Here is a 135,638-nt window from a genome sequence, read left to right on the forward strand (position 1 = left end):
AGAGAAAATAGCGACCAATTTTCTTCTATAAACTTTTGAAAGGATTAAGAGTCAATGACAATAAAAAAAACATGTATATCTATTAACAAACGTATATTTGGTTTTTGGTCCAAAAAGAAAGTTCATGATCCTGTGAAGTCTCGAAATAATCGTAAGAAAGTTTTATCAAATAGGTCATGGTTCAATAATATCAAGGTATTTTCTTGAGGAATGTCGATCAGGCTGTTAATCAAATATATGACCTCAAGTGTTAGAATATTCTTTTACACACTGTTCAGAAAATGAAGAAGTCAGGTTTTTATTAATAGCGAATCAATAATAATTTCAATAGTTTCATCTATTGCCAAAATAAACTTTCATATCTTGTAAATATTTTTGTATCTTGTATACAAGATGTCTCACTATTAACACTAATGACAATTAATAGTGACCGTGCTCACTATTAATGCTAACCGGTCAAATGATAGTTTCAAAAGTTAATTTAAAATTATACGTCCATTGTTCTTCTTTTGTTCATTTAACTTTATGAAAACTATTATATTATCTGATTAATTAATCTGATCAATTTTCCTTTTTCTGTTTGCTTTCTTTTTCATTGAAAAAAATTTATTGTCTGATTTGTTTACCACAACCGGTCAACAAATTTACATCTTTTTATCTTTGCTTGAGACTTTAGTTCTGAATTCAACTAATTTAAGATCTGAACATCTACAAATGCACCATTGACGACAAAATTTCTAAAAAAAAGGAATGATATTAGTTAAAACTATTCAGAGTAACAAAAAAGAATTAAAACAGAGAATTACAAATGCGAAAAAGATGATATATTTTTCGACGGTAGTTTACGAATCATTTGATTTGTGATTGATTGATCTGGCAATTTATGAGACTAAATTGCGACGAAAAAATGATACTAAGCATAAATATGTCAAAATCGAACAGTATAAAACAGTATAAAGCAAATATCTGAAACAATAACATACTATAATAATATCAAATTCGGTATCGTCATGATTGGTCAAATAGTGAAAAAGTACAGCGCAAAATCAAAATCATATAGATGACATATCCAAATACTCTTTAACATCCTTGAGTTGGCCAATAATGCGTGAGTTCTTTATAAGGAAATAACTAGACAAAATATATCAAAACAAGAATTTTTATTTCAACTGGCAGAAGAGGTTATCAAAAATTGTTCCAAGAAAAAAAAGAAAACGTACAAGGAACATTAAGTGATATTTCACACTCGCGAAACATGCCAAATAAGATTTTACAAAGATGAAACAAAACTAAATTTTGTATGATTTGTAAAAAACATGCAGAAAGTGTATGAAAAAAAAATCCATCATCTGAAAAAAATGCAATTAGCAAAACTAAAACATCCTTCATTTATCTTTAGATGAATGCTCCTATCATTTCCTGTTTATGTTAAATATAGAAATAAAAATATATGATTATTTTATTATTATTTAAATGTTATGCTGTGCATTATTTTCTACAGTAAATCGAAAATCTGTATTTCTTTAAAGAAAATGACCGGTTATGGTAAGAATGAAGTGGCGTCAAAAAAAGAGTAATAACATATGCAAAAATAAATTAAAAACAACAACATGTTTTTATTTTGAAAACAATAAAATTTTTTTATTTGAAATTTCGTTTTCGAAAAAATTAAGTTTGAAACTTTATCAATTATACCTACCTATTTGAATTTAACTAATTCGCAGTATATATTATTACATTATTTCCACAACACACTTTGTTTTAAAAAAAATTCAATTTAAAACCAAGTACACATGTATTTAAACAATCTTTAATTAAATGTATTCAAATTAAACGGAAGGTCTTAAACGAAAATTCTACATTTTTCACTCATTTTCACAGACAGAATAACCAATCGATTAGTCACGTCTGTGCAGTTCAAAATTTATGAAAACCAAGTATACCTAACGAATTTTCTCGAAAACGATTTCTTAAAAAAAAAAATTTTTTTTCGAAATATTGAAATATTCAAGTTTTTACAAATAACAGATATTTATTTTAAATAGCACACAAGTTTATAAAATTATCCTTAACAATATCTGTTTTGTATTATATTAATAACTTTTTAATTATTATTCTAGAATTTTATAATTACCATTAAATTATAGAATGCGGATTTTTATGCATTTATGGGAAATTCAAAGATGCAAAAATGCATAGAATGAATATAATATGTAAAAATATATGAAATATTGAAAGTGCGTTATATATAACATTTAATTATAATTATATATATAATTTAATTATATTTATATATATAAGTACTATTTAAGTATTATCCTAATTTTTTAGTTGTATAAAAATATAAATATAAATAAGTATCCATAATCTACCAAAAGAGGAAAAGAAAATATTTCAAATTGGATTTAACCACTATTTTCAAGTTCGAAATGAAAAATGTAATCTTTAGCATTTGAAGTTATCGTAAATATTATTCTATTTGTCCATTGGCAAATGAGCCGAGTTAATTTTAACGAGAGGATTACCTAATGTTTGTGCACATGATAGATCGTGCACGTTCAATAAAAACGCTCCTTTGGCGCCAGACGTATCGCGAATAGTATTCAGTGTGTGTAACAAAGACTATGAAACAAATTGAGTCCTTTTTATCATAAATTATACTTGACGTTACATTTCACATAAATATTTAGTTCCTAATTCCGTGAATCGATCATACAGGAAATATAACGTTTTTTAATCATGTACTTTTTCTCTGTAATATCAACAATTTTATTCTATTTTTGTATACTTTAAGATTGGTATTACGTCTTTTAATATCATTAATAAATTTTCGCTATCGAGATCAAATTATATGCTGATATTAATTTCCTAAACATAGTGATATTAATATTTTTTTTTTCTTAATAAAAATTTATGATATAATTTATATACTCGTCATAGAATATTGTAAATATATTCTATTCATAATATTACTTTAATCAAAAATAATTGATTTGAAAATAAACTTTTGATTTTCGATACTTTAACAGTTATCGACAGTCATTTTAATTGTATATAATTACAATTAAAGAGGCACAAAGATGATAAATTATTAGGAAGGAACAATCTCACATACTTGAAGGTAAGTTGCGATGATATTCTGACTTCACTATTCTTGCGACATGTGAGAACTTTTAACTTTTAACTAATATCCAAAACAAGTCACGATTATCATCATAATGATAGTAATTTTTCATTATTTTTTACTAGTTTTCTTCAAATTAAAAACATATCACATGAGTAAAATGTTTAAACATCTTTTCATAAAGATATATTTTCATATATTCATAAAATGTTATAAATATAATGGAAATTGATTTAGTGAAAATATGTAATTGATATATTTGTTGTGAAATGTATGACGATATTTCTAGTAATGAATAAATAAACATATTCTAGTAATAAATAAATAATACTATAATCTCATTTTCACTTTCAGTTTTAATCATGACACTCCCATAATGATAAATCATTTCATAATATACATGTTGCAATTTGATAAAAATATAAATATAAATTGGTTTATTAAACAATATATATATATAATGTCTGTACTGTATCAACTTAAAAAGTGATTAGATGTATGTATATTTAATGTACAAAATATTTGAAATTGAAATGAATGATGATTAATAGACAAAATATGCCTTTTAAATATCTTTCTAAATATCTTTTCTAATCAAATATATGGGAATTGACAATACTGAAATATTATTTTAAATATTTACGTTTAAAGTAAGATATTGACATACATACCAATAATTTTTTTAAATTTAAATCACAGAAAATTTTTTTAAATTTAAATACCACGTAACTACGATAAACATTCTCTAGATGTCACTATACTTACTGCCGAAATTTTTTAAAATTTTCGATTATCCTTTCCTATTGATTCTATATTTTATCTGTCAAGACTGACTTCGCCCTTAACATTATAAATTGTGCTTTATAACGTCTAGATTGAAAATGAATTTGATTTACCTGCTTGCACTACCAAATGTAGCAAATCATAACTTGCAACATTAAAATTAATATATTATCTGTATACGATAAGAATACTAATTTAACATAATTTGACTTTGATTTGACAACTACAATTCATACAATTGGATATATAATTCATGTAAATGCTTTGTTATTCAATTTTTTATAACGTGATTCCTTTCATATTTTTGTACTATACACAACATTAACGACCGAAGATGCGAAATAAGATCATTGACTAGGAGGAGATCCTATTCTTTGCCAATGATAAAATCACAGATAAGATATATGAATAATTTTATAAATGTAATAACATTATTTCAGATGAGGTATGAATAGACCAAACATGTAATCATTGACTAGGATAGACCGAATATTCAATGCTTTTTTCGTATCCAATGTTTCAGGGGTCATCATGTTCATGTCACATCCTACTATATCGATAGATAGGTTTTGCACCGCAGCGCTACTAGTACATAATAAGAGTCAAAATCAGAAAAGATGAATAATGTTGTTACATTATTGATTAAGAGTAGCATAAACCGGACATTAAATGGGTTTTCGTGTTTTAGAGTCTGAAATACCGATCTGGAAAGAAATCAGAGTGTTTCTTACGCCCTCTGCGATATACTGCGGCAGACGTAGAAATTACATCTAACTTATTCGTCTAAAACGATAAGTCAGTAGCTATGAAAAATTTTTCACTTGAGTTCTCGAAATATAATTTTGTTTAATTAATAATAGCAATAAGTTAAATACATAAAACAAGTCTGTAGCTTACTATAATTTTTTTCCAAGTAATATATGTAAATATTATTGTTCTTGTTATTTATTTATATATATGAATCTTGTTTGATTTTAGAAACAAAATAAAATGATAGAATCTGAATTTAAAATTAAAAAATTTCGTTTCGTTATATTGGGTAATGACAATCGAAAACTTTATTTACAATTTTGAAAATTTCGGAGAATGTAGGACTAGGAACATACAGACACTAGTAGCGCTGCAGTGCAAAACTTTGTAGGGTGCGATGTTGGTAATTTAATTCAGTCACCGTACAACAAATTGAAAGAATAAATCCGTATTTTATTTTTATAATTTGTACTAAATATTATTGATGTAACAAAAATATATATCTAATTGTATATTAAACGTAAATTATAATCAATTAACTAAACTATTCTCTGTAAATGTAGAATAACGAATGAATAATAATTTCCTTGGTGATTACTGTATGTATATATTCCTAAAATTTGTTAAACATCTCGTTAGTAACAGTTAATAGACTAATAATTTTTAAATTTTTTATTGTCTCAGAGTTTTATAAACTCAGCGCCGTCGGTTTCTCGGAAACGCACCTTTCGGCGCAACGACTGAGCGAATGTAGATAGCGCTGATCTCAATTTTGCGGAGGTAACGGTCGCTACAACTTGCTTAAATTGGTACGACAGAGTGTGACACGAAAATAGTAAAAGGGTCAGGTGACCGTTAAAACGTGGGATACGAGAAAGCACTGGATGTCCAGTCTATGCTTAGTTAATCAATGGCTACATCCGCACTGAAAATTATTTGTTAACTGTCCGCTGTGCCGGAGTCATTTTTGACCTGTGTTGAGAGCCACTCGTGCAATAATGCATACAATGATGGAAGCTGCTTGTTTAAGCTGAAAAGTGACGATCGCACTAACACACGAACGTCATGTGGCTAACATGTGTCCGCCAAAGTGCAGAAGTGACGAAGACTAAAGATGAAAAAATCAGTTTCTGGTAACGTTCTGAGGAGGAAAGACGTGTGCAGCAAATCGGAGCAATTTTTTTTATTTTAAAGTTTATTTTACATTTTAGTGTTTTTATTATTGTTTTAGTATTTTAACATTGTATTTTAGTATTTAATATTTAATAGTTTGTACTATTCTTGGTATTAGTATTTAGTATTTTATACTATTTTCGTATTTACTATTTAGATTTTAATTTTTAGCACTATTTTGATATTTTACTATTTTTTTATTATTATTTTTGTTCTTTTTATTACTTTTTTCGTTGTTCCTATTTGTTGTTTCCATTTATTGACGCAATATGTCTTCATTGCCAAGGAGCAATATTTTTTTGCCTTTTTTCGCTCAATTTGTACAAGACGTTCCTGACAGCGAACAATCAGATAATGGAAGTGTATCAAATAGTGATGCTGAACCCGAAATGCAAGATTTCGAAGCCGAAATGCAAGAAGACAGTATACCAGAAACTGTGTATAACGTAGTTGCGGAAAACCAGAAATCCGAACGTAATTTGCAACGTATTGGAACTAGTAAGGATACAGCGATTGTCTCTCGTCAATGTTCGCTGACAACAAAAAGTGAACATATTCAAACGATAGATGAATCTTTCCATTTGTTCATTGATGATGAAATCATAAATAATATCATTTTGCATACAAATAAGAAGATAGAGGAGTGCATGCCGCCCGAAAAACAGTGGAAACCGGTGGATCGTATAGAAATCGACGCCTTCTTGGGTCTTCTACTTCTCATTGGAAGATACAGAGAATCAAAAGAGTCTAAAAATGATCTGTGGAAAGCAGACAATGCTTTGTCTCGACGATTTTATGCGGCAACAATGTCGCGGGACCGTTTTATAGATATACTCAGATATATTTGTTTCGACGATCCTCTTACACGTGAAGAAAGAAAAGCTGACGATAAACTGGCACCACTGAGAGACGTTACAAATATTTTTGTGAAAAACTGTAAGGACTGTTATAATGCGACAGAAACGGGTTGCGTCGATGAACAATTAGTTACATTTCGCGGCCGTTGCTCCTTCAAGGTATACATGCCAAACAAACCGGGGAAGTATGGAATAAAGATATGGACTCTTTGCGATTCCAAAACATTCTATTGTTGTAATCTGGATGTATACCTTGGGAAACATGGAAACGTTCCAGAGAAACAACAGTGGCAACGAGTCGTGAAACGATTAACTAATTTTTATAAAAATGATGAACATAATGTATCATCAGCAACAGAAACATTTAAACCTAATATAATTAGTTATCGTAACACTACTAAAAGTAGCGTAGATGTTTTAAATAAGATTGTAACAGAGTATTCGTGTAGACAGTGTACCCATCGTTGGCCATTATCTTTATTTATGCGTTTCGTCGATATCGCTGCGTATAATGCATTCATTATATATCAGATAAAGTATCCTACGTGGGAAAGTAACAGTACGTTGAGAACGCGGCGAAAAATATTTTTAGAAGAGTTAGGGAAAAAGTTATGCGAGAAAAATATAGACAGACGAGCCACACAATTTGAAAACCAGGAAATAGGATTACATAAAAATGTTGTGAGGGCGATAGAAGCGACGGGGAGAAACATCGTAAAAAAGCCGAAAGTAGCAGGGCAAAAGCGAGCTCGGTGTTGCTTTTGTATAGGTAGTAACAATAAATACTCAACCATTTGCGATAATTGTGATCGATATGTTTGCGGTGCCCATTCGACACAATCCCGGCAAATTTTATGTAATGCCTGCATTAGTACATAATTGCATAATAAATATAACTTTATTATTCATGTGATTATTATTTGTTCCGATATGAGTCGGGTGTCTGTCACTGCGTTGCTGCAATATCGACGAGGACCTCGGTCTCGAGCGTCACTCTGTGTGTTGGTGCAGTATCGGTGAGCCACTCGGCCGACCCTAAATATGTATTAGTATTAGTGGAATATTCGTGTGGGTCAGAAGTGACCTCGGTACAGGCTGCGAGCTTCAGTAATCGAAGGATTAAATTAAGAAATAAATTGCTTATGACAATGATACAAACATAGTGAAATTGAAAATATTAATGGACTAATATTTGTTCAAAGTAGTTAAATTCATCTCGATGACAATTATATAAATTTCCTTCATTTACATTATACAATTTGTGTTCATGTAACTACAAAAATTCAAATACAACAGGTCAATGTCTTTATTTAAAACACAATTTAAAATATTATCCAAGTATTAAAAAGAGGAAGAAATAAAACTGAAATAACACGATATATAAAAAAATTTTTTTTGGAATTTCATGTTTCATACTTTTTAATATTTTTCTACAAATTTCTATTATCATCAAACTGCAAATATTTAGACATTTTAATTTTTGAAAAATTTAAAATTCCACAAATCTACAAGAATTCTTGCTTTAGGTTCATTTCCTTAATTATAAAAAAAACAAAAATATAGAATATAAAATTATATACATACTCACAGTCCAGTTATCATGTTCAAATTATTAATTCTATAGACGTATTTATATCTATTATAACTGTAATATCAAATTGAACGTGATCGTTTTTTTATTTGTATGACTATTCCTGAGAGAAGACCAATTTAATTTTTGACTATAATATAATTATTTTCTACATGAATTAGCATTATATATCACAGATCACTTATATATTAGCATTTAGTATATGTCAACAGAGTTATAAGTTAAAAAACTACAGTGCAAATGTCAAGTGTTTGTAAAAAATATAGAGATTGCAGTATTTATTGTTGCCTTAATTAAATTAATGGAGATTATAAAATAACAAAAATCTAAAAATAATCAAATTACTAATTACTGCAATAGAAAAATTAATATTTCGAAATATCACACAAGATAAAACTCGCAGAACTAATTGAACCTTCATTGTATACACATCGATCAAATCTTATAAGTCAATTTTTAACACTCCGTGCACTGTGCCGGGATGATTTTTAACTAGCTGGATTCAGGCTCACCACCATCGGTTAGTTCCTTATAGCAAGAGTCTTATTCCTATTACAGCCGGTCACCAGATGTGACGATCGATCGGTAATAAACTGCTACGAAGAATAGGAAACTACGAGGATACACCGACATACTTTTTTTGAATATCTTTCTCCTTTATGCATTTTCAATATAGTCATTTCTTCATTCTTTCTTTATATTGCTAAAACACACTCCCAACAGTAATAGCCATATCATTTTTCTGGAAACACTTAACGACAAATAGGAAAATATAGCCTAAAGTTTATATAGTTTCTACTCGCCAGTCTGCTTCAGACAGCATTTGAACAAAGTACACACTCTATCCACGCTCGGCAACAATTATCATTGTTTTTATTTATTGTTTTATTATTATTGTTTTATTTGTCTATTTGTTTGATATGCCCGCGCAACAAGCAAACGAACCTTTTACTCTTTCTCTCGTGGAAGATTATCACAACAATGTTGAATAAATATTATTTTTTTATAAACCATTGCTATTATATATTATATTTTCCTATATATGTAAAATGCGAACATTACATACAATACGCCCGTACAGCGATGAATGTTCAACCCTTAGCGTGTATAATGTTCGTGAGGACCTCGAGTCTCGAGCGACCGTCAACGTGTTGGTATATATACGTGAGATCGACCCTCGAGCAACCGTAAATGCGTCTGATTAGTGGAATATCCGTGTGAGTCAGAAATGAGCCCGGCATAGGACTGCGCGCTTCAGTACTCGGAGGGTTAAATAATATTTCTGAATATTCTAATTGTTTAAGCATTGTTTAATCGTTTTTAATAATTTATACATTACAATTGAACAATTAATTCTCTTCTGTAATGTTTTTAAGTATTTAAAATTTTTAATTAATAATTTACAACAACCGAGTCACTAATGTATTTTTATGATATTTTTGTATATTATTTAACAATTTTTGCTCTTTACTTATAATAATTGAATCAGCAATTTAATTCTTTTATATTTCCAAACATCATAGTTTCAACATTATTTATAACAATTAAATTATTTCCCATATTTTTAAATATTCGACAATTATTTAGTTTGTAGCAATTAATCAAGTTTTATTTGGTTTTCTACGTGTTACTCCATTAAAGAAAAATTTATTTATTTATTTCAATGTTTTAAATTATTTACTTGATTGTTTCAACATTTATATCTTATTCTTGGGATATTCTTATTCTGATCTCTTTTTAACAAATTACTTAAATTCATTGCCAGTGTGACTCGTGAAGCAACATTGATTTATGATTTATTAAGTACTTAAATAAATTTCCGTCATTTTTGTTAAAACTTAAGACTTTATTAACATAGAAAAATAAACAATACCTCTGCACCGTGCCGATCCGAATCCACGTATTAGGGACGTTGATTAGATTGGTGGCTTGCTGCTTTCAACGTGAATGAAAGTCAGCTGGTTCAAGTAAAGGTTGACTAGTAGGATTTTAATTCACTCGTCAGAAGTGAGATTTGATTGGATGATTTGATAATCTGATGAACATGAATTATATGAGTAAATTATATGAGTAAAGAATGTAAAGTTAAGTAAGTGAGATCGAATGAGTAGGAAAGTAAGATTTGAATAAGTAGGAGAGTAAGATTTGAATGAGTAGGAGAGTAAGATTTGAATGAGTAGGAGAGTAAGATTTGAATGAGTAGGAAAGTAAGATTTGAATGAGTAGGAGAGTAAGATTTGAATGAGTAGAAGAGTAAGATTTGAATGAGTAGGAGAGTAAGATTTGAATGAGTAGAAGAGTAAGATTTGAATGAATAGGAGAGTAAGATTTGAATGAGTAGGAGAGTAAGATTTGAATGAGTAGGAGAGTAAAATTTGAATGAATAGGAGAGTAAAATTTGAATGAATAGGAGAGTAAGATTTGAATGAATAGGAGAGTAAGATTTGAATGAATAGGAGAGTAAGATTTGAATGAGTAGGAGAGTAAGTTGCACATAGGAGTGCTGTGAGACTTTTGACTGGTCTGCTGGATTGTTGCAAACTATTGACTTTAGTTTGTGAGTTGGTCTTGTATAGCTGTAGATTCTATTGTATTTTCTCCTGTTACGGGATTAGGGAGGTAAGCTAATTGATTCAAAATGTCGAGCGAGGTCGGTCCCAGAAAGTAATATTTACACATTCTAATGGTCCTAGGATGCGTCCTTCGCAATATATTTTATATTTATTTATGTCGAGAATTGTTGCGATTAAGAAACTTGCCGAGCCTTAGAATTAGGGAGTCAAGTATGATTACAGCAATGAAATAGAAAGTAGCGGAAGGCATGAAGGTACCGTCAAAGAAAATTCCTGCTGTGGAGAATATAATAAATTTGAAAGTTTTTATTCTTGGCTCGGTGAATTTATTTCTCGCATCACAGTTTGGTTCTCGGTGAGAACAACCTCCATGCAAAATATTTGTCATCGTTAGCTATAACATTGTGCCACTTTTCACGCAATAAATGAATCCCATGATAAAAAAAATTGTTCTTCTTTTGAAGTGATTCATCAAGCCAATTTTTGATTCCTCGTAATCATTTATATACATTTATTTATATATATTAATGAATTCATTTTTCGTCGCCAGTAACAATTCGATGCAAAAATGATTTCCAATGTTCTGTTTTTGAAGCAACAATTCGCATATGGTTAAACGTCTTCCAAAGCACGTGGCACTCGATAGTCTTGCTTATGAACAAATCCTGCTGTTTTTAAACGCTTGCTTACAGTCGATTCACCAACATTTAACGATTTTGACAATTCTTTAAGCGTTTGAGGTGGATCTTCATTCAGCAATGTTTCCAACTCTTCATCTTGGAACTTTGTTGGTGAATCTGTGACGTCGGGCATCCGACGTTTGTTTAGACTTTAGAATTATCGTGACGTGCTTTCTTACTTCCTTCAAAATCGAGCCAACAACCAACACCACGAACGCGTTGCGACGGTATAAACTTCACGTGAACGACGATTCTGTAAAGCGCCCAAGTTTGCAAACTACGTCGCTGACCAAAATTGGACGCACCTTTGAATTAGATTTCACATCCGACGAAGAACGCGTTTTCTTTTCACCTGTTGGAAGACGTCGAGGAAATCTCAACGTGCCCGCCAGACTCGAAACAATCACCTTTCAGTTCTGAATCGCGAGTTCGCTCAATATCAAAGACTAAGACAGTCGACAAATGGATCGAGGAAATTTCGTACATAATTCCCTGAGATCACTTAAACAAAGAAGAGCTGGCCTACGCTGACGATATCATATCGACTCACTGTGACTTTTTCCACATTCCTGTGGACAAGTTAGGAAAAATAAACGTTGTAACGCGCAAGATAATCGATACCCGCCTATCCACAAGGCCGAGATAGACGAACAGATGATAGAGCTCCTTGAAAATGACATAGTTCAACCCTCGAAGTTCTCAACTTCTTCAAGCCATGCATCAAACGCTTCTGGAGCTGCGGTGGCAGCTCGATTATCTCCGTCAACTGCAGCAACGACATAAATGGAGGGCGTCCACTTCGGGACACTTTGGCGTAGGAACCATGATGGTAAGATTCTCCTCCATTAGGCCGAATTACGGCACTACACATCCAGGGAAAGATGGCATCGCCTAGGGTCTTGTCAATCAAAACCATCGACAGCGCGGTAAAGCATCCAACGACAAGAGTAGGCATCCCGCCGAAGGACCAAGGAGAAGCCAGCAGAGAATTTTGCTATACTCGTAGCACATATTAAGCATACTCATGTAAAATGTACAGGGTGTCCATAAAGTCTCTTTACAATTTCAAAAATTTATTACAAAGGCAAATGAAAAGACAGATTAAGTGGAAATTATTACAAAATGAGACGTATATATTTAAGTTATATATTTTTTTGCCTCATTTAATATACCTTCATATGAGCACCATTAGTTGCACGAAGCACATCAAGACGGTACTCGATTTCTTACACGATCGATACTTTCTTCAAATGTTCTTGGTCGTCCACTCCTCCCTTTATCAAACACTGTCTTCATAAATTTCTTGTGCCATGCACGAATTGATGGTGGATCTCCTCCATACATAATTCTGAAGTTTCGTTGAGTCTGCAGATCCGATTTGGTTTCAATAAACCATGGTACACACTTTCTTGAGGAGTAGCCATTTTGTAAGAGGTTCATTTAACAGTACCTTATTCATCAAAAGGATACCTGAAATGCAATGTGATAAAAACCTTGATAACCACTGAGCACATAGAACAAATCTAATGAAGATATCTCATCAATTGCCTTTGTAATAAATTTTTGAAATTGTAAAGAGACCTTATGGACACCCGTATGGGGTTATGTTAAAGATATCATGTATCGTACGGGACATCACTGTATGTTAGTATGTAAGCCGCGCAACTCCTTCGCATCTTTCTTTGTATTTAGCATATTCTATTCTATACAACAAGAAGAGCAGTGAGGACAGGACTCCCATTTAGAAGAAGGACTTCAATGAGGTAAATGCCCAAGGAGCATCATACCTGAAAAAGGAGATTCTCCAATGCGCAAGAGGCAACCCACCGTGGAGGTTTTAGTTGGTAAGAATCCGACACTATTCGGCTTCTTTCCCTTAGCAAGTGATTATAGCAGAGCGGTGAGAAGAGCGGCGAGGAGAGTGGCGAGGAGAGAGGAAAGCTGTAAGGCGCGGTGCGATGCGTTTACAGTGACGCGGAGAACAGCGAGGAGCGAAATGCTACAACGAGCCATTCTTCTCAGTATATCTCAAGATGTCTTCGAGGAAGCAGCAAAAACTTGTACACATGTAGAAAATATTACAATTAATTATCATAATGTCAACGTCATATCTCGAAAAAAAAAACAAGCTCAGAAGATAGAAAAAAAATAATAAATAATAGAAATAATAAAAAAATAAATAAAAAAAATAATAAAAAAGAAGAAATAATAGATATATAAATACTTAGATCTTCAATTGAATGCTATTGATGCGATAGAACGCTACCGAATGCTACCGAATACATCCGAATGCATCCGAATGCATCCGAATGTTGCCGAACGCTAGTAGAAACGAATATTTCTGTTTCTAGCTGCACCGCTATTATACGCTGCTCTCCTCGCAGCTCTCCTCGCCATTCCAGTACAAACACTTCCGTTACATTACATTGGTTAGCTTTGTCGAGGCGCTCATCTCGCCGCTATCCTCGTTCCTCGCCGCTCCACCTTGTATCATTTATTGTTCCCGATATCGTTTATTTTCGCGTGTTTGCACATCATGTCTAATGCATTAATAAGTTTAGTTTATAAAAGACGTGCCTTATGGGACCAAAAAGACAGAAATCATCACAATAGATACATATTAGATAAACTTTGGGAAGAAGTGGCAACGGAACTGCATAGTACAAGTAAGTTAATTATAATAATTTATATACATATTTATAATAAAATATATTTATATAAATTATTATATTTATATCAATTTATATATTTGATCAATTTCTCATATATTGACAGTGTATTAATAATATATGAATGTATTTTGAAATATATAGAATTATATATATTAATATAATTCTATATATTTTGAAATATATAGAATATAAATATATATTATATATTATATATTTATATAAATTATTATAAATTATTATATTTATATCAATTTATATATTTGATCAATTTCTCATATTGACAGTGTATTAATAATATATGAATGTATTTTGAAATATATAGAATTATATTAATATATATTATATATTATATATTTATATAAATTATTATAAATTATTATATCAGTTTATATATTTAATCAATTTCTCATATATTGACAGTGTATTAATAATATATAAATGTATTTTGAAATATATAATTGTAGAAACTGATACAAAATATCGCATGTATTGGATCGTTTACTAACTACGTTATATTCGCAGATCAGGAATTGCGTCTGTTTTTACCATATTTTTGATTTTTCTTTTAATTTATCATCATTTTTATTTATTTTGAAGCCGTTACATAAAATCAGATTTTGTTAAAGAAAAGCCAAAGAAAAGCTTTAAAAGTATTCCTTTCATCAATAAACGTGGCCTGAAGCTCTATCATTATTTCTTCCTATTGTACCTTCTCTCACTTTCTCGCAATTTCGTGCTCGTTAAACATTTCGAGGCTTTCATTCCCTTCCAAATCAATGATTGCATTATGCAGAACACGTATACACTTGACAATATTGTCAACAAACGCAGGCAATGTTTCTATTGGTTTCCAGAGAATTCTTCATTTGGCATTCATTATTCCAAATGCACATTCTACAATACTTGCTCTAGAAAAACGAGAATTGAAGTACTCTGTTTGTAGATCTAAATTTTTTTCGATTATATGGTTTCAGTAAATGTCGTAACAGTGGATAAATCTCATCTCCAATAAATACAAAGGGCATTGGATTGATGTTCCCGGTAATGGAGAGTCTGTAAGAATATTTAAATTTCCTTTTCCCATCAACTCAAACATTTTTGAAGAACGAAAAGTGCCATCATCACTTTTCTTTCCGTATCCCCCAATTTCCGCAATTATAAATTTTCCACGAGCATCTGCAATCGCTTGCAAAAAAATAGAAAAAGAACTGCTTATAATTATAGTACATTGTCCCAGAATTGGGTGGGACCCATTTTAAGCGTATGTGCTTTCCGTCGATTACATCAATTGTATTTGGGAAATTTCGAAATAAAAATATTATAAAAATCATTTGAAATTCTCAAAAAATCTTCAGAATTTGGAGATTTCATGTGGATCGGCTGAAGACATTCCCATAATAAAGTTAATTGATTCTATGATTTTTATTATAGTAGTGAAGCCAAGTTTAATGTCAAAGAAAAATCTTTGAAGCTTCTACTAGTCGCAAGGAATCTTCCAAAAAGTAGTAAAAAAAGATAATTCGTAAAAAAAGAGTAATTGTAATTTTTTTGTTTTAGGTAAGGAAATTAGAAATAAGTGGAAAAATTTGAGAGATAAATTTCGTATTGAGATGTACAAAAAAATAAAGCCGAAGTCAGATGATGGCACTGGAGAGTATATCGAAAATCTAGATGAAAATCAGCAAATAAATGAAGCAGAAGTATCTTCCTGGCAATATTTTAAGCCTTTATTATTTCTCAAGGATCAATTTACTCCTCGAGAAAATAAAGGGAATAAGAATTTGACCTCGCAAAAAGCAACATCCCCTGCACCTGTAGATCCTGCAACGCTAGATCCAAATGAAAGCTTATTCGAGGATAGTAGCCCTTCTCCGTCCCCATCCGTTGCCAGTTGCAGCAGCAGTCATAAGAAAAGATCTAAAAGACCACATAATCATTTAAGTGATATTGGGTCAAAATTAGTGGAATTGGAAAAAAAGAAATTGAAACTGCTAGCTGAAGACCAAAATGAAGATATTCGGTTTTTTGAGAGTCTCATTCCCCATATAAAAAAACTTTCGGATGAGAAAAGAATGCTATTGATGATGGATATTCAGCAAGTTGTGTATCGACATGTTTACAGTACACCGCAAACACCATCACCATTTTCTCCTCTTCAAGGACATACAGTCTATTGAGAATTTATGGACAGAGATTGAAAGAAGATTAAGAAAGTTTGAAACTACGATACATTATATCATTAAAAAATCAAAATCTGAAGGAAAAACATGTACCGTTCAGGCTGTCCAAGGAAATTAACAGAAAAAGAAGAAAGAAGTTTGATTCATTAAATTAAAAAAAATCTAAAGATTCTTACTACAAAACTTGCAATAGTAGTTAAGAAATAGTTCAAGAAGAATGTACATCTAGAATTATGCAGAAGAATACTACGGGAAAATGATTATGCCAGAGTTCAGAAAGAAGCCGTACATTAGCGACATAAATAAGAAAAAAAGATTAAAATTCGCCAAGGAATTTATTAGTAAAGTATAAAAATCGAAATTCAACGTTTTTGGATCGGACGGACGGAGTTTTATTTGGAGACAAGCAAATACCGAAATGTATGTAAAAAACATGCGTGCATAGGGGGAGGAGGGAGGTTCGATTATAGTAGATTTGGGCGTGTGTGGCAGCAGGCAACATTTGATCTTCATAGATGCAACAATGGACAAATATAAATATTTCCACATTTTACCGGAAAATTTAAAAGAAAGTGCAAGAAAATTGGGTATATATATGAAGACGTTTACTTTACTTTCAACAAGACAATGACCCTAAGCATGCTGCAGGAATCGTTAAAGAATGGATCTTATATAATACTCCTCACATATTGGTCACACTACCACAAAGCTGTGATTAACTCGATCGAGCATCTTTGGGTTATAATAGGAAAAGGGCTACAAAAATTTAACATAACATCCAAAGCAAATTTGAAAGAAAAAATACTCGAATTCTATATTATCTAGTGTTACAGAAAAGTAAAACTGTTACAGAAAACAGTATGCACAATCGTTTACAACATATTATTCGTCCAAAGGTGGACCTACTAAATATTAGAGTTTTAAGTCACTTGTTCAAAACTTTTGTGGCTTCAGCGAAATCTACGTTTGTGAAAAACAATTCATAACTATTATGTATATTTCTCGATTTGTTTGAAACGTTACTTATATAATCCAGAGTATATACAGTGTTAATAATATTTTTGTATGTACTGTATAACATACTTATTATAACTTAGGAAATATTTTAGTAAGTATTCAAATACTTTCGTGAGTCACTGTACATATGATCAATAAAGAAAACAATCTTAGATCATGTTCGATCAACGCAAAAATAAAAAGCATAAATTAAAAAAAAGTTATCCCAAATTTAACTAAACGCTAGCTAGCAATAAGTAAGTTTTAATTTGATTTCAATTGATTTATATTATATTATATAATATAATTTCTAATAAAGATATTAAAATCATCCAAATAAGTAAATCCTTCTTTTTCTTTTTTTATAAATTAAAATATCTAAGGCCTTAACAGTTCATAGGCCTTTACATAAAAAATACATTCGTAAATTTGTGAATGTACATGATAAAAATATATATATAATCACATGAACAATATAATAGTTTCTATCTTGTTTTGTACTTTTGGCTATCTTTTCTTTAGTACTGATTTATAATCTTACCCTACATCTCAATTTCATCATATGTGATTTAATATAATAAAGTAAAATAATATTTGTTGTATCTCTTTATAATAATCTATGGTATACCATATGATATTATTTTAATTAATTGTTTTAGTTGCCATTAGGTCTCTTAGTAGATCTGAACATTGTGTTATGTTAGTATTCAATTTTTGAACTTTTTAATTTATTAGAGTCTAATAATACATTATTTCTATTATGTCTGATTTTTTTGTCTATTTGACTTATTGAAAAAGGATATTTTTCTCCTTATTTCAACTATTAGAATTCCCTTCTTAATATAGAGTAGATGTTCTCATAGAATGTGATCATCTTGTTCTGCATATTGGGCTCTGTATTACTTTCATTATATGTGATGATGCCATAGTTAGTGCCATAGTGATTTGATCTAACCCTGATTAGAGTCCATATTATTAATGAAGCATTCGATTCAGTAAATAGTTCTCAGAGCCAAGACAACATTGTTCACATTTTTTGGTTTTAATTTTCATCACTAGTAGCGCTGTGGTGCAGAACTTCTCCAAATCGGTACGACAGAATGTGAAAATAGTAATAAAGTCCTAGGACTCCTCGAACGTGGGATAAAAAAATACTTTGCACGTTAGGAGATCTATCCACATATGTATCTCGTCTGTGATATGGTAGAAAAATGCATCAAATAACAAACACATACACGCATACTTCTGATTTTTTGCATGATCGGTATTTCAGAATGTAGGACACGAAGCCTTATAAAATGATGGATTTATCTTAAACCTCATCTGGGTCTACACTTCATCCATGCCATAATTAATTTAAAGTTCGAGTGCATTGAAATTAGTTTAAAATTGGAATAGATTAATATTAAAAGTTGCATAGTTCCTATTTATTATATAGTTTTTACGTAGTTCATTTCAATAAAAATGTCTTTTAAAAATTTGATCATTTATTATTACTTGAAAAATTGATATGTTTTTTTATAACGTACTGTTTAACCTCAAGAAGAAATTAAAATATAAACTTTAACATTTTCATAATTAAATAAATCAATTATTCTAAGAACTTTGTATCATAATAATTAAATTATTAATGCACACTATGATAACATAAATTCTTTAATATGAATGTTTACAGAAAAAAATAATTTTATAACTGCGGATATTACTTATACTTTTTGTAGTATAACATTTTCATTCTAAATGCAAATGATTGTATTATTCTATTATGATCAGTGTTTAAAATCTAACGATTAAAAGTCACCAATATTCATATTATAATCAATTTTCATATTTTAATTTATTAATTAAATCTAAATATCAGAAAGAAATCAAACAATAATAAATATATCAAACATTGAAATTGAATTGAATGGAAACAAATGCATTGAACATTGTTTCCAACTTTTTATATTGCGCATGTGCACTTTAGATCCAGTAAAGTCGTAATAATAGATGCGTTGAAAATTCGCATGATTTTGTTTCGGTTGGCATCCTTTGTTCCGAATGCATACGTATCCATTTATTATTTACATATGTTTGTTAATTTGTTAAATATAATATTTTCTATAATCTAAGTCTAAATATACATATATATACATATATATATATTGAAATAATTTCAATCTATGTATATGTACATATCAAAATGTGGAAAATTTGAAATTTCAATGAACCCACAGGTCTTTCCGTATTTTGTTTAAATTGAATTACCAATCCTGTGAAGTCAATATTCGTTTCGCGACAATATGAAATATTCCTTTCGACGAACCATCTTCATATAGACTACTTCACGGATAAAATGTGCGTCCAAGGCTGTGTCATTATATATTAGTAGTGATGTGGAACTGCAGCAGTAGAAATATGACGGAGAATTTGTTTAGCGTATTATTTTTAGTTATTGCAATAATATTTAGTGTAATATCGCAGTGTTCCTCAGTTTTATCAGACAAACGACTTTGTTATGATCCTAAATGTTCCGGTAATTGAAGCCATACTTTATCTGCAATATGTATCTAATTTAAAATCTTTTTCCCTTGTAATTCTTCTAAATTATTTAATAATTTATTTTCTATAGAGCCTATTTCATTAGCTAGGACGACCATCAAGTATAGTCCAAATGAGGCAGGATTACTAGCGTTTAAAATTAATGATAAAGTTACAGTTTACAGTAAAGAGGCAGGCAGGAGAAAAGATTTATGGGGTGTAGAGGTAAATTTTAATTTCTATTTTTATAATTTCATTTCATTAATCTTTCATTGTTCGTATTGATGTGTGAAATTATCTTATAACAAGACAAGTAAACCTTTTTTAATAAGATCAAATTAAATATTGAAAACAATATAAAAATATGCTGATTTTAAGTTTTTCTTTATTTTGTAGTCTTTCTTATAATCTAAGGGAATCTTATAAATTTTAGATAAATGGTAACCATGGATATATACCAAAATCATTTGTAAAAGAATATAAAATTTTTCATAGAGATTTAAAATATGAAGTATCGATTGATTCATTATTTAATAACATTTCATCGAATGAGAAGCTTCAATCGAAGAAATCAGATATTGAAAATAAGTCAGGCATTAAAGTTTCTAATGAACAAACTGATAATTTGGATTTAAAATCCTCAAAAGAACTGCCAGAGAGTGGAAGTGATATAACTTCATCTTATGAGATTATAGATGGAACTACAGTTCACTTAGATCACAATGGGCCTTTTGAACCAACCTTTGTAAAAGAAAATGTACAGGCAACAGTAGTGTCCAATGGACAAAATGGAGTTGAAATGTTAAATAGTAAATTAGAAACCAAAGAACAAGCTACTTCTAATGAAGCTGATTTTCAAGATTTTGTAAAAAGTTCAGAGAACATATTAGATTTACCACAAATATCTGGCATACACAGTTCACCATTGAATATAAGTATACTTTCTGATAAAGTAGAATATCCAACAAAGGATGTAGATAATAAGACGCTTACTAATGTAGAAGATAATCAATTCTCGGACAAAATTATTGATATTAACAATCTACAAATATCTACGATTAATGGTTCCAAAGAAGAATCAAATATCGAAAAAAAAAAAGTGACTGAATTAAATAAAGAAGATGTCAGTTCTAGCAAAGAAGTTGTAAATAATGCGCCAGATGTACGAAGTATGGGAGTCACTGAACAAACTAAGAGTGTAGATATTCAGTCGTTAGAAAATGCTACATCTGAAACTCAACCACATATACAAAGTGTAGAAAGTTCTAATGAAATTAAAACAGATATCTTTTCTTCAGCAAGTATTGAATTAATTACATTTAATGACACTAAGTCAGGTAAAGAAAATGTTGGAAATTCTGATCAAATTGAAACGAAAGATATTCAGTCTCCTCAAAATGTTACAATAATTGCAACCAGTGATATTAAATTAAATGAGCAACACATAGAACATTCTGATAAAGTTGAAATGAAAGATGATCATTCTTCTGTCATAATTGCTACTAATGACACTAAATCTAATGAAAAAAATGTTGATAGTTTTGATGAAATTGAAACAAAAGATATTCAGTCTGCTCAAAATGTTACAGTAATTGCAACCAGTGATACTAAATTAAATGAGCAACACATAGAACATTCTGATAAAGTTGAAATGAAAGATGGTCGTTCTTCTGTCATAATTGCAACTAATGATACTAACTCTGATGAAAGAAGTGCTGATAGTTCTGACCACATTAAAACAAAAGATATTCAGTCTCCTCAAAATGTTACAGTAATTGCAACCAGTGATACTAAATTAAATGAGCAACACATAGAACATTTTGATAAAGTTGAAATGAAAGATGGTCATTCTTCTGTAATAATTACAACTAATGATACTAAATCTGATGAAAGAAGTGCTGATAGTTCTGATCAAATTGAAACAAAAGATATTCAGTCTCCTCAAAATGTTACAATAATTGCAATTAATGATATTAAATCAGATGAACAAAGCGCAGAAAACTCTGAAGTTGAAACAGATGTTCATTCATCAGTAAATATTGCCATAATTGCGATTAATGACACTAAATCTGATGAAGACAATGTTGGAAGTTCTGATCAAATTGAAATAAAAGATATTCAGTCTTCTCAAAATGTTACAATAACTACAACTACTGATACTACTACTAATGCTAAATCAAATAATGCAGAAAACTCTGATAAAATTGATATAGAAAGTGTCTCATTATTAGAAAATATTAAAACACGTATAAAAAATTTGGAATTACAAACAGAAGAACATTTGGAATTACAAGTAGAACCAGATGATTCAAGAAAAGTAAAAGAAACCGAAAGCATTGAAAATTTTAGTAAACATGATATTGAAGAAGATGTAAACAACAAAGTATCAGTTGTTACTGATACCAATAATATTGAAGGTAAAATTATTCAATTTGATTCAAATATTAAACAGTATGAAAAAATAGGTGCAAAATCTAGTTCAAATATTAAAAATATTATTTCTGTAGAAAAAATAACATCCAGTATTCAATATATTTTAGATACTGAGGACACTATGGCATATATAACTAAGGAAACATCTGAGAATATCTTTTATAGGACAGAACGTAAGAAATAATTTATGACTTTATAAAAAGTAATATTATTCTCTCCAACATTCATAAATAATTTGAATTTATATTAATACTTTTTAGCTTCACTTTCTAATGTTTGTACAATTGATAATGTTGAATGTTCTTTAAACGATATTGATAATGATTTTCCACATCATGTAAGTATGAGTTATTATAGAAGTATTAATAACTATAAATAATGTTTTTCTGTGTTATTTATTATTTAGTTATTTGTTACAGGAACAAGTTTCTCAAAGCAGTGAAAATGCTCCAATAAGTGGGATAGAAATTGAAAATTATTGGTTAACATTAATGTATTTAAGTGTCACTGCTATTGCAATACTTATATTTTCTTTAGGATACTATTGCATTGAGGTACTATTATGTACTTTTAAAATATATTTCTTATATATGTAAATATTAATAATTTAATATTGTTAACAAATTGTATAAAATTATATGAACAACAGTATGTATAAATAAGGAAATATGTATGTATAATTTTACTAATTTTTATATGTTTATAGAATATGAGGGGTGATAGACAACTGATAGCTAGAATCAACAAACTTGAAAAAGATTTACTTATTTCAGAAGCAGAATGTACAATGGTGAACGAAAATTTAAAATCGACAAAGGAAAAGGTAATTGCAATTATATATTCATTATTTTTTTAATGAATTTGTAATTTATTGCTTTATATTATAGTTGAGTCGTATGGAAGATGAATCATTCGGTTCTGACGAAATGGTACTTTCCTTAAGGGCTGATTTAGAAGCTTCACAGGTAATATTTTATAATATTTGCATTTAAATACATTATTAATATAATATTAATACAATAATAATAATTTACTAGAATGCGAAAGCAGAATTAGAAGATCAAGTAGCCATGTTGGAAAAAGATTTAGAAAGTGCTACTGAAGCTGGATTAGAATTAGAAAAAATGTTACGGGAAGTTCTTTCGTCAAATAATGAAGTTAATCCGTTAGCTCAGTCAGTTGAGGATCTACAAAGTCGGTTGAATGCTCAACAAGCTGCGAATGAATCTTTAACAAATGCTTTAAATCTTAAAACTCAAGAGGTACGTATGTATATATGAATTAGGTAATCAATATTTTTATAAATAGAATATCTATTTAATTGTTTATTGTATCTACGTATTTATCGTAGCTTAAATTCAATAAACTTAACGTTTGTAACTATATATATTCAAAAATAGTATTATATAATATAGTATAATAATATATAGTATTGTGCAGGATGAACCATTTAATTTAATTTAATTGAGGCCATTTAAATAACTCCATTGTGTTTGAAAATATGGAGAATTTTTTATTAATAAAAATTATTTAGCTCTAAAAGGGCCATAACATGGCAATGATTTTTTTGCACGTGGACAGGTTTGGAAATTTCAAGGTCATCTCGACTTTTTTAAATGTAGTGATATATTTTTTATCTATTATTATATATTATATATTAATTGATGCATTTCGATATTCTTTATAAAAAGATATTAACCTATGTATGTCAAAAAACTGTTAATTTAAAGGATATTTTAATTCTAATTTTGTAAAATCTATGCATAAAAGACAAGGATAGTAAAAATACTACCCTGTCTTTCCTTATCTTTTATATAATAGGTTTTACAGAATTAAGGTATCATTTAAATAGTTCATGTATATATAGAATATTCATATACATATGTAATTTTTAATACTGAATATTTTACAGAACGAATCTGTATCAGCAGAGCTTACATTTATTAAAAGGAAATACGAAGAATTTGAAATTGAATTTACTAAACTTAGAGAAAATTTAAAACTAGAAGTAAACAGTAAGAATAATATCGAACGAACATTGAATGATAAGGTGCAACAATTAGAAATGCAAATCAAGGAAGTAAGTGTTAAATACATATGCACATATGAGATCAATGGTGATTGTGCAGTATCATGTTTTATATTTTCTACTGAAAAATTTATTTTTATAGATTTCTACTGAAAAAGCATCCTTACAAAAAGAGTTGAAAGGTAAAGAAGTAGAAGTAAAAGACCTTGTAGATGCTATTAATCGATTGAATTCTAACAACTTGGATTTGGACAAGTTGTATGATGTATCTCATATTAAAGTTGAGGCAACAGCATTGCTTGAAGAAAGAAACGAATTAAAAATACGATTGGCCGAAACTGAAGGAGCTCATAATTTATTAGAAGGTATATTTTGAAGTATTACTTAAAATTACTTGGTCAAATTATATTTATACTTTTGAATTGTAGAACACGTAAAAGTCATTAAAGAGGAAATAGCTACTTTAAGTGAACAATGTAAAATAGCGGAGAAAGAAAAAAAAGATGCAGAGACACGACTTGAAGTATTGACAAATTTTTTCGAGGAAAAAGAAGCACAACGCCAAAAGTATTACAAGTTTATTCAAATTAGTATATAAAATTTTTTTTTTTAAATACACACACACACAGATATATATGTCAATTCTATGTATTATTACAGAGAAGAAGCTATTTGGTTGCAACAGCAGGGTGAAGTTGTATCCACTGTAGAACGAATACAAACGATGCAAAATGAAATACAAAACTATAAGTGAGTGTTAATTGTTCAAAGTATATTTGGAAATTCGTTCTATGATTAATGTAATAATCATAAACTTTTTAAATTGTATTTAGACAACAAGTAGAAATGTTAAAACGGGAAATATTAGATCAAGAAAGAGAATACAAGAACCAAATTTCTGTTCTTGAAACAAAAGCACACGAGCAATGGGTATGGATTTTTTGATTATTTTTAAATATTATGTTACAAAATTTGTTTTAATATTTCGATTAAATTTTACATTAAGGTAATAGCTCGTCAGGTTGAACGTCGTTTAGAGGAATCGAAGGTTGAAGCAGGTCAATTGCGTAATCGCCTTACTCTCATAGAAAAAAATATTAATGATGTAGATTCTGAGGCAAAATTGCATCGTAAGTATAGTAAACAAAATTTTTTTTAATTTTATAGCTAATTTTATTTTAATGTTATAATTGCTTTAAGTAGTGAATATTATCTTAATTTTAAAAAAATATATTTGATAGATTATTGTTGCTAATTTAATGTGATAAATTGATTTCCTATTTAGTATTGGTAGAAATTATAAACATAAATATTTGTTATTGAATGTACATAAACATCAATTGAAGTTATGAGAATGAGAATTATCGAAGATATTTAGGTCATTTTATTGTTGGTGAAGTGGTACCGATACAATATTACAGATGTAGAATTATTTTAATGTAGAAAATTGTATTTTCTTAACGTAATTTTCAAACAGGACTGGAAGCAAATGGTGAGACGACAACGTCGCCTCCATTATTCATAGGAGCAGAATCATCCAGTTCCCCTATAATATTTTCTGGTTCTTCAAATGTTCCACCGCCACCACCACCTTCCTATTTACATTCACTATTTCCTCACTATTTACCACCTCCGTTGCCAAATACGTCCGGAGTACCACCATATGAAGTTGGTCAGCGGCCGCCACCACTTGGTGGTCGGTTGTCTTCACCTCCACCTATGTCTCTGCATCCACCTGCTCCCAACAGGTACGACAATACAGGTTCCCCACCACCAATGTCTCCACACTTGCTTCCTCCTTTTAATCATAGATCACCGCCACCTCCGTTTTCTAACGATATTCATCCACCTCCTCCACCTCCTGGTTCGATATTACCTCCACCTCTTGGAACGCCGCATGTATGGGGGGAAGAAACACTGCCGCCTCCACGCAATTCTGGTTTCCATCAAGCACGAGAACGAGTTCGAAATCACAAAGGTTTGTGTACAAGATGACAAGCAACTGCAAGAAACTGCCACACCCATTAATGGTCACTTTTACTTTCATTGAAATGAGTTTCTTCCTTTTTTTGTCATTATTATTTTCTTTTCTTCTTTTTTGTTGTGCATGCAAGGACGCAAGCGATTCTCTAAAGTGAGACAATTTTGGAGTACTATGGAGGGAAATAATTGCAAATAAATGCAGTATGTCAAGTTGAACGTTCCGAGATTGATTTTGTTTCCCTGATAATATAGAATTTTTTGGTTTTTATTCACCAGTACAAAATATGCCATATATAATTAAATTAAATCGAAATTAAATCACAAGTTTTCGTTATTCAGTATATATTAAATGTATTCTTTTATCTAATTTTTTGTGAAAGTAGTGTTCGTTAATGACATTATATTATAATATTATTGTTAAAGTATAATTTATGTTATAGAACATGGACTTGTGATTTGATTTTGATATTTTTGTAATTACTTTTATAATTAATTTATAATTTTATAATTACGTGTATCATATTTTTAATTTTTCAAGTAATTCTATCTTTATTTCTTCTTTTTATTTCTTGCATTTTTCATATTCTTTCTTTTCAAATTAAAACAAATTGGTAGTAGATAAAACATGTTATTTACAATTTACTATTATTCTCAGGTTCCTTACATTCTTCGGGAGAATCGCTGGACAAATCACACCATAACAGCAAAGTCTGAGTCTTTTATTTTGTTATAAAATATCTTCGTATATGCGTTAAACTTGTCATTATAGTTACAAAATATTTAGTTATAAAACAAAGTTTCAATAAATAAATAACAATGATATGTCAAGGCTAATAGATCAACCAGCATTTACTACTTCATGAAATAGAAAATCATGCATTTTGATTTATCAAATGTGATAAACATGTATTGCTATCAGAAGTATGTCTGTTAGCCATCATTGTTATATAAATAAGGGGAAAAAGCAAATTGTATATATATATATTTAATTACTCTTTAGAAATGTACTGAAGTATAGGACAAATTGTAAAAATGTTTCTTTATACATGTAATTATGTAAATCTTCGTTTAAAAATTTACTATCTTCGTAAACATTCAGACGAGAAATAAATTGTAATATGAATTTAAATTAAATACAATTGTTATATAAGATTTTAAAGAAATTGAAATAAATTGTAATTTATTATTACGTTATGTTTTATAACTTTTATGATCTTCAGTTGCTACACGCGTACATACATATATACCAAAAATTACCAAGCATTGAAAATTATACATTTATTACCCACAGCTTCCTTTTTACATTTTATAAACAACAATGTAGAATTTTGTCTACATTGATGGATCTTTTAATAATTAATACTTACAGTATTCACAATTCAACAAAGAGGTTGAGGAATGCAATAACTATATTATAATTCTATGACTAATGAGTCGTAATTTTATAAAAATTCGTCTTGTTCTTCGATCATCTTATATCACATGTAATGGATATGGATGGTCAACTACAAAGTTGCGTAAAGAAATATATATAATAATAATGTAATAATTGTTTTATGCCAAAAATACTACAAAAAATATGAAGAAAAATATAAGAACCGCGAAAATTTTTATCATTAACCACCTGTTATTAGTTACAGATTGGAAATATTTTAAGATTTCTGCATGTGCCGCTTCCACATTCAATTCTGTATCTTCTATATTGCTATCTATCCTGAAAGTTTATTTAAATTTATTATAATAAATTCATAAATAATTGTAAATATCATCCATTAATAAATGTATTCCGTATAAAAATGATATAATTGTTTCAACAAGATTAAAAATTCAAATATATCGAAATTGTTAATCAAAGAGTCATGAAATGCACTAAATTCATTACTTCCTGGTATTTGATTATTTATTTCATTATATGTATTTAGATATATTATTTAAATATATTAATGTATATACAGAGTGGTTTTTTAAGAAAAGCTACTTAAATATCTTTTCGAATCGTGATGATGCAAAAAATATTTTTTACTTAACATGAATGGTATCAAAAGATCAATAAGAATATTTTTTCCCAAAGTCATTTTTTTCAGAATTTTCATTAATGTTCTTTTTTTTCATACAACAATGTTTTCTTTTTATTGCATGTAGTTGATAAAAAAAAATACATTCAGATATGTAAAGAACATAACCTTGAGATGACATTGATACCGAAAAATTTAAGTTTTATGTAAATTTATTTCTATCGAGATCACTGATTTTAGCTAATAAGATCGTATTAAATATTCTAGAAGATTTAATCATGAAATGTTTAAGCCAGTGCTTACTTTTTTGCTTATTATTATCGTCACAGTAAATATTCAAAATGCTGCCCTTCTGCATTGTTTTAAACAAGTAATAAATAAGTGATTGTGATAACCTTTCTTTTCTTTCAGAATTAATCCAGCACTAGCTCTAATTATTCTCATATCTTTTGGTATAGGTGGGTGTTCGTTGATAAACTGTTTATTTTAATTTTCTTCACAAAAAAAAAAAAAGAAAAGAAAAGAAAATCCATTGGAGTGAGATTCGGCGAATACAACCGGTGGCCATGCAACAATTTCATTACTAGGGATATGCGGGTACGCGACTGTTCGGGTCGGGCGGGCTCGAGCGGGTAGCCCGACGATTTCGGATCGAGTTGGAAAAAGTTCAAGGGAGATAGGATCAGAGGTGGGCATTATTCGAATAATATTTCGAATAAATTATTCGATATTTACGAATAACGATTTTATTCGAACAAGGCTTATTCGAATTGGGCATTATTCTTTGTGCAAGCCCAAACCTGAAATTTCGGATACCCGCACACCCCTAATGGATACTAATGGTACATTATGCATGAGCATTTGTAGCTCATCTTGTAAAAATGTCGCATACTTTTCTTCGTTTAAAATATCGTTTATAAAATACAGACTAATTATTTGATTATTCAAAAATAATCTAATACTGCACCACACTTTATTCTCCAAAGTCTTTGTTCATTCAATGAAATTTTTTTCCTTTTAACACATAATTCTCACACACATAAAACTGCCGACAGTTTGACGAAAATTTTTGACTAACTTTGCGTATGTATTTCGTGATGGACAATTACGATTACGAAATGTATTTTTGTACACTCGAACTGCTTCTCTCCAAATACTGGTCATGTTTACCATAAATGAATATCATATTGCATTGAATATATTCTATCATGAATTACCGACAAATTTCGATATACTACAATATTATATTTTTTGCATCATCATAATTCAAAAGATATTTAAGTGGCCTTGCTAAATGGACTATCTTGTATATGCCTGAACATAATAATTTGTTTAGATATTTCATAATATATGATTAAAATGTTTTTACCTTTCTACCATTTCTTCTTGTTCCTTGACCATGTGTGCTAATTGTTGAAAAATTCCACCGAGTTCAACTATAGTTGATTCAATGCTTTGCATTGCTTCTGCTCTTGATTGGACATATGCATCCTAATTGAATAGACTGATTGTATTATTATTTTCTCGTTATTCATCATATATGTTGTATAGCTTACATTATCATCTTGAATTGCTTGTTGCATTGTTAACTGTCCCATTGCTGGTTCCAAATCTATAGCTACGGAAGAAGGCGAATTTTCTTCTTGCAGTAACAATGAACCTTGTTTTCCAGTTACACTTGGAGGTAACATGGTAGATACAGATCCTTGAGTGAATTGTTGTCTTCTACTTTGTTCTTCTCTCATATTCTGTATACATTTTTGTGAGAATTATTACTCAACTATAGTATTTTTCTTTTTCTTTTCAACTCTAATGTTTTTTCTTTTTCTTACATACCTCTGATCTCACTTCGAGTACACTTTTAAAATGATTTGACATGTTTGCTAACTTTGATTGTAAGGCCATAACAATTGATGACGAATGCGAGGCCATGTGATGACTCTGAGAAGCACCATATCCTTCCCGTTGCTTTTTACTAAGCTCTTGTAGTTTTCCTATTTGATGATTCAAACTTTTCAAATCTGTTTTTATAATATTTGTTAATTCCTCAATTTCCATTTGTCTGTCGTTGAATATAGATTTTCTTTTTGCCACTGAAACAATTGATTTAATAAATATGTATTGTTACACATATAAATATGTTTATACTCCAATCTATTTAAGTTTAACATATGTATATTGCATATATATTTACATGTATACAATTTTTATATACGATACAAGTTATCTACTTTTTTCAATCAAAAATAAATGGAAGAATTTAATGTAAAATGAACTTCAAACAATGATCAAAACATCACTTCAATCAAAGTTCAATAGTTAACTGATGTAATCTACATTAAACTTCAAATTGGTATTCATTTTGATAAGAGGATTTACACTGTAATCTCATCTTTTTATTTACATAACATAAATATGCTGTGCTAGACTGAACAAGAGCTTAACATTAAATAATCATTGTAATCTTACCTAATGCAAGCTTTTCTAATTTAGCATATGTACTCGCTATATTCCTTCCAATACTCTTAGCTATCAACATAAAGTTCGAGTAACTTTGTAATTGACGTGCTCGACGAGGATTTTGCAAAACCGCTGTTCGAGCCACGGTTCTGCTTTGCATTGTTCGAATAGCGTTAACAAATTCATTGGTCCTGTCGCGCGACGTCATTGTCGCGACTGTGATTCCCGTTTACTTTCCTCCGTTTTCGACACGTCCACATGACAGCTATACCCTGTACGGTGAATTTTGCCACTTTAATCTTGAGAACGTCGGGTATCAAGGTGCACACTTGCCGAAAACGAAATATCACTAGGATAGATGTCACCATTTCTGATGTCAGAAATGTAAAATTTGAGTTTATTGAATTTGAATTTTAAACACGACTCGAATATTCTTCGAATTGTTCTCAAAATATCAAACTATTATAATTAATAAATATTAAATAAACGTAGATAAATAAATAGCTAATATTTCATATTATCGTAATGAGCGTAATTAAAAAAATGTCTAGAGAATGTTTTAGAGAATTAAAAAAATGTTTTAGAGAATTAAAAAAAAAGTTTAATGTTTTTTTAAATTGTCATCAACATTTTATATTGGTTAATTTAGAATTTTAAACACGTTTACTCAATGTCACCATGCTTGTGAAATTCATTCCATTGATTTCAAATTTTCAGACAATATCTTTTATACCGTAAGACTTTTCGATAAGTTAAAGTCGTTTAATTTTTGTACAATTTCAAAATTTCAGAGAAAGATAAGTTGCCGTTCTTTCTTTTTTAAAATAACTTTACACGTAGATTTATATATTAGAATTATTTATTATTTAGACAAGAATTTTCAAGTTATTTAAGTTGATATAAGAATATTTTGCATTTCAATAATTATATATTGCATATATAATTATTATTAATTAATATATAATTAATTTTATATTAATAACATTAATATATATATATATAATTTATCAGTAATTATTCCATTTTGATATTTAGGTAATAACCCATGTCTGAAAAACGTTTGATTATATTTTGGAAATGTTTTAAACATGCCCTCTAATATCTCTGCTTTATATTATAAACTAAAATGTCTTTATTTAATTTTTAATTATAATAATTTAATTATAATTTTATTATAATTAATAAAATTAAAATTAATTTAATTTGGAATTTTAAGATATTTTACGTATTTTTTAGAAATAATGAATAGAGAGCGAATTTTTATGCAAAACGATACGTACCACTTATGACATGGATGTGCTGCAATCCAGCATGTTAAATTAGAAATGTCCAAACATTTGTGTTTACAACTCATAGGTATAGGTCACTTAGAATTTCGATTAGACATCCCATAAATTTCAATTAGTCTGAAGTGCGATGAGGTCACCATAGGAATTCCCACGTCATAAATATATGCGTACACGAAATATTGTACATGTAACGGGGTAGTTTCCAGATATGCTAATCTACTTTCACTCGAGGCGATGAGAAATTTTAGACCTTCTCTATACTTCCTGATTAGTCTTGACACATCCACTGCTCTACAATTGCTCAGAATCCTTTAGAAAGAGTACTCAAAGTTTGTTATAAAAGAGGATTTTTAAGGAAATCAGAGAGAGTGATTTTTAACATTCTAATCAAAGCAAGAAACTAATCATCAGACGTCAGTTAATATTCGGTTAAGAGTATCTTAACGCAATACGAACGTAATCGTCAGTACCTTGATCATTTAGACAAACCAAGCTTTTTAAATCTAGTAGAAGCCATCAGACTTATTGTAAAATACAGCATCAGTTATTTAGTACAACAGTGGCTGATCCTTCGAATTCCAAGGAATATACTCAAAGGTATATTCATCAGTCTTGACTTAACATATTATAAAAAAATGGAATACTTTAAATATTTATATAATATTTATATCCTTCAAATTCCAAGGAATATACTCAAAGGTATACTCATCAGTCTTGACTTAACATATTATAAAAAATGGAATACTTTAAATATTTTACATATCTTTTTAGATTATGTGGATTCTCTGCAATTCTGCAATTTTAAGTTTTTCGTGCATGCATAAAAATTCACACTCAAAATGTAATAATTAATCATAATTGTATTTTTAAATTGTAACACTTCTCCAACATTCTTTTTTATCAGATATTCTTGAAACGTCTACTACTAGAAATTTTAAAAGTGCCTTTGAGATATCCAGATTAGAAATTTAGACATTCAGACTTGAAATGGACGGTTTTAAAGAAATCTTTAGAATGTAATGTTGCGTGCAATTATATAAAAATAAAATTTAAGTAAATGTTGAAGCCTTGATGGTTTCAACGAAGTGGTCGAAGCATTTCCAAATGTTTCGCGTTGTCGTTACAATATTCTCGAATACGTATAAAAACATTTTATGCCAAAGAATATTATTTTTGTTATCCCCGAGAGACGACCGCAGGCTTGTTCTATTTAGCGGCCTTTAAGAACGATTGACATTTCTTAAAGACATTTAAATATTAGTGCCTAGGTCAGGGCAATCGAACTTTCAATTGATTGGCTATAATTCAGTCAAAGCTTGTAAAACAGGCCCGTCATCAGCGGGAAAGACAGATACAACTGCGAATCAGTTACAATTTCGAAGTATATACAATAACTCAGTTGAACAGAATTGCTGGATCTTTTCTAATCGATCAACTAAAAACTACGGGTTTTCAACACGTGCAAGATTAATTTTGAGTACAGACACCATACAATTCGCTTCCAACCATAAGCGACTCAACAGTATTATCTGATAATTTTAGATGTCCTGATATTGTACTGAATTATATATTTTTAAAAGTTGAGGTCAATATGAAAGTTTTCAAGAGAAAAGATTTGCTATTAATTTTTAGTTTCGAATCTTCCTATACTATATTTATCCTAATAACGGTATTTAATTTATTAATAAAGAAAAACTCACTTTTCTTACTTATTTAATATTACTAATATTATGTGTAGATGGATTTTAATGTCACAATATAATAACAATTTTGGGACAAGGTCTGAAATTTATTTCTAAATTTAATTTTCATATATTTCTTATATTAATATTCTTTTATTTCGCTATATAACATCACTAAAATTCTATAGGGAAAATTAAATGGATAACTCAATTTTATGCCAACAATGTTTATTTTTTATGCAAACATTAAGTTCCATTAAAAAAACTGTCTTCACATGAAATAATTCGCTACGCTTTAAATTGTACTGTTTCTGATTTCATAAAAAAATAGATTTCAGTTTATTTTACAAGCCCCCTTCAGTCGAAGATTGAATCACAATCAACCATTCTATAGTTTCAGATAGTTCGGTATTCACTTATGCGTGAGAATTTTTGAGTGTTCTTTCAAAGATATATTAGTATAATTAAAATTCGATCGCACATTACAAACGAATGCAAGTATCAAATTTCTGTTACATGGTATTTCTTAATACTTCACTATGGAGAGGAAAATTTATGTATCTGGAAGAAGGAAGGACGACATTGTTGATCATGCAACTTTCTCATTTAATCAAAACTTCGAAAGTTCCCGTTCAAAATTCCCTATTAGCGAATATTATAAATGGTGTACAAACGCATACTGTGATTTTACTATTGCTGATAATTCATAGGATTGTCATACGCAGCTACGTATAATTTAGTTCATACGTTTTATCTTTAAGGAGGCATATTTTTGAATGTTACAACAATCGGCTTCGTTACAGGCAATTCTTAAATACACAACGTATATATAACTATAGGAGAACATACAACATTATATGTATATCATCTATATAAATCTACAATAATCGACTTTATTGCCTCGCGATGGTTTACAGTTTTTTCATACACGTCGTCGAATTGAATCCAAAAGAGCGCCACGGACGGATATCTTACGTTCTTCTGCTATGCATTTATTTAAATATCATCCGATTAAGTGTACAACGAACATATATAAGTAAGTATATAAAAATACAATCGAAATAATTTATAAAAATACGAGATCACGTGTTATTCTCGTTATACAATTTATTGATTTAATTTTAGAAAAACATAATATTTGTTTCACAAAGATTAGGACTGTAAATAGTTTTATAAACTTTAGATTATAAATTGCTTATAAATGTTTTGACATTGTGTTTTAAACACAATACTGTACACAATAATCTCAAATACTTTAATGAAGATATTGTACATAAGATATTCGATATAATGTAAACAGAAGTGCCAATTGTTAAATTTTCAGAGAAATTTACGAACGATAGAAACGATCTTCCGGATTCAATAAGCCTGACGCTATGTTTCAAAGTTTTTCGACTGCTTAAGCAGTTAGAGTGTCCACTTGGTTCTTCGGTATTTCGTTATCGAATTCTTCGACGGTTTCCACGCTTCGTGAAGGTGTAGTGCGGTCTTCTTTGCTGGTAACCGTTGTAGGCAGAGTGGTCACTTCGGGATCTGCCTCGCTTTCGGTCAACAGAAGAGTGTCGTTCTGAGGTCTCACGTCTATCACACGGACGCGGATCAACGTGCTATATTCATCGTTACCATCGGTATAGGTCGTTTCATTGATGGTCAACACGTGTCCATTGATGACCTAGACAAAAAAATTTTTTTAATAAAAATTCTTGAATAATTTAAATTCAGTTTTAAGCAGCTAACCGAACTACGAATATAGTCTTAAATATGTTGTATTTTAAATATTTTTTTAAGGCAAAAACTTAGAACAAAAATAGTGATATTAACGAAATCACATAATTTGGACTGGCAGAAAAAATTTAACGTAACATGATTGAACGTATTTTTCTTTTCTTTAAATATTATCAAAATACATATAATTTTTAAACATTTGATTTTAATGTTCAATAAAATTTTACGATCTTTTTTTTAATGAAATGCTCTTAAAAAAAAAAAGATACTGAATGTGATAAAAAAGTGAGAACAGCAAGATTAAAGAATTAAAGAATTTTTCGAAACTTTATAAACGAATTGTCGATTTGAAAAAGAAATTAAAATAAAAGATTATTGAATAGATAATTAATTGTTATTTCATAAAGATAATTCCAATTAAAGTAGGTTTGAAATATAAAGTTTCACTTCTAAACTTTACTAAAAAGAATACTCCAAATGATTGGCTTATTAGAAAGGACATTAGTAAAATTTTATTGGAGAGGAAGCTGCAACCTTAAAATACATTTAATGTTATTTATCTTAAATCAGTTTATTGATATAAAATTATATTTACGAATTTAAATGTATATTTAAAAAATATGAGAGACATTAATGCTTGGTATAGATACTGCTAACTTATTGAAATCTTTTTGATTTGATACATAATGATTTAAATGAGAATTGAGTGATGATCGATTTAGACTTCAAACGTTTCATATTTGAAAAGAGATCTCCCTAACAGCCTGTCGTGCTAGGTATTACATTAATTCTCTTTTTTAATGCATATTAAAGTTTGTTAATAAAAATATAGTATGAACATTTGTTTGATGAGGGATAGTTTTATCAATATCTTATATTTAAATTTTTTAATTTCAAGTATCCTGCACTATTAATTTGATACTTGTATGTACTTATTACATGTATTACTATGTACTTGTATCGAGCACAGTAACGAGCTCCATATTACCAATTCCTGATATCATTTTTCAAATTATACTATTATTTTCTTTTGTGTATATTAAATAAATCTTCAACTCTCATCTGTCTCTTGTGTGAATTCAACGCATTTTTCTTATAAAATGTCTTATTATGTAACAATCCAAAACTTATAGGTATAAAGGACATTTATTTTTCTGTATGTTACCAAATTTACAAATATTTGTTTTCAAGATCATTAACAGATAGTACATTGCTTTTTAATTACATTATTATTATTACACATTTAATGTACCAAAGTGAAAATAAGCAAAACATTTATTGTTCTGAACATAGTTGTAACAAGTTGAAAATCCAAAATAAACAAATAAATAAAATTTAAAAGAATAACATCACAATAAGGAATTAAATACGCGTGAGAGTAGGATTTGTGTAAATCTTATACGCAATTTAGAAACTTAATTTATTTGTTATTAATAAAAAAATTTGCAAATTTAATTATTTATCTTTTCATTATAGGCATTTTGTCAATTTCGTACCAATTTCCTACAAATTAATTGACATAAAAAATAACATAAGAAACGGATGAAAGTTAATACTACGTATAAAATATTAATTTTTGTTTATGAATGTTTGTTTACCTGTTAAATTCTTTAAACTTTGATTATGCATTCATGGGAAATTGAAAATGGATATAATATGTAAAGCAAAGTATTTATCACAATATATAATGATGAAAAAGATATTTTTATTTTTTTCGTTATGCTCTAAAAAAATTTGAAAACGCATGAAAATCTAACAATTGTAACAATTTTTAATGAATTTCAAAGATTACACGAATAATAAATAGCACAACAGATAGTTCATCTCACGATCAGCATTGATGTGTAGATTAAGTTGCGCAATTTATTACGTAAATTGCACACATTCGGCCAGAGGCGACTGTGCATCAGTTGTACTCTTAAGCAATCCTATTAATTATATAATCTTTGAATAATGATACAAGTTGGACGATATTATCTTTCACGAGTGAAACGTAACGAATCATTGTAGATACTTATTGTTTCAACACTTATTTACCTATTTTAAATTTAATGATATTGAAGCATTATTTTAAAGGCGACCATCTAAAATCTTTGCAATGATATTATTTTTACTATTACATTTTACGAAAGGGATTGGTGATCATTAAAAGTGCTACAACTATATTTTATTATCGTTATTATACGTTCAGTATTATATTATATTTAAACTTGTTTGCAATTTTAATATATAAAACGTACTTTTTTGTAACTTTAACAAACATACAAGTATTTAATAAATACTCAAATAAAATGTTCAAATAGAAAACTCCCATTTCTGTATTTGAAAAGACAAAAGTTAGTATTTTCCATAAATCAGAATTAAAACAGAATTATATATAAAATTATATAGAATTATATATATTATATATAAAATATACATTAAAAAAGAAAAATTAAGAAAAAGTTAAGAAAAATACAAAAAAAAAAGATTCGCTTTAATTTCTCATTCGATGATTTTCACCAGTTTCTCTTCAATTTTTCAAGATATTTCCGGTATTATTCATATACAATAATAATCGTTATAATTTGTCACTCGTTACTTCCTTTGTCAATAAACACCAAGTACGAATTGGTGCAAATAAGATTCCCACTTTTAATGATCAGAATTATACTTGCTTTGGATATATTCATCGAGAATGTACGTTTCATTATACAAAGACTAGATGCGTAGTAAATCAAAGTAACAAAGGATTCTAGCTGAAGGAACAAATTTGTCAAGCGAGTGAAGTGATTATCCGAACGAGGCAACCGGAAATGAGCGTAATATTTACGCGTGACTAACCTTGGTGGTGGAGGTGGTGTTCGCTCCTTCAGGAATCTTGCTCCAATTCACGACACCTTGCTCGGGAATATGTGACAAAATTCCAGCCATCTGATCTCTCAACCTCTTCATTTGAGCTGAAAATAAATTTAAAATAGATTATTAAACTGGCGAGGAACAGATCACAAAAGATAGATTATTATACTTCGTTCGAGCTGAAAATAGATTTAAAATAGATTATTAAACCGATCGCGAAAGAGATATTATACCGAGCAATTTTATTATATAAAACTTTTTCACATTTTCGAAAGATGTTTAAGAGGGATATTCTTATTAGACTTGTAGTATGTATGCATATGGATAGGAATATCGATGTACGCTTCAAATTGATACATTGAAGAGCTTAATGAAGGATATTACATTAGTATGATATGATAGATATAAATTTTTGTACGACAGTACGTATTTCGTTGGAAAATAGTTCGGTAAGTTTTATGGTTTGCTAGCCAAATCGAGTTTATGACAGGAACGTGAGCTTCCAATAGTTCAGAGAGTAAGAAATTCTATTTGATTCCTTGTACTATCAGTTTTTGCTTTAGTTGTTTGTAGAATAAAAGTTAGTAACTGGAACTGGAATTTGAAAAAAATAGTTACTTATTACTTATTGATGGTGCTAATTACTATCATCGTGCAATATGTTGTAAACAATAATCCTCGAAAATAACATTATGAAGAAATTCATTTCCAATTTTTTGAAGATATTAATAACTATTCAGATAAAATGTATGCAACGTAGACATACAAGTGCAAAACATGGTATAAATAAAATGATCGTTAATTTAAATAGGTATGTATATTATTTTTATTTAATATTTACGAGTATAGTGTTTACGACATTTATGTTTACTAAATTAGAAATTTTCATAATATGGAAGTTTCTGTTCAATCATTTAAAGTATAAATATCAAGCTTACAATAGCAAGCGTTTCACAATCTTATATTGATCGAAATGTTTTTCTTATCAATCATGTCTCATATTCGCTTTTGAATTTCTCATATTTTTGAAGTTTGTGTATAAATCTATTGAAAAATAATAATTTAATTTAAAAACAAATATTTTACTCTACTTTCGATGATGTATATATATTCTTCCTAGTTTTTCTATAATTTCCAAAAATCTTGTAGGTTTGACGTTTATTTTATTGTATAAAGTTTTCATAAATATTTTAGAAATGGAATTTCGGCCTAGAGATTTTTAATTTCTAATGAGTTAATTGTCTCATAGATTCTTGACAATATTTATACAATTTCAAAATTTTTAATTAAATTAAAAGAATGAAATAATTGCCTTACACGTTCTTGATAATATTTAAATCCAGTAATATAAAACTTTGACATTATGAGTATCAGAATATACAGGGTTGTATTATTTTTTTGAATTACGAATTTTTCTCTGTTTACATGCTTTACACGTGCTGTTATTTGCTCGTTTATGAGTTTCATGTAATCCATACTTTCTACTTTTTCATTTATCAGTTCAGTACTCGTCTTTTCTTTACATCTAACTACTGTGAAAACTATAACCACATAAGACCCATATAGATAACAACTACAAAATCTCTCCGTTTTTTTATTTAGTATCTAGTTCGATACTGTTAATCTTTTTTTAAAATCATGAAAATAATGTCATCAGCATTAGATCAAGTATAAATGTTTTCTTCCCCTAAAAATATAATTATACTTATAAATTATAACTATAATTATACTTATAAATTATAATTATAATTATAAAAAATATACTTATAAATTATCGAAATTATTATTTTTTATGAATTACGAATTACCGCCATTCATGCATAAATAAATAATAGTTTTCCCGTTTTTCTTCTTTCAATCATATTTTCGCAAAATAGATTGTATATTTGCAAATGTAGCTTCCTGTGCAATTTCACGTAATGTTCTTTTTTTCACAGACGATTTTCATTTTTTACAATAATTGCTTACTAATTGTTGTAATCAATTATTCTACACAATAATTATTCGCCATATTATGAGGACCTGATCTTTTCACTATCTTTCAGCTCTGTCATTTTGTCACCCATGTTTCATTAAACAAACATATAAACATATACACACGCAAGTTTTTCAATTGCTTTCAACAAAATGACAATAATTACTTAATCTATTGAAAATCACAGGGATTTTTATTATCTTGTCTATGATTATTATTATGTTGTATTAAGTGTTGAACTAATCTTAATAACGATGTTTAAAAGAATAAACAAAGAAAGAAAGAGAAAAACGTTGGATAAAAATATTACGTGGAATAGATCTCGAAGAAATTAGTTCATCTACATCATATGACTTTGAAAAGCAGAGAATTAGTGAAATAATTCGTTTCACTTTCTAATAATATTATTGTATCGGAGTGAATTCTGATATTTAACTTACATCAGTTTCAGAAACAGTTGTAAGTAAAAATTAATTTCTAACTATTTAAATAATATTCATAGCTTTAGTGATATGATACATATTTCTTTTATACGATAATGATACGATTCATCAAAATCTTTCTGTGACATGTGACTATATATAAATATTTCTTTGTGTAATAAATACTTGCAATAACAGTGGAAATTAAATATTTCTTTATGTAATAAATATTTGCAATAACAATGGAAATTAAATATTCCTTTATGTAATGAATACTCGCAATAACAATGGAAAGATTAAAGAAGATAATATAATATATATTATGCAATTTATTAATAATTAAACAATATATTATTATAAATAACTTTCGACCTTCACTTTTGTCCAACAAATTTCTGTATATTGTAATCATATTATGTAATTATTATAGATATTACATATTATATATAGTATTATATAATATATATTGTTCAGATATATAATTAATATCTAATATTTAGTATATAATATTATATAAATATTATATATTTCAGTTACAGCAAATCTGTATTAAATTAAATTATAAAGTCATGAACTTCGTGAAGGTTATTTTTAGGATAAAATATTTTCAAATCAGGTCGACGTGCTATCACTTGAACTCGATATTCTTAATTCGATAAAAGAAAACAGCAATGTACTTGAAGATATCAATATTCTTCGGCGTCGCTATTAGGATACTGAATAACGATGAATAAGGAAGTACTTTTTCCATGTCAGAGTCTAGCTCTGTAATATTTAAATACTATATGAAAAAATAAATCAATTTTTTTCATTTGACAAGGAATTACAATGTACAGAACATTTTCTTACAGTATAGTTCCATCGTGTTACGTATCTTATTTTATAAGTAACGTTATTATTACTTAATTTTTACTATTCGAAAACATCGAACAAGTTTTTATAAGCTCAATGTTCAAGCTAATCGAAATAATTATCTGATGAATTTCGTTACTCGTCACGAACTCGACAAAAGAATCTGCAACATTTTGAAATTTGTTCATTCAAGAGACGCAAAATTGTTTATTATCAATGCATTATCTCTCACAGCGGTATGCAACGCGAAAATATCGAGTCGTACATATTTTTTTTCGGGTTCGGATCGAGTTTCCCCGAAAACAGAATAAAATTACATCAATCAGAAAGATTAGCTGTTTAAGTATTTAAAATAAAAATTTAAAATAATATATAATCAAATAATAACTTTTAATTTATTTAAATTTAAAATAAAAATGTTACATCATCGGTGATGATTTTTGCTTCGTATTTTGTCTTTTATAATTGCAGAATTTCTAGAAGAGATCCGACTTTTTCGGGAATCACGAAATATTCAGGAATTTTGAAAGAGTCGGAAACCCGGCTTGATCCTGATCATCCGCTTTTCTATACTTTCGCGTTCTCGCACGTCTCTATCTCGTTTCGATTGTTTCAATCAGTTACAAAAGTGATTCGGAAGATACTGTAATCGAACTTGCGCTGTTAGCGCAAACCGTGTTAGAAAGTCGATCCAACGAGGAATGGGAAACGATGTTGAAAAAAAACGTCATGGCGTCGGTTGGAACATCGGACATTATTCAGGGAGCAGTACGTTCACAAGTGCAGTATTAAGACCAACCAGGTTACCAACTGGCAGTCAGATGCGAAAATAGAAACTGTAATTACTTCTATAGACCATCGTCGATGACAATTGCTCGTCTAACTGCTTTATCAATGGAGGGAAATAACTTAATGCAATGTCGCGGATTTTTATTCATGTCAGATTCTAGCTTTGTAATATTTAAATACTATATAAAAATAAATCAAATAAATTAAATATACTATATAAAAATAAATCAAATAAATTATATATACTATATAAATATACCATATAAAAATAAATCAAATAGATTATATATACTATATAAATATAAATCAAATAAATTATATATACTATATAAATATACCATATAAAAATAAATCAAATAAATTATATATACTATATAAATATAAATCAAATAAATTATATTGTCATATGAAGATAGATTGGTTGTTTTGCTAGGCATGTTTTAATTTATATCATAGTGGTACTAAAGAGAGATTATGAATTAATTACTGTAGAAATATCCTGTATAATTACGGGGAAAGTAGATATTAAATTTGTGGAAAATTGACATAAACTGAAACATAAAATTGACATAGAGAAAATATATATTAATGAATTTATGAATATTAATGAATTTTTAAAGAAACTATTGTATATTAAAGAAACTATTTTATATAATATATTATATTTTTGTCTGTCCTAATCGTACAAAAATATAAAATGTTCACAACTGAAAAATTCGATGCTTTCTGAGAGTTATAACCTTTTTCTATAGTTGGATAATATTTGTGTAATTGTGACAGAGTTTTATTTCTTAGAAATACAACTCTACAGGCCGCTCTGCAATATAAATTTTCTCAGAAGGGTCAAGAGTATATAATGAAAGAGTATAAGGCAAAAAGATACTTTACTTTACAATTGTCAATTAATTATAAACTGATATTTTTGTTATCGTAGACAAATTGGGTTAATGGGAAATTAAATGAGGGCATTCTAATTGAAAATATGTAGAGTGATGGCAGCCGATGTATTCACTTTTTTCTTTTATTTACTTTTCTTGTACTATATATGCACTGGAAAGTTTATTTTTGATGTAATATTATAAAGAATGTATTGAACAAAAGAAATACTGAACATACATTTATTGACTAAAAGAAACAGTCTAGTTATACATAATGACTTTGTTATATAATATATAACATTATACATAATACATAATATACATAAATATTAAATGTAATATTATGCATATTATATATAACATAATACACAATACAATATAATAATATTACATATTATATAATTGCTAATTATATATTATACAACATATTTGTAATACATATTGTATATACATATTTTATAAATATATATAATATATATAAACATATAGTAATCTTTATGTACAAGAAAAATATAATTGTACAACACGTGTTCATACTATGTTATAAATTTTCTAATGAAGATTTATAACAATACAATAAATAGAATTTGTTAATACAAATAAAAAAAAGAACTAAATACGTATATTGCAATATTTTGTGAAATTATATATATTATAGTTTATCCAGTGAATATTGGTTATTTTAATGATCCTAAATATTTTTTCAAAGCAACACTTCTGCACAAAATTGCTTTTTCTTTATATAATTTCAGTTAAACTCTACAGTTTGTCTAAATGTGGACATTTAGCAGGTTTGGCATAATTTTTAACCACCGGAGCAGCATCTTTATAACATAGTACAAAATAATATCGTAATTAAGGTGCTTGTAAAATCACATTAAATGTCAATTCAGAGTTCGTTATTTCATTAATGACACAAGAATTACAAATACCATACAGTTAAGAAAAATTTCATAGTTTTGTATTAGAACTTTACGAAAGTCTATACACTATTGTTTTGATTAAAAAAATATTATCAAATATGTTTCTTTACTTTTGTCATTTTGAGTGATTTTTTTGTGTGAATATTAACTGTTGATACAGAAAAATACTTAACATTTTTATTTCCAATTGACGCACCTTCGAAATTAAAGGATAAATAAAAATTTCTTGGAGTATGCGAATATATGCGTTTCCTAATTTTTGTCAGTATATATTCTGCAACGTGTACATTTATCACTTTTGTGATTTGTGAAATATCGTCATGGGCTCGTAAATGACGAGAGAATTTCCATAACTCGGCAACCATAAACTTGCGATATGCAATGCGGAACAAACAGAGTGTGTAGGGTGCAATAAAGAAGACCTCGAGTCCGTAAGGTATGATGTAGACCACATGATAGGAGAAGCCAGGCGTTACAAATCATCAAGGGCTGGTGTAGCCCGATAGAGATTATTAAGTACTCGCAGAACGCAATAAAGATTAACCCTAGGATCGTTGAAATTCGGCAAAGGCTGCCACTAAATTATAAAGTACGATGTTACACGTACATCATGCCGCGCCAGTAAGAAACAGGCCCTTTTATACAGGTGAAAATCAATATGGATGAAAACAACGAACTAACAGAATTCAATTAATATTAAATGGGATATATTAAAATAAATGAAGCTACAAAGTGAGGAGAAATAATGTAGCCGTTTTTATCAACAACATCTCCTTTCACGAATATTAAATTGCGTATGATTTTTATTAGATCAATTCCTCATAATTTAACATAGTCAAATTGTGCAAAAGTTAAAGTTTTATTCAATGGTAATTTCTTCCAAATATACAGTGTTGGCGCTGTTCTCAACATTTCTTCTCGCAAGTGGTATATACTTTAGAAAAAAAATGGAAGAAGAAAAGGTTCTAGTTTTTTATAAACATGATCGCGAACTTCAATTTTTTACGTTTGCAATATTGTTCAAGAAACGAAGGTGACCTTTTGTTTTTTTTTTTTTTTTTTAAATAAAAAAAAGTGTTATGTATATCGAAAACTATTAGGAGATATTTTAAGTTTAATTTTGCAAAATTTTATGAAATCTATACGTGAAAGGTAAGAATAGTGTGAACACAGTTCACAAAGTGAACTGTCTCTATCTTTCATACGATAGAATCAAGGTTAAAATAAACTTTCCTAAACTAGTAATTTTTCAACGTTTTTACGGAGACTATCGAATCAAAAAGTATGTCATTCCCATTTTGAAAAATGGGAAAGCCATACTTTTTTTTTTGAACGACATTGCCAATATAAAAAATTGAAATATATTGTCCATGAAAAAGACATTAAAACTTTTTCCCATTTTTCTCTAAAATATATCAGTTGCAAGAGAAAACGCTGAGGATTAACACTCTGCATATATATGTTACAATGAACAGATTAGATAAATTACGATGAAATAAATAAATTCTATGATATATTGTTTAAAAATGACAAAAGTAGATGAACTCCATTTTGGAGTCGAAAATTATTGCACAAACTATTGGGTTTATCCAAATCATCCAGTGTTGAAATGAAGTACACTATCGCAAGTATACTCAATAAAACTTGACTTATAGGAATTTTTGATGTAAAAAATGATGTAAAATTTTATCGAGTATTTCGGAGAATTCGAAAAAGACATTAAGGGGATATTGTGGTAATCCGGCTTAAAAAAATCGATTTTGTTTTTTACATTTTCTCAAAGTATATGCTTTCGAGAATGTTTGTGTAAAAAAGATTTGTTTGAATTCGTAAAATTAACAAAGTTATAAATGTTTAAAGGAAATGGTGTACTGCTCGCAACGTAAGTATGAATATTTTTGTACAATTTCAAATGTGTTTTTCTCAAAAGATACTTTATTTTACAATATTATTTATTTTTATATTATTATTATTTTATAATATTTCATTTTCTGTACTGCTCGATTGATTGTAAGTATGAATATTTTTGTACAACGGATAACAGAAACTTTAAATATGTTTTCCTCAAATTTATACTTTTTGAATTGGCTGACGGGATATATCATGTTTTAGTTGATCGATCGACTTGAAATTTGGAGGAGATCTTCACCGGATGTACCTTTATCGCATAAACCACGGATTTCAAAATCTGATGTTCTTTTCTATTTCTTTTTTACCACCCAAAAAGACGAAGAGCACAAGGAAAATCGATATTTTAACTTCAAAATGCTGCCATTTTCAAAATTTTCGAAATTTCGCGGTTTCCGTGGTTCATGCGATAGCCATATTTATACTAATTATGATGCATTTTGGTTTTTTAGTTTCAAATAACCAGGTGAACCGGAATCACGTCAGCCATTCGAACCAGTTTTTAAAAAACATGCTTTACCTAAGGCTGTATAATTTCCACAATTTTCATTAATTTCGTTGAAAAAAAAAATTGTAAGTACTCTTTAAGTATTAATAAATCTGCGTGCGAAAACTGCATTCCAAAATGTATTCCATCAAAAAGTCGATTTTTTTCAAGCCGGATTACCAGAATTTACCCCCTTAAACTTTGCCAAAAAACAATTTGTGAAATTACAGAAATCGAATAGACCTGCTTGTAATGGACACAAAAATTCAGTGGATTGATTTGAGATTTGCAAAAGTAGAGTCGGTTGCCCTGGGACGTATAGAAATCGAACAGATTGGTTTGAGACTGGTAGATATCGAACAGGTCGAATAGCTTGGGGCTCATAAAGGTTAAACAGATTGACCTGAAGCGTGCCCACGTTGGCTTAGGGGCACGTATAAGTCGAACGAGATAACTTGAGAAGTGTAGAAGTTGAGTAAGTTAGTTCACAAGGTGCGTAAAATTCGAGAAAGTTGGACGGGAAGTTCGAGAAGAATAATGAATCAAGTGATAAAAATTAAAATCGATCGAATTACACAGAAACAGATTGGCCTAGGATTTTTTAGGACAACACGAGATTCATGGAACTATAATGTATAATGTATTCGTTTGAAAATATTTCAGAAACAATAAATAATTTTTCAGCAAAGATGTTTAATGTAAAAGTTGTTTTACAGTTTTAGAAGGGGGAGTGCAATTGTTATACTACCTTTTTATTAAATGCCTTCAAGGTTATTTGAAGATCAACTATTTTTTTCTATTAAAATGGAAAGTTCTTTTTATAGATTATTATTCTATTTTAAGTGAATACAAATATTTAGTTACAAATATTTAGTTAATATTTTAAATATTTTTCTTTATAGATTATTGTTCTATTCTGTGATTTAAAAAGAGGCGGAAATCTTTATATGAAACATTTCTTCAAACAATTTTGGGACTTACATTTAAAAAGATATTTGATAAAATAGATAGAAAGTCAAGTGATGCGAACCAAGCTTGTTTAATTCTCTAATCATTTTTAAAATGATAAGATGAAATCAGTAACAATTACACTTTTTTTACGTTATTTTTTATTATATTTATCATTATTTTGTATATTGTATATTATTATATATATAATAATATACAATTTTGTATATTGTATATTATTACATACATTGTATATTATTATATATATAGTTCTATAATAATATTATATATATATATATAATTATAATAATATATAATAATTTATACTAATCTACTACTTATACTGAATCTAGGACTACTGACTAATCTAGGACTTACTGAAGACGAATAACTTCAGAACAAAAGTTAAAAGTTAAATGGAACATACTCAGGTTGGTTGTTTCAAGTCACGTACAGGGCAAAAGTACAAAGAGCAAAATCAAATTCGCCGACAATGAGCCAAGTACAATTTCACCCCTGAGATTATAAAATCTTACAAATTTCAAGAACGTGGCCTTCAATGATTTTAATAATCAAAGAGAATTAATAATGTCCAGAGGTCCAGGAATCTTGAGGACCTCTCCCCTCCCCCCCCCAAAAAAAGAAGAAGAAGAAGAAGAAGCAAATGGGAAGAAAAGAAAAGCAAGAAAGAAAGAAGTATCGTGAAATCTCGATGCCTCTGGGATTTTCAAAGTATTAGACAGCTTCTAGGGAACTTACCTAGTTTTCACAACTTGTTAGTTTATGTTATGCTTATGTTTTTATTCTGAATTCGAAATTCATGGTGTCAGACAGTAAATTCGAGCATGACAATTTAATACGAGTGGTGAGTGATATATAAATAAATAAAATTCGATTTCACGAATTGAATTTCTGCATTATATTTGATAATGTTATTTCTGTAAGTTTGAAGTAACTTCGATTTACTATAAACTCGTCGGATCCTTATCGGATAGTGTGAATTCGAAACGATCTAAATCGAGAAGGTTACGCCTTCAGAGTGATTCGTATATCGTGTATTATAAATACTGTTCTAAGTTTGTAAGCGTAAGTTAAAGATCTCTTGCTACGAATATGACGTTTCGAACTGTTGGAATATATAAAATTAACTCTGTTTCTATATTTAACTGGTGCCAATAATCGACTATTTCAGGAACACATTTTATTAGTCCATTTTCACCGATAAGTCCCCTGCATCGCAAGCAGAACGGCATTCGAGATAAAGCGCTTCTGTCCCAACAATGTAACAATAATTTATGCACGAATTGAGGTCATGAATGCACAAAGATAGGTGATAATCCCGTCGATAAATTCTGCATATTTTATTACGTTTACAATTATAAAATAGACCGCTGCATCGGTTTATTATTGCAACGTAGAACCTTAATCAGGATGCATGCTACACTTCATTATTCAATAATCTCGTTTGCATGGGAAATTAAATCGAAGAAATGAAAAAGAGAAAAAGGAAAAAAAAAGGAAAAAAAAATAAAAGACGTACAAACTCGCGATAAAATTATGAAATATTTGTTTCTCCTTTCCTTTCTGTATGTTTTATCAAAATAAAGATAGTGCAATGTATAGCGATTGTTCGTTGCTAAAAGACGCAAAGACGCTCCGTAATTGTTCGTAATTATTTTCTACACAGCTAAAGATTGGATACAATTATCTGCTGTCCCATTTACTAATGGCCCGTGCACGAGTTAATTTCATTAAGAACATCAAAGACAGAAATACAATTTCTTTCGATATATATATATATATATATATATATAGTGAAATTTCTAATATCATCCTCTTTGGAAAGAAAGAAACACTTTTTATGGTTTCAAATTGAATAAATGAAAATATTTTTTAATGATTGATATAAAGCGAAATTGTTATTACAGCATTAAAAAAATGTCTAATTAAAAAAGTTATTAAGTTCAATTCAATGTAATTGCCAAATTTTAAGTTTTACTGTAAGAAAAACATCGTTTTAAGCGCGCTTAGTATTTTTCCTTGAACACTTTATTACGTTTTCACAAATATTCTGAAAGGTTTTATACATTATATTTATTACTTTCTTTAACTCCTCTGAGTTATATTTAATTCAATTGTATTTTCTATTATTTTCTAATTATAACAATTCTTTAAATATATAAAGAATGTAAAATTATTCTCAACATTTTTCTTTCTTTCCCTTTTGCTTTTAAATATTTTTCATTCCTTGAAACGAGAATGAAATTGGTACGTAAAAATTTGAAAATCACGGCAGAATTAAAACTACAAAAGTGATTTCTTTAATGAGAAAATATTTTCAACTGATTAACAATACAAAGAGACCTGATATTTTTCTTAAAACAGTCGTATCATAAATCAATTGCACTACTTTCGAATAGGATTGTTGAACAAAATGAAATTTTCTAGTTATTTTTCAGAATTTATTAAAATAGGAAGAAATCATAAACAAGCAACATCCGGATTCACTCTCATGTACAACAGAATTCCATTAGTACACCATATCTCTTATCGATTGAACAATTCTTTAAACGCAAGTGGAATATGACTAAGAACTATTTTTAACAAATATTTGAATCATTACATGAAAGATCATGTAACACAGTGCAAGAAAAGAGAGCAGTTGGTGGTTGAAATTCAATATTACTTCTTAAAGATCTGTTCGTCTGTTCGCTACAACATAACGTTGATCATTTCTATCCGTTTGAATGTCGGAGTAAATCGAGGTGAATTTTCGAAACCACGGTTTCAGGTATTACAATTGCCTTTCTTAAATGCGAATTTACCCTCGTCTTAACGAGGGGCGATTCAAGCGCCAACGATATTATGGTAATTTCCTCGATAATCGATTTCGCGTTGCTTCACGACCCTACCCTGTGACCGCGATTTCACTTTTCCGTTCCTATGGATAGCCGCGAGAACCGTAACGCTTTATCGCGGTTACGCGCGCCCGCGCGCGCGCGCTGCCATAATCGCGGAGAGCCACTGGCGATTCCCGGACCCTAACATATTGTAGAAAAAAAAAAAAAAAAAAAAGTTACAACTCACCGATAAGACCATATAGCTAGAATAACACGAGACGATTACGCGTAGAAGTAACTGGCCAGTGTTGAGCTTTAATTTAGAAAAAAAAACACACACACACACAAAGGACAAAAGGAAAGAATACGGGAAGAAAGCACCTTGTTTCATTTCCCTGCTGCACATTTAGATCTCGCGTTGTTGAACGTTTGTTTAACCGCGTGCATTAACGAATGGAACTGTAATGCGAATGTCGAGTATTAATTCTTTTTTTTTTTTAACGCTGGAACTAGAGCGATTAGAGCATGAAATTTCCATCAGAGATATTAGAGTGAAAAAAGAAAGAAGAAGAAAAGAGAAATGATAAAACTGTTGTAATACAGAGTGGATTACACAAGTTTTTATTTAGACATTTTACTCTGTAAATTAAATTTAGAATCTCTAGAAATCTCTGGATCAAATTTAAATTTAATCTGTGAGATTCATCCGACAAAAATTATAAATTGGTTATTTTGATAGTTCTAGTGCTAAATTATTATTAACCGCGATAAATTTAAATTTGAAAAAAGAACGAAACAAGAGGGAAATAAAAAATATGTAAATAAACCTACATTTCTTATATTTCTTTTTGTTACTTTAATTTTTAATTATTACAGTTATTTCTTTATTGACGATATCCTAGCGCAATAAATAATAAATGTAACAAAAAACGAATTAATGAATGTTGAACACGAATTTCATGAACACTTATCAAGTTTTTACATTATATCCGTAACATGTTTACCAGTTAAAATATTCGTGAGTAGAATTTTATTTCTAAACAAAAGTAAAGAAAAGCTTAGATTTAATGAATTTATTAATGGATATTAATAAAAATTGACTCAAAGGCAATTTAAATATATAATCAACATATGCATTAAAATCATAGTGATTTTAAGGAAATAACTCCTTAATTATTTTAAACACTGTATCAACGAGTGAAAGTGTAATATAAAATTTAAAGTATAAATATAAAATTTAAATATTGATGTTAATTAAAATATTAATTATTGAAATGTACTTCTCGTTCGTTTTCGTTATTTAATTATTTAATAAGAAAATGTTCTACTTTTTTTATTGTTTTCAAAAATAGTTTCAATTTTTAATAGAAAACGAAAAAAATTTAATGCTAAACGAAAAAAATTTAATAGAAATGTTAATTTTTATATCAAGACATTTTTTGAGTTTTTATTAATATAATTTATTCTTTAGTTTTAATTGCATGACAGGGATCAAAAAATATGTAGGTAAACCTACATTTCTTATATTTCTTTTTGTTACTTTAATTTTTAATTATTACAGTTATTTCTTTATTGACGATATCCTAGTGTAATAAATAATAAATGTAACAAAAAACGAATTAATGAATGTTGAACACGAATTTCATGAACACTTATCAAGTTTTCACAGTTTCGATATTATGACATAGATTTCATGTTATCGTATGACATAATTTTACTCACAGACGAGAGCTATTATTGCAATTGATTTAATTTTGCGGTAATGGAAAAGAACACGAGAGGATAACGAAGAAGTGAAATGGAATAAAAGGACGAAAATATTCAAACAAAATGGGAATATTCAAACTATTTGATTTTCTGAAATCGAAGCTTTCAATAAATGGTGTGGTCATCTTCAGGATTTTTAATCTATTTTTAAAAATTATAGCACATAGATATTAAATATAGATTATACAACTGTTAGGGTTGCAAACGCCCTATGAATTATTTTAATATTGAATATTTTAATTAAGCAGAGTGTATATATTTTTTTAAATATATAATATATAATATATATAATAATATATAATATATAATATATATAATAATATATAACTTTAGCATGTATTTGAAACGCTATTACTTTTTGAGGACATTTTAAATAAGTTATTATTCTTTTTTTGTCAGCATATAATTATACTTTCAATTAAGTAAAACATAGTATTGTTCAAATATAATATTTTATATGCTTGTTTCCAGAAACTGATAACACAAATAGTACCAACTATTTACCACATCATACCATATTTAGTTCGATTCAAGTTAACTAACATAACATTTCGTTTTTATATAATGGAGAAAATATCAGATCCATTAATCGATTATCTAATTGTTCCCCCTTCCAAATATTTTGACTTTCAGTAATGATCCTGTTTAAAGCTTAATAATCTCACCTTGATCGTTACGAGAATCACATTAAATTATATAAGAAGAAGCGAACCGTGTTCAAAAACCGGTAAAACGAGACCCTGACACCGCTTTCCAGATCTTATTTATATAACGTTGCAAGGTTGCAGGCACGTGCAAGAGGATAAGTCGTGGAACGAAGTATTTTCTGAAAAAGCTCATCATTCTATGCACAAATATTTTACTGATAGCTCTACGAGAATCTGGGGAAATTTGGAATTTAATAAAATTCCAGAATGGAAGATGTAATCGTGGAAAATGTTAAACGAATCCTTAGAATATCTTTTTATAGCGATAATAAAAAAAAAAAAAAAAATACAATTTGATAATATAAATAACAGAATTGCGAATGAAATGTCGCGTAATGGTTTTTAATAAGTTAAGCATTGACGTTTCAAAACATCGAGTATTACCTGCATTTAGTTCAGTTTTAAGCATTACGTTCTAGTTCATGATAAAACTGTGGAGATTTCTTTTATCTGGAGATTTCTATTTCTGTGTTAACTTATTTTACATGTTATTATGTATTTTTCAAAACGAGATAAGCAAATGAATGAGAGTTATAACCTCCAATGTTATTTCGTATAACAATTACTGAATATCAAATAGATTTTTCTTTTGTAGATTGCAAATTTTGTAATTTTGTAGATTTTTCTTCTGTTGTAGATATTTCTTTTTTTTTTTTTTGTGAAACATTTGATTCCTCATATTGTATTTTATACAATTCTTTTTAATTATTTAAAACTTTCATTCTTAATCACTTGTATTTTATCAATGCTACTTTTATGAGACTAGAGTTATAATATATAATATATATAGTATATAGTATATAATATATATAGTATATATATAGTATAATATATTTTATTTGCCAAAAATGAAAATTTACATATTATATTGGAAAGAAGAAAAAGTTACATTAAATAAAAATTCATAGATACTCATAATCTTCTTCCTTCTGAAACGTAACGTTTAATTTTTGAAAAGCTTTATTGTGAAAGTATGTCAAAATTACTGCTTAGATACATTTTCGGGATGTAAAGGAATATTAATTATTTTATTTTATTAATAATTTATTATATATAATTTTAATTTATTTTAATTTATTTTAATTTATTATATATAATATATATTATAAATAATAATTTATTTATTAATAATTATTTTATTTTATTAATAATTTTAATTTATTATATACAATAATTTAATTTACTAATAATTATTTTATTTTATTAATAATTTTAATTTATTATATATATAATATATATTATAAATAATAATTTATTTATTAGTAATTATTTTATTTTATTAATAATTTTGATTTATTATATATAATATTTTAATTTATTAATAATTATTTTATTTTATTAACTAATATCTTCGAAACCTTGTACGTTATAGATACTGAAAATTCAATGAAATTTTAATGCCAATAAAGTACAGATGAAAGATAAAAAAGGACACAGCGCCGATACTGTAACAAATCAGGTGAAATCGTTCCTACAGCAGGATCACTACGGATCAGTTCAAAGCAGTTTCATTAATCGAAACGAATGGGTCCGACTGGCGAACGCGTCCGAAAATGGCGTTTCGGAGGCAACGAACTATTCGGCTGGCGACGACAGCTCCGATTCGGCTGGCTTTTCTTGTTCGGTCGCTCGAATTTCATGGCTCGCGTTCGTCACCGATACGAACGTTTCATTGTCGCGAATAAAATCTTTGACATTTTCGACGTAATCACGCCCCAACCAATTCAATACCGTTGAACTGAATCGTCAAATATCACGTGTACAAACTATCATAAGTGAGAAATTTCCGACCATTCGTTGTCGATTTCAGACTTTATGTCGGCTGAACTGTGATTCGTCAGTCAGGAAATCTACTGATTATTTCCTTCTCGCTTTCATTTTATTCTTATTTTCATCTGACGTATAAATCAGACATCTTAACTAGAATTATCAAAGTGATCAAAATAATTGATAATTTTTTTACAAAAGTTTTATACTATGTATTTAATATATATATATATACACACACACACACAGTATGATACTATTTCATAGAAAAATACTTTATATGTGTTTTTAGAGACTCGAATGATTCTTAGTAAAATATATAAACAGAAGCTCATGTTGTTTGTTGCATTATGAATTTTTTCTTGTTCCTTGCACTTTAATTCCTTTGCTGCGAATTTTGTGCTTTAGTTGTTGGTAGATCTAGTGTTAAATAATATTTTATATTACAGAACAGAAGAATAAGAGATTCCTACTTAATTATTGCTGTAATTTCTTAAAAAGTGGTTTTCTTTTTATTACAGCAATTGAAACAATAAAAAAACGATTTTAATTCTACTTATTGATTTGTGTCTTTTTTAATTAATGATATAAAACGAAAGAGTTAATGTATATAAAAATATATACAGAATGTTTCCGATCCAGTGGTCCAAGTAGACAAGGAATGAGGAAAACACGAAAAAAATAAGTCAAAATTTTCTCTCCATTTTCAAGAAAATTGAGTTTTAAAATTTATCAAGTATACTTGAACTTGACTAATTTTGAAATGAACAGAAATGATCAATGAAAGATTATTCTACCCACAAGAATAAAAAAACCTGGAATAAAGTTTCCGTTTAAGGCTTTGTTTTCGAAATTCAGGAAAATAGATTTCAAACATGTTTAACTGGAAGAATTGGTTTGGAAGAAATTTTTTAATTTAAGTTTCTCAGAAATAAAGCGATTTCTGATGAAAAAAATCTACTTTCAGCAGTTACTTATTTTCAATAGCAGAACAACCTCGTCATTAATTTCCGATAAATCCAGAATTAGCTGAATCGAATTTTTCCAAAACTAAAGTCTTAAATTAAGAAATGTTGCTTTTTCTTTTCTAGTTGTACCGCGGAAACAACAAGCAAGAAAATGATCTGCTAATTAATTTCATTTCAAGTGAACTGCTTCGAGAATGTTAATTACTTTTTACATGAATATTTCAAAGCGAACCTCAGCTCTGAATATTATCATGTATGATTTCAATTTTCTTATATAAAAATAAAATAATTCACACAACTGATGAATAATTCTGCAACTATTGCTCAAGCTTCCTATTGTCTTTTTAATTATATTATGAGGCACACTGTGTTAATATATATTTTAATTTCCCATTTCATCCTTCATCCCTGGACCTTCGAAATAAGACAATATTTACCAAAAAAACATTTTCTCCCTTCTAGCTTGCTGTGTCAACGCAACATTCTCTATAGAAACACTCCGTACATCTCGAGCCCTCTCTTGTTTCTTCTTTTCTCCGCGCGCGGCATCTCTTTTCAGGCGTAAATTTTCTCCCCTTTTTAACAACGACTCCCAGCTTTCCTGGTCTCCTCTTTCCAGCTCCGCAACTCCACAGCTCTGCAACTTTTAATCCTGAAGACCCTTTCTTCCACTCTGGCTGGCAGCGGATACGTAACGTCGATCCAACCGACTCGTCGAGTCGTGCAATCGACGATTACCGAAAATTGCTGTGCATTCATCAGTCTGTCTTTCACCTAATGAATTACACGATCGACCCCTGCGATTATTCTCCCTCGTTTCTCCTTTTATTCTTTTCTTCTTTTTTATCTTTCTTTTTTTCTTTTTATTTTCCGCGCTCCCTTCTTTCCCCTTTTGTCTCGGGATCGCAAAAGCGTATCGAAAAGAATACTTTCACTGGTGAAAGTGGTCGTCGATACGAGTAAATAGCATTATGATGGCCGACCTTGGCACGGCAAAACCCGACCTTTGAAAGTAAAACTCGCTAGTTTTCGTTTTGCAAGAGTTACGCAACCGACAGGATACAGGATAATCGTCGGCGTTTCAAATCGATGATCTCGCTGTTACGTTGCGGCCTTTTGCCTTCTTCTGTATCAAGATACGTTTGTTTTCTTGGATGTTGAATTTATCTATCGTGCGACGAAAGATAGTGTCGACGCAGAGATCTTTTTGTCGAAACGGAGAATTTTCATTGTCACATTTTTATGAGTATAATTTTTTAAACGAATATAAATGCAAGAATAAATGAAATATGTTTTTATCAATGTACTTGGTAGAACCTAACTTAAACCTAAACCTAAGATAAACCTAAACCCAACCTAAAAACTGAAATTTTAAATTTCCAAATTTATGATTTATGTTTGTTAGTTTTGTGATATATGATTTAATTTTACTATGTACTATGGTTTAATTCATACTGTACTTGGTAATTAGAACCTAACCTAAACCTAAACCTAACCTAAAAATTGAAATTTTCAAATTTAAAAATTTATGATTTAGGTCTGTTAGTTTTATGGCTATATTTATAATGTACTTGGTAATTGGAACCTAACCTAAACCTAAACCTAACCTAAAAACTGAAATTTTAAAATTTTTCAAATTTATGATTTATGTCTATTAGTTTTGCGATATATGATTTGATTTTATTATGTACCATGGTTTAATTTATAATGTATTTGGTAATTAGAACTTAACCTAAACCTAAAACCTAACCTAAAAATTGAAATTTTAAAATTTAAAAATTTATGATTTATGTTTAGTTTTGTGATATATGGTTTAATTTTATTATGTACCATGGTTTAATTTATAATGTACTAGGTAATTAGAACCTAACCTAAACCTAAACCTAAGATAAACTTAAACCTAACCTAAAAAACTGAAATTTTAAAATTTTCAAGTTTATGATCTATGTCTGTTACTTTTGTAATATGGTTTAATTTTATTAAAACATGTTTAATGTACTGACAACAGAGTTTCAAGTTCGCTATTATTCAACTTTATACTTAATATCTTTTTCCTTTAAGATAATTACTTTTCTAATTTGTAAATTTTATATAATCCGAATATTCTGTGGATACATATTCTTGTAGAATAGTGGTGTTAAGAAATACATTTTCTTTTAAAAATAACAAAAGTATACAGGTTTTTCAGGGATTTAGTAGCCAGCATTTTTCTCATAAATGGTAAGTACGAGAAAAAAAAAAAAAAAAAAAATGAAAGAAGAAAAAGCAGTACTGTTTTCAATAACAATGTATAGAATATTATTATGTTTGCACTCCTTTCGAAATGAAGGTGATCTTAAATTTTTTATATGGAATGCTACCAATTTCTTTACATCATTTAAAAGTGTATATCAAAATGTAATGATCTTAAATTGTACAAAGTTAAAAATGAAAGAAAAATTTTGAATATTTCGTACCATTTACTGACGCCAACACACAAGAAATGTGTTCATAATGTATTCATAAAATATTCGAATTTTCTTCTTGATTTTGTACGATTTTGAGAATTATTTTGCAAATTTATCGTAATTTACATTTTCATATAAAAATTTGTAGCATTTCGTTTGAAAAATTGAGGAGTCATTCTCATTTCGAAGGAAGTAATGTAAATACAAAAAGATTTCATACATCATGTTGCTTATAAAAAAACAGTACTATTTTTTCTCCTTTCATTTTTTTTTTTTCATACTTAGCTTTTATGAGTAAAATCCTGGCTAGTAAATCCGCGAACACCCTGTACATATAGTACATACGAAAGTAATCTAATATTTCGCAGCTAAGCTAAAATATTAACAGCGAAAGTAATCATTCGAAGTATTCAATTTTGTACCGTTGTTTAATTTTTGATATCATTGTTAAGCAATATGAAAATAACTGATGAATAAATTTGATTTTAGTGAAAATTAACAATATCATTTTCGTTTCCTACATGTTCGTTTATATTTCTGTTAAAGGCGAATCGGTTACACGTTCTACGAATCAGAAGATAATTCAATAATAGTACGAAAAAAATTGCAAACATGCGTTAAAAATTTGCAGATTATTGAATACGCGATCGAACTCGCGGAGACTGTTCTATTCGATTACAAACCAGCTCCATTCTTAAATTTGATTTCACTTGTAAAACGATTGAAACTCAATCGCAAGAGAATATTAAACTGTGTAATAAAATATATTTAATCTGTAATCTCTTTCGGCACTACGAAAAATAATACGATTTGAAGCATTAAAATGATCCTGACGGATTTTGAAAAACCGTTCAATATCTTTTATTCTTCAATTATTTCGTGATTTTATAGATTCAAATGGAGAGTTTATTAATTTCGGTTTTATGAAAATTTTGTAACTATTTCTGCTGTTTGAGAAAAGATTTGCATGCGCGAAGAAAAATAGTTAAAAAATTACATTTCTGCGTATTACATTTGGGAAAGAGTAAATTGTAATTATTTTAGTATTAAATTGAAATGAAAACGCCTTAAACTGAAACTTGGTTTTATAAATAAAATAGTACAGCAATGAAAACTTAATTGTTTTCATTAAATTTAAAGTAAAGAAAATTTTTCAAGATTTCGATGAAAACGAATTATATATTATATTATGAATTAAAAATGATCTCAAAGTATTTATAAGTTCGTTTAACAAAAGATTTATTTAAGGAAAATTAATTATTCATTCACATGATTGTGATGCTTAAGTGAAATCCAGTACAAATTCAACAAGAACGAAAATATTCTAAAATAACTCGAGCAAAGTTATTGAGCAAGTTTTATATTTCATCACGAGCGAACATTCAACAAGAATGATTAATCGTTCGACAAGATCCAGATGCTTGCAATACTCTTCTTACAAGTTTCGCAACATTAACCAACATCCTTCCTGCCTGTGATCAAAGATTCTTCAATTTTACAATCTTAATCCTTTAAACTCATGTTGTCACGCAGGAAATGACAATACAAATTTGCTATAAATTATAAATTTGGAATATAAATTATAAATAGAATTATAAATTATAAATAGAATTATAAATTATAAATTTATGGAATATAAATTACTTGAAATTATAAATTGTAAACAAATTGCCATAATTTACTATAAAATTATAAATTTGGAATATAAATTATTTAAAATTATAAATTTTTTGAATATAAATTATTTAAAGTTATAAATTAAAAATAAATTGCTATAATTTGCTATAAAATTATAAATTTGGAATATAAATTATTTAAAATAATAAATAATAAATTTTTGGAATATAAATTATTTAAAATTATAAATTATAAACAAATTGCTATAATTTGCTATAAAATTATAAATTTGGAATATAAATTATTTAAAATTATAAATTATAAACAAATTGCTATAATTTATTATAAAATTATAAATTTGGAATATAAATTATATTTAAAATTATAAATTATAAATTTTTATTTAAAAAATATACTTTAAGAAATTATAAAAATAAATTATATAATATATATATATATATATATTTATAATATACAATAATATTATATATATATATATAATAATGATAAATAAATAAGTAGAAAACATTATGTTTATCGAATTCACCTTAAAATAAATACAAGTGGACGCGCAACAACAAATTTGAAAACAAATCGAGTTCAAAGAGCTAATTCTCCTTAATATATCGATAAATGAACCGCAAAAAAAAATTGGTTGAAAGGTGCGGACAACTTCCGAGAAATGTTTCCTTCTTGCCGCTTCATTCGCCCGGGAATGCTTTACAATTAAACAGATTGCGTCCAAGCAACATAGGGCCACTTTAATTTCGCGGCTACTACTTTCTTTAGTGTTTCGCTGCGAACATCTTCCACGAATATAATCGCAGAAATTGGTGCCTCCGTTCATCCACCTCGACACAGCCGAGAATTTCCTCTTTCAAAGTAAGTAAACGCAATTAGAATCGCGTTTTTTTTATTCTGTCGCCGCTAATGCTAAGCGAAATATTTGGAGAAACGGGAGGAATTTCATTTCTCAACGAAACCAGCCAGTCCTCGATGGAACTCGTTTATAATATTTTTGTTCCACGTTCGTTCTCTTGTTTACTTCTAATTTATAGTAATAATATTATAGTATAATATATTTCTTTTATTGATAAGATAATGCTATAATATTATAGTAATAATAGTATAATTATAGTATATATAATTATAGTATAATTGATATTATAGTAATTATAGTATAATATATTTCTTTTATTGATAAGATAATACTATAATATTATAGTGATAAAATATACTATAATATTATAGTATAATATACTATAATAGTACTATAATAGTAAATATACTAATATAGTATAATACTATAATAGTAAATATACTATAATATTATAGTAATAAAATATACTATAATATTATAGCATAATAATAATATAGTATAATAATTATAGTATAATATATTCCTTTTATTGATATTAGCAGGTTAATGGCTACCGATGTCATATTAAAAAACAATCATAATATAATAATAAATAATAAATCATATAATAATAAATATATTAAAGTATTGAATCAATCGATCAAAGTGACTGAGAAAAAGAAAGAATTTCTTGTCATTTGTTTTAAAAAAATGTTAAATAAATTGGAGGAATTGGAATGATAGACGATATAAATGCTAAAAATGAAGATTTTCAGTAATAATGAAAAAAATGCTGTTAATTTAGATCATTTATCACTTAAACGCGAATGTTAATAGGTTTTTACAGAAAGAATTTATTTATTATAGTGCTGTTCTTTTTTTCAAATATAGTTTAATTAGCACTTATGACAATAGCTCTATATTATCCTAAAAAATGAAATAAAGTTTCTTGATATATTCCACATATAACACGCACTCTCTTTCATTAAAGGAAGAAAATTTTTTTTATTTTTTTTGGCATTTATATCGTTTTTTATTTCAACTCTTCAATTATTGCGTTCATCTTAATTTAATCATTGAGTTAAAGTATAGTGTAAGTTCAAAATTAGGTACGTTTAGGCAAAAAATATTAAAAATTTTAAAAAAGTACAAAATGTTAAAACCAGAATCTAAATTATGTATAATGTATTATGTACTATAATGTGTGAAAATACACATTGAAGCAAAGATGGTGACAAAAAAATGTTCTATTATATATCAGATAGAGATGTATCTTAAATTTTATCATCATCCGATGCTTTATATATTTATACGATCCTTTAAACATCATGATATAAAATTAGATATACTTGAGATATATACTTGAGAGTCTATTTACTGTTAATAAAAAAAATTTGAAAATTTAACTGTTTATCTTTCCATCGTAATTATTTATCAGTCTATCAATTTGACACTAAGAAACAAATTAAGCTGGAAAAATGAAGAACGAATGAGAGTTGGTCAATGTAAACACAGTTAGGCTTAAAGATAGAGAATTCACAATGTGAATTTCTACTATTTATTAGATCCACTTTCGCAAAGCGAAGCATAGACATTCTCATCAAGAAAATTCTTCGTACATTATTACTGAACAAGACAAGCAAGTAAATAATTAATTAATAATTAATTTAATTCAAGGCATGCTAATAAAAGTTTTTCCTTACTATGTTATCTTTTTTTTGAAATTTCTTGACAGTGATTTGAATTTAAAAACAGTATAAATCTCGATGGTATTATTAAAAATGTGTGAATGAGGTTTAATACACAAATATAAATAGACAAACATAAATGTCCATCTAAGTCAACATGACTGTATTTAAATTAAAACCGTAAAATCAACTTGACTACAAACAGGTTAAAAAATTAAATAAACACTAGTCTTCCAAGTATTATAAAACGCGGTTTCTATATTTGTCCTTAATTTAATTATCCTTTATATATTAATTATAACTATTATTATATATTAATTATATATTTATATTATTTATATATATTTATTATATATATTAATTATAATTATTAATTATTATATATTAATTATATATTTATATTTAATTTTATTTATATATATTTATTATATATTAATTATAATTATTAATTATTATATATTTATATTATTATTCTTAATTATTATATATAAATTATATATTATATATTTATTATATATTAATTATATATTATATATTTATTATATATTAATTATTAATTATCCTTTATAATTTAAATATCCTTTATATCCATAATTATTCTTTGTCCTTAAGAATTTGTTCTTAAATTCGCATTTAATCATAGGATTTAGCTGCGATCGTCTAGAACGGTTTAGATCAGTCAACGTGGATGTCTCCAGTTGTCGTTCCACCGATGACAAACAATGGAAAACGAACGATAAAGCTGTCTAACGACCTTTACCCACTTCATCAGACACGAAAGGTCGTGAACCTGTATTTATAGCGACGGTTTTCATTTTTTTTTTTCTCCCTCGTTCTTCCACGCGATAATGTCATCAGTTTCTTCGCTTTCTCTCTCTCTCTCTCTCTCTCTCTCTCTCTCTCTCTCTCTCTCTGTTTCTGATCCTTCCGCGTTATTTCTCCGTTTTTTCGTTATCTTCGTCTTCGCGTTTTCATCTTCATTCCCCTTCGTTTATACACTTTACTGCCCCCCCGCCCCTTCGCTTCGTTTCTGACTTTTTCCTCTTTCTTTTTGAAACTCGTTCCTAACGGTATGCAGATATATTCATGAAATTGCACCGGGAACGTGAGCAGAAGGGCATAGAACTGGCAACAAATTGCGGATGCTCGTCTTTGAGACTATAAAATCAATTTTCCGTTACGTAGACGTGGGGAAGAGAAAGGGAAAGGCGGGGTAGAAAAGGAAAGAAAAAGGAAAGAAAAAAAAAAATGAGAAAAGGACGACGGAAAGGAAAGAACGAAAGAATCCGCAGTTTCCGCGATGCCGCAGTAATCACGACCAGCTAATTAGGTCGGTAATTTCTGCTAATTGCTTTCATTAGTACAGGGCGAGCCACCGTCTTCTTTATCGTCGATATAATTCTATAATTACGTCGATTTCGCGGCACCATGTTTTATAAACTGTACTTCCTGTATCGATTGGTCAGCTTGCAGCCATGCACAGAAGCCTAACGAACTTTAGAGTGTTTTGTTGCGGTTTGACGTGCGTCTGGGCTTTCTTTTTTCTTTAAATAATTAATTTGTAAAGATTAATTTCGCGCCACTTGAACTTGTGAACATGTTCACATGATAGGTAGAGTTCGTAAACATATCGAAAACACGGCTTGATATTTTCATAGATGACAGTTTCGTGATGTGGCGACTAACGGAAGCGATAAAAACGGCGACAAGTAACCTTGACGACATTTTAAAAGCGTGATAATTAACACCTGTTTGCAATTTCATTGTTCCGTGTAATTATTTCTTGATTCGTTTACTTGCAATTTGCTTGATATACATAATCACAACAATTATTTAATTTGTCAGTTAATTTTAATTACGCTAAAAATAAATATTAATTCACATTTCTCTTCCTTTTTTAGGTTTTTCTTTTCTTTTCTTTTTTTTTTTTTAAATAAAAGTGATGGTATTAACCTTCAGTTTGCTATTATTAGTTTATTTAATTTCAAAATGACTTATGATATTTAACTTCACTTTGTGTTTTATGTTTCATACTGATACATAAAATATTTATCATATATTCGAAATAAGCAGCATAAATTAAGTATCTTAAAATTAAGTAAACTAATTTATTAATTTACTTAATTTGAAATTTTCATGATCTGATGATACATAATTATGTAATTATGTAAACGATTGTAATATTACTTTCAAGAGTCGAAATTAGCAAGTTCTTTTCGTTCTTAAAAAAATTCTTTTCCAATTATATATATTTCGTATAAAAAAATATCTGTTTTTGTGGAATTCTCATAGAGATGTTACACTTGAAAATACTTCTGAATTGTCATGGAACACATATTTTAAGAATCTGTGTAATAAAAATTTCATGGAAACAAGTTACTTTAGAATATTTAATTAAAACTCCATTTTTACATTCGAATACTGTTCATAGAATAATATTCAGTATCAATATTTACTACAAATTATTGAAAATTTTTCTAATATTGACAAACAAAAATTATCCTCCAGCAGAAAAATTTTTATTTTTATATTTTGTAAGTGCTATTTTGTCCGAAACTTTAATGTTAAGAACATTTATTTATCTGTTCACATCACTTATAATGTAAAAACATTTTTCGAAAATGTTTCTACGATACGAACCTATTTAAAGTTCTTTAACTTGTTCGATCCCTGATTACAACAGACTCACTTATGATTAGAACATTTGTTTACATATATATTACATTTTGATATAACTTCGATACGTAATATGTACGTGAGAGTAAATGGAAAACGATTATATTATGTTAAAAAGTAACTCTGAAACTTTTATAATATTTCATGAGGAAAGTAACCTCCTATATTATTTCACGTTCAAGAATAATTTCAACACTTAACGCGGAAATAACTTCGAAACTTCTGCGTTATTCTAGGATAGAGGTTCTCAGTTTGCATCGGTTAATTTATTTAAAGTCCACTAAATTACCAGAAATGTCAAAGTCAATAAATCCACTTACGTCTCGAGAAATTATAATTGCTTTTATAATTAAATTTCATAAACGTAAGTTTTTACAAAAATCATTCAACATCATTCAAGAACAAGTAATAGTGGCTATTTAATGTAATAAATATTTAAACTTCTAAATCGTGATAATTGTCCAAAGTTATAAACGAAATCATAAATTGTAAGTTCAAAATCTATATTAAACATTAAAAAAATGTGAAATAATTCTTTGTAAGAGTTTCAATAAAAATACTGAAATAATAAAAGTATATTTCTACATCTGCTATATTTCAATCTAAACTGCATTAAAAATATCTATCATGAATTAAGAAAATTTTAAAAAATGTAAATTTAATTTTAAGTAAAAAAACGAATAAATTTATCTTATTTCGCTGAGTTTTATTCATTGTATGATGCAATACATACATACGTATATTAATGAGTAGAGATATTCATCTATAACAAACTAAATTCATTAAAATGTAATTAGATTTGAATTACAATTAAATGCAAATATATTAAACAAATATTAGTGTTTTTAAGAAAACCTCTTATAAAAAAATTATATTCTATGTTTTGAATTTTTGCATACAGAATTATTTCCATTAGTTGTTACATTTCGTAACGCAAGTATAATTAATGAAAATGAAAATGTAATGTTCAATGTACAATACATGTCATTTATATTCAAATCACGTCATTTATAGTCTAAATAATGCTTAACCTTTTGAGTTATAATATTGAGTTATACGCTCGTGGTAGAAATTATGATTTCAATTTGAAAAAAAAAAAAACAAATTACAATCCTGTGGAATATGAAATTAATTTTCAATTTTAGTTCTTCAAACTAAAGATTAATAAATGCAAATTATATAATGTTTTCAATGCTTTGATATAATAACGTGTAGTAACTAGTGTTTACTAGAAGACTGAGAGAAACATCGTGAGACAAGGGAAAAAAAACATTAAAATAATACTTAGAAATCAATTACTTTTAAAATAATTAATAAGTTTATCTTGACTGATCTTTTCTTAACATGCATATGGATAAAGTTTTATAAAAATTATATTCTGTGATGGCAATTTTTCAATAAAAAGTGCGAACTCTCAAATATTTTAGACATTTATAATAAGGAACATATCTTATACGCCAACTTTCTTTTATACGTTTATTATAATTTATATTAAAATAATATTCTGTTCTAATAGAATTAGAATTTATTATATATATTATACAATAGAAAACTTGCAAATCTGAAAATGACATTATTAGTTCTTAATTATTATTTAGAATATTTTCTACAAAATATTTTTTCTGGTTGATTTAAAATGAAAGTTATGATGACATAAGACAATAGAAATATCAAGAGAAAATCAAATTTAGATTTTTTCAATTTCAAAAATAGTTCGTTCGATTCTTTTAAATTATTAATTATAAAATTTGTAATTAAGAAAGTATTCACGTCTTCAAAGATATCAAGTATCCTAATATTAAAAGCAAAAATTTCACGTTGCATCCTAAATGGCCTTTAATTATTTAAATTATTAATTTATTTAAATTATTAATTCATTTCTACACTATGTCAGAGTTAGCAAAATTCTTTTCATTGAAATGTAAATAATTTTATGAATAAAGCAATTCATCCTAACTCACTACATTCTTCTACGTCAGAGTAAAAATTTAAAACATTTGTTTGATATAAGCTAGAAGACAAGTTGTAATCAAAGCAAAGAAATAAAATATAAATTATTAATGTGTATATCATTGTTTGCATTAGGATATTTGTAAAATATAGTCTGGAAGTTATTAAATATACCTTCAAAAATCGTTGTTTGATTTAACGCTTCAAATTTTAATATTGTAATATAAAAAATTATATAATAAATAATAATACAATTTAATAATATAAAAAATATAATATTATAACTTTAAATTATAATATTATAACTTAAAATTTAATATTATAACTTTATAACAAAAGTTCTAATAATAATAATTTATATAATAAAATTAAATTAAATCTCGATTATTGTTTTAATTAGTTTTTGTATCATATATATTCATAATATATCATTTTATTGTAAGTTTTTATTGTTATTTGATTCTTTACTTTAAATGATACTTTGATTTAAATCTAGATGTTATATAACTTTTTTGAATTTTTTCAATCTAACTTATTTCAAATTTATTTAATGAGGTATCATTATTTTGTTATACTTTTTTAAACAGTAATAGTCCTCAAATCTGCCAGATAATTTTGTCTGATTACCATATTTTCCATGAAACATCAAATTATTGAAATCGTACCGAAATAAACATTACTATTATATAATTCGCTTTCGTAACTCACAATTTTATTAAAAAAAAAAAATTAGTAATAAAGTCTACGACTAACTCTCGACGATTAACAATTATGATGTACCATAATAGTTTTTATAAAGCAATTATAAATAGCTTTTATAATAGCAATTATGAATAACTATAATGCAAAGAAAGTTTTTACAATGGCAATTATAAATACCTATAATGCAAAGAAAGTTTTTACAATGGCAATTATAAATAATTGTAATGCAAAGAAAATTTTTACAATGGCAATTATAAATAACTATAATGCAAAGAAAGTTTTTACAATGGCAATTATAAATAATTATAATGCAAAGAAAATTTTTAGAATAGCAATTATAAATAACTATGATGCAAAGAAAATTTTTAGAATAGCAACTATAAATAATTATAATGCAAAGAAAATTTTTACAATGGCGACTATAAATAATTATAATGCAAAGAAAATTTTTACAATGGCAATTATAAATAACTATAATGCAAAGAAAATTTTTAGAATAGCAATTATAAATAACTATGATGCAAAGAAAATTTTTACAATAGCAACTATAAATAATTATAATGCAAAGAAAATTTTTACAATGGCAATTATAAATAACTATAATGCAAAGAAAATTTTTACAATAGCAATTATAAGTAATTATAATGCAAAGAAAATTTTTACAATAGCAATTATAAGTAATTATAATGCAAAGAAAGATTTTACAATGGCAATTATAAATAACTATAATGCAAAGAAAATTTTTACAATGGCAACTATAAATAACTATAATGCAAAGAAATGGCATAATTATAAATCGCGTCTACAAGTCTTAATATAAATAACGTAAACGCGAGATACGTTTCTGATTTAATTATCACGGATCGTCGTTATTTGTTTCTCATCCCATACAACCGGATACAACTTTTTTATCCTTCGCTTTTCTACTTTTTCATTGTGCGTTGTCTGTCGATGGCGACACGGTTCCGTGTGTGTGGGCACGCGGTCCGCAATAAAGCGTCGGAAATTCGAGAAATTTCGAGGACAGACGGATAGGTACTTTCACGAACATACACAAACGTGAACCGTATATCACCGCGGGAAACGACAATCGGTTGGCTGTATATGAAGGGGGGGGGGGGCGGAGGGCCCGATTGCGCGCGGGTATTACAGGCGCAACGGGCCACCGGAAGTTACGTTTGACAAACCGCATGTAAGCGGAACACGGACACGGCCGTTCGCGATTCCGTGTAATTTTATGTTTGTGCTTGTTGAACCGTGATCGCGTTTCTGCGGCGGCCTAAGCGGCACGCGTGCGGTCATTCCCGATTCGCGCGAACTATCACTCTATTTAGCCGATTCTGTGTTACGTCCCAGCGAATGCATCTGACCCGCAGTGATAATCCCTCCCCCCCTCCCCCCTCCCCACCCATCGGCGCTCTCTCTGATTATCTCCCGATCTAAAGCATAATTCGATTTCAAGTTGTTTTACGATATTAACGAGAAATGTCGTTGGAGAGCTGCCGGCAATTACGGTCCTGGCAATCGTGTCGTTCGCGATTGAAAAGTGAATGGTTTGAAACACTCGGAAGGTGGAAACAGGCATTTCGACGATCTCTCGATTTTTACGGTGAAATTCGATTTACGGTTGTTAACGACAGGTTTTATTACAGACGGCGATGCTTTTGTTCAGTAGCGTCGTTCGAGGTTGAAAAGCGGCTGTACGAAAATATCTTTCGACGCAGATATGGATGATTATTTACTTCTGAATATTTTGAATTAGAATTTTCAGAGTCGTAACGCCTGTTTTTGTTATTAACGACACAGGAAATACACATTTTTGTTATTGTTTTGTTATCATTGAACGGTATAAAAGAGAGGTCTATTTTTGATTATTTTTCAAAATCGGCATTTATTTTCATAAAAACGTACGCTGTATCTGTTTTATTACATTGTGTTTTGTAACATAAAAGCACGTGTAGTTGTTATAAAAAAAAAAAAATTCATTTGCTGAATCAAAAAATTTAAAAGTTCAAAATAAATTCATTGACTGAATGTTACAAACTTTACAATGATGAAATAAACAAATTGCCACATAGCTAGAAAATTACATCAGAAATTTACAATTTAATTAACAATTGTGTTAGCGTTAAAATAATTTATGTCTCTCTTCACGAAAAACGGAATTAATTCTGATTAATCTGTATTTAGAAATACAATTCGAAGGTTAAATAAATAATATAGAAGTCTAAAGAAATTTTTATATTAGTATTTTAATTAACTTTAAAGAGACCATAACTTTAAGAAAATATTTTTATATTTCCTTCTTTCATTTTCTGAAAATTGTCTGCGTAATTGTATCCTCCTTCAAAGTATTTAAGAAACACATTCAAATTGTTTACAGTGCACATACACTGTAACTGGACTGCAGATATTTATTCAAATTTATACTTTTGGAAATGTAATTAAAAAACAAAACCTTAATGGAACATCGTCCTGCTAGATTTTGCAAAAAGCATTGTACTTTTGATACGTATGCACATCTTTGTACTTTTGCACGTAGTATGAAGATTTCGTGTATATAATACGTAAAAATCCGCAGTCTAATTATAAGAAATGCTTTTGCTAACGTACCTTGCAAATTCGAGTACAATCCGTCAAACAAGTTCGATCTGAACCACCTGTTCCAATTCCAGGCCGAATCTTCAAGACTGTCCTCGAAGCTCACATCAGGGAAATCGAAAGTTGCTGACAACATCTGATCTCTTGTGTCGGCTGGCAAAACAAGAACGGAGTCCACATTCTTTCTTTCGCTCGTATCCGTATCACGTGCACCTGTAAAAGATAATAAAATTACTTTAAAAACAGGTTGCTAAATCTGAAACATTAAATATTTAATATGTTCAAATCATTAAATATTAAATATTATTATTTATTTATTTATAATATTTATTATTTATATATTATTTATTTATATTTATTATTTATATATTATTTATTTATAATATTTATTATTTATATATTACTATTTATTTATTTATAATATTAAATATTAAAATTGATTATAATTATAATTATATTGTTTACGAGATACATATACAGGATGTCTCAACTAAATGGAATCATCTAAATATCTGCTGTATTTATTGTTGTACGAGAAAACACTCAGGACGTGCTTTCACTATCTCAACGGGCTATTTCGAACGATGGAAATAAATAAATGTTTCTCGTTTTCTTACAGGTCTTTAGCGATTTTTTAAATGGAACTATATATTTCTTCCCGATACTGAGCATGAAGGACAAATTCAACGATTCTAATGATTATATTATGCCAAGACCATTTAATCTTAAGATATTTGTCTAGAAGTAACTATAATTTACACAGCAATGACAGTTATATATTTATATTCGAAATGAAACATTAGATATTATTGAAAATTATTGATCCAGTGAATGATTGGTTAATTTTTTTCAGTATTCTATAAAGATGTATGTATTTGTAACTTAATCTGCTGTGTATGTAAAAAAAAGTTATAATTGTTTTCAAATGTAAATATTTCGAGAATAAATAGTATAGTATAGTATATATATGTCTGGAGAATAAATAATATATATATATATATATATATATATATATATACTATATATAATATATTATATAATATTATAAATATTACATACATATTATACAACCATATAACCATATAACTATTATATTATATTATTTATATTATATAACCATATAACTATAGTATATATGTAGTATAATTATTGTGATTGTTGAATTTAATTTTTCATGTTCTGCATTAGAAACAAAAACATACTGTTTCATTTAAAACATTGACTTTGAAATCTCATAAGAAATGATCTTGACAAAAATGTATTTCCACTATTCAATACAGCTTTTGACATGCTTGAAGCTTTGTTCTTAAAAAAACGATAAATAAGGCTTTTCTCAGATGATAAATAAAGCAAATATTTAGATGAATCTGAGACGTAGCTGAGACATTCTGTATATTGTTATACAATACTTTTTAAGTTCAATGAAAAATTTTGAAAGATTCGGTCAATAACGGTTTGCTTTATAGCCATTTATAAGACACAAACAGTAATTAATTTTGAACAAAATAATTGGTAATATGATTATCAAAATAGATCTTTGACAAAGTTTTCCAATTGTAAATGACATAATTGAAAATGTAAGTAAGCATTAAATATCTATAACAATTGTAATTGTAATTTAAATTTCTTCTTATTTTAAATTTATCAAGTTTTCTGCAACTCGTAGATGAGTTGTGGATTTTTCAGCATTCATAGGAAGCTTTAAAATGCAAAATTGCACAGACTTTAAAGAGTATGAAAAAAATATACAAATGGTTTAGGTATACAATATCTGGTATGTAAAACAATTTTCTATCGATATTCTGTTTCTTTACTTTTTAGTTTTCAAAAATATGAATTTGCACAGAAATCTGCAGGCTATTTATAGATGAATAATGTATCATCGACTAAAAATATAAATTCTATTTTTTAAACTACAGTCATGCAGAACAATTTCATTAATAATTAACAGTTTGAACGCGTTCTATTAACGTAAAGAAATAACAGATTGTAATAAAATATAAATTAATGGTTTAAAAATCACTGATTAATGACAAATTACAAATTACAAAAATTAATCAAGATTGCTGATTTATTTGAGCAGTGGTTAATTGATTAACGATTACGATTATCATGACTACTATTTAGTAATTGATAAAAATGATTACAAAGTAATTGATTACTCCTCAATTCTGTAGTTACGTAAAATGATTGAGAAATAATTTGTTCGAATGACTTTTGGTATGAATACTCGGATTGATTACTGCTTTCGGTAAATATTGGTATTATTTCGGGATAGATTGTTTGTTTTCTGGAATGTAAAATATCCAAGTATTCCGATGATTGCACATGTCATTGCGTTATGTAAATCTAAGTGTACTCTTTGTTGTTGATTCTGTTGTTCAAATTATGGTGATTATAGAAAGGATGTGGTCAGTAATTATATGTATGTGTATACATTATGTAATTATTGTATATTTATAATTATTGTACATTTATAATTATTGTATATTTATAAAGTTAAATTGATATGACAAGTTCTAAGATAACGAATACATACATTATACGCGATGAAATAAGAAAAAGTATAGATGATGAAACGAATCATTATACTAGGTAAATTTAAAAATATGAAATGTCTTTTTTCCTATGAAGGAATTTGAATCTCATTGTGGTAAAAAAAAAAAAAATACGTATTTTCATTCGCAAAGGAATCTTGGGCTTAAGCTTCGAATCTGAGAAATGCGTTTTGCAAGAAAGAATTCGTTTGATCCAGCTTACGTTCCCCCTCTTGAAACCTTACAATCTCCGTTTAACCTATTTTTAGGTAAATCATAATATCTGGTTATATTATATATAAATCAATCTGGTGTATATATATGTGTGTATACTTCTAAACATCGCTATTGTAAATAAGATTCAAGAATTTCAAAAATTTCAAACATTCTATTGTAACAGCAAATACATCGAGACTTGCTCAAACTAGAAAATTATTAAAAGCCATTTCTTCTTCCGTTTAATCCACTTCTTCTTAAGCTAATTTTCTCATTTTAATCTTGAAATAATTCCATCTCGCAATTTCAATCGTCTCATCTGTCTGTCAATTAGAAAGAAAGCAATTGAGTTAAATTTAACTATTATAAATTTCAAATTCAAAGTTTAAATCTTTAACTTCTAAAATAGACATAAATATTTCAAATACCACATCTGACAATTCTAAAACTCAATTATAAAATTTTTATAAACAACTAAAATTAAAAATTTTGTAATTTGGTATTAAATTTTATTTAAGATGAATTTATTATTTTATTTATCTAATAATACTATACCTAATGTAGTATTATTTATCTATATTTATTATTTTATTTATCTAATAATACTATATCAAACATCTAACGATTCTAATACTCAATTATAAAATTTTTATGAACAACTAAAATTAAAAATTTTGTAATTTGGTATTAAATTTTATTCAAGATGAATTTATTATTTTATTTATCTGATAATACTACATCTAAACATCTAACGATTCTAATACTCAATTATAAAATTTTTATAAACAACTAAAATTAAAAATTTTGTAATTTAGTATTAAATTTTACTTAAGATGAATTTATTATTTTATTTATTTGATAATACTATATCTAAACATCTAATGATTCTAATACTCAATTATAAAATTTTTATGAACAACTAAAATTAAAAATTTTGTAATTTGGTATTAGATTTTATTCAAGATGAATTTATTATTTTATTTATCTGATAATACTATATATCTAAACATCTAACAATTCTAAATCATAAAATTCAATCATAAAATTTTTATAAACAACTAAAATTAAAAATTTTGAAATTTAGTATTAAATTTTATTTAAGATGAATTTATTATTTTATTAATAATAACAATATATCTAAACATCTAACAATTCTAATACTCAACCATAAAATTTTTATAAACAACTAAAATTAAAAATTTTGTAATTTGGTATTAAATTTTATTCAAGATGAATTTATTATTTTATTTATCTGATAATACTATATCTAAACATCTAACGATTCTAATATTCAATTATAAAATTTTTATAAACAACTAAAATTAAAAATTTCGCAATTTTATTAGTATTAAATTTTATTTAAGTTTATCATTTTATTTACTTACTAATACTATATCTAAACATCTAACAATTTTAATATTCAATCACAAAATTTTTATAAACAACCAAAATTAAAAATGAGTATTCTCTGATGGTCTGACTGAGAATAACACTAAGGATACAGTCCCTTAATAAGCAGTATAATCCGCTAATAGTTACTAAATAGTATAAAATCACGATCTTCGTCCAGTTTCTTATATCTTATATAATAAACTAGCGCATCGCACGTGAATGTCGAAGTGATTCATCGTCGATTCTCCTTTTAATGCCATCTGCTAGATCTGCTATCGACTTCACTGTCCATCAAGAAAAGCAGGATTCTTCACTTCTGAGCTAAATGCTCGACACGCATGGACAAACTTCATCGGCAATCGATAAGCAGAGTACGTCGATAAGGACGAAAAAAGAGAAGAAATAGTAGGATTGAAAAAAAGAAAAGAAAGAAAGAGAAAGAGAAGAGAAGACGTTGACCACGTGACGTTTCATTTGCAAAGTGTCAAAGCGCTCCGTGTTACTCAAAGTCTCAACAACGGCGCGTCGCGCGAAACTATCGTTTCGGAATGATCGATCGTGTCTTCCTTTTAACAGCTCCTCCTCTCGTTTGTATATCAAACGGTCCACCACTGTACGGTGTTCCTTCCTCTCAAAGAACCTCGAATTTTTTTCCACGGACACCGTTACACGGTGCACCGTTTATACCGGATGAAATGTAAAACAGCGATGTGTCTTTGGAGAGAAGAAAAAACGCGAATGTAAAAGTTACGATCGATCGTGACTATCGGCGAACGATAACGTAATACGCTGTACGCTATTCTATTCGAGTGTAATCTCGTGTCCCGTGCTCGAAATGCGCTCCGAGCGTAATTTAATTTTAATTTGAGGCGAAACGCGGCTGGATATGTATAAGCGCAGTGAACTGAAGAAATTGAACGCACAATATTTGGGCGACGTCGGCAGGATGTTTGTTAGAGAAGAGGCAAACTGAGAGTGGCGTTAAGGATGTTTCTGAGATCGTCTTTGTTTTTGTACACGGGATATTATATTCTGTATAGCCCCTGCGGTGCTTTCAAAATAAGCTATTACACAAGATTATTCGAGATTCAAGATGGATGGTAACGTAATTTTGGAAATATTATAAGTTATTTTAAGAGAATCTGCAAGCACAGAAGAAAAAGTACAGATCTTTTTACACGAAAAAGGCATCGACCGTTTTCAAAACATTTTTCAATACAAAATCTCCAGTCTGGAAATTTCCAAGTTTTCTAATCTGTAAAATTTTTAATATACAAGTTTCTGAGTTATCAAATTTCAATGTTTATTTTCTCGTCGTATTTCTAATTCTTTTTGAGCTTCCGCAAGATTGCATCTTAATAAGTTTCCACATTCGTTTAACACTTTCGGAAAAGTTTTATTTATCATCTTTGCAAATAAAAAAATCATCTTACCGGGTTACGTAATTTTTAAATATTTCTAATCAGTTAATTTTCAATTCTAATTTTTGATGTTACCTTTGCGCGTTAACATCACGAGAAAAATCTTTACTATATTCAGACATTCGGAAGTAAATGAAACGATCACGTCGATCCCTCGGAAACGCCAAGATCGACTAAATTAATCTTCTGAAAAGATCACTACCATTTACACGAGTGTGCAACGCGTACGAAATCTCGGGAAGTAGAGAAAGATGGAAGCATATAGCCGAGGAATAGTCATCGGACTCTGCAGTAGATTTTCCTCGAACGTTTCCAGCGATTATCCAATTTACTTGTCGTCAATTCATACTGACGCACGTAGAAACGTAGGAGTCAATTTAAGTCAATCTAATTTCTGTCTCGAAGCCCTTCTCTACTGGGAAGGCGATGCACGGTCTATCACAGCTCGAGGAAATCCGCGACCATGGCTTTCGATGACGAAAAATTGTCGAGATTGCAGCTACGGAATGAAATGTTTTGACAAGATACTATCATATTATTGAATTGCTTTCTCGAGAGGTTCTGTAGTATCCGAGAAACAAGTTTAGGATTTTCCTTTAGTTTTATTTAAATGGTTATACGCTGAGTATATACTATTATATAGCATACTAGTATAAAGTATATAGCATACTAGTATAAAGTATATAGCATACTAGTAAAGTATAGTATTTACTATATTATATACTACAGTATATACTATACTATACTATACTATATTATATACTACAGTATATACTATACTATACTATACTATATTATATACTATGCTATAGTAAGTATAGTATAGTATACTATAGTATATACTATGCTATGCCATGGTATAGTACAGTATATACTAAAGTACAATATAGTACATACCATACCGTAGTGTACAGTATAGTATAGTACATACTATAGCAAATAGTATAGTACATACTATAGCAAATAGTAGATACTATACTATATAGCACAGTAGATACCACATTATAGTATATAGTACAGTAGATACTATACTACATAGCACAGTAGATACTATACTATATAGCACAATAGATACTGTACTGTAGTATATAGCACAGTAGATACTGTACTATATAGCACAGTAGATACTGTACTATAGTATATAGTACAGTAGATACTATACTATATAGCACAGCAGATACTATACTATATAGCACAATAGATACTGTACTGTAGTATATAGTACAGTAGATACTTTACTATAGTATATAGTACAGTAGATACTATACTATAGTATACAGTACAGTAGATATTATACTATATAGTACAGATAGATACTATACTATATAGTACAGTAGACTATTGATTAAATTTTTGTTTCTTCTACGTCTTTCGTGTATTATATGAGTTTTTATTTTAATTTTTAAAGTTTTCACTGTATGTATACTTTTTGGACACTATCTTAATTAAGAGTTAATTAAATTAACTTTTTATTTGCTGACTACCACTTCATTACTAGTTTCAAAAATTACTTATAATTTACACAATGTTTCATATTTCTGTAATTCATCCAAATTAACATATTTTTATTCATTATTAATCCTTTCATTTATTGATTAATAAATGAAATTAATAAATGAAATTAATAAATGACGAGTTGCAACATGTATTGTAAGACGTAAAAAATAATTATGTAGATTTCATATGTAATTATTGTGCATGAAAATTACATAGATTTTGTGTATAATTATTGCGTATAAAAATTATATAGATCTCGTGCATAATTATTTATTTGTCGTTTAAAACAGCAAATATGTATGCAGTTATATATTCGTCGTCGCAATAATTATTAATGATTCAGCGTAATCTAACAAAGCTTGACAACGAAAGATTTATCATATAAAAGAATATCTTTTATAAGTCAAAACTGAAAAAAGAATCGAGCGGAATAATAAAGAAATAAAGAAAATATTATTTTACGTTTAAAAAATAAAATGAACAGGGATATAATTGGCCAGTCGAACAATTTGACCCATTTAGTGGATAGGAGCAATACTCTTTAGTATATCTTCGCGAAGAGAATACCATACGTTTATTCACGAGTTTATCAACTTTTGTACAATTCATCGCAACAATGTTATCAATTACAACGATGAGCAAAACTTTCCATTGATTGTTTATTGAACTTCCAACTTTTCTCACTTTCTCATGCCTGTGATTCTTATAAACTCATCGCTAACAGAAATGCTATCGTTAATTCAGGACTTTTTCTCGCGAGATGGCTGATAATGAAAGTCACGAAATTATCTCCGGCCATTAAAATTAATTTCTACGAGTACAGCGTTCACGGTGAATGTGTTAAAGCGAGCAGAGTCTGGCAACTTTCGCTGAACTTCCACCCTTAAGAAGTTTATCGCCAACAGTTTATGCGGCGGAGCGTTTGGCCGATAAATCTGCTTGCCTATCTACGAAATATTACAAACCGTGTATGTGCCACGGTCCATCGCGATTCTTCGACACTTCGCGGCGTCGTGTTGCGTCGTTACTTTCTTTTTTTCTTTCTCTCTCGCGTTTTCCCCCGGACGTACACGGGCCTCTGGCTTCCCTTGAGAAATTCGAACCTGATCGATTTATCGGACGCAGCTCTCGCCGCTCTCTTTCATCCTTCTTCTTCACTCCTGCGTCTCCATTCGCCTTCCTTCTCTACTCCCTTTCTCAAGTGGCATTAGGCAGGTTTAATGCGATGCCTGCAAAAAGGGAAACAGGGTGTAGAGGTACGGCGAGTATGTGCCGAGTGCCATTGACTGCAGAATAAAATAGACGGTGGCATTTCCAGCGTGGCTCAGCCTTGGCAAAATTCCATTTCTTTTCCATGAGGTCCTGAGTAAGAACTGATATTTCCCTTTCCATCGTTCTTCTTTTTTCTTCTTCTTTTTATTTCCTCTTCTCTTATAGTTTTTTCATTAATTTGTTTTTTCTTCTCCCTTCTCTTTTTTTTTTTTTTGCCAAGATATTCTCCTTCTCTTTCTTCTTGGACGAGTCTTGGCGTACCAAAGTACAATAAATACAGTAGAATGGTTTGTCGGGAGGGACAAATAGTTTTTATAAATGAAGTTTATACAGGGTGCTAATAAGCTTCGCAACAATTGCGAAGGAGATGATTCTACATAAAAAAAAAAAAAAAAAAATGACTCTAAGAGAATAAAATTTTTTCAGTAAAGTTTTTTTCTTCGAGAACATCGAATTTGAAAATTTATCAAGTACACCTGAATTTCGCTAATTCTGAATTCACTCAGAAGTGACTAGTCGATAGAAGACTACTCTGCCTGCGAAAACAAGTGAAAAATGTAAAGTAAAATTTTCCCTTGAAGACCTCATTTAATTAAAAATTAGGTTTAGTGAACGTGCACTTGATAAAGTTTTATACAGTAGAATCTCAAGAATATCCGAAGAGCCAATATTCGAGCGTTCTAATATCCGGAATTTCCACCATCCAAATGTTTCATTATCCGAACATTATATTTTTCTATCTCTGACAATAATGTAGCATAATTGGTTTCAATCTAACCAAAATACCGCGGATTTTATTGCTGATGATTTTGTTAAAATGCTATTTTAAATTTTTATGAACAAAAAGATGACTTGTAAATTTCGTGAAGAAGAATGATGAAGATACATCTTCATACTCTAAAGCATTTATGACAAGAGAATTATCTCCAACCCGGAAATTCAAAAAATTATATATAGATGTGTAGAAAATTATATATATATATGTTTTATATTATACTATATATTAAATATTAAATATTATATTATATATTATATTAAATTATATAAAAAATTATACGTGTGTGTGTGTAGAACACTAAGTAAAAAATTATATATATATGTTATATATATTAAATATTATATTAAATTATATTATATATATAAATTATATAAAAAATTATATATATATTAAATATTATATTATAATATTTAATATTATAAATATTATATTATAATATTAATTATATATATATATAAATTATATAAAAAATTATATATATTATATATATTAAATATTATATTATATATATAAATTATATAAAAAATTATATATATATGTTTTATATTATATTAAATTATATTATATACAAATTATATATATATATATATATATATATAACACAGAAATCTGCACATTACACAATTATTTCGAAAATGATGGCTTAAAAAAAAATTTTATTCTTTATTTTTGACCCATTTTTTTTCATATAGAATCATTCTCTTCTCGGCTGTATTTTGAACATCCTACCTAAGATCTTGGAATTCTACAATCCGTAACACAATGTTTTAACGTTCGAGATGGTTCATATTCAGTTTTAATTTCCGATTTCAATCGAGATCTGATTTACGAATAATTCGTGCTGAATCTTATAGTTTATAGAGCTACGTTGGCTTTTATAAATTAAAATCATTGAATTTCAGACTTCGCAACCAGTTTTAAATCTATTGTGCAAGCAGTTTTGACACTTCACCGCTTGACTTGGACGTGTTCCACCGACGAGTATCTCGGAGTTCGCGGTCTCGAGTCTTTGAGGTGGTTCACAGTGATTCGTGTATTCGAGATTGTCCAAAGCATGCCTTACAGTCTAGGTTGGTTAGAACCGCTCCTTTGTCTTGCAATGGACAGAATCTAACCACGTACACATGTATACATGTGTACTTAGATACTTCTGTTCACTAGATAGATTCCAATGATAAGACGAAGGGGAAATCACGTATGCAGTATCGAATTATCAATCAATTTCGGTTTATGATAAATATTGTAAAATTTTTTGCAATCATATTGATTGTACTCGTATTAAACAAATTTTATATTTTCAGATGGAAATTTTTATTACTACTACTTACTGCTTTTAGAAATATTTGATGTTTCATAGAAAAGGAAGATCTAAAGCACCTTCGAGTTTTAAATTTAAATTTTTCTTTTTAATAAAATATCTGTATGTCGCAGAAGAATTAAATATATTAGTTGAACAAATTTCGTAGATAATGTAGCCTGATTGAATATTTTTCGTCGAATAAAAAGAATATTTAAAAAATATGAATGTTCTTCTTTTTAACTGCGATCATCAGAATGAACAATTTTAGTGAACAATCGTTTGATTTGCGACACCTCGGTAAGATAATTTAAGATAAATAGAAATATTTATTTATTCTAGTAATTTTAGTAGGCTTTTAATTTTTATGGTATCGGATCCACATTAAATATAATGAAATTTTGTTAAATATAAATTTTAATTTTGGAAAAAAATTATAATATTAGAAAATATAATTTCATAAATAACGTCATATTTATTTAAAAATTTTATTAAATAAAAAATAATAACTTTATATATATTAATTATAAAAATAAAACTTTAAAAAAATTAAAATTATTTCAAATTTAATATTTAATAAAATTAATATTTAATATTATATTAAATATAATTTAATATTAATATTTTTTAAAATATTAATATTAATATTAATATTTTAATAACAAAATACTTATAAATTTTTAATAAATTTAAATTAAAAACTATATAAATTTTAAATTAAAAATAATTTTAATATTATTATTTAATAATATTAATATTATTATTATTACAAATATTATACAAAAATTTATTAATTTATCTTCATAACAATAAATTATTCAAATTTAATATTAAACTATTATTTAATAAATTACTTATAATTCGAATTGAATAAGAAAATATAGTTAAAACTGTAGTTAAAATAATATAGTTAAAACTGTAATAATAAAATAATTAAACAAAAAATTCTTATTTTTCTTTTTTCAAATAAATTTCTATTATTAAATTGTGTTCTCTTTCTATCATTAAATTTTGAATATGCACGGAATGAAGAATTAGAGAACTTGATAAGATCTAAATAGTTAGGTCACCAAATTACTCCGAGCTATTACACAACACCAGCGTTTTGATTCAATTTCCAAAATTCTATTATCCTTCGCGTCGTCAATTGCAAGAAGAAGATTTAACGGCTCGTGTGTCATATTCCGCGCGACTAGTTAAAGACACGCTTAATTAGGAAGCCGCTTATCAATTCAAACGTGTCCGTCTGCCCTTGGTCACCGAGTATGTAATTATAGTAATTATAGGCAAATATGTGTGCATGTAACAGGCACGCACACATGTATACGGCAACAACACAGGTTCTCGATGACAGTATCCTAGAGACCAACATTAGGATGAAGCTCTTAGAGTATATATGTACTAACTGAGTAGCTATAACCATTGACACAACCACTTGAATTAATAGCCAGCAATTAAGCGGATGATAATGCTTCCATTCCCATGTACACGATCCTACGACGTACGATCCTGGCTGGTGTTGATAAAAAGACAATTCCGATATTTACTCCATTTCTACAGTCTTTATCCAACGGATTTATAGATCGCCTCAATTTACAATAGAAAATCCTGTTTCGTGAATATTCGACGAAAGCGTAAAATTAATCCAGCGTGTCAAGAAGCAAAGTGCACGTCGAATATAACTTTGGATTGGCTGTTTGGATAATTCGATTCTGTTCATGATGCTTTAGCTTTGATTTAGTATATCCATAACAAGGATCGAAAAAGTTGAGGAACTTTTAAACAGGTCCCATTTGAAACACGGATCGTAAAAAATTAAAAAGTTTTACGAAAAATGTTCTTACATTGCAGGTCCCGATGAGATACGGATAAATAAATATATTCCTAAAAATAAAAGTTTCAGACAAAATAGAACTTATGAAATATAAAAATAAAAATTTTTCTGCCAGAGAGACTAACGCTCGTCAATATTAAAAAAGTTCTCAATATTTGTGGAAAATACTGACTGTATAGAATGCTATTCGACGAATGGCACTCGAATATAAAAATCGATTTTTAATTAAATGTTTTAAAACAAGTTGTTTACGTGAAACTTTTATTACACAGATTCTTAAAATATCTGTTCTACGAGAACACAATTTAGATGTATTTTTAAGTGTAACACTTTTTTTCTATAAAAATTCCACGAAAACAGATATTTTATATATGATAAATATATGATATTTATATATATAAATATATATAATTGGAACAGAATTTTTATAAAAACGAAAAGGACCTGTTAATTTCAATTCTTGATCCATAATATTTTATGATACTCTCATTTATCTTGAACACGAAGTGTCCAACATGTCGTTAAAGAAAAAAATTGATAGATGGTAATGTAAATGTATAGCTTAAATAACAAAAAAAAAAAAAAAAAAAAACAGATTGATTTAAATTAACATGAAGCGAGAGAATGTTTCTGTTTTAGAAGAATATAATTCTTAGTTTTGTTCTGTTTAAACCTATTCGACAGAAGCTGAAAATAAATGTTGAATATATTTCTTTATATAACATATTTGAATTTATTATTATACTTTTATTTAATTTATCTACATAAATTTATTTACGATGTTCTACTTCCAAAAGAAGAACATGTATGTATTGGCATTGTTTTGAAAAGAAATTTATTGAATTTAATTTTCAACCTAGTTTGATATTTACTTTTATTCCGAATGTAATAATAAATAGTTTTCGAGAAAGAAAACAAGAGAATATTCATAAAATATATTATTTTGTATCATTTTTCATGTTAGGATGTATCAAGAATTGTATAAATTAGTGAAATTATATTGTAAAGGATTATAGACACATTATAATAGGAAGGCAAATTTTAAGCACCTTCCTATATTAATTATCTTATGATCTTCCATTATCATCAAGTCATCATCTTAAAAATATTACAGGTATAATAAAAATTATAAGTTAGAGCAATAATTTTTTAACAATAATATAATAATAATAATAATAATAATATAAATAAAATATATATAATTAATAATTTAACCCTTTATATCAATATTTATATTATTTATATTAATAATTAACCTTTATATTAATTATATTAATAAGTAACCCTTTATATTAACCTTTATATTAACAATTAACCCTTTATATTAATTATATATTATATATATAAAATTAATAATTTAACCCTTTATATCCGGCACCAAGTTAACTATAACATTTTTATTAAAATTTTGTGTCATTGGATTACTTTTACGATACTGTAAATACAAGGAAATGGAAAATAAATTTTTTTATAATTTCATATAAGAAGAACTTTCCTTGTTTGAATCACTAGTTTCGAATATTTTATTATTTGAATGTTATATGACCAGAATAGATTTGTTAGCAGCACATGAACTTCTAGTTATTAATGGACATTTTGTTCTGATAACATAATATTCAAATATTGAAATATTCGAAAAACAGAGATTCACATAAGAAAGGCTATACTATGTGATGTTTAAAGCTGATAAACCAGAAAAATAAGACGTACTACACAGAATAAGTTAAACACAAATGTTTAAGCATTCTTATTCTTGAGCCTTCTTCCAACAATTCATAAATATTCATTTTACGTATCATGAGAAACTGTTGTCACGTGAAAATGATACTTTTAAGTCAGAATTAACCGTCAGAATATAAAGGGTATAATTAATAGGGTAATATTAATACAAACAATAATTAAGTAAAGATATATCGAATTTACGAAAGCAAATTGCCATGCAAATATTTTCAGAAAATTAAGTATACAGAATGTTCCAAATTTCAGTCAGATTTAGACTTTGCCAATGTGTTTGCGAGGTCATTTTGAATAAAAAATGTTTTATATACACCATGACTCGATTCGTTTTCATTTTTGAGATATGGACAATTATCAAATTAGAATATTATTTCTATATTTATGTATGTAATTTTTTCCGTAAAGGGTTGCATGAAATGTATTTAGGTACAAAAACTTAGTAAAAACAGGTAATAAATTGAAAGCAAAGAGACTGTCATTAATAAAAATTTTGTTAATATTGCATAATAATGATCATTTTGAACAATTTATGTAAATCGGCCTGAACTAGTATAAATCAGTGTAAAAAGTAGCTTAAAATAAATGGTTATCATTAAAAGTTTAGCGAATGTACTTGTGGTTTGTACTACTTTAATTACTTGTGGTTTATATACTATTTTTTCTTTCACTATCTAGAACACAAAAGCGACTCGATCCATAGTGTGTGTGATCCATTTTGTGCTTAAAATGATCTTTCAAATGTGTTGACAAAATTGGACGGTCCAATTCAATTCTTTGACTATCTGTTGTGAGACTGATCTATTATTGAATCCTTGATTTTAAACTTAAAACATGTGAATACTTGCAACTGGTAGAAAAACTGTGAAACTATCATGTCAAAATTGGTCCTGTAGGGATGTATTGGAGTGTAGGAGATGTGCAGTGAATTTATATATCGCAATGTATCAAGTTGTCGCAATTGCCAACTGCAGGAAATCGTGGATTGCAACGAACGGTGCAGAGAAATCGATGCGAATATACAAGGTGTCCATAAAGTTTCTTTACAATTTCAAAAATTTATTACAAAGGCAAATGTGAAGACAGATAGATGGAAATTATTACAAAATGAGACGTATATATTTAAGTTTCTTCTGCCTTATTTAATACACCTTTATATGGGCACCATCAGTTACACGAAGCACATCAAGACGGTACTCGACGTCAATGATGGCAATCGCATCAGTGATCCTCTGCTTTAGATTAGTGATTAGTACCTTTGTTCGATACACAATATCTTTAACATAACCTCAAGTGGGTACCCATAAAGTCTCTTTACAATTTCAAAAACTTATTACAAAGACAATTGATGAAATATTTTCATCAGATTTGTTCTATGTACTCAGTGGTTATCAAGGTTTTTATCACATTGCATTTCAAGTGCCCTGTTGATGACTAAGATAAAATGTTAAACGAAGCCCCTTAAATGGCTACTCCTCAAGAGAAGGCATAGTGGGTATCATGGTTTATTGAAACCAAATCGGATCTGCAGACTCAGCGAAACTTTGGAACTAAGTATGGGAAGAGATCCACCGTCACGTCCATCAATTCGTGCATGGCACAAGAAATTTATGGAGACAGAGAGACAGTGTTCGATAAAGGGAGAAGAACATCTAAGGAAAACATCGATCGTGTAAGAAATCGAGTGCAGTCTTGATGTACTTCGTACAACTAATGGTACCCATGTAGAGGTATATTAAAAGGAGGCGGAGAAAACTTAAATATATACGTCTCATTTTGTAATAATTTCCACTTATCTGCCTTTCCATTTGCCTTTGTAATAAATTTTTGAAATTGTAAAGAGACTTTATGGACACCCTGTATAACGATTAAAAGTGGATCTTGCATTATTTTAAGTACTCTGTCATTTTATCACGAGCTTTATTGAACCAAGACTTATAGGTAAATATGTTCGTTTATTTGACGACTGAACAAGATTCGAGATTCATCGGCCACTCTTACGAATCAACGTTTATAACGTGTCTCGCAACGACGTTTGGTTTGGTCTACACGATTGGAATGATTTAATTAAATTAATTTGCATTGCGTGGAATGGATGTAAATAAATTTCTGTTTTAACATTTGTCTGGCTGTTCATGTAATTCGAAATAGTTTGCAATTGGCTTCGACAAAGTTTGCTTGCGTTCATGTTCTGCTTTACGAGTGGAACACAGCAAAAGGTAGTAATCAAATAGACTGAATATTTACAATATATTAAGAAACATTTTCTTTGAGTGATTTTTTTTCACTACTTCGAATAAAAATACGAATAATTTTATTTGGAAAAGACAGTCTTTGTAATTTGTTTTACCTGTGACATAATACGTATATTATGTAACTTGTTTCATATCCAATTTATACCGAATCAGCATCAAGTCGTAAATTGCTTTCGCCAAAGCGTAAATAAACGTTTGGAAATACAGCATTGCTCTGTATTTGTAACATTTTGTTAAAAACTAACCAATAATCAGTATTAGGCATTAATTAATATCTCAATAGCAACGAGAAAAATACTTCGAGAACAATATTATCCAAATTTGACACAGAAATATTAAAAACGTCCAATAATACAAATATTTCAAGTCTTTTGTATTTTTTAAATATTTAAATTCATCGACTTTTGTAAAATTTCAAATGAATTTTCCAAAATTACTCTTCGAGTAGACGAACACTTTAGCATTTGGACTGTGAATTACTTTCAAATCCCGTAGAAAAATTAGGTGAAAATTCGAGGTAACGCGGCAACCAGCGAAACACAAGATTTCAATTATCTCATTGACTTTCGTACTCGGAAAAGGAAACTTAACTCGGAAGCGTGTTAATCTGAATGAAACTCAACATTTAAAGTGCGATGTGCTGTTGCGGTGTTCCCGAAAAGGAGTATTTAGACATCTCGTGTTTCGGAGCCTGTGTGCATTGCATGCAGGATACGTGCGCGTCGTTCTTCACCGAAAGCCTACGAGCATAATTATTTCTCACGCAGTAAAACAACACGCTGCAATAAAGTAAATAATAAAATAATTCTGCACCGTTACAACTATATACCGCCGAATAAACAGTTTTAAACGAGTTCCAAACGATGAAATTAATTTCTTTTTTATTATTTTTAGTTACTATATTACTATTTTTTTTTCTTTTTTACTATATTTATTTATTTTTTTATTTCGACGTTGCATTGTTTTTGTTCATTGATATCATATTGAGATAGACAATTTCAAGTGATTTATACGTCATTTATGATCATTTCAGGTTAATATCTTTTCTGACGTTTATTTAGAATTATTTAAAAAAAGAGAAGAAACATAAAGACGTTTGTGGAAATCTAGAAACACACAAAGCATTAATTTTTAATTTAAGAGGAGTTTATGTTAATTACTTTTTCACTACGTTTTTTTTTTTTTTTTCCTCCTAACGTTCACAACGATACGAAGTTTCCTAGAACCAGAAACGTAATTAACACTAGCATTTATCAACGAAACGGGACTTCTTTGTCGTTCGAGTCGTCCTTAGAATCAGGAACGTAATTAACATCAAAATGCATTTATCTACGAAGGAGGGTTGCTTATCGTTCGTTTAAGATTCAAAGCAGAATAGATCCAATGTATTATATATATAGATCCAATATATATGAAGTAGACGTAAGCCCATAAAATCTGTTTATATATATATCATATCAGACTTTCTCTCGTGTCTTTCGTTTTTCAAACGAACGAAAGTAAGTTAATATATAAATATAAGTTAATATAAGCTGAAAATAGATTTTTGAAAACTAAAAGTCAACATGCAAGTGTGAATAAATTAATATTTAATTCATATGAATTAAAACAGATTGAAGAACAAAGATAAAAATTTTGTAATTGTATTAAATTACGCGTACTTATTTAAGTAGATATTCGATTTTATCCATTGGCGTGAAATTGACATTGAAAATTTGTATTTCTGTTTTTGAACCGAAATAATTTTTATAAACAAACTGTAGGTTTTCAATTATATAACACACATTTAAGACATTTTGGTGTTGAAAATCGTTGAAACTACGAAATATCTATTAAAAATAAAATAAGATAAAATTAATATCTGTTTAAAGAATACCAATTAAAATATTAAAACTATTATGAAGTAGCTACATGAAGCAGAGACAAAATAAAAACTTATCATTTATTAATATAACAAATGATAACCTTTCTTAACTTTTTCATTAAATTCCACTTGTATTTTTACAACTTCATTTAAAGATTTAGAGATTTCCACAAATCGTACATAGCTCGAAATAAATAATTTAAAAATTTGACAATTTCAATAAACGTGAGAAAACATATTTTAAGATTTTAAAGATAAAGTCTTAAAGGCTCATTTTTATATTTAAAAAAGCTTTCAAACATAAACATATTTTAGACAAAATGTAGACATTCATAACAAGTTTGACAAAATATACTAGATACTACATTATATAGATAAGACGAATGATAATTTATTTAAATTGCATATTTATTTATTTAATTATTTATTATGCATTTATTAATGTATTTATTAATACATTCATTTACATTTCAAGAAATTCAATATCAATCCAACTCGTACATAATGGAGAAACGCTTTAACAATAAAAATAAAATTTCTACAGCGCGTAAGCAAACAAATTATTAATCATGTATGTATAAAATTTGACAGCCTAGTAAAGCTAGTCAATATTTAAAATATTCTTTCAGTCGAAGCAATAAATCTCTATTTTCTAACAGGAGAAACAATTTTTCGATTAAACTAAATATCTTTCATTAAAGCTGACAATTGAGTATGATCAATTGAGCCAGACAATGCTGATTGAACAAACGATGAAATGTAATTACTATTTCGTGCGAAGATGAACCGTTCAAACAATTATGTAACACCGCATTTGTCATCAAGGAAAACTACGCGAAAGCAATCTGCGACACGTGCGACTGACCGACGAATGAATAAGCAACGAACAAGCGTCTAAGATCAGAAACGACGGCGTGGCCTTCTTGGCAGACTGGAAGAAACAAGTTTTCCGTAATCGTGTGTGATTCATAGCACACATGACCTATGCGTGTAAATCTCGTCCGGTGACATTTATCATCCACCAAGAACCTTGTCTGGCTTCCTGGCTATAGGTATTCATATCACTCATACAACAAGCACTTTTTCAAGCTCACCATTTATGACTGTTCTACAGGAATAGCATGTACAAGTGGACAAGGGATGATTCCTCACAAAAAAAAAAAAATGAAGTAAATTTCCAGTTTGACGGCGTTTCTTAACTTTGGCTCTTTCGCTGGCCGTTTCTTTAATAGAGAGATTCATTTTGTCACCGAGACAAGAAATCAATCGGGGCATCAGTCGAAAAAATTATAGATTATAGACATAAAGAAATTGACGGTAAGCATATTTGAAGTATGCGACGTGTACTGAATGTTTGTGTGAAACGCTAATAAGCAAATGGTAAAAATAATCTATGTGATTTAAATTATGTTGTATTTGATTCCAGTTTATTTGATAAATTATCGCGGATATAATGGAATATTTAAAATATGTAATATCTTCGTGACATACTTTTTTAATATAACGTTTCCTTTAAAAAAAGAGTATAAAAACTATATAACTTTTTCGATTTCCTCCTCCGGTTGATTTCTTATTTTAAAAACTTATTTTAAAAGCTTGAAAAAGAAATATCTGTAGTGAAATCTGGGAAAAGCCGCTAGAAATTGACCAAAACTAAGAAACAAATATAGAATGAAATTTTTTGATTTCCTCAAGCACCAAGACTTCGTTTGAGAGTAAAGATTTATCAAGTACACTTGAAATTAGCTAATTCTAGACAAGATAGAAAAGAATTATTAATAGGAAATTATTTTGCGTGCAAAATAAGTAAAAAATGTAGAATAAAATTTTTGCTTCGTCTTCGAGAGAATCGAGTTTGAAAAGTTTGCACCAAGGCAATTTTCAACAAAACATATTCAAAGTCTATTTTCTTGAAAATGAAAAAAAATTTATTTTACACTTTTTATTTATTTTTGCATCCAGGATAACTTTCTATTAATTATTCTTTCCTGTTACGTTTAAAATTAGTTAAATTTAAGTATACTTAATAAATCATCAAATTCGATTTTCTCGAAAACAAAGTCTCAAATAAAGAAAATTTATTTTACGTTTTTTCCTACGCCTCTGTGAAGAATGTTATTTCTATATTCGTTATTTTTTTGGAACTATGCATTTCTCAAATTAGAACATGTCCTAATTGTGACAATGTAGCACCAAGATTTGTACTAGTAAAAAAGCGAGATATGAAATATAAGGCCATAAAATTATATTTTGTCACGCGATAATATTAGTTTTATAATATGATTATATTTTCGTCTTCGAAGAGAGAGATTAACAATTCATATTTAAAAGGAACATGACTTCTCGTTTAAGAAATTTTGAAATTTTTGAATTGTTAACTTGAATCATTTACTTGTGTAATAAATATTAAACAAAACCAATATGAAATAAAACAAATATGAAATAAAATATCAGCTCTGAGAAATAACTTTTAACACTCGGAATATTGACGTACACGCTTGTGAAAAATAATGGCGAACAACATGATTCCGGGATATATCACATAAAATTGTTCATTTATTACGTTTATTTATTATCAAATAAAGTACAAAATCCTTGAAGTGACTTTTACTTAAGAAAAAAAAAGTCAGAACTAATTTCAATCGGTATTGCATACCAATTGACATTGGATGGCTCTCCCTCGTAGCTTAGAATTAAATACCTAACGTGACATAATGATTTCAAATTTCATCACGTTCGAAAAGAAATAACTCGAGTAATAAAATATCTGATTTACAGTGTATTAAAGAGGACATTTATTAACCGTTATTAATTCTTGCGTGAAATCGCACGTCAGCTATTCGCGAAGCTCGACAGGCACAGAATCTGCGATAAAACTTACTCGTCCAATTCCAAATCATTCCTGCGAATTAATTCTTACCAACCGTGAAATAACGATGCCCACGGACAATCAGCGTATATATAAAACCACCGGTCGTGAACAGGTAATCGGAAAGAGATTATATCTCGGCTAAGAGCGAACACCGGGTGGGCTTTTCGAGGGGGAAAAAAATATGAAATCTCGACGAGGTAAGTGGTTGAACTGTTTTCATCCTGACGTTGTATCCGTTCCGCTACGAAGTTCTACTTTCTACGATGGGCAAAAGATACAGGTTGACAAGCCGGAGAGAGACGGAGAAAAATGGATGGGAAGAGAAAAAGATAAATGAAAGAGAGAGAGAGAGAGAGAGAGAGAGAGAACTGGAGAGGTGAAGGTGAGGTAAAAACGACGCCGACAATGCGCTCTGGCATTATGAAACTTGAAATCGAAATAACGCGCGCGAGTACACGTACCGCGAGTGCGTGCTTGATGCCAAAGACGTAATAACTCGAAAGTGCTCGCGTGTAACATAAAGTTTAGGCGCAGCGGGGGGTTGCAACCCCTTTATGCTCGAGGACTCGTTAATTACGTGAAAAGACGCGCCTGTACGCGAAATTGCCTTGCGTTCATGCGTTCTAAAGTTGGTACACCGAGAGGTTGGTGTAAGAATCTTAGGAGAATCGGGCAAATTGAAACAAGCTATATTTGCATTTTAGTTGGTAACACAATGGACTTGCGGCAGACCTTAATCAAACACCATTCGTCTCTGAGAGGAGGTTGAATTTTTATTTCATTAGTAGAATTCAGTGGCACTCTCTCGAGTGTCTTAATTGCAAGAAACAAGAGCAAATACGCCTACGTTTTATTAAACAAAATAGTTTTTGTGACACAGTGATTTGATGAATTCAGCTGTCAAATAATCTGAAATAGTACGCGAGCCGTGGAAATATTACAGCGAAAGTATTTTCAGATTTTTCTTTGCAATTGGTGAAATCATGCGATCGCTTTTAGCAAAATTAATATTGACTTTTACAGGAGTGGAAATGTGACTGCATATATTGAAATTTATTCTCATTATAGTCTCGTTACATTATATTCTCGTTATATCAATAATTCAAATATCGGCTCTTTTCGGCATGTAGACTAAATTTTTCTGTTTCAGAGATTTCGATACATATTTCAAATAAGAATAATTAATTATGTGTTACAATTATTAAATATTATTAGGTGTGTTGAATATTAATATTATATAATATAATATTATAAGTGTTTAACAGTAATAATAATTCTTAGATTTTAAAATAATGATTTCGATTCAACACTGCAATTTTTCCATTCCCTTTGATGCTATTCGAACCGATTTTTGTGAATTGTCTTTGTTCAAGAAAACTAATAAATAGGCTAACTATCTAGAAACTAGTGATTGATCCAATATCACGGAAACGAAATTGGAAAATGATATCTGTCGATTATTTATTGTACTATTATATCAAAAAATAAAATTGTTTATTAGAAAATTTCATTTAAAATTGAAATAATTATGTAACTTAATATAGCGTGGATTAATCTAATATGTGAGTTATTAAGATATTAAACAGTAATTAAGAAGAAGATGGAAGTGCTGATTAGTAAGAAGTAATTCCATTAGTGATTATATATTATCATGAAATTGCTTTCAATCATTCCTACAATTTTCTATTTACATAAATCTGCATTATACATGAATTCTAAGTGAAGTATTTATCTAATTTTATGTAATGATCTTAAAAGGTTCAAGTTTTGTAATGATCATTGAAGTGATCTGTAAATGATCAAAAGTCAATTCAGAACAAGAATATTTTCTATTTGATTGACTTTCATTTATTTTGTATATATACGTCAACAATTTTTTTCAAACATAAAGATAGCCTATTCTGAGTCAATCAGCTCAGTATTTTAGATTTTAGATTTTAGATTATCAATCTTCAGCAGTTTCTACTTTGAATTTTTTGTGTGCTTTGAATCGTTGAATAATTATATTTGAAATATTCATGTAAAACATATCGTTCTTTCTAGTTTTAATATAATATTATTTATGTAATGCCAAAAAAATATATTTTCAACAATTCTAATAAATCTAAATAGTGTCATTTATTTGTATTTTATGTATTATACCTATGTGATATCTAAGAAAATGTTTAAATACGTTTTAAAATGTACTAATATAAGTATTTAATAAGCGCGTATAGTTCCATAAACATAATACAACAAAATTAAAATTTCGATAAATAACAAATTAAAGAAAGAGATTTGAATTTCATATCAAGTTACCTTTATCTCTTTTTTTTTGTATTTTTACTACAAAAGAGAATAGAATAGAGAATTTAACGTGTAAATTAATATTAAACTATACTGTAAATTAATATTAAACTATACTAATTAATTATACTAAGTGTACATATCTTTTTAAGTTATCTTCTACAATTTCTAAATAAAATCTGATTAAGAAAACCAAGCAAAGAGAGAAAAATCTGACACGAACTGTAAAAAGCAATTATTCGGAAATGATAGAAACTCTGCAGGTTTAAACAGTTTAGTTTCGTACGATCGTCGTGATGATCGTTAAACGTATGGACTGTTACGTATCGCGCATGCAAAGGCTTCATACATATTGCATCTCTCACCGCAACGTGAATAATAAAGAAAGATTATCATAATGAAATTCATTTTCATTTATGCGTGTTATTAATGCGATGCAGAGTAGGAAGTGCATACAAGCTACTATATCATTCGAAAGGATATACGATTGACCGTGAGAGGACATCTCTCGTGCTTGTTACGCTCGTTATCAATGCCAAGTTCCAAGGAAACGCAAGAAACACATATGCGTGAGCATCCATGCGTAAAGGAAATGTATAGTACATAGACAACAACTTATAAGTAAGTAAAAAGCCTCTGAACCAATTTATCCTCCATTAGAAATGTTGCAAAATATTACTATAGTACGAGAAAATTTATCATATGAATAAATATAAAATATGTTAAATATTATAAAAAAAATTTTGACCCTTTTAAGGTTCTGAAGTTATAAATAAAATAGAGGAGATTTTTTTCGAACTGAGATTATCGCAATTTATTCTAGAGCCTCTGAATCAATTTATCCTCAATTAGAAATGTTGCAAAATATTTCAGTAGTACGAGAAAATTTATCATATGAATAAATATAAAATATGTTAAATATTATAAAAAAAATTTTGACCCTTTTAAGGTTCTGAAGTTATAAATAAAATAGAGGAGATTTTTTTCGAACTGAGATTATCGCAATTTATTCTAGAGCCTCTGAATCAATTTATCCTCAATTAGAAATGTTGCAAAATATTTCAGTAGTACGAGAAAATTTATCATATGAATAAATATAAAATATGTTAAATATTATAAAAAAAATTTTGACCCTTTTAAGGTTCTGAAGTTATAAATAAAATAGAGGAGATTTTTTTCGAACTGAGATTATCGCAATTTATTCTAGAGCCTCTGAACCAATTTATCCTCAATTAGAAATATTTCTGTAGTACGCGAAAATTTATCATGTGAATAAGTATAAAATATGTCGAATGTTATAAAACAATTTTGACCCTTTTAAGATTCTGAAGTTATAAATAAAATAGAGGAGATTCTTTCGAATTGATTCTAAAACTGTGTATTTAATTTCGATGTTAGTCGAAATCATAAGTAATTATGATTGAAAAAGTTTTATGTTTCACACAATATATATCTGTCAATTTCATAAAAAAAAAATGGTAAACACAATAGAATCTCCATTTTTCGAATATTTCAATACATTTTAATTCCAAATAGAACGTCTGCTAATAGCAAATCATATTTTAGTTACTATTCTGTTCCGATAACATACGAATATTAAAACGTTTGAAAAATAAGAGTTCACATAAGGAGGATTCTACTATATTTCATTTGATCGATTAATTCGTATATGATCCAGTAACGTTCGTGTACAATATATTGTTAATAGAAATCAATAATACTTGTGAGCAGGAGCACGTATAAAACATATACAGGTATCCATCCGGGCCGATGGAAATTGCGCGGCATGTATGTATCAGGAAGAAACGAGTTCATCGACGATGATTCGCCTCGATCCGCGACGAAGTCCTTCAACGTGCACACTTCCGCCAGACGCCTGTCGATAATTGGAAGTCGTTCCACTTCTTTGCCTCTGCCAACTCTCATCTTGGAATGCGACCGACTCTGGTGTACGCCGACACGTTCTACGAGGCTTGCACGGCCAACCGTGTCGTAATACACCAGGAAACGGTACAATGAACTTCTTCATGCTCGAACAGAGATACGTTGTTAGAAGTGTGCCTACGGTTCTTTGGAGATTGCTGAGTCGTAATTAAACAAACGATTAGAAAGGACGAGACAGGTGACGATAACAAAAGTTAAATGAAATCGATAAGAGAATTTGCGAATGGTGTTACTAGGATGTTGATGTACTTTGGTATGATTTGTCTGGCAAGGTGACAAAGAGATGTAAATTTCATTTGATATCGGTGTATGTATTTATGAAATTTTCAAAATATTATTGAAAATATTATTGATTTACGATATTCAATTCGCTATCACATACTTGTCGTACAGGAATAAAAAAGGAAGCAAGAAACACTGAGAATCATCGATATCAAGACAAGCGGATATCAATTCTGGAATCCTAATTCAAAAATGTATACATATTACATTTGAAGGGGGTAAAATAATAGAATAGATTGCTAAATTGCAATCGTAGAAGAAAAAATCAATTAACGAACCAAGAGAAAGAATAGAAAAATAATAAGAAAGAATAGAAAAGAAGAATAAAATGGATTCGAGCGTATCGATTCGATAATAAGTATTAATATTAGCTGCCCGCGTAATAGAGATTCCTGTGCGTATCGTATTCCATCCCGAACGAAACGTACGTGAATTGAATTTTAAAAATTCACCGCGAACCTGATACGCGATTACGCGCTTCTATAAGCTAAACCGATCCGCATAACCTGTTAAACGACCGACACATCGATTTAATCCGAAGCGTGATCCACGTTTAATCGACTTGTTCAATCGTAATTTTCCGACCGCAAGAACATATCAGAAATATCTCATTAAGAAGATGTAAGTAATACTTAGTTTCTAGCTAGTTTTTTTTTTTTTGTACACGATATTACAAAATGTCGATCTTTGAGAGTTTGCAAAAAAAAATATCTGTATATATTTAATCTAATCTAACATAATCCAACTTAACTCAATCTAAACTAATAATTTCATCAAATAATAATAAATTTATTTTCATATGTGTAGAAAATGTACAATATGTTTCTTTCCAATTCCAATGGTGATTTTTCAATTTTTCTTTTTTGTAAATTTCTAATGAAAACTGCAATAATTTGATTGCACATTTGTAAAAGATGTACGTATTATACAATTAAGGATGGGATCAAGTCCAATACGTTTTCAGTCAAATTCGATAAATAAATATCATTTCATAGATTTTGAATTCTATATAGGTTTAGAAAACATACTCATAAGTAGTTTGATGTTTATAAGATTCGAAATTTTCAAAAGTAATTACCCAAGTTTTCGAAATCAGACTTTTGCAGAGGATTCACAGTTATTTATGTATCATGGCATATCGGTACTCTCTGAAAGAATATTCTTTCTAAAGGCAGGAAATATTGTGGACAAGAAGAGTACAGATTGTAAATCAACTATTTCTTTAGTTAAGTTAAATTACAGTTAAGTTAACAAGTGTAATTGTAATAATATTACATTATATATAATAAAATATAATGTAATAAATAAATAAATAAATAAATAAATAAATAAATATATATATATAAAGTACAACTAAAACATAATATTATTATGTCATTTTTAGTAATTAGGTTAATTTAATAATTTCTCATTTTTCATGTACAATAGGTCCATTTATTACATACATTTATTCATGTGGACTAACTGTACTTACAATCAGATATATATTAACAAGAGTCTGATTATTTTAATATATTTTGCTTTTCACAAGAAAGAAATTAAGAGAAACTCTTATAAAGAGTTTGGACATTGTTTATGTAGTATCGATTACAATTATAATAGTACATGCTTGATTCCATTACTGCATGTCTTTTTCTCATTTCGACATTAGCTTTTTAAGTACACCATCTGAGTTAAAGATATTTCTTATTTACTATGTTTTAAGCCTATCACGTTATTTAGCAAAGTAGAACTCTTTAATTGCTGTTGCAAAAAGAACTACAGAACATTTGAATTAGGTGATCGGAAAGGCCATTCTCTTGGACTTTCTTGCCCTATTTATTTCTCACCAGAGATTCGATTTAGATGTTGCCTTAATTGGAAAATGTAGTGGTGCCTCAAGTAATATCTTTTGATTCGGCACATCTGAGATTTCGCGTAAATCGTTTTGTAAGAGGTAATGGTAATTTGTATCCGTCGTTCCGTGCATTAAAAACACAAACAAACGCTTGCTTCGTTTCAAGATTTATGCTGATTGAGTATTTTTTATCTTAATTCATAAAATTTTAAACTTTCCGTTTGCAACAGTCTGTATATTGCATACGTTTGAGGATTACTTTGACGATATGTTTTATGACAAGAAAGAATAAAAATCGAAATTTTATCAACATTAAATATCAACAATTGCACATTCAATAAATAACAAGGATAAAGAGTGATTATGTACTTGAATTCTGAGAGCCATACCATGATACTATAGCAATTTATAAAAATAGAATTTGAAGAACATTTGCATTAATCGGTAAGAAATAGGATAATTCTATTTAATAATAAATAATAAGACTTTATGTTTGGAAATTACTTCCTATTGAAAGTTAACATTAATAGAATTTATTGCTATTCTGTCACATTTCTCTTGTTTTCATATGAAGACAATTTTTATTTGTATGAATAAAATTTTTTTTTCATTTAATTTAATCGTAAGTTAACTTAATTTAGTAATACAAAATTATAAAAAGAGAATAATGATTTTCCTTATTAATCGTTATAGCTATTTATATATATTTCCTTATTATCGTTATAGCTATATATATATATATATATATATATATATATATATATATATATATATATATATATTTTATGACACCATAAAATTGATAATATGCATTAACAATAACGTTCGAAGTTTATGAAACTATTTTATGACACCATAAAATTGATAATATGCATTAACAATAACGTTCGCAGTTTATGAAACTATTTTATTATTGTTTGAAAGGCTGTCTATCTTTATCATTAACATGAATTATCAACATTATTTCGAATATTTATTGATTGTTTTAACAAATATATATTTTGTTAGATTTAATTTAAATTTAATTTTATTACTTTTATATAGGTACAGTTCATATACTATTATTACATATCTACTAAATTATTCAAATATTTATGGCAGATAACATAATACATAATACATAATATTTTGCTTTCAGCTTTTTGTGAATTTATAAACATTCGCCTCAACACATTATGATGGAAGATTAACATAAACAAGTATTAACAATTACATAATTCCGTTCTCATTCATTGATATAATATAAATAGTTGGCATAACATATAATATTTGATGTAGTATAAATAAATATAAATGATATCGAGTACGAAAGGAAATTAATAGAAATTTCAATTATTAAGTTTATATCAATTTATTATTGGATCATGAAATATTCTCTAATTTTTTATCATTTAGCAATGAATTACGAATGTTAACACATATATACATATGTCATAATCTACATGTAATTTCTATCGAAACACCAAAATCCGTATTAAATCCGTAATAGTCATAGTTTATCAATAGAAACTGAAAGAAAAATACAACACATCCCGTAGCCGTAATTCTCCGAATAACGGTAGAATGTTCGCAAAACAAGGAAGGGAAATAAATTAGAGAGGATAGAACAAATTGCACAGGTATGTACGACGTTCGGATAAAATCGAAGACGATGAGTCAACGTCAATCAGAAAACGTTTCCTCTGACTTAATTCGCGTCTCCGTCGATTAACCGCACGATACACAGAACTGCAGAACTGCTAATTGTATACCGTTACTAAACAACGTGTAGAGCATGATCGTCTCTAGTTGCTCCTCGAACGAGACACGCTCGCTCGTCAAGGGATATATTTCTTTGGGCTCGAATAATGATACATCATTTTAAATTGATCCGAAGTGGGTTCCTCCTTCTCTCGCATTCCGCGTGCGCGCAGAATTGCATCGATGGTTATCAAAGCGACGCGACGACGTGATACGGGATATGTACGATCGGAACAAATCGAATCCCGTGAAAACCCCAAAGAAGAAACGACGAGCCAGAAAAGAGATAGGTAATAGAGGGATCCGGACTTATGATTGCTTCCAAATGAATTTCCAACTAACCAATTTAATTCCGATTTCCGCGTGCGATATGCACTCGACTATTCATAATTACTCGATAGTTAGCGGCCGCAGGGGTCGAAGTTTATGGCTTCGCAACTCGCCGGTAATCGGATTGTCTGTCGACTGACCGAACGAACGCTTCTATAATTCTTTGTACGTAGCGTAAAATCGAAATGGCGATTGCGCGTTTTGTTCATCGAACCACTGGCTACGCCGCTATGTTTTCTCTGTATTAGAAACTGCCGCGTTTCCATCTGTTAATTTACTTTCTCACTTTCTTTCTTCTTTGTAAATTTTAGTGATTAATTAAATTCGACTGGTTAATTAAGTTTGGCTGGCTTCGCTGGATATCGATTTTTCAAACTTTGTCGTTATTCGTTTACGTTTTAACCTGATAATATTGATATTAAATTCTAGTCTTAAAATTTATTCAATATTGTCAATATATTTTTTTTTTTATTTTGAACTTCTGAGCATTTTCAATAGTACAAGTTCTTCACTTTTAATTAAAGAAAGAAAAATATATTTTTGAAATTATGAACATAAAATAAAAAAAAAGAAACGTATAGATATGAATGATAGTTTTAATAAATTTTAATTCCAAATATATCTAATTCTGTTAATAATAACAATTGCTATATTAATATAAAGCAATATAAATGAAGAAAAGTTCTCTGAAAAATTAATCACAAAAGTGAACTACATTTTTACATAATTACAGACATGATAGTGTATTTATTATATCACAAAAACAATTTAAACTACGATTATTTTAAAGAATAATCCTTTGAATCCAAAAATTATTATATTATATTATTTTATGTGAAATTGTAAAAAAAATATTATGATTTCACTATTGAATAATTTATAGATTAAGAATTTTTCATTCCATTTCAGTTTTTTATTTTCCTAATAAATTTATCTCTTTTTAGTTGCATCATCTTTAATAAACTGATAATTCAGTCGCATATTATACATTTTTTTTTTATTTCCATTCATATTAATTCCGTATTAAAGTGACACAAGACAATAAAATATTCAAATAAGTTTGACATGTACTAACTTGGCGTTTACCACTATATTCAATAAGAATTATTGTTTTCATGATATCTAACATTCGATAAATGTTATGACATCACATTCTGAGAATTATAAAATAGTGACAATTTCAAAAATATCGAACTATACAACACTTATAACTTATAATATAATTTATAGCTATAAGTTATAATTATAAGTTATAGTTCATAAATTAGTTATAATTTATTAATTAAAGTTTAAATAACATTCATTATTTGCCACAAACATCAAATATCATGCTTATTACGGATAAAACACGAAATTTAGACGGATTATATTTTGACCACCTAAGAATCTTATTTTTTTTATACGAGTATTTTTTTTAGATTTTTGAACATCTATTAAATAAATCTGGATAAAATTAATATTTTCAAATTACCTGAATTGTCATTGAAAAAATATATCTACTATCATTAAATTATATATATAATTATTTGTTGCAACAAAAGAGTACATACTTACTTTCTTCTATATCTAAGAGATGCATTATGCAATTTTTATTATATATTTTAATGGACATTTTACTTTGCATAAATTGTTTAGGCAAGCTGTAAACCTTGTACCTATCTAGTTGTAATTTATTTAATATGTACACTAATTGTAAGTTTTTCCTTCATTCAAACAGTAATATAATTCTTATTCTTATAATTCTTCTACAATTCTTAATTCAAATAATATTATATTCTGTTACACAATCTGCGTTGTTAAACATTTCGCATCTTGTTTAATTAAAATTCTTGTCTTGTTTCGCGATATCTTCAAGCTTATATTATAGTTGCATATTTTGTAATGGCCGATAAGAATTAATCGGGATGTTTTCACCAGCAAGGTCTCTTTTACAGCTCTGTTTAACCAATCGTTTTCGCAAAGGTGTTTGCCTGTCTCGTCTGGCGCGAATCGAAGCGTTAATATGAGAAGTTTTACGTGAAAAGTTTCATGAAATTACATTACGCTGAAAACTTTTCACGCCTTATTAAGCTCTTGTTAGAAGAAGCAGAATGTTTTAAAGGTACATACTTCCCTCGCTTGTTTTCAACTGCCCACCTCCTTCCTTTTTCATTTTCTATACAATATGTAATACTCTTATTTTCACAAATATTTAACCCCCTGCGCTGGCAACTGGTTCGCGGACCTTAACGAGTGACCGAACCGTTATACAATAATTCGTCGCTTTCTTTTTCTTTTGAACTCGTCGGTACGATATCACTGGATAGAAATTATTGATAACTAATAAATTTATTATTAAAATAAGGAAATTTTGAGTATGTTAACAAAGTTTAGTTATTACTCAATATTACTGTGTTAAAGGTATTATTGTAGAGAATCGAAATAATGTATAATTTGTTTGTAGTAAGTGTTTCTATTATGTCTAGTCTTTTGTTTTTTATTCTATTCTTCGCCACGAGGGGAATCATTTTTCTTTCTTTTCTTAACATTATTTTGTTTTGTCTGGGTTATACTTAAATATGCTTAAAAACTGAGAAAATATTGCAATTTGGGACAAAAAAATTCTCGACGTGCGTAGCACGTTATTCCAGCGCAAGAGGTTATATATATGACACACTATAACGTTGTTTACGAGAAATATTGAAAACAGCATTAAAATAAGAAAATTTTGAGTATGTTAACAAAGTTTAGTTATTACTCAATATTACTGTGTTAAAAGTATTATTGTAGAGAATCGAAATAATGTATAATTTGTTTGTAGTAAGTGTTTCTATTATGTCTAGTCTTTTGTTTTTTATTCTATTCTTCGCCACGAGGGGAATCATTTTTCTTTCTTTTCTTAACCAGATTGAAATCGAGAAATAATCAATATATGTAAAATATGTTTCAATGAAAATGTATGTAATGTCTTGTATTTTTTTTAAAAGAACTTAGTACAGATTATACGCAATATCTCGGCTTTGTAATATCTCTTTTAAGTGTTACAAGTTCTTTATTTTCTTTTCATATATCTGCACAGATGTATGTAGCCATGAAATTTGAAGCTGATAAAATAAAATTACGTCATACGCGGACGCAATCAAATTTTTCATCAACGAGTACTCGAAATGCAATTACGTTATGTGCTTCATTCGTAATAAATCGTAATAAAATCATGTCTGCAATATATGATTATTTTCGCTGATTCATTATAATTAACAGGTAGTTAATAATTTTAATGTGAAACACGATTACCCGTCTGTATTGTTCAAAGTGATGTTAAATCGACTATCAAATTTTCTCACCAATCGAAACATTTTTCTCTCCTTTATTTAAAACCTTTCGTGTTTATTCAATAAGTTTTAATCAATGTTATAATGCCATGAAAATATAGTCATTACATCAACGATGATGTAAAGTGAGTTATGTAAGATCAGATTTTATTATATTTAATAAAAATGTACTAATGTTTGTCTATAATCGTTGAAATTTTCATACAAAGTTTTTTTAAATCAAGGTTTCTTAAAACCAGTGACAATCATAAAATTTCCATCAGAAATGTTAAAGTAAAAAAATAGGAAAATTTCACAAAATACACAAATTCTTATTTGTATATTTTATGAAAAATCATTTAAACATCTAAAAATACAACGTTCTAAATCTGTTCTAAACTTCTAACAAAAATTATAAACTGTTCACTTTGACCATTTTGATAGTTCTAATGTTAATTATGATTTCACAACGACATTCGCATATTTTGACCTTTGCAATTCACTAACGGCGCTTTAATGATACTGATGATAAGCAAATTATTATTTAGTTTCGTTTCTATATTGATAGAAAATAAAGAAGATGAAGATTATTCGGAATAAATAAATTCATCGATAGCACACTTAAAACGCTGCTGCAAAAATATGCTAAAATTACTATTTGCTTGTATCAGAAAATTATAAGCGTGCGAAAAATAAAAAAAAAAGTATGTTTTATAATCACCTGGCAACTGGATATGTTATAAATTGAGTTTAATATTTAATATTCGAAATGAAAATGTTATTGTCACTGTCATGACAACCAAAAAAAAAAAATAAAATAAATAAATAAATATTCCGCACAAGCAGCAGAATTCTAATTACACTAAAAATGTTTATACACGTCAGTTGACAAAAGTTGATAATATGATTTCAATTTAATTACAGGTAAATGGAAGTACGCGGGTTCCCTTGATAGCGAATTTCATAGATTAAAACTTAATTTTCGCCTTCGTTTAAAAATTTATATGTTTCCCGTGTGCATAATACGCGGACATTAGGATATTGAATTATTACATCGTATGGTGTTTTGTGTTCCTCAATGTATCTACCGCGAAAAACACTAATTTACTTCTTGTTTCTATAAATCAATAGCGCTACTTTGAGAAATGCATTATGAAATTGTGTAATCGCGAAAGTGCGCTCTTCGAATAATAATATACATATGCATATGTTAATGTTGTGGCTGATAGCGCCCATCACGTTTTTATGTAATGCAAAGTTACGTTGAATTTCCCAAACACGTTTTTATAGCGTTGAATTGACGACACGAACGAATATACATATGTAGCTAGAATGTTAAACTCTATACCTTATTACAACATATAGAGAATTTTTCATATATTTTTATATCGAATTTCAATCGATATATTCCATTTTCGGTTACACTTTAAATCATTTAAAAAACGATTCACTAAATTAGAAATTTGATATAATGATTTAAAAAAAAGAGATCGTACAAATCTTTTGATAATTTAATAAACGCGTATCCAACAATTTGTCACTTCAATTGTTTAACTCTGAAGAGTTTCTTTTTAGAGATTTTTTTTAAAGAAAAATGCGATTTATTTTTTACATCGACTGAATTTGAATGCTCTAATTGTTTAATTCTCAATAAATGTTAGCTTTCCTTTCAGAAAAGAAACTGAACAACTCTGAGTAAAATTGTTAAGAGATTTATTTATCAAAATACAAGCAACCATAAAATATAAACAGAAGATAAAAATTAGGTTTGGACTAATATTATATATATAATTATATGTATATAATAATGGACTATAATTTATATATAATTTATAACAAAATTTATACCAATCTGGTTTTTATTTTTTTTTTATAGTTAACAATTGACTCTGCTGTTTTATATGTTACAATAAAACAAAAGTAGGAAAATTCGTAATAGAGGAGAATCTCGATTATTCGAATTAATTCTGTTCAGAATAATAGAGAATAATCGAATGACTTACATGTTATACATGTAAAATTATAATTTATTACATAATACCTATTGAATATATATTTTTTAATTACTTGTCAATTTTTCTGAGTTGCTAAATTTTTTTTTACAAACCGGATAAGGGTTTGAGCTGTTTTTTTTTTATTTTTCCATTGTTTGTACGTTTATAACAAAGCGATTAAAAACAACCAGAGTAAAGTGATTTGTCTAACTCTACGTTTTGTAAATTTGCTCATTTCATCGACTACAAAACACAGTATACAATTTACAATATACAATTAGTATACAATTTTCTAAAAGCTCTGTGATTTATTTCTATTATACTTATTTGTCGCAGTATACAATTAGTAGCTCTGTGATTTATTTCTATTATACTTATTTGTTACAGTATATAATTAGTATACAATTTTCTAAAAGCTCTGTGATTTATTTCTATTATACTTATTTGTCGCAAGAGGAAAACGCAAAGTTAAATATTAAAATGAATATTTATGATATTAAAGAGTGACAAAATTATAACATCATTGTTATACCCAACTATTCAAGTTATGAACTTAATAATTGTAACTTTCGAATCATATATTCCAAGGACTCGATGTACATGTATCTTTTTATCGCTGATATATACGTATCTATTGATTTTCGAAAGGTTGCAACGCCGATACGATTGTCTCGACTTAAATGTAAGTTGCACGTAAGTACATAGTTCAAAGATGGAGCAAAAGTTCAATCCTAACACGTCTTTTCTAGTGATACATCGCAAGTTATCTGGGACACGGAGCACAGAACACGGTGCATGAAACACCTTGCAGATGTACATAAGTATCTCATGTTCTGTTAAGTACAGAATATTGTCTTCGTATAGTTTACGGAATTATAAGTCCCAGGCAGTGTGTCAAACCTATTGTTTCCTTTATTTCAGACATGCGTCTTTTTTCCTCTATAAAATAAAATGAATTTCGTTCTACGTGCATCGAAATATAATAGAATAGTTAATTTGTCCTTTTCGCTTATTATTCGTAAAAAGTCACACACTGATTTTTAATTTTTTAATTCTTATTGTTTTAACTCTTATTATCACGGGTGATTGTATTATATTAATTTATATTATGTTACAAAAATTCAAGTTATTTAATCTTATTTTGTACTTTATAGTAATATAGTAGTAGTAGTAATTTTTTTTGATAATAAAATTAATAAAATTAAATCAAATAAAGAATTAAACAATTTTTACTACTTTGAATATCGATGTCAATTAAAAGAACAGTAGAGAACATTTAATACTTAAACGTCGATATTTCTATTATTGTATATTTGCTTTATAATTATAGTGTTTATGAAATTAACATAAACTAAAAAAATGACAAAGATATATCACACAGAAACGTGATTCATTTCGAAACATTAATACTAAAAAAAAAAAAATAAAATGTTTCAACGTAATTAAATATAATTTAAAATATGTAATTGAATGTAATGTAAGTTAAATGTAATTTAAATATTTAATACTTAAATAATATTTAAATATTAATACTTGAAATACTTAATATTTAAACATTTTATTTATCTGTTTGATTGATTAAAAGCTAAATAGATTTTTGGATATAAATTGAAAAATTGAGAATAGAAATGTAATATCAGTTCAATTTAGATATGTTAAATTAGTAAATAATTAAATGACATGATATTGAAATCGCTTAATTAATTCTGAATGTATGTATTCAAATTGTTATATCTTCCTATTAATTCAGTTATTGAAAAAAAATCTGTCAAGACAAAATTATTGAGAATTCTATTAACTAAAATAACAAATAAAAATTTATCTATCGAGAGAGAGAGTTTATTTTAAAAGTAGTTAAAAAAAAACCCTATCGAACTCATTTAAAATTAATTGAACACTTTAAAATACTCGCTCAATATCTATTGCTTGATTTCTCTTTTATATGTACATATTTGATCGAAGAAATGAAATGTTCGCATGATGGAATACGTAGGTAAAATAGGATGTGTTTTGAGCAATTTTGGTCGAGAATTATAACTTCTCAGGTTGCACGATAGTAAGCAGAAACCTCGTTTCAACCAATCCTGTCGAAGTGTCAGAAACATTTCAGCCGATCGACTTCGATTAATTTGCTCCAACGATACTGCGTATCGAGTCAACTTTGGCAACTTTCGACCTCTTTAGGATTTCATACAAGAGTTACTTTGATCCGAGGCAGAACTTATGACACAAATGTTACAAGCATTTCAGAAATCGCATGGATTCAGGACACAATTAAAACAATAACTATTTTATTTTAATTATAGTAAAACTGATATTAATGCAGACGATACGTAATCAGTTATAAATTTATTATGTGTTCTAACCAGATTAACAATATCAATTCTAGATTGTTCACATAAAAAAACATCTTTATCAAGAAACATCACCAAACAGGATTGTTATACAGAATGTATGATAACACGTGGTATCCACCTCAGAACTAGAAAAGAGATACTAAAACAATGAAAAAGTTATTTACAACAACGCATATATATACTATTCTTTAAAACGCTAACTTTTTTTTATCTTGAATTTTTTTCGTTTTGTATAAAACAAAAGAAACTCAAGATATCTAATACAAATTATCTAATTTCTCTAATACAATTAGCTTATACAGCTAATTTGTAACTATTATAAATATTTTAAACGTTTCTATATACTTATTGTTTATAGAAAGCTGAAAAGTATAATATAATATATATTACACTTTACTTTACCGCGAAGAAATAAACATTCTAATTTTTACGCAATGCATTCTTTAACAAGAGTGGTTTGGATTAAACCTAATACTGTGAACTTCCGAAATTTTGAAACAAAAACAGAGTTCAGAAGATAAAAAAATAATACAACTATGAAAGATGATATCGATAACTGAGAATCTTTTATATTATAATTTATTTCAGCCACCAGATTTTGTGTAAATCTGAGTATTTTAATAAAGCATTATATTGTACCATTTTGCTGTCATAGACTATTCAAAGTATAAAGAACATTTTACACGTTTTTACAGTTATTGTCTTTCATCGAGTTAAACAGTAATCCAACCATCGTTCAAAGATAACTCTGCAAAGTAATTGAGACACTTAATGATTTTATTGTTCAACAAAGCATCCACTTTATGCAATTCAATTTTATATAATCATTGATAACAAAGATCCACACTTCGAACAACTTCCCTCGAACGTCGTCCCTAGCATCCGCTCTTGCAACAACACAAGACAGCAGAACATGTACAAAGTGAGTTGTAATTTGTGATACAAGTAAAATGAAAGATGAGATAAAAATCGATAACACTAAAACTGCGTTGAATTTGACTGATGGAATACGCGTTACAGATTATCACGACTACTCTTAAGCGCTCACTATTAACCTGTCTTTCAAATAAAACGCCTTCAAGACCCAGTATCTTGTGATTTCTGATTCTCATTTTACTTTCTGACCGCGTTCTATGCCACTTTGTGGCATAGAACTTTAATCACTTGCGCTGGCAACTGATTGCGGACCATAACGAGTAACCAAATCGTATACAATAATCGTCGCTTTCCTTTTGAACTCGTCGGATATGATATCACTGGATAGAAATTACTGAGAGGTGGTAAATTTATTATTTGTTTTGCCTATTTCGTCTTACTTAGATATACTTAAAACTGAGAAAATTTTGGGGACACAAAGTTCTCGACGTGCGTGGCACGTCATTCCAGCGCAAGAGGTTAAACGAACACCTACGTAGGTGACAGTTATCTGAAAGATACGACTATATCTTATCGCCGTCATCGAGTTGGGGCGAGTGCAACTGTCCCGGGAGTTCCCATGATCATAAGCTCAATCGTTGATAACGTGGCTGATGATTGTGCGCTAAATTGACCCTCCTGGAAAGACTCGGTGTGGCAGGGCGAATGCGTTAGAGCTGAGCCAAGGGACAGGCCTGGTAAACGGATGCGGCGATCATCAACGGGGAAAAAGCATACCGGCTAGGCAAGCGATCGGGGGGTGTACCCCCTTTTTTCATTTAAATTACTCGAAGGCGGTAGTGCCGTAACGTGGCCGGCATATCTAATGGCCGCATATTGTGCGCTGCCACTGCCAGTCAAGGTAAGCCGAACACACTACTGCGTCAACGGCTAGTAAACCTGTTCTCGACAGGAAAATAATACGAGTTCCCCATAATCTGTGGCTGCTTTTCGTCTACGGGCAGCAGTGGTATGTACGTGTGCACATGCTCCGACAGTATATAAGGTGCGCATCACAGTAACACAGGAGGATCACGTAATCGTTTACCCGAACGCTAGCAGCGAGGACAGAAACGGTTCCGTCTACGTGAGTATTTCGTCTCACGGGAACTGAGGATTGGCTTCCTCTTCGATGATCCACGCAAGAGGGACTCGAGTGGCATTGGTCGAGGACATTCCAAGAGATGAACTTGACTGAGAATTGGACAGAATAGGTGGAGAGTTTAAGCTGATTGAATAGCTGATTTGGATAGATAATATAATCATTCGTTCGATCGTTCAAACGGTTTTCATTAGTTATTGAAGTAAATTTTCAAGGTGAAGTTGATTGAATAGCTAATTCGAATAGATAATGGCTCGTTCAAATGGTTTTCATTAGTCGTTCAGATAAATTTTCAAGGTGAAGTTTTATTTGAATTATTTAACCTCTCTTGCGCTGAAATGACGCACGTCGAGAATTTTTTGTCCCAATTGCAATATTTTTCTCAGTTTTAAGTATATTTAAATGTGACCCAAGGCAAAACAAATGATAAGTTTATTAGTTCTTAATAATTTCTATGTGATTTCAGTGATATCATGCCGACGAGTTCAAAAGAAAAAGAAAGCGACGAATTATTGTATACGGTTCGGTCACTCGTTATGGTCCGCGAACCAGTTACCAGCGCAAGAGGTTAAAGGCTAATTCGGCAAAGTCGTGAAAAAACTATTTCCTCTCCAATTTCGATGATTTTTAGATATATTGCAGATATCGATATTTTAAATAATTTTCTCCTTTGCGTGTAATCAACGGTTAGCCATAGTTTCCGAGATATTTGCAAAAAATTGTTACCATTGCAATGAATTCTGCCTATAATTGTAATTGCTACAATAGCAGCATATGTGTTCGTACTGGTTGCCAGCTGTTTAATAGACCAGCTCAAACCTAATTCTTATCGTTTGTTTGTTTGTTAATTTCTTTATACGAAAATTGGACCAGCTTGACTAAACTGCATAACAAGAAATGTTCAATTAACAATGAACATCATCAATGTATTGATTTGGATTTAGATTAGTCTCTTCAATCCGGTCATTATGAAATGACTTGCGTAAGATAGTTATTTTCTGAATAAATTCAGTGAAAAATGTCATTTTCTGTTTTATCACGTATGAATCACCAAAGACGAATTCCTTATTAAGACCTTGTTGTAACATTACACCATGCCGAAAAACAATCATGGAACAAAATATGGAACACCTCCAAAAAAACAAAAACTCATAATATAACCCAAGATTTCTATCAAACAATGCCTACCAACAACATGAAGAAAAAAAAAGACAGAATAGTTATGACAAGGCTTAGAACAGTGCAAACTCACACATGAGTATCTATTTAAAAAAACAGAATCCCCAATGTGTAGCCAATGCAACTGAATTTTATCAACCAATCATCTTCTATTTGAATGCAGCAAGTACCATGCTCAAAGGCAAAAATGCAAAATAACTTCATTGGCAGCCCTGACGTCGCAGAAACACATAGGAAATGTCTTGAATTATCTAAAGGAAACTAACATCTACTATAAGATATAATCGTCTTAAAAAGAAGGAAACAGTACCTAGCCGTCGCTAATGACCAGAAGGTAGATGCGACGTTAATCATAAATTAAAAAAAAAAAAGCATGTGTAATTGTGAATGAAGTTCTCGCAGATGTCATTTGTATGGTAAATTGGTAAGGTATGGTACAAAAATAAAAAAAAAGAATAGCTCGTATAGCGAGTATGGGTATTATAGATGTACTCATATGAACAGAACTCAATGTGCTTGTATTGATAGTTTTTTTTTTTTTTTTTTTTTTGCGAAATTAGGCCCTCAGTTACATATATATGGTAAGTATCATGTTCAGGAAGGAAATAACTTTTCTACAACTTGACCATTAATTTTTATCATTATGTTGACATAAGGTCAGAGTTTTATTAATAGATAAGTTAAGATATATCAAGATATATCAAAGTTAAGACCTATTAAGTTATGTTGACATAAGGTCAGAGTTTTATTAATAGATAAGTTAAGATATATCAAGATATATCAAAGTTAAGACATATTAAGTAATATAATAATATTAATATCAAAGTTAAGATATATCAAATAATATCAAGTAAGTTAAGATATATTAAGATATATCAAAGATAAATTAAAAATAATAATAATTATGAGCACGTTATGTTAATCTTGATTATTGAATGGATTTTGAAATTTTTTTGAGGAACTTTTATAAGAAAATTCCAGTCTATAAATAACTAATAGTTATAAATTGCTTATTCACTGTATAAAACAATGTGTACCAAAACAAATAATACATAGTTATACTTCAATATACATTCTTATCAGTCCTTTAACAGCGTAATAAAATAGAAAAAAATTCAGATTAATTATTTTTGTTATATGTTTCTTTCAATTTCTTAATAATCACATTTAAAATATGAAATTTTACAATAACTACTAATACATTGGTTCTGATTTATCCAATTCTCTCTCACGTTACTCTGTTACACAGAAGTTTGGAAGTATTTATCTGAATCATATTAATTTTATTGACAATAAAAAAAAAAAAACACATATGATTCATATGCACTGAAACAAATATCACGGTCGCGTAATATTTCGTGATTTTTAATAGCTAATTATTTAGAACATGAAATAGATCAAATGAAACAGAGTAGTACACGCTGATCACGATGGTCAAATTAAAATTCAACGCTACGCGAAGCTTGCTCGAACCATATTCTTGTTGTATCGCGTTTCAACGTAGAAGGTTATTAAGCAGGTAGATAGCAAAGGTACGTATACAATAAACCGAGCAACTGAGCGTGACGCGAAACGGCGCGAGGAAGCGCAAACATCCATTTACGTTCGCAACGGATGCGTAAATACGTGTACAGAGATAGAGGAATAAGTGGACGTTGAACATTGCTGGCTACGTTCGTCGGCGTATAAAAACGAAGGTAATACCTGACCAGTTGGCTTATACTGAATAAACTAATTAACGATTGAACACTGTCGGAAGTAATTAGTCGTACAAACTATTCGTGACATAATTAAACGCCCGCTAGAGAACTTCCATTCCTTTCGTTGCGAACTAATTTGTATACTTACGCGATTCACTGACAAATAACTGTCAAAACAAAATCAGATCCTAGATAAAAGAATATGGTATAAATAGATAATAGCCGTAAAAAAGAATATCAAGTTTAATATAAATCACAATGATTTTTAATTCCAATTATAAAACGATGTAAACACACACTATCTGATCTTTTAACGTATATATAATTTCATATCTAAATTATTCATTCTTCAAGGTTTATGAAAGTTTAAGTTGAAATTAATATGTTTCCAAAGGATTAAAAATTCAAAGAAATTGATAAAATTTAAAAGACCCGGCGTATTTACTGGTCTAGAAGAAATAAATAAAAACAATTTTATATTTTCAGCCTTCCTGTATACAATTTGAAATGAAAGTGTCTTATTAAATTATTGGGATTTGAGAATATAAGATCTATTTTTTTCTACACACATATTGAAAAAACCGGCCATAACTTCGTGCATTTTAATCATTATGTAGAGCCTATCATTCCTCTAGAATGATGATTCCAAGCTAAATTTAAATGTGTCTTATTATTTTTGGTAACAATGTCCAAGATTTTTCTGAAAGAATGATCAGTTTTTTTTAAATTAATTAATAGCAATAAAAAATTAAAATATAATAAAATATAGATTTATTTAGGCCCTAGAAAAAAGATTATGTTATATAAAAAATATTACTAAAAAAAATTTGGACACAAATCTGAAATAATATGTATTTACATACATATATAGTGAAAAAACGCGCGCGCGCGCGCGTGTGTGTGCGTGTGTGTGTTTGGCACAGAGATAAAGATTTATTCAAACGGATGTGCGTTCAGAAGTAAAAATTATAGGCTTAGCAAGAAATATATATATGCATTCATTCATTATGTAACTATTATTGGCACTAGTGTAAAAATAGCAAATAGTGTTAAGTGATTCTAGAATCTGTATGTAATATTTATGGAGATTACGTTTTCTAGATTGTTTGAAATTAAATAATAAATAGTAATATAAATTTTAATTTTAATTTTAAAATGTATATGTAGATTTATAACGATATATATAATTTTTGTATTCTTATAATTAAAATTTTGAAATTTTAAAAAAAATTAATCATGTTATTAAATTTTGTGCGCTTTAAAAATATCAACGTTTTATAGTACGAGTGACTTTATAATATAAATAATTTCAAGTGAATATTACTGTGTTTTATATACAGATTTATTGTGAAAATTGTTTAACAAATTCAGAGGTATTCACGGTATTCACAAAAATAGATGCAAAAATTTCCAATTAATGCAGGTAAATTAATGTTGATAAAATTACAAACAATTCACTCTACATACAAAAGCCAATTGTATATGCATAAATAACGACACATCATGGACTGTATTTTAGTTTACGATGCTTGTATACTTAATATACTGTGTATACAATATTATCAATTTTCATAGCAGTAATTTCGTTTAATTTTCGATACATTAAATTTTAAGATAAAATTTATAAGATATTTTTTAAAATTATTTATATTCTCATATCTTTTGCATTAATTATTATCGTATAGCATTCATGAAAAGAAAAAATAAAAATGTGACCGAGCATACACGTTAATCTAATTTTATCTTCAGTGTTGATTCACAGATTAACTGAATGTTTCTTTTGCAAATACAATATACTCAATACTATTGGAACTTTATTGAAAGAGCGTTTATAGGACTTATGAAATTAAAATTTTCATTTGAACAATTATATGTGATATTGAATAAAATAAAATAAAAATTTTCAAAATGAATATTCTTTGACAAATAACGCAGCTCTTAATTTGTTATTTGAAACGAGTAAAATACAGTATAATTATATCTTACTGTAAACTATGATATTTCAACAGTCATATTGAAATATCATAGTATATATAACGAATATATTATTACGAAATATATCAACAATTATATCAACATATATAAATTGATGAATCTGTATAGTAATACGAAGAGAAATTGTACGATGTGAATTTCCTCAATCATTTCTGGTGAATCATCGAAAAATCATATAACAAATATGCTGACAATCAGGGCATAATACATATGCCCAAAGTTTCAGTTAACTACAATAGGATACGGTCCATAAATTACTCTGAATTACTCGTTAGCTGGTGGATATGTGTTTCAACACTGAGATTTTTATCCGTATGTGTTGCATTGACTGGATTTTATGAAAGCTATGTTAAAAGTACTGAAATATTTTGATAAAATCAAAATGACTAAACCCTTTGTGGAAATAATTATCCATTTAAACAGCAACTTGTGCTTACAGAAAAAGGTTAATCAAAAAGATACTCACATATTCTCATTACAGAGATACATTCAATTCATAAAATAAAGACACAACAAGTGGAAAATAATATCCTTCGCGAGAGGTAATATTTTTAGATTATGGTATACTTTTACGTATAAATTATAGTATAAAATCTTTAATCAAATGAAGATATTTACCTATTTATTTTTCATTTTTAAAATTAAATTTATATAATAAATATATTACATATTAAATATGGAATGTTTTTTAATAAACATTCGTTTTAAAATTGTTATTTTATATATAAATTATATGCTTAAAAAATTCTAAATACTAATCCTATTATTACATAATATTATATCATCACCCTCGAAATGATGTTTTCTATGATGGATAGGTAGTGATAAAAAGAAAAGGATAGAAACAGGTCAACGAAAACACACAATAACGACGCTTATTTCTCTTCAATCTTCAACCTTCAACCTATATAACCCGGCAATTCTCATTTTTTCCCTAGTTTTTCATTAGGACAGACAACAATGCGAAGCATATTTGCGGAATAATGAAGCACCTGGAGACACGACGCGACGAAATCTTGACTGACAGGAAAGTTAGATCAAAACACAACTGGAGTAAACTCCGGTTCGACGGAAATTCATCCGAACAATTATCTTCGGAATGAAATGGCACCAATTAAACGAGTTTCCTCGTTCTTCCGGGCTTGCAAAAACGACGCCGGTACTAATTAGCAAAGTCCACGCTCCAAGTGAATTTCATACTGGGATCTACAAGTCTTGGACGCTTCACCAACTATCCTAGGCTGCCTTCTACCTCATAAACGATCCAAAGTACTTTCAACGTTGCCATTCAACAATTTCTTCCTGCGACACAATACCCGCCTTTCTACACGAACACACATCTAAATGTCTGGATAATGCTAATTTCATCACACGTCGTTATTTTGCATTTGAAAATAATATTCGCAGAAATTAACATTTTCTGGGGCAGTCGTATCTATTAAAAGGAAAATTTTGTTCTTTTATTTTTGCGACAATTTTAATTATCAATTAAAATTATATATTATATTAACAAATTATAATTATCTTGCTCTTGTAATTAGCAGTCTCTTATTAATTATCCTATCACACTATTTTTCGTTTTCTTGTCAGGTTAACACAGAGTCATTCGATTATCATACTCGTGTAGATCAAATTCGAAATTTAAAAAAAATGAAAACAATACATTTTTAAGGAATAATTATATATAAGAATAATTTTATAATTAATTTTATTAATGTATTTCATAAATTTTTGTCTTTTATTGGCTGGTATTATGGGCGGTTTTACGAGAAAGAGATTTTAATAATAAACCTTTTCTTGCCTAGAAAAACATTTAGAGTTCTAGAGCAACAAATTATAATCTCAAGTTACTATGAACTGTATTCTGTAACAAATCATCTAATTTAAGTTAAACAATATTATTTGTAAGAGTGGAAATTGATAATTTTTAGCGAACTATTCTCTACAATTGTTTCGTTTAATGTTAAATCAGAAGCAGTGCTTTGTCTGAATTCAGCATTCTATTATCCAAATATATGATTAAACTTAATATCAATTGTGAAATAATCTTTTTCGAAAAAATTTAATCTTTGTACTAATTGTCATATTATAATAATTATAAAACAGTGATAAATTATTAAATTAATAACGATAGTATATTATTATATTGTATTTATTATATGTGTATCAATACATCTATTGTATCTATTATGATGTATCGATAATATTATATCCCATTAATTATATTTAGTGCTATATACGTTGGAAAAAGAACGTGGTAATGAATAAACTGTCGAGACGGATACGAGATCTTGATCTAGGCTTTGAATACGTATAACGATGTAATCGGCTTAAAAAGAAACGAGGATGGTTCACGTGCGAGAATGGAAGCTGTTTATGTTAATCACTCGTTTTAATCAAGCTTTCAAACTATTTTAATTTTAAATAGAAGGCAGCTATTTTTGCTTTTTAATTATTTATTTGGAGCTTCTATTATCCTTTATCCGGATTGAGAAAATTAAAATCTACAGCAATCTTTCGAAATGTTGAGCTTGAGATGATTTTTCGCAATACTGCGGAAATGCGTTTATAATTTACGCTTATTTTGTAAATTAAAACATCGTTATAATTAATTCAATTATTGCTGTATGCATAAGAGATTAAATAGAGCGTACGTTTTTGTTTGTTTACATAAAATTATGTTCTATTATGTAAAGAAGTTTGATTTCTTCATAATTTTCATATCTTCCATTTACATAATAAATTAGATGAAAATATTATTCATACTTCAAATAGAAAGTTGAAATATTATATTAAATTATGTATGCCATATGATAAGAACATGATATCACCTGCGATGATGTTAAGATACTACTTTTAGGAGAAGTTATTTAACTCTTGGAGGTGACAATATAAACTATAGCACATCAGCACATTATGTTAGAAATTGTTTAAAAAATTATCAAAAACTTATAAAAACTATCGAAAAAATTATCAAAAACTTATAAAAATTAAAAAATTATAGAAAATAAATTATATTATAATAATAATAAATAAATAAATAAAAAACTGATAAAATTAAATTTTATGTATCTACATTATTTTACCTAATTTACCTTAAAATAAATACAACTGGACACAGAACAACACTGAAAACAAATCGAGTTCAAAGAATTAAAGAATTCTAAAAATTGTACATATTTTAAAGCACTTCGATTTGGATGAAATGTGACCGTGATCGTAAAAGTCGAGACAACTACTTTTCCAGTCACACTACTTTTCAATGGTAATCCTCGAAGGTAGTCTTAAAAGAAAGTTTTCAAGAGTACGAGGTCTTTTGAATCAGTTGAAGAATTCAGAATATCTTGAACCATCGAATCTCTCAGAACATCGCAAAGTTAAAAAAAGCCGGAAATAATTAGTTAAAATTTCCAAATCAATGGTAATTCTTCAATTCTATAAATTTGATTGAATTTCTTAATTTTGAATTTTGATCCATTGAATTTCTAAATTTTTATTTTAACTTTCAATGTTTACAATAAACGAATTTTAATTGGCATTTACATAAATTGGAATTTACATAAATAACAGTATGAATTTGTTTGACACTAACATTATGAAAAATGCGATTTTTTTGTGTATATATTAAAAAAAAAAAAAAATTATCTGTTGATAATTCTCAACGTCATTAATTATTAGCAGTGTAATTTTCTTTGTTTTCTACAATTATTTGTCAACGTTCTATCATATTTTCTGTTCCCCTTTTATCGTGATAAATGAATTTTTGAATTCTCAGAAAAATCGCATTAATTATAAAATAATCTTATCATAAAATAATCTCAGATACTACTTTTAAAACATTTCAGACTGATTAAAGATATCGTCGTTTAAACAAATAATCCTCTATAATACTTACACTATTAGGTACTTTTGGCTGTGTTAAATTACGTCCAGTGGTTAAAATTTAATATCCAAGAAAATTACTCTACAAAAAAAGAACGATAGAATTGTTCGAATGAGATTTGAATTTCGTAATGTTCAAAAGAATATTGCAATGATAGAACCAAGATTTAAAGCATGCAAGTTTAATTCATACGCGATATTAAGACGCGAATTGTGCAATGAAAATGAAGCAAACATATGCCAATTGGCAATATTCCCAATTTGCCTTCCAAGAGAAGGAAGAGGAAACGAGTATTTGTGCATACGACTATACCGCGTGCAACTTTTCACATAAAACTGTATAAAACAACAGCAGACCGGTGCAGTTCTTGATTTGGGAAGTTTTATGGTAAGATGGCACTATTTCGGCACGAAAATGCCCACTATGAGAAAAGTTAAGTCCGTTTACAAATATATATGCACCTACGTATTCTGGGAGTGAAAAATTTATTGATCAAATTCGTAGGAAATTCTTGAGATCTTCTTTACGAATGAGTCTATCTCCTTTAATTCACATTCTCTACTGTTACATACAATGTATATTTTATATTCATTATATAATACCATTATTTTTATTTTATGTGTGTGTGTGTGTATGTGTGTGTATATTACAATACTCAAACGTTATAAGTTTCCTAAAAATGAAAGATATTAAAAATCTAAAATGCAAAAATTGGCAACTTTTCATTTATAAATAAAATTTATAAACTTTTTATTTATATAAAATATATATGAATTCATCTATGTTATGCTTGATTTATGGTGTTATTATGTATTTTTATTTCAATATTCCCATGTTGTGTTCTGGAAAAATTTCACGCATCTAAGTCTATCTTTCTTTAATATACAGAGTATACTTGTTATCATATAACTGTGCATATATTATACAAGATATCCCGAATTTAAATGCTAAAACTTCGGGCAGCGGAGTGTGTGAGGAACTAATAAACTGAAAAAAAAAGTTCTTTAGAAATTTGCTCGCTTTTGCTCGGTTTTGTAGAAAATCGCGAAACAAGAAACAAAAATTTTTGTTTTTACTCTTATTTATTTAAATTTCTTCATGTTATTACTTATTTGATCATTCATATTATCTTATTTATCAATATCATCTATTTAATGAATATACTGTTCAAAATGATTTTTTACAGCAATTCAAATATTGCATTGAACATTGACTATTCCGATTCTAGTTAAACATTGTTTTTGTGATGTTTAGTGCACTGCAGTTGCTCTTATTGGCATCGAATACACTTATTGAATAGAGAAAACGAAAACTTTTTTGTTCTTTTTTTTGGTGATTTTCTGTAAAATGGAGCAAAAACGAATAAATTTCTAAAATTTGTCGATCTTTTATACGTTCCCAAAGTTTTGACATTCAAATTTGAGACACCTTGTATTATAGTTGAATGTTTCGAGAAGTTTCCAAAGACACGGAATAAATATTGAATATCGAACGTGTCATTGGTAGCAAGGAAAACAACGTTTTCTAACTGGTTCACGATGGGCTTGTTTTGATATCCTTTGACCGATTTATCGCGATCGAAGATTTGTTTTGGAATTCATGTTACTATGTTTGTTATGATGAATCACACGCGACCAGTTCATCGCAAAATATTTTTAGCAAATTCCAAACGAATTGTTTCGTTTAACATATTCTAGAATGTTCTATATTCTATCATTATCGTGGATTTTAACCTCTTGCGCTAGTAATTGGTTCGCGGACCATAACGAGTGACCGAACCGTATACAATAAAATTTGTCGCTTTCTTTTCGAACTCATCGGTATGATATCACTGAATAGAAATTATTGAGAAGTAATAAATTTGTTATTTGTTTTGCCTGGGTTATATCTCAATATATTTAAAACTGAGAAAATATTGCAATTTTGGGCCAAATATTCTCGATACGTCATTCCAACGCAGGAGGTTAAAACTCCTAATATTTCAACAAATGCGAATAACAGATACGTTAATAAAACCTTATAGATACGTAATAAAGCCTTGAATTCATAAAATTTTTACGAAAAATTACGAATCATTTTTACCACTCTGATAATATTGTTTAACATTGGTGAGAAGAAGGAACAAATTATTGCTAAAAAGTCGAACAGCTGTGATAAACTTTCCAAGCACCCTATACCCTTACCTGTGTACATTTCGCCCCCTATACGTAATACTCCGTGCACGCATGCTCCTTTCGCTCGGAACAGCATTTATTCAGTCGTCACGCGACAAGATCACGAATATGACCTTAACAATTGCCAAGGAAATCTATCGGCACCTTTATACATTTGTTCGTGCTTTTTGAGAGATTTGAGTTGTTTAACCGCGAATCAAAAATATCGAATTCGATTCGGTATAACGCCGAGAAAATTAATTTCGAAAAATATTCTAGGAACAAAGACAGTAACGATCAAACGTCAAACATGACCGATCCATCTGTCACCCGAATAAGCTGTTCCTTCGAATTTTTATGTCGCAACGAGAACTCCGGATTTTTGTCTGTTTTCGTCATAACCACAAAATTATGTACTCACCGGGGAAGCTGTGCGTATACGCGACGAAACACGCCGCGATAAGTAGAGCTCCAGCGAAGATTTTCATTTTCGTTTTGTCGCGTTGGTGTGGAAAAACCGCTGCGGTAAGTGTCTGCTGCAACGATGATTCGATCAGTACTGACGAGTTCGGCTTCTTGTGTCGAACGAGGCTGTCACAGAACTCGCGAGGGGATCAAGGTCACACACGGAACCAGCTCACTGAACGCTGACGCTTTGCACTACGACTTTTGTCTCGCGCCACTCTATATGCGATCGTTCGCCCGCCGTTCGGCCAATCATCGCGCACCTCGTCGTAGTCACGTGAACCGCCAGTCACGTGACCATAAGGCGCGCTACTTGACTCATTGCGTATCATTTTTCTCGGTATTACTAATCTTGTACCGTGTCGTTACTACCTTTAACAATTGTATAAACAGAATAACTGCGGCACTATATTTAGTGACTGTTGACTTCATACGGAATTATACACTAAAATCGTTGATATTATAATGATAGGTAATCTAATGGCTGTGAATATAATGAACAAGTTCCTTTCCTATTCCATGAATTTTCAGCATACGATTTTATCATCAGGTACAATCATTTTGAGTAATACGTTGGTTAATTAATAGTTCGGGAAAAGCATAAATATCTGCCGCAGCTGCGTTATTTGTTCTTTAAAATGTACTTATACATCGAACATTTATAGTCTTCGCACACTTGAACTCGAATATCGTGGAGAATTTTATAGCAATGAAATTCAATAACTACCATTTGAAATACGAGATCACCGTTTCCGTAAACCGTTTTTATGCATTTATATCATTGAACAAGAGCTTATTTCATACTATGCATAAAATATGCCAATATTTCTTTAAATTTCTCACTATTTGTAAAAACTGAATATTGTTTCGAAATATTATCGTGATAAAATGAAACGTTGTAAATATTATAAACACATAATGCACTCAATTTTTTTTTTCTATTATAATTGTCAATAAAATAATTCATTATCTCGGAAATTACAATCATATCTATTGTATATTTTTTGAAAAAGAATATTTATGAATTGTTACATTAGATTAATATTCAGTGTGTTGTAAAACGCAAATAACTAATATTAAAAATAAAAAATATTATCGAAATATATAGGAAATATAAAATATTAAAATTAACAATACAAATGTGTGACTTCTGGTTCGTAAAATATAATGATTTTAAAATATTCTACAAATTAAAAAGTATAATATAACAATTTTAAAAGTCGTATTTTACACATTAAAAATTTTCTTGTTGTCGCGAATTAATTGATGGTAGCTTTAATTTATTCATAAGTTTGTTTTCTAATGTATTGAAACAACGATTAATCAGTCTGTAATTACAGTATACTATCGATTACAGTGGAATGTAATTGTGTAATTGGTTTCAATGCTTCTGCTTTGAATACTTATAATTATTCAAAGATTTCTCATTTCTATGAAATGTACGTCTCGAAACTGTGTAATGTTTATTCACGTGTACGTCATTTGATGCAGATATAAAAAATAAATTCAGATATAAGAAACAAAAACGATATTTATATCATATATCAAATATTTCGTGTCATCAGTTTTATTATTCATTAGTAAATAATCCAATATTTTTTTCAATGACAAATTTGTAATTTCCTGAATCTTAATAATTAAGTAATAATTAAGTAATCTTCAAATAAAAAAGGTAATTAATTTTATACGAAATCCAACTTGTACATGTAACTACATACATGCTAGTGACGTCTCTGCGCAGAAGTTGATCTACCTTGAATTATGTGCGGTATAATCAATCTGTACTCTGTACTAGTTCGAAGGTGAATTAGATTTCTACCCATTTCCTTACGCTCATACAACGTATACCTCAGAAGTCAACAGAGGATAACAATGAAGAACAACAAACATTCTATTCCTGCTACATTTCTAAGAACTATATCAATATTTATATCTACATATAACTATGTTTATCTTACTAACAACTACGTTACATCTATTTCCACATTACTTTTATGGATCGAACTTATGAAAATATTAAACATATAATTGATCGTTCTTGGATAATTTTGATAAATTTAAGTATGATGCTTCTTGATATTATATTACTAATTAATAATATCAGGCATATATATATATATATCTTGTTTAACATAATAATGGAAGCATAACATAACATGTGGTCACGCCACATTTAACTTTAATATGCAATACAATAGCAATGCATTGTCATAATAAGTAAAATAAAATATTAGAAGATTTAATAACTAACGTTATTATGATTCAAAATAAAAATTTTCACACGAATGAATCGCAAGTGAGAAAAAACTTGTTTATCACACTAAACATACGGCAGATTAATTTGCACATTATTATCCTCAATTTATTTTTAAAAATCTTACGCACATGTTAATAGTACCTTTTGCAGATAGACGTAACCGATCATTTCACATCACAGTAACGAAAAAGTAACTGTACACGCAACGGCAATGTAATAATTAGTTATAATTGTCAGAATAACAGGTATATACATTTTTAACCTCGTTTTCATACAGTGTATGTGCGATAGTTTTCGTTTCTCGTTAATAAATCGAAACATTTGAAAACGTACGGTTGTTTTTTTTTTTTTTTTTTGCAGTCAGATATAATTCAAACAAAACCACGTAATCGTCGACGAGCAGAGAATTTGTCGATGGAACCACACAGTTCGTCTTAGCTAATGATGCAGTTCCAACAGGTCACTGATCACGCAAACGTTTCAAACGATCGTGCAAGTAATAAATGGTCGACAGTGTGAGCCGCGAGTACTTATGCGAGCCGTTACGACGCACGTTAAGCGATCATACGGTCGTGGAATATAAATGGGAACCTTCATCAACGACATTATACGTCGAATTTTCGAGATGTTATATTTGCTCGAAAACTGGCGTCCGTTTTGCGACAATTTGTGGATTATGACATCGTATTTCATTGTCATTTTTTGTTTCGTGTTTATTTCCTCTGATCTTTTCAGTCCAAAGACAGTATACAAAGTAAAAAAATCTGGAACAATATTCAGACGACTGTGAGTGATCCGTTCGGTTGCACATCGAATTAAGGAAACAAACTCGTTTGAGAAATATGTATATTACATTTTCATTATGGTTTTACGTAACGCGGTTGAATGGAATTTGTACACGTGACATGCTCAACTGTTGCATAATATTTTCGCTACGATGTTCGTCGATAATTAATGATGTAAATATTATTATAAAAGCAACGGGAGAAATGAAATGTAATCGATTTACAGCAAGCCGCGCGACAAAACAGTGTTATTCATCCTGTAATAACGCATGAACAATTTGCTTTCCATTGTTTCACGGCGCGGCTTCGCCGATTTCTTCGTGATGTTTCGCCGAAATCGTGAAAATTGAGCGCAGAATAAATCGAGCGATCATCAGTTGCCATAGATTTATTTCGGAGATTAGATATCACCCGGCTAGTTAATTCAGTAACTCGTAAACAACGTGGCTTGCCTTTTAAACATACAGAAATTTCCATAGCGTTTCATAGAACACTATAAAGCTGCGTGTTACGTTTGCGCGCATCGATATCATGATCCTTGCCGTGAATGACTTTCTCGTGTTATCTTTTTGGAACGATGACTGTTTCCCCTTTATTCCTCTTTGTCGTTCCTCTTTCTGATGTATCTTTGCCATGCAAACATTTATCCGCCAGTTTTATCGCGATTTGTCGAAAGGAAGCGGCAAATCAAAGGTTGTGATTTTTATACTTCGTCCGATAATCAAAGAAATAACAAGGCAGAATCGATTGTGTTACTGTAATTATATGTTTCGTGCATAATGCACTATCTGCGATACTATTCAAACAATTTTGTAGTTTTAGCAAATATGCTTATAATATAACGCGTTAGAACGTAATTTTCAACTCTTTATTATTTAATTTTAATTTAAAACTGATAATAATAAAGATATACAATTTTTGGAATAATTTATCTGTAACAGTATGTTACCATAATATAAATTTTAATTTATAATTGAATTTATAAATTTTGTCTGTCAATGATGTTATTATAGCATAAACTTTCTTTGACTAGTTTATTTTATTGAACACTTTAGTTTAATATCTATTTCAAACAATCTTATTTCTGTTTTTTTTTTTTAAATATTTTCTTACATTCCTTTTTCATCTTGCATTTTTTTTCTTTTTCTGTTCATAATTTTATATTGTCATCTTACATTACTTTCAGAAAATGAAATTTAAAATATAGTAATTTTACAAATTATTAATTTTAAATGTGGATTTTTTTTTTATATAATTTTAACATCATAATTACAGCAAAAAATAATTTACGACTTTAATTTATTGCGTTTAAATGAATTTAGTTTTTATGTGTTGCAATCTGTGAATAAAATTGGGAGAGATATTCTCCATTTTGTATAATACATGTATGTGTAAGTAAGATTTTTATTCAAAAGTAAAATCATCAACTTAGAGAACATCTGTGCATGTAGTTGTAACAAAGTTGGATTTCTCCATTTGAATAATTTGCGAGTGGAAATGTATACTTACGTGTACAAATAAGAGATAAACGTCTAACGTTCTTACCAACATGATACTTGACGAGTTTCGTTGCTTCACAGGATTGTGCATTTTCACAGGATTAGTCCCGTTCCAACATTGAATTTATTCGCTTGACTCGAGATTTCCATTGAGGTTCCTCTGTTCAATTAGTTGCACGCAATATTCGACACAATTGTAACAACTGCATTGTGCTTGAGATGAATAATGTTAATATGACGCAGTCGGGTTTTAGCTTCCTTTGAGCGCAAGCGCAATTATTTTATGGATTAAAGAAATAGTACTAATACACGAAAATTTCTTAAAAGTAGAGCTTGAGTCGAAAAAAAATTTTACACGTGTGGAGGAGGGACGGGATTTTGTTGAAAAATAGATTAAGAAACTTGTGAAAGCATTTTAGAAAGTAGTATAGACCAAGTAAAATTTTTTTGAGATATTAAAATGATTTTAATATGTTTCAAAATTAACTAGTTATATTCTGCAATGGAAATAAAATAATAGCAAAATTTGAAGTTTTTCTATTTATAGAAATATCTTAAGAGACGTGGATATTTCTCGCAATTATCTTAAAGATCGTTCTCGAACATATCGCATATCAATGTTTTACGACAAAATTTTTCTTAATAATCTTTTTATACTTGGTATATTACTGAAAATGTTAGCTATATTATAGTAATATCATCAACAATAACTGTATTACAAAAATAATTATTAATATTATTTATTGATAATTTTGATTTGAAACTAATAATTTTATTCCAACCTCTTGTACGTTTAAATTAGAGACTCGATATTCAGACTAAATGATAATCTCTGCCAGTGAATTTTACTTTAGTATTAATATGTATGTTCATATGTGTAGATATGTATTATGTTAATATGTATGTGTGTATAAAAGTAAATTTATATGAATCGTAAAAAGTTAACGCATATATAGAAAATAATTTAAACGTTGAGCTTAACTGTTTGGATTTATATATTCAAACAATAAATAAATCAGCACGAGTTATTAGACATTAATATGCGTACAAAGTCATATGGAATAAGTCGCAACATTTAATTCTTTGTGTGTTCACAGTGAGGTATTTCTCTCGAGGTCGCAATATACTTAAAAATGTCGTCGGAATACATGTGCATATATAATTTTGCAAATAAGCGATACTTCTGCGTCGAACATTTTTTTTTTTTAATTGCAAATCAATTTTTACGATGTTGGCAAGTATTCCAATTTTGTGTATGTAATATTATAATGCAATGTATGATTTGTTTCACTGTGAAATTTTATTTTAGAAATTTGGAACGACTGTACGGTAATGCGAGTTTCTAGAACTTAAAATGGCATTTGTTTTGTTATCAAAAATCAGGACATTTAATGGTATATATACGGACAACTCTTTGTGTCAAGGGTGTTCAACCGAATATTTCTTAGATAATGTGTCGTCAGGCTGCTCCTCATTATCGGTTAATGGTGCAATGATAGTAAGTGTGCTTCTCTGAGACTGGTACCAGCACCATTGTACGACGCAAATGTTGAGTCATCACGGCTGAAAATATCGTAATTACATCGTCCGTTTATACACATATATTTTCTCCTTGAATGTATGCGTCTACCTGCAAATGGTGACGTGTCTAGAACATTCGAGCTCGAACTGCGTGGAAAAGAATAAAGTAATGCACCGCGACCATTTCAATTCGCTTCCTTTAAACTCTGGTTATTTTGATTTTTATTGAAATTATATTTGGAAATGATACATTCTATTTTTCACTATTTAATTGAAATATGAAATACAGATCAGATATTTTGTTGAATTTGATATATATATATATATATAATATTATATTATATTTTTTTTGAATTTTTTAATATTATGGCAGTAACTGAATCATACACAGTATAGTGATTATGTTTTCAATTCATTAATGTAATATTACAAATTAGCTTTCAATAAAATAATTCTTGATTAATCAATAATTTTGATTCATAATATTAACACTGATTGATTTTTATTGATTTAAATGATTTTTATTAAATAATTTGTTTCTTGTTTGTGACATAAATAAAATGTGAAATTGTTGTAAAATTTTAAATACAGCTCTTGAAATTTCTTTTTTATTAGATATATAAAATTGTACTGATTGATTATTTAAAATTTATAATACTTTTTAATAAAATCTAGAAAGGTATGCAATAACTAGAATAAGATGTTACAAATATTGAATGATATTTTTAAGAATTTATACTTTTAATAAAAGCTCTGTTCAATTTATAATTAGTCAAGTAATTTATTTTCAAATAATTTAACATGATCATATGACAAGCCGACATCGCCTGATTATCGTAAATCTTTTGTATGTAACTCTAATAATACTTATATGTAACTTTAATACTTATGTGTAACTCTAATATGTCTGGGAACGTATTAAAGTAAATATTTTATAAATATATTTATAACGTATTAAAATAAATATTTTATAAATATATAACGTATTAAAGTAAATATTTTATAAACATATTTATAAAATATGTATACATATTTTACTATGTATTGCAATTCGTATGTAGGATTTTATTATTTTTATTTTATGCTATATTTGTTGTCATTGTTTACACATGTACAAAGTGAGGCATCTAAAAAAGATTACTGGAATATCTCGGCTATTATTGGTGATTGGATCGAATTTATTTAATCTCGAAAGGCACATAATCTAATGTTAATAATTTTTTGGCGGGTGGACATGTGAAAATTAACTTCACTTTTTTTAAATGGAATTATATATTTTTCAATGCATTAAGTAAGTACATCTCAGTATTCCCTACAGAAAATTATTTATTATTTTCTTATAGTATCAGAAAATTATTTTTTAATATGACTATTTATATCGAAAAATCATTAGGTCAATGGATACTTTAATTTTATAACGTCTGTTTTATGAAAGACAAGAATACCACAAACATAAGAATACTAGACATGTATACTTCTGTCTCTCGCACAATAGATTTTAAGAAATTAAATTTAAAATGTTTATTAATGTAATGGTTTCTTGACATGAATATACACCAGCTTTATACTAGATCGATAAGAAAATGCTTAATCGAAATAGATCATTTACAAAAAATAGAGGATTATAATAAATTAGTGACATGACTTCATAATTTAAATTTTATTAAAAGAATTTAGAATAATAAAATTAAACAGCTCAAAATTATTACTTACATAGATACAATTAAACAATGATATTTGAAACATGATACAATTATAATATATAGGGCACAGAGTAAACATGGAACAACTATAATGAAATAACTAAAGATGAATGTAAATGAAGTAGTATAATAATATGTATGAATATTAAAATGATATATGATATACATACATGACACATATAGATAATTCAACATATAGATTTTTGTAGTTTAAAATTCTAAAATTTTGCAATTTAGAGTTCTAAACGAGATAATGATCTTTAAAGATTTAATTTATTTTCTAATGATTTGTCAGATTTATACTTTTATATACTTTTGACTAAAGTGTAGATCTTATTCTAACAATAAGTATATTTAATGCTTACGAACGTGAGCATTTTTTTAGGTCATTTTCCGCTCAAAACCAAATCATTTAAATTCAAACGAATGAATTTGTCTAATCTGAACTGTAAATTATGTTAAATAATCACAAAAGAACTGAAACTTAGTTTACAACATAATAATTTAAACGAAGCTTACTAGTGTGACAAAAAATAAAAACATAGTTACATACATATATTTGGTTTCAGCTAATCTACACAATGCATCAAGTATAAATTATTATATGAAGTATAAATTATAAATTATTACATGAATATTATTTGTTTTACATGAACATTGGATTCACTGTCGTGAAAAATCATTTCACGATGTATGATTGATTTTCCATGTTCACGATATGATTTGAACATATGAACATTTTCCTATAAACGAAATATTCTTTGTTGCAAAAAAGATAAGCACACACGCTAAATATATATATATATATTTCATCTCTTATTTTTTTTTTTCGTATATGATTCATGTCCTGTTTTTATTCATTTCGCAATGTCAATTTAGAAAAGTGATTTCCTGATTCTATTCATCGAATTGACGATGCAATTATGCAGCTGAATGACATTCACAGTTGCTGTCCATTTCATTCCAAGAAAAATTCATTGCAAAAACGTCATCTTGGTTATTCTCAGAATTATTGTAAAAGCACTTGTTTAAATTGTAATTTCTTTCTATTTACTTTGGAGCTGTAGAAGTATTTAAAATAACGAATTGAAGATATTTGAATTGAAGAAAATCAGTTGTATAGAGAGGAATACTGGTTATAATAATCTTGCTATGATCTTGAATCTTTAAATTTCAATCTTACTTTCGCTTCAATAATCGGAAAGATTTTTAATGACATGTATAGAGTAGATATAATCTAATAAATATTATAATATATTATAATAAAATTTTTTCAATGAGACATAATATTTCAAGTATTATACTTAATATTTTAAGTAGAAATACATCTCAAAGATTCCTGTTTGCAAGTAATGATTTATTAAAATCTTGTTTATAGTAGAAAAGATTTTAGGTAAAAATTTATTAAAAACTTTTTTATGAAAAATTATTAAAATAATGGTTCAATTTTATATAAGAACTGAAATTGTACACGTGAATGATATTTTACAGGCATACATAATATAAAATTTTAATTTATGAACGCGAATTGCTCGTAAATTATCTGTTATACAAAAAGAATAATTTAGATGAGAAACGAATAGTTTCAAGGAGGTTACAATCTGGTATAAATAGTTTCTTTATAGACGAACGTTTAGAGGTGATATGAAGGTCTACTTTTTTAAATAGAATGAGATATTTTTTAATCTATTAATTGATGTAGCTTAATATTTTCTATAAAAATATATTGACCTACGTATATTGAAAGACTATTAGTTTAGAAGACATTTTATTTATTTGTAGATTAAAATTAGACGCCTTGTATAAAGTATCAGTGATAGGCTGTACAAATTTAAAGTTAAAGTATTTTCTAAACCAATGGTTTTTCGACGTAAATAAATAAATACTTTTTTATACAGAAATGTCTAGATAACCCGATTAATTTATTCAAAATTATGGTTCCATTTAAAAGAATAAATTTGATTTTTAAATTTCCTCCAAGACGACTTGTAAGAAAATAATGTAAAAACATTTTACACAAAAAAGATCCAATAGATTCGATTTTACAAAATAAAGAAGACATCCTGTATATCGTATAACATATGTTTCTGTCTGAAACATCAAAAGTGATCTATTTTGTAACGATAAAACGGAAAAATCTGCACTTCTTCTCAATATATAATAATTTCAGAGATCTTACAATTAGTTTTACATCCTATACATTATATGGGATCCTACACAATAAAATGAAACTCGATAAATATAAGAATATAAGAATTTCTCCTTGATTCTATATACTTTCGCCCTAATATTTCACTTTCATTCACTTTATTTTTCAATTTCAATTGTTTTATGGATTTTTCTAGTCGGTCTCTAAAATTATCTACTGGGGCATGTTCCGACGTCGCAATCTGTGTTAAGGTCGAGCGAAGGAAAAGTGGAACGAATATTTGCTCGTCACTCTTGAACACTCGCGGAAACACGCGAAAACTTTCATCGACAGGATGATGATATTCCGAGAAAGAAAGGATAAACGAAAATGAAAGAAGCACAAGATTCGCAAGAAGATTCTTCTGAAAGGAGAAACATACATTTACGAACAACGGCGATCGCGAGAAAAAATTGTCGCGGAGAACCAGCCGAATTTTGACACAGAGTTGAAAGTTTATGCATCACCTAGTGACCCGCCCGTGTCAAGCGGAGCCAGGTACTGTTTATAGATTACCCGATGTACACGGTGTGTCGGTTGCTATAGCTTGAAAACCGTTGTACCACCTGTGTGCCACCTTTCGTCGGCTCGAAGGAGTTTCTCAAGGGTTGTAGCTAGCCTGTAGGGAGTCGATCACGGTTAGCCACGCGGCGAAGTATCACCGTCTCACTACTCAGGACAGACGGCTGTCGAAAAATGGAAGAACCCTTATCCTGGAAGATACGTGGAAATACTCGAAGTCGATCCCACTCGGCTGTCAGTTGATAAATCGAAGAGAAGAGGATCGTAGGCCTAGATCGAGAGACAGGTAAGAGGGAAGAAAGAGGAAAGAGCTGATCTGGAGTGGACAAACGTCGAGGAAAGACGTTTCAAGGACGCGAGAGATGGTAAAGAGGGATGTCTGAATGGGTGGTGTCTGTTCGTGTCGAGGTCGTGGTAGCCAGGTGAATGCTGGCTCGATCCTTGATCGTGTGATCAGTCAAGCGAGCGACGAAGATCAATGTCTGTTGTATCGTCTGGCCAATTACAAGAAGGGTGGCGAGCTGATCGAGTCGTACAATCAAGGGGGCCAGGCGGATGTGGAAAAATTGATCAGGGAACAGTTCGGTGTCCTGATGTACGCAGATGGGAAAGGTCAGGTGATCAATCGGGCGGAGTATCTACGATGGAAATTCCGAGACCTCGAGCAGGTTGTGCTACCGATTGAGGCTTCTTTGTCACGGTTCGATCCTTTGGCTCAGTGGAACGATCACGAGGCGTGTTGGCAGATGCAATATAGAGGATCGCTCGGAGAGACTCTGCTACATGTTCTGATTATATGCGACACAAGGACGCACACGCGAGTGGCCCGTATTCTGCTCAAGTGCTTCCCGCGGCTGGCTATCGACGTTGTCGAGGGCGAAGAGTATCTTGGCGCTAGCGCCCTGCATCTCGCGATCGCGTACAACAATAATGAACTAGTTCAGGATCTCGTTGAGGCGGGCGCGATCATTTCTCAGCGGGCGATAGGCAGCTTTTTCCTGCCTAGAGATCAACAACGAATGAATCCGGCTAAGAATACGGATTACGAGGGATTAGCCTACCTGGGAGAGTATCCTCTCGCTTGGGCTGCTTGCTGTGCAAACGAGAGCGTTTACAACTTATTACTCGATTCTGGCGCTGATCCCGACGAGCAAGACTCTTTTGGAAACATGATACTGCATATGGTAGTCGTTTGTGACAAACTGGTACGTACGTGTCAAATTTGAAATTTGCTTTCCATGATATTTGTTATTACGTTGTGTAATAGTAATTTGAGCGCGAATAATAATTTGAATTTTGGTCTCTGAAAATTTGAATACAGTGGAACTTTGATTATTGGAACCTTATTATTCGAAATGATTTTCTGTTATCGAAATGTTCTAGCGTCCGTACGATATATTTTTGTGTATATCGTATTTATTGTTTTCTATTATATTAAAATCGTGATAACTCTCTTCGCAGTATTTTAGTGTTATTAACACGAAATGGATAGTGTTGTTAATTAAAATGAAATGCGAAGTTATTACGAAGATCGAGAAAATAGACCAATAGGAAATCAATGATTAGTGATATAAAAAATAAAGAACAAACAGTTGAAAATTATTAACGATGCAATTTTCGAAAAAGAGGACCAGATAGTGTGAAGCACACAAAGCAATTATTTACATTGAAACTCCAAGCAATTATTTACATTGAGTAGTTTAAAAAGTTTGAAAAGGTTATAAGATGTACGTTAACATTTTAAATCAAAAATATATGGAATTTAGTATAAAAAAAGCGAATTTTACTATTCAAATACAAATTACTTCTTCAAATTAATTCCGATAATCGACGTTCTACTATATTTTTACTTCATTAATTCAAAGCATATTTTTCTATATTATATGAAATCGTTGATCGAAGAAAACCTCTTGCAAAATGTTATTTTATCAGAATGCAAAGGATATTCTATATTGATATTCAGGGATATCATATTTTTCAAGGATAAATATTTCTTATCGTATAATTTACATTAATATGATGATTTTTCTCTATTTCTTTCGATTATTTATATTTTAAGTTACATTTAGTTGCATTATAAATTATTGACAAAACAGCTTCTTATTTATATCTGTACATACGCACCTACTTTGTTTAAACACATCATGTCATAATTTTTCAGAAAGAAATATTTATTGTTGCTTGATGTTAAAGAACCTTGAAAAATAAATGACATTAACGATTATTTTATAGAGAAATTTTTCAAAATCGAACACTCTAATTATTGAATATCTGCACATAATTGTAATTCATACGTGGGATAAAGTTTCACATTGATTCTACAATATTTATTAGTATATTCCTACTATGCAACTTTAAAAACAGTTCCAAATTTTGCCAAATTTTTGACACAGTTGACGTCACAAAACACCAACAAATTCTAATACTTGTAGCTACAAAAACAGTTACAAGATAAAGGATTAATTGCCTTTAAATGGGGTTAAACGACAAAATCGAATTAACATCCACGACATCAGACGCGGTGTATCGAACAAGCTGGCGAATTAATCGGCTCACCATAAATTTCATTCCGCGCACCGATAACTCCTATACCAAGTAAATAATTTACTCGGTTATCCAATCTAACGGCACTTTAATAAGGTTTATTCGTTTGGAAACGGATCAAAAATTAGTTTGTTACGTTGATCCTTTTCTGGAGGAAACAATAGAGAATTTCAAACTGCAACTTTTATCGATATTTCTACCGAGCTTTTCAAATTTTTTATTTGTCACCTACCCACATTTTTAAATGAGATTACAGAATCTGTTTCCATGGAAATCGTGATATAACTGAAAACAGGATTGATACGAGAACCTTATGTACGATTGTTTTTCGTGCTGTAAATATAAATAAAAAATTAAATGTAGCAAAGTATTTGTATGTAAAAACGAAACGTTAGTTATAATTCAATTTCTCTAATATTATATGCAGTGACGTGCTGAGAAAAAGATATTATAATTATCAATAATTTACTATTGATAGATCTCTAAATGTGTATTATATTTTTTTAAAATATTAGCAATCAAAGTATATTTACTTATATCGAAGTATATTTTTCATTTGTTCATCGCTTTTCAAATGTGATTCCGTTTATCAAAAATATTGTATATTATTATCTTATTTCTTAAACTTTTTTTTATCCGTAACTGTATACATTCTTCATTCTTTAACTATAGCAAAAGTTTAATGTCATTATAAAAAAAAAAAAAAAGTAAAATCGATACTTTAATTCAAGACAAATATTAAGTATTCTGAAGAATGATTCCGTTCTCACGAAATTCACATTTAATCTATCAACTTTGTTAATATCACCAAAGTTTCCTCATAGTATTTATTTGCACTTTATTTATATTGGGATAATATTACAATGTTACTACATACTTACGTAAAAATCTAACGTAAAAAAAAATTAATTAATTAAAAAAAAGACTATTCTTAAGAATGATTTCGTTTTTACGAAATTCACATTTAATCTACGAACTTTGTTAATACCAGCAAAGTTTCCTCATAGTATTTATTTGCATTTCATCGGGATAATATTACAATGTAACTACATAAAAATCTACGTAAAAATCTAACGTTAAAAAAAAAAAAAATAAATTAAAAAAAGAGTATTCTTAAGAATAATTCCGTTTTCACGAAATCCAACTTTGTTAATATCACCAAATTTTCCTCATAGTATTTATTTGCATTTCATCGGGATAATATTACAATGTAACTACGTACTTATGTAAAAATCTAACGTAAAAAAAAAGAAGAAAAGGTAAATTAAAAAAGAGTATTCTTAGGAATGATTCCGTTCTCACGAAATTCACGTTTAATCTTCCAATTTTGTTAATATCACCAAAGTTTCCTCACAGTATTTATTTGCATTTCATCGGGATAATATTACAATGTAACTACATACTTACGTAAAAATCTAACGTTAAAAAAAAAATAAATTAAAAAAAGAGTATTCTTAAGAATAATTCCGTTTTCACGAAATCCAACTTTGTTAATGTCACCAAAGCTTCCTCACAGTATTTATTTGCATTTCATCGGGATAATATTACAATGTAACTACGTACGTAAAAATCTAACGTAAAAAAAGAAGAAAAAATAAATTAAAAAAGAGTATTCTTAAGATTAATTCCGTTTTCACGAAATCTAACTTTGTTAATATCACCAAAGTTTCCTCATAGTATTTATTTGCATTTCATCGGGATAATATTACAATGTAACTACATACTTACGTAAAAATCTAACGTTAAAAAAAAAAAAATAAATTAAAAAAAGAGTATTCTTAAGAATAATTTCGTTTTCACGAAATCCAACTTTGTTAATATCACCAAAGTTTCCTCACAGTATTTATTTGCATTTCATCGGGATAATATTACAATGTAACTACGTACGTAAAAATCTAACGTAAAAAAAGAAGAAAAAATAAATTAAAAAAGAGTATTCTTAAGATTAATTCCGTTTTCACGAAATTCAATTTTGTTAATATCACCAAATTTTCCTCACAGTATTTATTTGCATTTCATCGGGATAATATTACAATGTAACTACATACTTACGTAAAAATCTAACGTTAAA

General features: G+C 28.6%; 5 protein-coding genes across 8 annotated transcripts in view; 3 read left to right on the forward strand and 2 right to left on the reverse strand.

Annotated features, from left to right (window-relative positions):
• Positions 1-13,299: 13,299 nt before the first annotated feature.
• On the forward strand, positions 13,300-17,631 carry LOC122530109. Its single transcript, XM_043656780.1, has 3 exons — positions 13,300-13,375; positions 14,093-14,197; positions 15,761-17,631. Exons 1-3 carry the CDS (start codon positions 13,339-13,341, stop codon positions 16,378-16,380), a joined length of 762 nt encoding a protein of 253 aa, XP_043512715.1. The 5' UTR covers positions 13,300-13,338; the 3' UTR covers positions 16,381-17,631.
• A 2,011-nt stretch (positions 17,632-19,642) lies between these two features.
• LOC122530107 (transport and Golgi organization protein 1) lies at positions 19,643-27,181 on the forward strand. 4 transcript variants are annotated; one of them, XM_043656777.1, is made up of 18 exons: positions 19,662-19,897; positions 19,994-20,127; positions 20,336-21,553; positions 21,917-22,319; positions 22,410-22,508; positions 22,596-22,672; positions 22,755-22,889; positions 23,042-23,158; positions 23,223-23,300; positions 23,373-23,597; positions 24,248-24,415; positions 24,507-24,729; positions 24,793-24,931; positions 25,025-25,114; positions 25,198-25,294; positions 25,371-25,494; positions 25,842-26,342; positions 27,003-27,181. In XM_043656777.1, the coding sequence occupies exons 1-18, from the start codon at positions 19,756-19,758 to the stop codon at positions 27,059-27,061; spliced, it is 4,029 nt and encodes a 1,342-aa protein (XP_043512712.1). In that variant the 5' UTR covers positions 19,662-19,755; the 3' UTR covers positions 27,062-27,181. The 4 variants fall into 4 exon arrangements, with proteins under 4 accessions (XP_043512713.1, XP_043512709.1, XP_043512711.1 ...); XM_043656778.1 differs by lacking the exon at positions 25,842-26,342 and adding an exon at positions 26,479-26,548 and having other exon boundaries at positions 19,643-19,897; positions 20,336-22,319; XM_043656774.1 differs by having other exon boundaries at positions 19,654-19,897; positions 20,336-22,319.
• A 429-nt stretch (positions 27,182-27,610) lies between these two features.
• LOC122530108 (syntaxin-5) lies at positions 27,611-31,119 on the reverse strand. Its single transcript, XM_043656779.1, has 5 exons — positions 30,832-31,119; positions 30,199-30,455; positions 29,919-30,110; positions 29,732-29,853; positions 27,611-28,061 (listed from the first exon to the last, which is right to left on the reverse strand). Exons 1-5 carry the CDS (start codon positions 31,028-31,030, stop codon positions 27,902-27,904), a joined length of 930 nt encoding a protein of 309 aa, XP_043512714.1. The 5' UTR covers positions 31,031-31,119; the 3' UTR covers positions 27,611-27,901.
• A 2,885-nt stretch (positions 31,120-34,004) lies between these two features.
• Positions 34,005-120,762, reverse strand: LOC122530110 (icarapin-like). Its single transcript, XM_043656781.1, has 4 exons — positions 120,505-120,762; positions 70,140-70,340; positions 38,342-38,457; positions 34,005-35,465 (listed from the first exon to the last, which is right to left on the reverse strand). The coding sequence occupies exons 1-4, from the start codon at positions 120,569-120,571 to the stop codon at positions 35,193-35,195; spliced, it is 657 nt and encodes a 218-aa protein (XP_043512716.1). The 5' UTR covers positions 120,572-120,762; the 3' UTR covers positions 34,005-35,192.
• Positions 120,763-131,406: 10,644 nt separating this feature from the next.
• LOC122530087 (transient receptor potential cation channel subfamily V member 4) overlaps positions 131,407-135,638 on the forward strand; it is a 104,087-nt gene continuing 99,855 nt past the window's right edge. Inside the window, exon 1 of the mRNA XM_043656746.1 lies at positions 131,407-132,228. Coding sequence (XP_043512681.1) covers positions 131,407-132,228 — 822 coding nt within the window. The remainder of the gene's footprint in view (positions 132,229-135,638) is intronic.

Source organism: Frieseomelitta varia, unplaced genomic scaffold, assembly GCF_011392965.1.
Source record: "Frieseomelitta varia isolate USP_RPSP 00005682 unplaced genomic scaffold, Fvar_1.2 scaffold_326, whole genome shotgun sequence".
In the NCBI taxonomy this organism is placed as follows: Eukaryota; Metazoa; Arthropoda; class Insecta; order Hymenoptera; family Apidae; genus Frieseomelitta; species Frieseomelitta varia.

Coding starts and splice junctions, on each gene's coding strand:
- LOC122530109 (XM_043656780.1), top strand. CDS start 13,339: ATGCGCAAGAGGCAACCCACCGTGGAGGTTTTAGTTG. Junction 13,376..14,092: donor CACCGTGGAGGTTTTAGTTG/GTAAGAATCCGA, acceptor TAATAAGTTTAG/TTTATAAAAGACGTGCCTTA. Junction 14,198..15,760: donor AACGGAACTGCATAGTACAA/GTAAGTTAATTA, acceptor TTTTTGTTTTAG/GTAAGGAAATTAGAAATAAG.
- LOC122530107 (XM_043656774.1), top strand. CDS start 19,756: ATGTGGAACTGCAGCAGTAGAAATATGACGGAGAATTTGTTTAGCGTA. Junction 23,598..24,247: donor TAAATCTTAAAACTCAAGAG/GTACGTATGTAT, acceptor AATATTTTACAG/AACGAATCTGTATCAGCAGA. Junction 24,730..24,792: donor AGCTCATAATTTATTAGAAG/GTATATTTTGAA, acceptor TTTGAATTGTAG/AACACGTAAAAGTCATTAAA.
- LOC122530108 (XM_043656779.1), bottom strand. CDS start 31,030: ATGACGTCGCGCGACAGGACCAATGAATTTGTTAACGCTATTCGAACA. Junction 29,854..29,918: donor AAGCAATTCAAGATGATAAT/GTAAGCTATACA, acceptor CTATTCAATTAG/GATGCATATGTCCAATCAAG. Junction 28,062..29,731: donor CAAGAAGAAATGGTAGAAAG/GTAAAAACATTT, acceptor ATAAACTTTCAG/GATAGATAGCAATATAGAAG.
- LOC122530110 (XM_043656781.1), bottom strand. CDS start 120,571: ATGAAAATCTTCGCTGGAGCTCTACTTATCGCGGCGTGTTTCGTCGCG. Junction 70,341..120,504: donor GTATACGCACAGCTTCCCCG/GTGAGTACATAA, acceptor TATCTTTTACAG/GTGCACGTGATACGGATACG. Junction 38,458..70,139: donor ATTGTACTCGAATTTGCAAG/GTACGTTAGCAA, acceptor ATTTATTTTCAG/CTCAAATGAAGAGGTTGAGA.